The sequence below is a fragment of the Ammospiza nelsoni genome, chromosome 27 (assembly GCF_027579445.1).
Source record: "Ammospiza nelsoni isolate bAmmNel1 chromosome 27, bAmmNel1.pri, whole genome shotgun sequence".
Lineage (NCBI taxonomy): Eukaryota > Metazoa > Chordata > Aves > Passeriformes > Passerellidae > Ammospiza > Ammospiza nelsoni.
Genome location: NC_080659.1, coordinates 2,350,262 through 2,460,532, shown reverse-complemented (window position 1 = coordinate 2,460,532; position 110,271 = coordinate 2,350,262). Strand labels below are relative to the sequence as shown.

At 47.9% G+C, this 110,271-nt stretch overlaps 1 protein-coding gene across 4 annotated transcripts; it reads right to left on the bottom strand.

Annotated features, from left to right (window-relative positions):
* Positions 1-1,749: 1,749 nt before the first annotated feature.
* Positions 1,750-94,894, bottom strand: DOT1L (DOT1 like histone lysine methyltransferase). Of its 4 annotated transcripts, XM_059489490.1 has the most exons (29): positions 94,722-94,894; positions 77,318-77,361; positions 74,878-74,952; positions 72,292-72,355; positions 67,532-67,760; positions 64,881-64,975; positions 62,190-62,252; positions 52,527-52,582; positions 49,243-49,322; positions 47,646-47,714; positions 42,658-42,764; positions 41,594-41,635; positions 39,593-39,676; positions 37,473-37,707; positions 36,587-36,700; positions 32,869-32,960; positions 29,598-29,699; positions 28,877-29,014; positions 27,908-28,033; positions 26,356-26,837; positions 24,907-25,030; positions 23,525-23,671; positions 22,224-22,350; positions 20,329-20,918; positions 16,616-16,821; positions 15,294-15,358; positions 13,482-14,435; positions 12,567-12,629; positions 1,750-8,670 (listed from the first exon to the last, which is right to left on the bottom strand). In XM_059489490.1, exons 1-29 carry the CDS (start codon positions 94,800-94,802, stop codon positions 8,663-8,665), a joined length of 4,662 nt encoding a protein of 1,553 aa, XP_059345473.1. In that variant the 5' UTR covers positions 94,803-94,894; the 3' UTR covers positions 1,750-8,662. The 4 variants fall into 4 exon arrangements, with proteins under 4 accessions (XP_059345473.1, XP_059345474.1, XP_059345475.1 ...); XM_059489491.1 differs by lacking the exon at positions 12,567-12,629; XM_059489492.1 differs by lacking the exon at positions 12,567-12,629 and having other exon boundaries at positions 13,770-14,435.
* Positions 94,895-110,271: the final 15,377 nt, after the last annotated feature.

Below are 110,271 nucleotides of genomic sequence, written 5' to 3'. Positions count from 1 at the left end.
GCAAAGCCCAACATTTGAGTGTTCATCACCAATGACATTTCTTACCTGAATGTACAACAAAAGCTGTGAAGAGTTCCAGGCCCAGGGACTCAATCCATTGTAGGGCAGGGCTGGGACACGGGGTGGGATTTAAGGATTTAGGGAGGGAGGTTGGTACTTTGTAGACACTTTGAAATCTGCATCAACTGCTTGTGATTTACAGACAATTGTTCATTTTTCACATTCTGATGACTTTGCTTGTTGTGTTTCTGCTGAGAGCCATTTCTGTGTTGTACAGTGAACATTCCCAATAAATCCTGTTTTAATCTTTGTGCTGGTCAGAGCTGTTGTACAACACCAAAGCCTCCCTGGGAGGGGTGGCTGGAGGCAGAGGGGCACCAGGGGTGGTTCCTGCTCAGGACCCAGCTGGGGATGGCTCCACCAGGGGCTTTGGGGAGGCTTTTTCAGACAATCAGAATATTCTGGGTTGGAAGGAACCTTTAAAAGTCTTCTAATCCAGCTGGTTTTGGTATTGGAGCCAAGGGCAGGTGCCAAAGCTGTGTAGGAAGAGGAGCTGGGTCAGGCAGGGCTGGGGGCTCAGGGTGAAGCTGGGGCTGTGTCTCCTTTTAAATTCTACAAGGAATTGGCTCAGGAAATGTTTGTGGCCTCCAGCTCTGAGGTTCAAACACATCCCTGGCTGCCTGTGGGGTTGGTGCACTGGTGCCACTGCTGCCTAAAAGGGAACAGAGCTTGGATAGGTTGGGAATCATGGAAGTTTAGGTTGGAAAAGATCTCTAAAAAACTGAGTCCAAGCACTGCCATGGCCACCACTGCCCTGTGTCCCCAAGTGTCACATCCACACTTTGTTCCAACGCTCCTGGGGCTGGTGACTCCACTCCTACCCTGGTTTTGCTTCCCAAACCTTTCAGTGAGTGAAGAAATTTTCCCAATTTCCAATCTAAACCCTCCCTGGCCCAGCCTGAGGCCGTTCCATCTCCTCCTGTCCCTGTTCCCTGTCAGGAGCTGTGCAGAGCCACGAGGTCCCCCCTGAGCCTCCTTTTCTCCAGGCTGAGCCCCTTCCCAGCTCCCTCAGCCTCTCCTGGGGCTCCAGACCCTTCCCCAGCCCCATTTCCTGCCCTGGACACCCCCAGCCCCTCAATGTCCCTTGATGGCCCCAGAGCTGTCCCAGGCCCTGCTGTCCCTCCCCAGTGCCAGCACAGGATCCCCAAACCCTCAATGGGATCCCCAAACCCCAAAGCTGAAGGTGCTGCCTGGTTCAGGGATCCCTCTGTGCCCCCTCAAAAACCCCAAATCCCTCTGTGCCCCCACAAAACCCCAAATCCCTCTGTGCCCCCAAAACCCCAAATCCCTCTGAGCCCCCCCAAAAACCCCAAATCCCTCTGTGCCCCATCAAAAAACCCAGATCCCTCTGAGCCCCCAAAAACCCCAAATCCCTCTGTGCCCCCAAAACCCCAAATCCCTCTGTGCCCCCTCAAAAACCCCAAATCCCTCTGTGCCCCCAAACCCCCAAATCCCTCTGTGCCCCCTCAAAAACCCCAAATCCCTCTGTGCCCCCAAAAACCCCAAATCCCTCTGTGCCCCCTCAAAAACCCCAAATCCCTCTGAGCCCCCACAAAACCCCAAATCCCTCTGTGCCCACAAAACCCCAAATCCCTCTGTGCCCCCACAAACCCCAAATCCCTCTGTGCCCCCAAACCCCAAATCCCATTTCCCTCCTGACTCTCTGAGGCAGTGAAAGTCCACACGAGCTCGGTGTATTAAAATACAGACACTTTAATATAAAGACAAAACTTCAAAGCATCATTTCAATTACAAATCAAGGGAGACACAAGAAATTAAGTGGAGGGAGGGGAGCAAAAACTAACTCTTACATTGTGGAGAATTAGAAAGGCTGGGTGGAAATATATATATTATACATACATATATACACACCAGAATTCACACTACTGCTAGGCAGGAATGAAAGGAATGACAGAACAACTTACCAGTATAAAAAAAAAAAATCAAAAACAAACCAACCAAAAAACAAAAACAAAAACAAAAAGATAAATTAGGGGAAGTTTGAATTTTAAATAATTCAGTTTAATAGGCTAAACTATATAAACTAATTCCTATTCACTAGGAAACATCCCATATCACTGTCCTAAGAAAATGGGTTTTTCTAAAAATCCATTGAAAAATGGATTTTTATTAGTAGTTAAAAGTTTACTAATCAATTCCTGAGCAACAGCAACCTCATCATCTACTGCTTTCCCCATCCAAGTCCCACTCAGCGAGGGCAGGCTCTCACTCCTAAGAAGTTTAAGTAGAACAGAGACCTAAATTTGGGTTTTAATTGGAAATCGATCACTTCAAAGATTAATAGGTTAAAAAGCCAAGCAGGATGGATCAACCCATTCCACCTTTTCCTCAATAACTCCAGAGACAAAACCTTTTAAAAAATATTATTTGACTGCACCAGAAAAGCAACCAGATGTACCTTGAGAAAGCCAAAGGATCACAAACCTGAGAACTTCAGGGTTAGCATCGTCAAACTTGGAATTTTCAGATGAGAGTTTGTTTTTACACCATAAAGAACTCAAGGAACCTCTTCAAGAAGAGGATCCCAAACAGTAAAAACACTGGAGAATTATTTCCCAATTTTTTTTTTTTTTTTGTCTTGGGTTTAAACCCTGAAGTTCCCAATAACAGCATCTTTCAATGCAATATTCAGTCTAAATATATATTTATATATTTATAATGTAGAAGGATAAATAAAATATGGCACAACAACATTTTGAAACAGCTTTTAGTGAAAACCTGACCCGCAAATGGAGCGGAAAATGGAAATGGAGCAAGAAAATAAACCTTTAAAACCAGTAAGACTTCAAATATTCATACACTGACTGCACATCTGTACTCCCAAAACTCCAATTCCTGTGATTTTTCCTCAGTGCTGCAAAGATAGTTCACAAAAACACTGTGAAGTTTCTGCTCCCCAAAAGCTTTTTGGGTCCACAGCCCTGTCCAAGGCCCTCCCCTGCTCCCAGCCCTGAATCCCCTCTGTGCTTTGGGCTCAGGCAAAACAAGAAAATCAGAATTTTCCACGGGAGTTGGGATCGTTCCAGGGTGGAGTTATCCAGGACAAAACCCACAGAGACCCCTCAAGTTTCCAGGGCCTGGGGCAGAGGGAGAATTCCAGCACCAAAATCAAAGGGGTCACACAGGATGTGACCAAGCAAAGCCGCCCCAGCACCAGTGACAGAACCCCAGACCTGGGGATGGCAGCTCCAGGGGACAGGGACCCTGGGCAGGCCCTGCAGGTGACCCCAGGGCTCAGGGGGGCAGGAAAGGCCCAGGGAGGGCTGAGCAGGGAGGGGATCCCCATCAACAACAGCCTGAGAGCAGCTCCCAGCACTGGGAGTCCCATCAGGAGGAGCTGGAGCAGGGCAGGGGAGCCAGAGCATCCCTGGGCACAGGGGGCACAGGGGGCACAGGGGACACAGATCCCCAATGCCAAAGTGGGCCCTGAAGGGACCCAGAGGAGCTGGAAGCACTGACTGTGCCCTCCTGTCCCCTTCCTGAGCCAGGGCTGGGTGTCCCCAGCAGCTCTGCACTGCTGGGACTGGGACTGTCCCTGTCACCACCCCCTGGCACCTGGACTCTCTTCCAAGTGGAAAAAAATCCATGGTGGCAGATGCCGAACACACAACCCCAGCAAGAACCAAAGCCCAGAGAGAACCAAACCAGGGCTGCCTGCCCGTGGCCACAGGAAAGGCCCTGGAAGGGGCAGCCCAGCAGAGCAGGAGGATCCAGGTCCTGGGCTGGGCTGAGATCAGTGAGCACAGGCAGTGAATTCATCGAGCTGGGGAGCACCTGAGCTGTGGCACCCAGAGATGGGTGAGGGTGCAGGAGCTGCAGTGAGGCGGGTGAGGCTCTCACCAATCTCCTCCCAGATGTGTCTGAACAGAATCAGAACAGTTCGGGAAGATTGGAAAGCACCAATAAAGTCATTTAAGAAGCCAAAGAAGGTTGAAGTGACCCCAGCAGATGTGTCAGAAGGAAATCTGTCCCCAGGGTGAGGGCAGGGACACAGCCCCAAGCAGCCCTGCAGCAATAATTTGGACAGGTTCCCTGGTGGGATGGAAGAGCTGAGCAGACTGGAAACCTCTCCCCTCCCAGGCTGCAATTGCTCAAATGAACTCCTCAAGGATTAAATTTGACTCAAGAAAGGAGAAAGTGACTCAGCTGAACTGAGTGTGACCCAGAGCTGGGCGAGTTTCACACTAAGGAGTGACCAGTCCTGGGGATTTGCAATCTCTGGATTCAAGAAGAGATGAGTAAATCCATTCATGAGCAAGGGATGTCACCTTCCTGCCTGGACCTCAGGGACTGATCCCAGACAGACCCTCCAAGCTCAGTTTGATCCTAGCAATGAGGGGAAATCCCATTTCTTGTGCCAGGCTGAGCCCAGAGCCCAGCCAGGAGCAGAGGGAGCACAGAGCCTGCACTGGAAGATAAAGTGCTGCCAACAGCAAGGAAGGTAAAGAGATGGAAGCACAAGAATTTCTGATCTGTGTGGTTGAGGAGACACAAATGCCTGATGATCAGAAGGAGCTGGAGATGCCAGGACAGTGAGGATGAGCTGCACTCCCCCAAAAGCTGCTTTCCCTCGTCTCTGCCATTGCAGCCACAGCTGCAGGGAGGTGGAGATGCTCCAGACTGATCCTGCAGGGAACAGCCCCGTTTGTGCCAAGCCTGGAGGGGATGGAGGGACAGCTCCACTCCCTCTGTCCCCTGCACCAGCTCAGATCCAGCTCCCCATCCTCAGCAATGCTTCCCCTCAGCAATTCCAGCTGCTGGGTGTCCCCAGAAGAATTGCTGCTGAATTTCTCATCTGCAGCACATCCCAAATTTAGGTGCAGCGACCTTGGAGCCCTCCCAGCACTGGGGCTCCCAGGGGACTGGGCCTGGAGAGCCAGAGGTGGCAAAAGCCCAGGAAAGGAAGAGCCCACAGAATTCTTGTTCCTCAAGGCTGACATTCAGCAGCAGGGACAGGTTTTCCTCAGCACAGCACTCAGGAAGTTCCAGTTTTTTGGGGCAGATTTGCTCCAAGATGTGATTTTGCTTCCTGGCGAGTCCTTTGCTGGCAGCAGGGGCCTGGAGGAGGGGGAATTGTGACAGCCCCACAAGGACTGGACCCAGCCCCAGCAGGAGAAATTCTCTTTGTTGGAACTGTTTGGCTTTGATTGCTCCAAAAATCTTCAATTATTGCAAACAGGTTTCAGCTCCTGGCTCAGGGTTGCAGCAGTGGGGTCACAGCTGTGGCCACATGGATCCAGGCAGGTGAGAGCTCTTCCCAAAGTGCAGACAGAGCAGTGAGAGACTGGCCAGGAGCTGGACTTGATGAGCCTCCAGGTCTCTTCCAACTCAGGATGTTCTGTGAGTCCAAGATTTTAAGCAGAGCTTGCCCCAGATCATGGCAAAGCAATGAAAGGTCAGGGAGGGGGAAGACAAAACCAGGAATCTCTTGGCAAGAACATCTCCCAGCTCAGCCAGAGCTCAGGCACCAACCCCAAAGTGCCCCCTGGGCTCCCCTCAGTGCTGAGCAGGGCCCAGCTGGAAGCACAACCTGGGAATCACAGCCAGGAACAGCCACAGGGCAGGGCCTGGGGACACCAGCAAGGCTGGGCAGCTCCAGAACCCCCAGAGTGGGCACAGAGGGCACTGAGGTGGCAGCAGGCACTGGGGGAGGATGCCAGCACAGGCAGGGGGAAGATGAGGCTCAGGCAGACTGGATCCTTTGCAGGAACCCCAAAGATTCACTCCTGGCTCTGCTCCCCTTCCTGGGTGACATCTGGAGAGTCACAGAGCCAAAGCTCCTGGGGGTGGCAGAGGCTCAGTGCCAGCTGTGCTGAGCTCCAGGGGCTGTGCTGCCATTCCTGAGGCTGCCCTGCCCTGGGTGACAGAGGGGACACTGAGGCACAGCCAGGCTTTGCTTTCCCACAGCACCCAGCAAAGAGCAGGGGACAAACTCCTCACCCAGGGCTCCAAAGGCTCCTGGAATCACAGAATGGTTCAGGTTGGAAAAGATCTGTCAGATCAGTGAGTCCAGCTGGGAGGTGACAGTGGCCAGGCCACCCTGAGCTCTGACAGCTCTGATGATGCAGAGCACATCACTCCCAAAGGATCTGTCCCTCCTCAGCAAGCAGGGAGGGTGACACGGGTGACACGGGTGACACAGGTGACACAGTGACACAGGCCTGTTTTCCATGGCATCTCTGGGCTGGTTCCTCCTCCAACACAATCCTGGCAGTGCCCTGGGCACCGCCCAAGCCAGGACAGGGATGGCAGCTGAGTTTTCTTCCAGGATCTCTGTGGTTGGAGGTGAAGGGAAGCACAAGAGCTCCAAATGACACCAAATCCTGGTCCCTCTGCAGGAAAGGATGAAAAGCTTCTACTTGAATTTCCTCCTCTCTCTCTTTCACCAGAGATATAAACCATGGGGGAGAGGTAATTAGGAAATTAATTAAGGCTGCTGCCCCTCCAGCAATCACTCATTTGCAGTCTCCAGAGGCCCCAGCACTCTGCTGGGTGCTGGGGCAGAAGCTGGAGCTGCCCAACTCCCAGCTGCACAACACCTGGGTTACTGTGCTCCTGGATTCCAGGACATTCACTGTGTTTGGCTCCTACGAGAAGCTACTGATGTTCCTCTCACCCTCTGAGCATTCCTGCCCTTCCCCAGGCTCTCCTCGAGCTGCCAGACCCTCAGCAGGACACAAAGCAGAAACTCCAAAATGCCCCCAACTCCCAGGGCAGAGGATAAGGAGGCAAAGCCAGAGCCAGAGGCTGCACAGAGGCTGCCATGGAAGACACAGCCAGGAACCCACAGGACAACTGAACCTGGTCCTAAACCTTCCCTAAGACTGCACCTGGTCCTAAACCTTCCCCAAGAGTGCCCAGGGTGAGGCTCAGAGCTGAACCTGCAGAGGGAGGAGCTGCTGCAGCCCCTGAGCCCCTCCAGCACCCCCAACCCTGCTGGGCACCACGAGAGCCCAGGAGGGCACAGGGACCCCACTGACCCCAAATCCAGAGCACAGGAGGGCACAGGGACCTCACTGACCCCAAATCCAGAGCCCAGGAGGGCACAGGGACCTCACTGACCCCAAATCCAGAGCCCAGGAGGGCACAGGGACCCCACTGACCCCAAATCCAGAGCAGCTCTGTGACCCTGGGGGGCTCCAAGGGGCTCCTGCAGTGCCTGATGCTGCAGTAAGAGACCCACCAGGGATCATTAGAGGGGATTTAAAGCCAGTGCTGCCCCTCTGAGCACCAGGGAAGTGTTTTCCAAAGCCTGAATGTGATTTTTTTCCAGCCATTTTGCTGTTGCAATCCCCTTTCTACTGTGATATTGTTAATTGGTGCTTGGCCCGGCCTGAACTCAGACCAGGCTGATTTCTACTTCAATGGATCCTCCTTCTCCTCCTCACTTTGTGCACTTGAATAAATAAGTTTTTTACAGGTTCATTGTGCATTGTACAAACTAAAACCAAAGGAAATAAAGCATAAAAACTCAGAAGTTTTCAGCACAGCTCTATAAAATCAGCCCTTCCTGCACACACGGCACCGAGTCACGACGCAGGGGGACAGGGACAGCACAGGCTCAGCTCAGGGTGTTTTTGTGAACTACCATTCAAAAACCTACTGAAAAGCAAAGGAACACAAAAGCAAAATGCACCTTGTCAAGTATCAAATCCCTACCAAGGAAACCTGTTGTGCTTGGAAGGAAAGAACAACGAGCTGAGCAAAGTCTGCAGCCTGCAGCAGGACACAAACACAATGTTCAACCTTCCCAGAGCTGGCAAAGCACCAGAACCTGCTCAAACACCAAGGCCAGCCCCAAAAAGCGTTACCAGACCAGCTACCAAAATTCACAGTGACCCCAGCACCACCAGATGGCCCAGGGAAGGAGTTGGGATGGGGCAGGACTTGGATTCCTCCTGTTCCAGCTGTGCCTGCCCAGGCTGCTCCACAGAGCCCTCGTTAGTCACAAACTCAATTAAAACCCACCCAGGTAAAAAGGGCCTGGCTCAAATTCCTTCCTCTGTCAGCCCTGGCTGCCAACCAAGAGGAGTTTGGGATATGAACACAGGCAGGGGAATAAATAATCTGCAGACCTTTAAAAACTGGGTTTGGCATTGGTCAACCCCCTGAAATCAGCACCAAGGATTCAAACCAGAGGCACAGTTCTGACGGACAAAATAGCACCGAGGAGGCTCTTTTACATCTCTGCTGGTGTGCCAGTCCTTTAGTATTCAGAGAATTTAATAATAATAACTTGTATTTATGAATCTAGGTGGAATAAAATAAGTCAAAATTGTTTTCACTTTAAAAAAAAGATAAATACTTTATCTAAACTATCAACAATACAAACTGGAGCTTTAAGCATTTCTTTTGCCTTATTTTTTTTTTTGCCTTTTTTTCCTTTTTTTTCCTTTTTTTTTAGTCAGATTCACAGTAAATGTTTGCTCTGTTGTTTAGGTCTTTTTTTTATAGTTTTTATTTTGTCCAGTAGTAAGAGTAGAAACCCCTGCACAGGCCAGGTGAGCACCTTTCAGTGGAAGCCGAGTGAAGTTGGTCCACGTTGTCCTTGCATAGGTCACATTGGGTTGAGGTAGAAATCCTAGTTACCTGCACAACAGGAGGAGAGGAAGAGACTCATCTAAATAAAAGGCAAAAATCTGCTGTGTTGTTAGATGTGTCAGTCATTCCTACATTGCTCCAAGACCTCCTCAGATGAAGCAAATCTTGGCCCAATCCCCATTAGAGGAAGGGATGGATGTTCCAAGGGATGTGAGGCCCCTCCAAATGCTGAAGTTTTTCAAGCTGTGTTGAACTCTGTCCTATGGGACTGAAATCAAGTGAGGGGAAAAAGAGTAAAAAAGGTATTTTCCCCCTCAGTATTTCACCTTTTTATAGTAAGTTAATCTGCTTTTTTTTTGTTATTATTGTGGGGGAGGGACATGGGTTGGGAGGGACCTCAGAGCCCATCCAGTGCCAGCCCTGCCATGGCAGGGACACCTCCCACTGTCCCAGGCTGCTCCCAGCCCTGCCCAGCCTGGCCTTGGGCACTGCCAGGGATCCAGGGGCAGCCACAGCTGCTCTGGGAAATCCATTCCAGGGATGGATTCCACAATTCCTGATTCCCAATCTCCCACCCAGCCCTGCCCTCTGGCAGTGGGAGCCATTCCCTGTGTGCTGTCCCTGCAGGCCTTGTCCCCAGTCCCTCTGCAGCTCTCCTGGAGCCCCTTCAGGCCCCAAAAGGGGCTCTGAGGTGTCCCTGGAGCCTTCTCCTGTCCAGGTGAGCAGGCCCAGCTCTCCCAGCACAGAAGCAAAGCAGATTTCAGTCCCCAATTCCTGGTTCCACTTCTGAACCCATTTCTGTTCCCACTGAAATCAAGGGCAATGCTCAAATCCCTTGGCTTCAAGTCACAGGGCTTGGGATCACAACCACCTCAGGCACCATCAGTTCTGCTCCTGTGCTCCATAACCCACCTTTGACACCCAGATATTTTTCTACCAGTCCCTTTTGTGCTTTGCCTCTTATTTTCAGTATTTTCCAGTGACAGAGACTGTCACACCTGATGGATCCTAGTCCAGCATGGTCTCAGTTCCAGGTAATTCCAATAGAGACCCTCCTCATCATCCCCATCTTCCTCCATCCCCATCCTCTCTCTGTTTGGGGTTTTTTTCCATGCCCACCTCTCTGCTGGCACACAAATCCTTTCCTCAGCCTCCCTTTCCTGCAGGGAAGGACCTGGCAATACTTACGTGCCTCCCAAAAGCCTAACCAGGGGTTTTGTGGTGTCTGAGGAGGAATTTGATGAGGAAAACACTACACACAATGCACAGAGGCTCTCTCAGGTGGGTTGTAATCGAGTTTTATAAAGCAGCAAAGTGTATTCAACCACGTTTGTAGCTTTGGTACCAGTGGACAGCAACAACATCACAGACCTACAAGGAAAGCAGGGAGCCAGCTCTGGGGCTGGGCACACTTGGATGCACTTGGCAAGCACGAGTTTGGTACAGCAGGATTGCCACAGAGTGTTTGCATTGACCACAGGACCCAGCTCTGTGGTGGTACAGTTTATTCTGGAGACAGTTCAATCAATACCTGCTGCAGGAGAAATGCACACAGCCTCCAGAAGCTCCTCCAGCCTTTGTGGAGAGTGGAGCCCACTGCCCCCTGCACATTCCCTGTGCTCCCAGGGCTTGTGAGCAAAAATAAAACATCTGCTGGGGCTGTTCCTGCTGGCCCTGGCAGCAAGTCCAGCACAGGGAAGTGACAGGGGAGTCACAGCCCCTCTCTGCTACCTGTGCTTGTGTTTCCAGTGATGCAGGGACACTGACTGCACTGCAGGCCCAGGGAATTTGCTCTCCAAGCAAAGCTGAAGCTTAAAACCCAGAGAATGTTGACTTTATGACCATTTAGAGCAGCTGTTGTTGACTGGCAGTTTTTACTGACCACCACATTGTCACACAGAGTCACAAAGAGGCACCTCTGAGCACCTCAGTGCTACAGACAAGGACTGGTTTGGGATAAACAGGCTGTGCAAGAGGGGAGGGGGATCAGATGGGCAACACCCACTTCCAAAAACTGTATAAAATCACATGAAAAATAGACATTTCCTCCTGTGGCTACCTCCAGAAAGAACATTTTCTCTTCCTATGAAGAGACCTCAGCCTGAACATAACCCTGAGCCAGAGCAGAGTTACCCCTGTGAGCACTTTTTGTCGAGAAATCCTGACTCCCAGAACAGAGAGCACCAACACTTCCCATCCTCTGCCACCATCCTCTGATTTGCTGCCCACATTTTAGAGATTCCAATCCCCACATTTTAGAGATTTCAATCCCCACATTTTAGAGATTCCAATCCCCATTTTAGAGATTTCAATCCTCACATTTTAGAGATTTCAATCCTCACATTTTAGAGATTGCAATCCTCACATTTTAGAGATTTCAATCCGGACATTTCACAGAGATTTCAATCCCCACATTTTGGTTTTCAAGCACCATATTTTAGAGATTTCAATCACCACATTTTAGGGATTTCAATCCCCACATTTTAGAGATTCCAATCCCCATTTTAGAGATTTCAATCCCCACATTTTAGAGATTCCAATCCTCACATTTTAGAGATTTCAAATCCCCATTTCAGAGGTTTCAATCCCCATTTTAGAGATTTCAATCCTCACATTTTAGAGATTTCAATCCCCACATTTTAGAGATTTTAATCCCCACACTTTAGAGATTTCAATCCCGCATTTTAGAGATTCCAATCCCCATTTTAGAGATTTCAATCCCCACATTTTAGAGATTTTAATCCCCACACTTTAGAGATTCCTCTCCCCATTTCAGAGGTTTCTCTCCCCCATTTCAGAGGTTTCTCTCCCCCATTTTAGGGCTCATTTTCCCCATCCTCTGCCACCAGCTGATTCGCTCCCCACATTTTAGAGATTTCAATCCGCACACTTTGGAGATTTCAATCTGGACATGTTAGAGATTTCAATCCCCACATGTTAGAGATTCCTCTCCCCATTTCAGAGGTTTCTCTCCCCCATTTGAGGGCACATTTTCCCCGTTTCAGATGTTCCTGTTTCACGCAGCCCAGCCCCGACCTCTCTCTCTCTCTCTCTGCAAAGGAAGAAGCGTCAAGTGAGCATCTCGCCCGCAAACTCCTCTGGTTTTGTGTCTGGCCTTACCTTACAAAACAAGAACTGTTAGCTAAGCAAGCTCTTTATCGTGGCTTAACCCCCGAAAGGTGCGAAGCATAAGGAGGCTGCATGCCAAGGGTCACCCACATAGCGGCCGTGCCAGCGGCGTTGGGCTGCGGGAGCACGCGGGGCAGGGGCGGGTGGTGCACGGTAAAGGAGGGGCGGGAGGGTTTGTGCTGGAGAGAAGCCAGTTTGAGAGACAAAGAAGAGTTAGACTGGACAGAGGAAGAGGAGGAGGAGGAGGAGGGCAGGAACGTCTCGCCAGGAGGGATGGAGGGCAGGTTCTGCAGGAGAGCAGGCTCGGAGTTAGAAGCGAGTAAAGGAGGAGGGGGAGGCAAGGACACGTTAGGAGGAGGTGGAGGGGGGTGGAAGACAGATTGCACTGGAGCTCTGTTGAGGTGCTGAGCAGGTCTAGTCTCACTAGATGTTACTAAATTAGAGGAAGAGGGTGGGAAGGATGAGGATGAGGTGCTGGCAACAGCCTGCAGAGGGTTTAAGCTTAGCACGGTGCTGCTAGAGACAGCACTGCTGCTGAAACTGGCTCCAAACTGATGAGGAGAGGAGGCAGAAGGCACCGCATGGTTAAAAATACCTGCAAACAGGAGAGAAAAACTCAGCTTCAACAGATGGCCTTTGTACAGTCTCAAGTGACAAGAGAAACAAAACAAAACAAAAAAAAAGGAAAATAAACAAACAAACAAAAGCAAAATTATAATAAGTCACAGCCCCATACAAAAATGTGCAGCGTGAGAAGGCAGCAAGCAATGAGGAGATAATGGTGCAGGCCAGGAGGTACAAAAGGTTCCACTTACCTTTCCTACTGCCAACCTCTAAAGGCCACGAGGAAAAATGGTCAGACCCAAGAACTGTCACTTCTATACCACACAGGCAGAGTTTTGATGAGATTAGAAGTGATCTTTAGAGTTGCTTATCTGAAGACTCAAAGTGCTGCTCTTCCCTCCCCACCCTCCTGCTCCCCCACTTACAGGGCAGCAGAGGGGAGGTGTAATTCCAGCAAATCTACGTGCTGAGAGATGTGAGAGTTAGGATTTCCCGACATGGTGCCTGAATGATTATGGACAGGTCAGAAAAACTGCCCTAGACACTTAGAGATGGCAGGTCCAGCCTATCTTCTGGTCCTGCCAGCTTGTCCCCGGTGTGGGCCACAGAAGCCAAGCCTGTGCAGAATCCCAGAAGTGCAAGGTGCATATGGCATTGCCCTTCCTGGCCAAGAAATGCTCTTCATGTCCATTCAAGGGCCAGAATGCTACAGAACTCCCAACACCAGCTCCTCTGATGTTCTGCTCCTCCTGGATCATGCTAAATCCATTCAAGGCCTAAACTCAACCTTTACTCAAGTTGACAACTTAGAGGTCCTTAACATGGTACCAGGACAAGTCAAATCTGTTACCTGCAGGCAGACCTAAGTTGGTTCCAACACAGCAACATCTGAACAAGCAAACATAATCAATCACAAAGTGTGGGTGTATTGTTTCATTAAGGTGGTACAACAAGCTCATCTAGCAGACAAAGCTCATGAGATTTCACTGTAGGGAACTGAAATCATCCTAGCAATTCCAAGAGAGAGAAAGAGAGAGAGAGGAGACTGGTTATGTGGGACAGATCTGCTTGGCATCCTGTAGAAATGAAAGGCTTTCACCCCTGGAGAGGCAGTGTCAGATTTTCCTTTAGGCCCTGTCTTATACCAGAGAAAGAGTTCTGCCTACCTCCAACTGTTCCACCTGTAACCCCAGGAGAGAAGTTCCCCATAGTGTGAGAATTAGTCAGTCTGGTTGCAGCTGATGACACGTGGACCAGACTGGCAGCAGCTGGCATTGAATTAAATAAGGACTGCAATACTGAGGAATTTGTCACCGAGTTGAGGTTTGCTTGCAAGGCCATGGGGCCGAGGGGGAACTGTGATCCAGTGGTCAGAGTGTTGAGGAAGGGATGGTGCGTCGGGACAGACGGCGCTGGGTTCCCTGCTGAGGAAACAGCAGTAGAAAGGCTTTTACCATTCAGAAGGCCACCAGACGAAACAGCAGCAGAAATGAAAAGGTTGTGGCCGTTTTTAAACTCCACGTCTCGGTCCCTTCCCTTGCCGACCTTCCCGTTGTGCTGCACTGAGTTTTTCTCCACAGCCCCCCCGGCTCGGGCGCTCAGCTCGCCCAGCTCCTTGCCCTTCGCCCCCGGCCGGCTCAGCTCTTCTCCCTTGGTGCCCAGAGCTTCCAGCTGCCTCTTGTTCAGGAACAGGTTGGTGTCTGACACCCCCAGGTCCTTGCCTCGCTGCGAGGGGAAGCCCAGGGAGCAGTTGGAGCCATCGCCAGCTTTGTGAGGGAGAGCGGCGCCGTCCATGAAGCCGTGCAGGCCCAGCTCGGAGGACAGGCCCCCGTTGTAGCTGAAGCCATTGGGGGGGTTTGTGCCAGGGCTCAGCCCGTCCGAGGGCACTGCCAGGCTCTTCCTGGGGTGTCCTGGCACCTTGGTGTCCATGGGCAGCCCGTCCTCGGAGGGAGGCCTGAAGGCAAACAGGGAGTTCTGGCTCAGAGCTGACACGGCCTGCAAGGGGCTGTCGGTGGTTTTGGTCAGGTTGATGTCAGATATCGGTGAAAAAGTCGATTTCCATTTGCTGCTGTTCATGTTCTCGTTGCTTTGTGCTTGTTTCCTCCCCGATATGCTGCCACCTAAATGGGGGGGGAAGGTTTAGAAATGTCAATAAACAGCATTCACTCAATCTGCCCCTTGAGAATGGGGTTTATAGAATCACAGAGTCCTTTAAGATCATCAAGTCCAATCATCAACCAGCCCCACCACCATGTCCATCACTAAACCATGTCCCCAAGTGCCCCATCCATTGGTATTCTGAACACTTCCAGGGATGGTGACTCTACCAGTCCCCTGGGTGGCCCCTTCCAATGCCTGACCACCCTTTTAGTGAAGAAATTCTCACAATATCCAATCTAAACTTCTCCTGGCACAGCTTGAGGCCATTTTCCCCTGTCCTGTCCCTTGTTTCATTGGAGCAGAGCCTCATTCCCTTTGCTGCACCCTCCTGTCAGGGAGTTGTAGAGAGTGAGGACTCCCTGTGCCTCCTTTTCTCCAGGCTGAGCTCCCCCAGCTGCTCCTGGTGATCCAGACCTTTCTCTGGGCAGCATCCACTTTTTTATCCTTCAAAACCCACCTTTTATCAGTCTTTAATTCAATTTCTGAACCAAAGGCAGAAATATTTCTGAAGTCACCTAAAAGTCCTTAAAATTCAGTTTAACATTCTGGAAAAGTTTGAGAATACTGCTCGCGTTTTCCCCCTATATTTGTGCTACAGATCCCTTCTCAAACCCTGAGTCAGTGCAAAAACTTGTCAGATCTTTGCTGACCTTTGACTACAGAAAGAAGTGACCCAAAATCTCTAATTAGCAGCCACCTGGCTAAATGATGATTAAGAATGGCACTTGGTCCAGCAGCAGAAACATCCCAGTGACTGTCAGCTTCACCCATCCCAGGCCCAGCCCTTGCCACAAACCATTCCCATTCCTCACACGTACCATTTTCAACAGTCTTCTGTGGAGATTTGCTTTCCAATGATATTGTTGCAATTTTCCTCTCAATTCTAGTGGAAAAATAGAAAGGTTATTGCACCTATAGGAAACCTTCTGTTGCACATTTCCCCTCACAATCTATACTCCTCACGATCAGGTCTTATCAGATGAGAGAGTGTAAAATACAACTCAGTCCCACAGTTTTGTGTCACTAAAGGAATTTATAAGCATCCAAAAACCCAACACAAACTTGAGGCAGGAGCTATTACAGAATTACTGCTCTTTGACAGGATTAGTGCATGTTCAGAGAACTTGTTGTTTTGTTTCAAAACAAGAAGTAGAACCACTTTACTGTAGTGGTTATTTTCCACAGAACCATAGGATGGTTTGGGCTGGGAGGGACCTTAAAAGTTCATCCAGTGCCACTCCTGCCATGGCAGGGACACCTTGCACTGTCCCAGGCTGCTCCCAGCCCTGTCCAGCCTGGCCTTGGGCACTGCCAGGGATCCACAGCTGCTCTGGGCACCCTGTGCCAGGGCCCTCCTGGGCTCCTGTCATGCCAAGGCTGAGCCCCCTCCTGATTCCTGATGAATTGAGGGGAGGAGAGGGGCAAACCAGGCAGGTTTGGGGGCTGCCAGCAGCACCTTCCTGGATAAGCAGAGCAAACAGAAATCCCAGAGCTGCCAGAATGGGAAAATGAGCTGGGAAATCCTGGCCCCACTGGTTGAGGGAATAAATCCCAGAATATCTTGAGTTGGAAGGGACCCTCAGGGATCATTGATCCCAGCCCCTGTCCCTGCACAGCCACCCCAACACCCCCACCCTGAGCAGCCCTGGGAGCTCCTGCAGCTCTGGCAGCCTTGGCACCATTCCCTGGGCAGCCTGGGCAGTGCCCAGCAGCCTCGGGGGGCAGAACCTTGCCCTGAGCTCCATGCCAAGGCCTGGCACAGCTGCAGCCCTTGCTGGGCTCCTGTCCCTGTGCCAGAGCAGAGCTCAGCCCCTGCCCCTGTGCCTGCCCTGGGGAGGAGCTGCAGCCCCCGAGGAGCCTCCCCTCAGCCTCCTCCATCTCTCAGTCATTTCTCCAGCAGTTATCTCCAAGGCCAGACCCTGCCAGCTTTGCAAACACAGCGGCAGCAACAGCAGCTTCCCACATTCTACTGCCTGAATACCTCCCCTGTTCACAGCTTCAGCCACATAAGAGGTTTGGCATAATGGGATGGGCCTTTAAGCAAGGAGAACAAAGAGGCTTTAAACACACCCCTGCTGCTGAGAGCAGCGTTATCAGCCCTAAGAGAAACCTTATCCTGAAACTGTGCCTGTGCATTCACCTGCTGCTATTGTGCTCATCCTCAGAGCCCTGCTCGTCATCCGATGTCAGGGGGGAGTAATGGACACCGTTGCTCTGAACGAGGGGCTTCTCTTTTTTCAGCACTGGGGGCTGGTCATTGTCCTGGTAAGGAACAGGAGAGTTCTTCAGGGAGTTTTCAGGAGAGGAAATGGCTGTTATTTCTAAGGGCTGGTTAATGTTATTGACCTGGGTGAAAAGGAAAGAAAGCAGTTACACATGAGAGTATACTTGGAAAGGCATCTTATAAAGATTTTAATGCAGGTTTAACTTGCTCTGGGACATCCAACAGATGCTGGTTTAGCACTGCTGCTGCTGACTTCCACCTCCTCCTTTTTTTAAGGTGAAAGCTTAAATGTAACTTGGAAAAAACAGCTAATTTTCATTCTTTGATTTCATGTTTGACATCAGAAATGACGACCTGGGATAAACCTTTCCTTCTCAAACTCCACTGCAGGATCACATGCACACAACTCTCTAGCTGGCTTCATTAGCAAGAATGCCATATGCTTCTGGCACTCCTCTGCTGTTTAGTCAATCTTAGCTTAAACTATTTTCAAAATATTGAATCTACAGCCTCAAAAATCAACTTCACTGCAAAAACAAGCTCTTTGTCATGAGGGAAGAGATTATTTTTAATTTTAATGCTCTGACAGCAAAGAGCTCTTTGAAGACGTTCTGCTTACACACAAACTGTTCACCAACTTAGTGAAAACAAGAGGCAGGAATTGCTGCAAGGAGCCTTCATGGCAATTCCAGCTCCAGCCTGGGAGCCTGGAGCTTATCTCTTGTGGAATCCTCTGATTCCTTCCCCCTCAGGGAAAGCCCCAGAGCCTTGCCTTGGAGAGATTTACCATAGTCTTACCATAGAGTTTACCCCACCTGGGTGGACAGAAAGCACTTCCCTATGGAATCTTGCCCAACACTGATCCATGCCAGCTCCTTCCCCCACAAGTCTCAACTTCCTTTAGTTTCTTCTTTCTCTGTTTCCTCCTTGGTTGTGGTACCCCTGGTGGCCAGCCCCATCTTCCCTGAAAGCCAAAGTCCTTTGTGCCACCCCTGTGCCTTCCCTACTAAACCTTGTGCACAGAACATTGTCTTTGTTTTTTGTCTCTGGTTCCCCTTCAACACTCTGAAATAAACCTTGCTGGAACTGACCATATGTTATAGATACATATTATAATATTGGCTTTTCACTAATATTAAAATGAATTTTATATGTGTGGTGTTAAAGTAAAATGAATTTTATATGTGTGATGTTATCTTTGTTATAAAGATATAGTTTTTGTTTCTGGTATTAATTAAGCTTAGACACCATAGTTAAATAGCTGATATCAGTGTGCTTGTGTTTAAATGCCTGCTTGGATGGGGTTACATCCAATGAACACAGCATGAGGACACCTGTACAGATCTGCCAGCCATCAGCATCTGCTGTCTGAAAAAGTGTGGACCAAGGCCCAAAAATTGAAAGTGATATAAGAAAAGGAACCAAACTCACAGCCAAGAAACATGCATGCTCTAAAAAGGCAGAGCCAAGGAGGGGCCATGTAAAATAGTTCCTGGAATATGTAAACTAGTTATTGATATGCATATGACTCTATGGATATGCAACAGGCTGGTGTAAGAAAAAGGGTATTTAAGGCTGAGTGCCAAGATGCACCTGGCTGTAAAAACCTTTGCTCCATGGTCCTTGTCTCCCATTGTCCTTTATTAAACCTAAACTTTCACAGCAGAGTGAAGGTGTTTTTCACAGCTGAAAACCCTGCCTTTATTAAACTTCTTAAATTTTCACAGGAGAATGAAGGTGTTTTTCACAGCACACAAAAGGCCCTTCTGCCTCTCTTTGCTGAGCTTGGTGTGTGTGGACTTGCCTGCCTTGCCTAAATGTTCACCCACACAGCTTTTCCACAGGAGATGTTCACTGGGGAACTATAGGAATGTGCCCTCTGTTGACAGAGAGACCAAACTCTCATTTGTCCCCTTAAAAAGGAAAAAAGCCCAGAAATTTCTCTCCTCTATTAGGTAAAAACACATCTCATAGGACTTGGGAGATTTCACCTCAAACTTAAGGATAGCTAAATGGACAGAAGCCAAAAAAGGCCCACCTGAGCAATTTACCAGAAAAAAGAAGAGAACAAAGAAATAATGGCATTTGTGGAGTACTTTACCAAGGGCAAAGTGCCTCTTGCACCTGGCTGGGTTTTAATCTGTAAAGAGTTTTGTTATTTTGCCTTTTATTAAAACCTGTTTGTTTCCAACACTACCATAGAAGCCATCCTGCTGATTTTATGCCTTCTAAAGTACCTGAGCTCTCTTGGGTGTGAAATAAATCTCCAAGAGCTTATGAGACTCGAGGAGACCCACATTTCAGGGAACAGGCAACAGCCACCACCCTCTAAACACTTGTTTTTTCCAACACTATGATGGAAGACATCCCACTGATTTGATGCCTTCTAAGGTAGCTGAGCTATCTTGAATGGTAAACAGATCTCCTAGAGCTTATGAAACTTGAGGAGATATTTCAGGGATATCCCATATTAGAGGGAACAGATAACAGCAACCACCCTCTAAACCAACAATTGTTGTTTCCAGCACTACCACAGAAGCCATCCTACTGATTTTATGCCTTCTAAGGTACCTGAGCTATCTAGGGTGTAAAATAGATCTCCAAGAGCTTATGAGACCTGGCTCAAGGACACCCCTATTTCAAGGAACAGGTAACAGCCACCACCCTCTAAACCAACACTTTTCGTTTCCAACTCTACCACAAATCCTGTTGATTTTATGCCTTCTAAGGTAGCTGAACTATGTTGAATGTTAAACAGATCTCCAAGAGCTTATGAGACCTGGCTCAAGGAGATATTTCAGGGATATCCCATATTTCAGAGAACAGGTAACAGCCACCACCCTCTAAACACTTTTGTTTCCAACACTACCACAAATCTTGTTGAACTTATGCCTTCTAAGGTAGCTGAGCTATATTGAGTGTGAAATAGATCTCCAAAACCTAATGAGACTCGAGGAGACCCATATTTTGGGAACAGGTAACAGCAACCACCCTCTAAACCAACACTACCACAGAAGCCATCCTGTTCATTTTATACCTTCTAAGGTAGCTGAGCTATCTTGGGTCTGAAATAAATCTCCAAGAGCTCATGAGACCTGGCTTGAGAAGACCCCTATTTCAAGGAACAGGTAACAGCAACCACCCTCTAAATCAACACTTTTTCTTTCCAACACTACCACAAATCCTGTTGATTTTATTCCTTCTAAGGTAGCTGAGCTACCTTGATCTCCAAGAGCTGATGAGACTCGAGGAGACCCATTATTTAAGGGAACAGGTAACAACCACCACCCTCTAAACACTTTTTGTTTCCAACCCTACCACAAAAGCCATCCTTGCTGATTTTATGACTTCTAAGGTAGCTGAGATATCTTGATCTCCAAGAGTTCATGAGACTCAAGGAGACCCCTATTTCAGGGAACAGACATCACCCTCTAAACCAACACTTTTTGTTTCCAACACTACCATAAAAGCCTGTTGATTTTATGCCTTCTAAGGAGGCTGAGCTACCTTGATTTTCAAGAGTTTATGAGACTCAAGGACACCCCTATTTCAGGGAACAGGTAACAGCCACCCCCCACACTGCACTCCCCACTCCCAGAGCTGTCCCAGAGCCCATCTGGTGCCCTTACCATGGAGTTGATGTTGAGGGGTGACCCCGAGGGCTGTGTGAAGAGCCCGGCCAGCGAGGGCAGCGCTTTGCGTTTCGGGGAGACAGCGCCGTTGCCGCTGGCACTGCCCGGGTTCGATCTCTTCCGCCGGCCCCGCTTCTTCCCGTCCTGCCCGTGGGCCTGGCAGCTGCCTGCCACGGGGCTGTGCTTGCTGCAAGGGGATTGTTTTACATGTCCTGTATTAGGAGAGATTGTAAAGATGATTCTCCTCTTGGCCTCGTTCTCGGCATCTGAAAAGGCTGCATCACACTGCGGGTCCCCCTTTGTTGCTTCGGCAAAGATCTTCTGAGCCTCTGCACTCTGCAGTCCCCCTGCCAGGCTCTGGGCCGGGCCACCTAAGCGGGGGCTCGAGTGCTGCTGAGCAGGGGAGTTCTGCCCAGAGTTCCTCATCATTAGCAAAGGATGTTGTGGAGTGGAACTCCGAGACCCTACAGAGTTAAAGAGACTCCCAGAGTCGTCCAGAGCTGCCTGATCAACACTATGGTTAAGATGGGCTGGGCTGTTTGTAAGATTTCCATTGACTGCCACGGAGCCAGAAGAGTAAGAAAAACCTGTTGAGAGGGAAAGTATAGATCATTGCTGGGGCTGAGCAAGAGAAGTCACTGAGAACAGGGCTGGGAGGGCCAGGAGGGATTCCAGCTCTGCCTGGAGGACAGCCAGTGGCCCTGGATTCCATGGAAAACACAGGGCTGCTTTTCCACATGGCTCTCTGGGTGCTGAGGTGCCAGCTGGGGGTTAGGGACTTCCACTGCTCTCTTGCCAGTTCAGGAAAATTCACCTGCTATATGGAGGTACCCACAGAACACGTGCTCCTCCAAGTTTTATATGGAATTCAAGTTACAGCTTTATTTGAACTATTACACCTCTTTAATCAGGGCTCCTCTACTCTCAACTCCTTCCTTTCATCAAGGAAATGGATGGCCAGACTGAGTCCTTCCCTTCCCCAAAAAGAGAAGGACTTTGCCATCCACACAGCCCACCTCCTCCAAATTCAGCAAAAGCCTGGGACTTAGGGAGTGACAGGGGACCTTCAAGGACATAGTGGCAGAAAAATCCCACAAGGGAGGAATCTTGTGACAGGAATTCAGAATTTGTCACAGGGTATCATAAATGGGTTTAGGGTTCTAGGATGGCCTGGGCTCTCTAAATGAAAAGGGCAGAAGGGAACAACATGGTTTACAACAAGGTTTTTTAAATACTTCATTTGCTTTATAGATAAAAGCAGCCAAGCCCTTTGCAAAACAAATACTGAAACAACCCAAGCCCCTCAGGATGGTAAACACTGAGAACAAAAGCACTCTTTGGTGAGGGATCAACTGTAGAACCTACTTTTCCTGGCCCACAACATTCCCAGGGTAGCTAAAGACCATGATTTCCATGGATGAGGGAGTCAGAAGCAATGTCTGCACCTAAAGGGATCCCCATCCTCTCCCATTTGAGCTTCTCCCACCCAGGTTGTTGTGCCTTTACAGCTGCTCACGAGGCACCTCCATAACCTCATTCTGCTATTTAAAGACCGTGTAAAATAAAACTTTTAGAGCCAGATCAGCTCAGGACACAGCTGTGTCACCAGCTGCAGACACTCTGCAGGTTTGCCATACTATAAATCAGTGGGAATCTTTGGATCCCCACAGAACTCACAGAAGCAATTATTTATTTACAGGTAAAGGCACATCAATCCAACCCTTTATGCCAGATGCACATCAGAGCATCATCCATGACTTTCTGGTCCCACCCAGAGCTATCCAGCACTCCAGGGCCTGCAGCACCTGGCAAGAAGTGCTTGGGAAACTCATCTAGGTGTGTTTGGGTGCTGCCCCAAGGCAGGAGCAGCTGAGCACAGGTGAGGCTGTTACCTGAGGTAGCCAAAGCCAGAGGCTTGTTTCCAGCAGCATTGCTTATGCCATTATGAGAACTAGCACCAATCTGCTTTTCAAGTGTTGATGAGTCTCTGCTCTGGTGAACTGGGCTGGGTGTGCTTCTCTGGGGAGAGAAAAGGGCATTTCAGGAAACAGCAGCAGAAATCTCCAAATTCACATGCATTAGTACATCTGCCTGGGAAGGGGCCCTGCTTCCTGTGTGCCCCAGATTCAGCTTGTTTTGAGAAAAGAATGGATCAGCAGGTTATAGCCCCAAATGAGTGATTAATTAAGCTGCAGTAGTATCTCACACAGAGCAGGCACCATGCAGAGAGGGAGGCTCCTCATCACAGGATATTCACACTCAGGAGAGCTCTGCAGGAGCAGGAATGGCTCAGCAGCAGCACAGAGGGCACTGTGGTTGTATCATATCCTCAGTCCTGTGCTCACAAAGCTTCCAAAACAACCCCAAAGGGAACATGAAGTGCATCAGGCCATGTTCTCTGGGACATTCTCTGAGGAAACACCTGTGAAATGGCAGCCTGGGAGGTGACAAACAGGGAGGTGCCACCCAGGGCTGGCGCTGCCCTAGGGACACCCAGAGCTGAGCAGGCTCTGGTTCTGCTAAAGCCAGAAGTCTTCAGCTGGAAAAATGCAATGGGTTCAATACTGTGAACCAGCTCCAGCTTTCCCAAAATGGGAGAGAAAGACAAGTCATGGATGGATTCTAACTCAGAGCTCTCAGCAAAAGCAGCAAATGCTTCTCAGCTCTCTGCTGCAGCACTTCTGTGACAAATGGTGTGAGAAACTGGACCAGGCCTTTTTGAACTCCTCCTCCACTCAGAGAGGCAGGGACTTGTCACATCTCCAAAAGAGATGACCCCAGAGGCTTTCTGCTACAGAGCAGTGAGGGATGCCAGCCCCAAGGGGCTGTTCAAGCTCACCCTGCACATGTGAGGAGAATAGGCAGCTTTGAGGTGACTGAGACAGAATTCTCCCTCATATTACTGCAGAAAGCAGGGCTAAGAACTAATTGACACATGCAATTCTCTGCCACAAACTCTCAGGCTTTTCACCCAGACACACACTCCAGACCAGGCTCTCCTGAGGTATTTAATTTACTCTCCTTTCTGGCTGAACCTCCCTCCACCCCACAGAGAAAAGAGAGGAAAAATCCACAGGATCCAAGAGGATCATCCCCCAGCAGCCACCCTGAGGAGGATCCTGGGGCACAGCACCCCATTCCTACCCCTGGGATTTTATTTAGGGATGGAAAGTGTTGACAATCCCTTACTCACCACCTTCTCAACACGGCTAGGTAGGACTACGCTGGCCAGAGGGATACTAACAGGGAGTTTATTGGGCTGCACTGTGCTCAGAGGAATACTGATAGGGAGGCTGGTGATAGTTTCTCCATTACTCACAGAGCTTCTCTCTCTCAAAACCTGTAAAAATCAAAAGAGAAAGCAAAGTTCTTACACAGGATATTGAAAAGGTTTTTTAAGGTAATGATAACCTGCTTGTTTCTTTGTGTGTGTCATTCCCCCATTCCTTTTTTTTTAAGGAATTTTTTAAGGAATGACTACATGAGACAGGGAGCATCACCAGGCTCCTGGGACAGCACCATCCCACAGCACAGAAATTTACCCATTTTAATGGGTAAATTAAGGCCACTGCTGGCCCCCAGCATCAGGAAAAGGCAGCCCTAGGCAAGCTCATTTTCCTTGTGTTTTGTTGGAGCTCTGTGAAAAGCACTCAGATGTCAGATTTTGTATCTTGAGGCCCTCTGTAGCAGCCAGATGCATTTCCATGGCAACCTGCTACTGCAGGGCACCTGCTGCTCTGTGAGCCCCAATGTGCTCCATGGCTGCACCAATTACATGGACCATATTTTTTACTCTTTATTTTTATAACTGTGCAAGAGCCTCCTTTCCCAGTTCGAGACACGTGCCAGATCAAACAGCATTCCCACTGCACTACTGGTGCTCAGAAAACAGCACATCTTTCTCTCTCTCTCTCTGACCAGCTCTGATTTATTGCATCACACCCACTGGATTTTGTATCATTTCCCATTCCAAGCTGGCCACAGAAAGCAGAATTCCTGCATTTTCCAGCTTGGCCAACCCTGCATTTTCCAGGCCATTCCTGCATTTTCCAGCCTGGCCATTCCTGCATTTTCCAGTCTGGCCATTCCTGCATTTTCCAGCCTGGCCAACCCTGAATTTTCCAGCTTGGCCAACCCTGCATTTTCCATGCCATTCCTGCATTTCCCAGCCTGGCCATTCCTGCAATTTCCAAGCCATTCCTGCATCTTCCAGCCTGGTCAGCCCTGCATTTCCCAGCCTGGTCAACCCTGCATTTTCCAGCCTGGCTACCCTGCATTTTCCAGACCATTCCTGCATTTTCCAGTCTGGCAACTCTGCATTTCCAGGCCATTCCTGCATTTTCCAGTGTGGCCAACCCTGCATTTTCCAGGCCATTCTTGCATCTTCCAGCCAGGCCATTCCTGCATTTTCCAGCCTGGCCATTCCAGCATTTTCCAGGCCATTCCTGCATTTTCTAGCTTGGCCAACCCTGCATTTTCCAGGCCATTCCTGCATCTTCCAGTGTGGCCAACCCTGCATTTTCCAGGCCATTCCTGCATTTCCCAGCCTGCCCTGAGCAGCTGCACACCCTTTACCTTCTCTCCTGCACTGGGTAAGGCCGCGGGGGAGGAGGGCCGAGTTTCCTGAGGACTCAGCTTGATGCCATTTGCAATTCCAGGGCTTGGGTATGTAAGGCCATTCTCTTTGACATGCTCAGCTCTGCAAGAGAAATGTACAATTGTCAGGATGCAAAAACCGGTGACAAGAAATACCACACTCAATTCCTGTCCCACCCTATTTACCCCGTTAGCTCTCATCGCTTGTTTTCATGAAATAAAACTTTTTAAAACAGATTAACTTCTAATTTGAAAAACATCTTTTCCCAATGTTAGTATCAGTGCTACTAACACTACCTGTTGCAGTAAGGTAGGAAAATTATAAAGAAAGGCCTGCTTTCCTGGAATCAGTGGCAAAGTTGGCACTTTGCAAGTTCCCATGTGAAAGCAATCCTGGTGTGAGCAGTTTGTTAACAAAACAGTCTATTCCTGAGTGAGAAACAACCAGCACCAGTATAAATTGTTTTTAGATAGAAAAATGAAAACTATCTCTCACAAACAACTTTCCCTGCACGTACACACCACGGTTTGAATGAGCAATTAATGCAGGGTAACAACTTGTTACTAAAATTAATTGGCAAGAAAACTACTGACCAATTGGAGTCACACATGAGGTCTGTATAAAAATGTATAAAGCTGTATAAAAATGAATTATGTGAATAAATAGGTGTAAGAGCCTAAATGAGGGATGTGGGACTCCAGGCAGCTCCCCAAAATGCAGTTTATTCTATCTAAGATGTTTACAGCAGTCCAGGGTGGTGGGTGACAGAGCTGTGCCTACAGCTGTCAGCTCCAGCTGCAGGCAGGCCTGGAGACCCTTTGGTTTTGGTTACATTGCATGACATACTTTTCTTTTGGTTAAATTGCATTATAGACTTTTCTTTGCTGAGCATCTTCATACAGTAGAACCAATCTATACATTAACTATTACCTATGGCCTATCATAACTACTATAATTACCATATTCATGTTAGTGTTCTCCTATCACTAAAAGTTAGTGCATTACAGTTTAAGGTAGAAGTTGCTTTTCAGTTGTCTTGCAGTAGAAAATTTTGAGACCTTTTTTCTACTTACAACTTTGCTGACTTGTTTGCCTGTGCTGTCTTTCTGCTTGGTAAAAACATCTTCTTGTTTGGGGTGGGTTTATCCTTTGCTCTAGGCCATAAAACTTCCTTCTAACTAACATACCCTTTGCCTCCTTGGTTATCCAGTAAGACTGCCTCAGCAATTCTTTTCTTTTCTTGTATATCAAAACTTGCTTCCATCTCTATCCCTTCATCAGACTCTACGTTTAAAAATCTTTCTGCTAAGCACACATATCTGTGAGACTTTCTTGTCAAACTTTCATCCTTCCCAACAAATGAGGGGCTTTTTCCAGCATGAAGAAAATGGAATCCATGTGATTTATTCTGCTATGAGCCCTCTCACCTCTGGATCTCATTAGCTGTGGCTTTTCCATTGACTCCGTGGTCCTGATTCAAGTGTCTGCGCAGGGCGATTTTAGCAGGGGAGAACCTGGTGTAATCAGGGAGGGCCAGGCTGGTCACCTTGTCTGCCTTCTGCCTGCTGCTGTGGTTGGGGGTGCAGGGCACAATGTCTTGGTCCAGGTGGGAGTTGGGGTACTGGGGGGTGTTCTGCTTGGACGAGGGCCGGCTGAAGGCATGCTGCAGCTCGTAGGGGGTGGCGTGGCCGTTCATGGACAGCTCGGGGCTCATGCCATTCATGTGGGGCATGGGGAACTTGGAGCACTCCAGTTCCAGCTGGAACCTGCCCTGCTCAGCCTCAGGGTCACGGCTCAGGTGGCTTTTGCTGTGCAGCTGCACTGGCAGGGGCTCCTCTGAGGGGGTGTAGGACTTGAGCTGCAGCAGCTCCTGCTGCCGCTGACTCTTCTCGAGTTCCACAATGCTGATCTTTAAATGAAGAGGAAAACAAAAATTAAAGACTACACTTAATAATTCTATTGTTAAGTGTATAAATTCTGTTATTCTATTATTAAGTGTATAATCATATTATTAATAATAACTAATAATAATGATTCTATTATATACTTTTCTTTGCTTAGCATCTAAATACAGTAGAACCAATCTATACCAACCTATATTAAGTGTATGAATTTTATCATTCTATCAAAACTCCACATTATGGAGTTTTGCTTCTAAATTCTTTTAAGTAAAGTGTCTCTGCCTCTGGGAATAATGCAGAACAAGGGACCTCAATATTTGAGAGAAAATTTCTGCTCTGAGCTTAAGACCAAAAGGCCCAGGTGAGGGGAGTGGTTCAGAGACCCTGAGAAAGAATATTTGAGATCTTAAAACCAAAAGGAAAATATCTCAAACTTACAGAGGGAATGTGGAGTATCTCAGTACTGCACAGTCACTCATGCCAAGGCATCCAGCAAAAGGCTGGAAAAGCTCTGGAGCCAATCTCACAGGGAAAGAAAAACTCTTCACACAGAGGAGTTTAATTTCTTGTCACTATGAGAAATCTCACTCAGGGGGAAATGATTCCCACCCTACCCCAGGAAGTGTCCAAGGCCAGGTTGGATGGGGCTTGGAGTAACCTGGAATGGTGGAAGCTGTCCCTGCCCATGGCAGGGGTGGAATGAGATGAGCTTTAAGGTCTCTTCCAGGCCAAACCAGTCTGGGACCCTATGATTCCTGAATTGAGACATCAGAGCACACACAAAAATCATCAGCTTGTGATTTTTAATTCTATGTAATGATAAACCATGATTCCTCCTTCCACAGCATCACCAAGGAATCAGGTCATGGTATCTACTGCTTTTACAAGTTATCCACATGTTTATTTACTAAAATCCTCTAATAGAAAGCTCAGTCTCTGGGGGAATAAAAAAAAGAATAAATATAAAAAGCAGCACCTGACTCATCTTTTCCCATCACATTTAGTATAACACCCATAACTGGCCCATTGTCCAAGAGCTACCCCAAACTGGTGACTGTGTTTGTTTCTTGCTCTCTACCTGTAGCTCCAAACAGTGCTTTTGCTTCTCAGAAATCTGATTCTTCAAGGCCTGCTTCTCTTTCAGCAAGTTCTCCAGTGACAGCGTTGACCAATCCAGCTTCAGTTCCTCACAGCGAGCCTTCAGCTGCAGGGACACACAGGGACAGGGACAAAGAGGTCACAACAGGGACAAACAGCTCAGAACAGAGCTCTCACCCTGCACACCTGGCTCCCAGCTGAAAGCAGGAACTTTGCACTGAATGTACAAAAACCCCTTAAATCCACTGAGTCCTCCCAGTTTCATGCTAGGGAGTGTGGTGGCACTTTCTAAAACAGTGTTATCACCCACCCTCAGTGCTTCCACATCCAGATATTCCCTTCATCTACCTCCTGAAGAGGCTTAGCCTGGAGAAAAGGAGGCTCGGGGGGGACTCTGTGGCTCTGCACAACTCCTGACAGGAGGGGAAGCCCAGGAGTCGGGCTCTGCTCCAGGGAACAGGAGCAGAGGGAACAGCCTCAAGTTGTGCCAGAGGAAGTTTAGATGGGTAAAATTTCCTCACTGAAGGGTGGTCAGGCATTGGCACAGGTTGCCAGGGCAGTGGTGGAGTCCCCACCCCTGGCAGTGTTCAAGCAAGTGGCTGTGACATTTGAGGACTTGGTGTCTTGGTGTTCCTTGATGGTTGGACTCCAAGACCTTACAGGTCTTCTCCCACATTACCAGTTCCATGATTCTTTAAGTTTGAGTTACCACATGAGCACCACAGAGCAAGCCCTGCACAACTCCCTGCCCAGCCAGACCCAGACCCAGTGACATTCAGAGCTGTTTGGGGACACAGCTGAGCCAACTGCCAGTTCAGGATCTGCTATGGGGTCAATCAAAGGTAAAAAAAGACTCCTGCAGGTTTCCCCCCATCATCCCTGAGTAGCTGGGTGATGTTTCACTCCCAGCTTGTGCCCTCAGCCCAAGGGCAGCATCCCCTGGACCCACCAGCTGCAAGCTCTGGTTCCTGAGTTCACTGTTGTCCTTCTCCAGCTGTTTTGTCTGTTCTTTCAGCTGCTGGTTGTGAGCAGAGATTTCCTTCTGAGCCTGGATCAGGTCGTTGTACGTCAGAGCTTTAACTCCCAGCTAAAAGGTGAAGGGTGAGATCAGTCAAAGGGGTCCTGACACCATCATTCCTGGGGTTCTGACACCCTCATTCCTGGGGTCCTGACACCCTCATTCCTGGGGTGCTAACACCCTCATTCCTGGGGTCCTGACACCATCATTCCTGGGGTCCTGACGCCATCATTCCTGGGGTGCTAACACCCTCATTCCTGGTGATTGTCCCATTCCCAAGTGACACTGAGGAGATCTGCAGAAATCTGCAGCTCTCAGAACCTCCCCCAGCATTCCACAAGGCACTTGGTGGCTGCTGAGGGATAACAAGGAGGGACACAAGGACCTTGGAGCTGCTCTTCCACCCCTTCAACTGCAAAACTGGCATTTAGGCTTTGCCAGCCAACAGAACTGTCTGTGGACAGTTCCCACATTTCCCTCCTGTGCTCCTGAGCTAGGTTGGCAGCACAGAGTTTGTTTGAGCAGGAGAGGGTGAATCCTTCACCAAACACCATAGGGGCTGAAGAGCTGAGACTGCTCTGCTCTCACTTAGCTGGACCAGAAATGTTTGCAAGCAGCTGATTTGGAAACAGCCCCCCAAGCACAGAGGTACCTCATCGAGCTTCTGCTGGAACAGGCGTTTGATTTCCTCCTTCTGGGCCTGGCAGTGGGTGAACAACTGCTGGGCTGTCCCCAGCAGCTGAGCATTCTTCTCCTGGAAGAGGGAAAAAATACATTTTAGCACCAGCTGCAGCATGGGCCATCTCAAGGAGATTTGTGGAGCACTTTAGGACAGAACCTGGATGCAGGAGAGCTCATCCAGCCCTGCCCCAGGCTGCTGAAAACCTGGATTTGTTGGGTGTGATACTGGTGGGGTTAAATCAGCTGTAAAGAGCCTTTAAGTAGTAAATTTCTGACTAAATTTAAGTAGGTTTTAGGTAGTAAAGAGTTTTTAAGCAGCGAATTTCTGACTAAATTTAAGCAGGTTTTTCCATCTCTATGGTAAAATACAATCAAGACAGTCTTAGAAACTCATTTTTATCCTCCTAGCGCATCGTGAAGCAGCAGCAATAATCCCATCCCACAGAGCAGGAATAGAACTGGAAAAGATTATCTGCATGAAATCTGCTCCCAAACAGGGAACTGGCTCTAAATCCCCAGAGCCCCAGCTCAGAGCCTCCCTGTGCAATTCTCATGGAAGAGATGCAGTAAATGAAAATACACTGGGGGGGAGGCAGGAATAAAGTCCTAAATAACTAAACCAGTTTTCCTACTTCTGTCACCATTATTATATATTATATATTATATATTAATATATTATATATAATATATTATATATTATATATTATATATTATATATTATATATTATATATTATGTTATATATTATATACAATACACACTTATCTATTCTCTATTATCTAATCTATTATATATACATTTTTATATTATAAATGATATATTTTATTTTTATATATACATACACACATCTATATATAATATATAGCATATAATATATAATATTATATATAGTATATATAATATATATTATACATAATATATACTATTTTTATATAATATTATATATTATATATATATAATATTGTATATTATTATATACTTTTATGTTATATACTCATACCACCATTATTTCAGCAGGTCACCTGAGCCACTCAAAGCAATTCCCAGCCCTGAACATTCCTTAACCAGGTCCCTGCTCCAATCCATGGCCATGCACAGCAAAGGGCAGGACATGACTGGCTGAAAAGCCTCATTTACCCAGCCCCAAAAGCAGGATTAGTGCAGAAAGCCCAGGGAGCTTTGGGATTATCCTGTTCTCCACTTTGTGCTGCAGAGGCCAAGCAGGGATTGCACAGACTGAGCCACTGCTCCAGGAAAAGTGGGGAACAAGGGCAAAAAGCACCTTAATCCTTTCCAACCTTAATAATTCCATGGCCGATATTCCAAGCAGTGTTGGAAATTCCACACATGCAGGAACACACAGACCTGGCTGGGGAAAAGTCCCTGCAATGCTAAAGGGGCTGCTCTGGGGGATGCTGGAAAATCAGTTTTGTTTTCAACACCAGGCATTTCATTCAGCCTTCCCAGGCACTGCAGGGGCTGACAGCTCCATCTAAGGGCACTCTGGGAAGCAGCAGCTGATTTCAAAATCATCATTACAGAGATTTTTATTGTACTTGAAAACCTTCCTGTAAGAGGGAGTTACTGAACAGACCATACCCAGCCCCTCACCCAGCCAAGTTCTCCCTCTGGCAGGTTTAATTTGCCATGTAACACTCCATAAAAAATATTTTCATACTGAATTCCTCATTTTAACATTTAAAAGTGTGGAGCAGCTGTTGGATAGCAGCACCAAGTGATGACTTTTCTAGACCCCTGATTCATTCTCTGTGCAGGGCACAACCTTTACACACCATCATTTCATTTGTGCAGGAGATAAGTTCACTTTATGCTGGCTTTCCTGACAAGTGCAGAACAAGAAGAAAAATCTGCTGCTTAAGGAAAAAGATGAAAGTTCTGAGTGCTGATTGACTGTGAAAGCAAATGGAAATAACCACAGAAAAAGAGGTTTCCATGAACACCAGAGCAGCACCAACCACTTCTCAGTAAGAAATGGGGTGGCAAAAGTTAATTTCTTTCCTCTGGAGAGTTCCCAATGTGGAAAACCTGATAAAAAAGCCCTGTGGCTTTTTTCTGACACTCTCACAAAGACTACAGAGTAAGGAAAGCTTCCACAGGGAATGCCAAAAGCTGGACCTGGACAGAATTCCAGACTGGTTTGGGTGGGAAGGGACCTCAAAACCCATCCAGTGCCACCCCTGCCATGGCAGGGACACCTCCCACTGTCCCAGGCTGCTCCCAGCCCTGTCCAGCCTGGCCTTGGGCACTTCCAGGGATCCAGGGGCAGCCACAGCTGCTCTGGGAAATCCATTCCAGGGATGGATTCCACAATTCCTGATTCCCAATCTCCCACCCAGCCCTGCCCTGTGGCAGTGGGAGCCATTCCCTGTGTCCTGTCCCTGCAGGCCTTGTCCCCAGTCCCTCTGCAGCTCTCCTGGAGCCCCTTCAGGCCCTGCAAGGTTTTAAGTGGAAGTTCAAGTTTAATTCTGAGCATTGTGGGGAAAGCTCCTCCACAGAAGCAGCAGAACAGACCCATCAGGGCTAAATGATACAGTAATGCAATCATTCATCACTGAGACAAAGCAACACAAGGAGGTGTCAGGCAGATCTCCTCCCTCTGCTGGTGGCTACAGGGCAGACAAACAACCCTGTGCACAGCTCCAGGACCCTCCTGGCCTTTCCACCTTTTCCAGTCCCTGATTTGGGACATTTACCCTTTGCCCATCAGTGCAATCCAACCCATTATGATATCAGTACCAATGATGCTGTGCTAAATCCCCACAACCAGTGATGACACTTTGGGTTTCTTAATCTGAGTTCAATGGTTTCCTAATCCATAATTCTATGAACTGTGGTTCATAAAATCCTGGAATTGGTTTGTGTTGGGAGAGACCATCCCTGGCAGTGCCCAAGGCCAGGCTGGACAGGGTTGGAGCAGCCTGGACAGTGGAAGGTGTCCCTGCCGGGGTGGAACTGGGTGGGTTCTGAGGTCTCTTCCAACCCAAACCATTCCAGGATTCTCTAAGTCAGCATTGTCAGGGAAAAGGGGAGGTGCAGCTCTCTCATTTTTGTGTGATTTAAACACACAAAAAATGAGTTTAGCAACAAAACCCCCTGGGAGTTGATCAGCCTAAGCAGGACTGGTGTGAATGCACACAATTCCCATCCCCAGCACTCTTCCCCACATCCAAGAAACTTCAGAGTTTGGTAATTTTGTTTAGAAATGTGAAAATTCAGACTCACCTTTTCCTGCTCCAGTAACTGTTGCAGGCTTGCTTTGTACTGAGGAGTTTTCATGTATGCCATGAACTGCATGTACTGGATCTTAAATGAGTCTGCAAAATAAATCAGATGAGGAATTTCAGCATTAGATAAATGACATGGCCCTGTTCACCCCTATTTCCTCCCTGGCCACCTCTCCTCAGTTGTCCCTCCCTTGCTTTTGCTCTGGACTCAAAGTCAGACTAACCCATTAAAAATGGAAATAGAATAATAAATAAAAACATATAGATAAAATAAAAATAAATCAGATGAGGAATTTCAGCAAGGTAAATACCATGTCCCTGTTTGCCCCCATTTCCCCTCTGGCCACCTCTCCTCATGTGTCTCTCCTTTGCTTTTGAAATAGACCCAAAGTCAGACTAAGCCATTAAAAATTGAAATAAATAAAAAATAAATAAAAATAGATTAAAAAAAAAAAATCAGATGAGGAATTTCAGCAGGGGTAAATGTCATGTCCCTGTTTGTCCCTATTCCCCCCCTGGCCACCTCTCCTCACTTTTCTGTCCCTTGCTTTCAATTTGGACTCAAAGACTAATCCATTAGAAAATGGAAATAAATCAATAAATAAATGAAAATAGATAAAATAAAAATAAATCAGATAAGAAATTTAAGCAGAGTTAATGCCATGCCCCTGTCTGCCCCTATTTCCTCCCCTATCTCCTCACTTGTCTTTCCTTTGCTTCAGATTTGGACTCAAGAAGAGACCAAACCATTAAAAATGGAAATAAAGTATAAATAAAAATAAATAGACAAAATTTAAATAAAACAGATGAAGAATTTCAGCAGGGTAAATGCCATGCCCCTGTTTGCCCCCATTGTCTCCCTGGCCACCTCTCCTCACTTGTCTCTCCCTTGCTTTTGATTTGTACTCTAAGTCAGACTAAGCCATTGAGGATGGATTTAGGAACAGGCTGGAAGTGCCTCTCCTGGCACAAAAGGAACTCTTGGATCCATCAGGTCCCATGGAAACCATGACCCCATCCACCCTGCCCCAAAACATTCCATAAAATCACTCATTTGCCACAAAATATCCCTTCAAATCACTCTTGGGCCACAAAATATCCCTCAAATATCATTATTATTTGCCACAAAACATCCCTCAAAATCATTCTTTGGCCACAAAATATCCCTTAAAAATCACTCCTTTGCCAAAACATGCCTCAAAAGTCACACTTTTGCCACAAAATATCCCTCAAAATCATTCTTTGGCCACAAAATATCCCTCAAAATCACTCTTTGGCCAAAATAGCCCTATAAGTCACTCTTTTGCCACAAAATATCCCTCAAATATCATTACTATTTGCCACAAAACATCCCTCAAAATCACTTTTGACACAAAATATCTCTCAAAAAATCTCTTTTGCCACAAAATAACCCTTAAAAAAAAAAACAAAAAATCCCAAACACTCCTTTGCCACAAAGTACCCCCCAAAACAGACTCATTTGCCACAAATTATCCCACAAAACATCCCTCCAAAAATTACTCTTTGCCACAAAATAACCCTTCAAAAATCACTCTTTGGCCACAAAACATCCCTCAAAAAAAAAATCATTTTTTTGCCACAAAATATCCCCAAAAAATCCTTCAAAAAAAGAAATCACTCTTTTTGCCACAAAATATCCCTCAAAATCACTCTTTTGCCACAAAAAAAATCACACTTTTACCACAAAAATCTCCCATAAAAATGACTTTTGCCACAAAATATCTCTTTAAAAAAATCACTTTTCCCACAAAACATCCCTCAAAATCACTCTTTTGCCACAAAACATCCCTTTAAATCATTCTTTTTCTCTCTCTTCCACCAGGAATCAGCCATGACTGGCACAAACTCAGGAGAGCCCAAGGTAAGGACACTTCTGGTACCCTGTGCCACATCCCAGAGCATCCTGGCCTGGCTCATGGTAATGCCAAAATCCAGAAACAGCTTGGAGGGGTCAGGCAACAGAAGATAAAACAAAAAAAAACCTCCAGGATTTTCTTTAATCACCTCCTGCATTTTCCAACCACACCTTTGTGAGCTCAGCCTCTCAGGCAGGGCCTCATTTATGGGCCCTGAGCTTGGCAGAGGAATGGGAGTGGTGTCACCAGGATATTTTATGAAAAATCCTTTTGCAAGGACTTTTCTCCTGAGAAGCTTCAGCTTCTCCATGTTTTATTCCTCTAGAATATAACCTGGTAATTGTTTATCCAAACATGTGAATTGTTTTAATTAATGGCTAATGACAGCTAGCTGTGTCACTCTCTGTGTCTGTCACAGGTTTTTATTATTCTTCTTGTCTAGCTTTCTGATATTTCCTTTATCTTTCTTAAGTATAGTTTTAATATATAATTTTCATAATATAATATGTCATATAATATAATATTACGTAATATGATATTATACATTATGATATATTGTGATATATTATGATATTATACCATATATCTAATTAAAATATGGTATTGTATGACATAATATAATGTAATATAACATAACATAATACAATACAAATTGATATATTGATATATAATACAAGAATATATTATATATTATATATTATATATTATATATTATATATATTATGTTATGTTATGGGATATTATGGGATATAATACGATATTATGGAAAAGGATATTTTATTTTTTTTATATATATATATAAAGGCATGATATAATGTTATTCATAAATATATCTATATTTACATATATAACATCATTATTATAATATAATATCAAGAAATAATAAATAAACTTTCTGAAAACTTGAAATAATTTCACATTTTTCACCTCGTCTTGAAAGCCCTCACAACACCACAACAGAGTGGTGTTCCCCAGGATTAAGAGAATGGTTTCATTTCAAATAAAGCTGTTTCTGACTAAATCCAGGCTCACTGCCTGTTGTGCCAAAGGAGAGCTGAAGCAACATCAGAGAATAAATATAGAGTGAAACACCAACTTCAGCAGGAGGGGGTGCTGCCCAAGGATGTGTCTCAGGTTCTGAGTTGTTGCTGGATTGGCTCTTGAGGTATCAAAAGTCTTTTTTCTTAGCTTCAGACTCGAAGAAGTAGTTGTGATTCCTCAGCTCTGGTTCTCAAGGTTGTTTATTTGCTCTTAGCTACTCCATTCTTTCTCTGACCTACTGAGATCTGTCCAGCAGGTTGGATTGTGGCACACTGACCACCCTTGGGGTGGTGTTGGCTTTTTATACCAAAAACTACCTGTACTTTATTTACAATAATTTTCCAATACCTATCACCTATGTTAGACAGTCTGTCTCTACTCTAAACCAACCCAGAAGTGCCACCATCACAGATGGAGCAGAGGATGGAGGACAAGAAAAAGGAGAAGAAGGACATGCCCAGATTCTTCTATCTTGCTTCTTGAACCTTCATTCTAAAAACTCTACAATTCTACATTTTCACTTGGTAATAAATTCACTATCATTCTATTTAAACCCTTGTGGCTTGTAACTCTTCACACAAAGTTGGGAATTGTTTCCATGGGCTAAAATGGAAGGCACAGGTGTCTTTGACTCTGTGCCAAGGTCTCTGAGCCCTTTGCCAGAGTCTGGAGTGCTCCAGGGCAGCCAGAGGAATGTCCTGGGTTCTGACAGATGTGGGGCAGGCAGGGGAAGGTGGGGAGGAGAGAATCCCCCTCCTACCCCATGAAAAACCCCAAAGGGGGGTAGGCAGGCCTTACCTAGCAGCTTCTGTAGTGCAGGGGGGGTGGGTGTCACCAGGAGCTGGTTGGACGAATGACGTTGCACTTTAGGAGGTAGTTGGAAAAATGGGCTATGAGGTGACTTGTAGGCATCTGGAGAGACACAAACACAACCTCAGGTCAGCACTCAGTGTTTGGGACAAGGACAGGAGCTTTGCCAATGAAAACATGGCACAGAATCCTGAAAACATGGCACAGAATCCTGAAAACATGGCACAGAATCCTGGAATTGGTTTGGGCTGGGAAGGACCATCCCTGGCAGTGTCCAAGGCTGGACAGGGCTGGAGCAGCCTGGGATGGTGGAAGGTGTCCCTGCCATGGCAGGGGTGGCACTGGATGGGTTTTGAGGTCTCTTTAAAGCCAAACCAACCCAGGATTCTGTGATTCCAAGTCAGCATTGCCAGGTGTGGCACAAAGGGGGATTTGTAATGAGATCCAGGAGCTTAGTTCACCAACACAGAGCTCCAAACACATCCACACACTGCTCTAAAGCGCTGGGAAGGGTCTCTGTGGTCCATCCTAAGAGCAGCAGCTCAGAGAAGGCAGCAGCCCCAGCTCCTGGCTGAGTACCCACAGACACATCCCATCCCCAATGCATTAATCACCATCCATCACCATCAATCCCACCCCCAAACCATCAGTACAGGAATGCCATCACCATTAACACATTAATCACCACCAATTCATTAATCCCACCCACATCCATCATCATCAATCCCACGCCCACCTCCTAAAGGACAGCTCTGCTCTGGTGACAACATGGAATTCATGCCACAAAATCCAACTCAACCAGGCCACAAAGGAAAAACCAGAACATCCAGAGCTTCAGAGACTCATCCAGGCTCTTGCACACCCCTGCACTCACCCTGAGGAGAGGATGAAGATGTCTGGGAGACAGTCTGAGCATGCAGAATTTCTAGTGCAGTTTGGTTCTTCTTGGTCTTGCGCTCAGTGCTCGCCGTGTTCATTTTCTTGGGGCGCCCTCGTTTCCTCCCTGCCATTTTCCTGCCCTTCTTGCTCAGCTTCTTCTTCCTGGCCTTGGAGGGAGATGGCTTTTTAACAGAATTTGCTGCAGCTTTTTCTTCTTCAGCACCAGAATCCTGAGGGGTTTTGAAAACCTTTGGTCATTTCTACCTCATAATGCAACATTCCTTTTCAGCAAACATTCATAATGGTGTTTTATTTTTATCAATGAAACACATTTCTGAAATAATATAGATATGATATATCATATCAGGAAAATGGTGTTTCATTATTATTAATGAAATCTATTTCTGATATGATATATAAATACATAAATTATATATCATATCAGAAATAATGGTGTTCCATTATTATTGAAATATATTTCTGATATATTATTATATAAACATTTTATATATATATATATAAAAATGTTTATATATAATGGTGTTTCTTGATTATATATATATAATGAAGAAACACCATTATTTCTGTGTTTTATATATATATAAGAGAAATAATGGTGTTTCTTCATTATTATTGAGATCTATTTCTGATATGATATATAAATGATATATCAGAAATAATGATGTTTCCTTATTATTATTGAAATACATTTCTGATATTATATATATATGATATATCAGAAATAATGTTTCTGAAAGGAAACTGATGCACTGTAGTGCAATAATTTGCCAGGGAAGTGGACTTGCTTAGACTTGCTTAGGATAAGAGTTGTTCCCAAGGGATTGTGCTCATTCTCTTCTGGACTCATTCATTGAGGGAAATGGATTTGTAGAAATTTTTTAAATTTTCAGTTTCTTACAGTTTGTGACAGTTAAATTTTTTAAGTTTGACAGAAGGCTCACACAATGTGCATCTGTATGTAAACTTTGAAATAAGAAATACTGACTTAGAAATGCCATGGAACAGGACAGACATTGTTGAGAGAGAAATGGAACTAGAAACAAGTTTTAAAAGGTAACTTTACAAAAAAGACTAAACACTTTAGAGAAATTAAACTATGAAAGTTGCATTGTAGTGGGACCAATGAGGGGTAATTTTAGATGATTGGCTTTAAGGCATTTACAGCCTAAGCAGCTAAAACTGATAGGCCAAGAGATGCTTAAAATGTATTGTAATTAGGTAATAGTTGGCTTCTGATTGTGATGGTGTGAGTTATAACATCTGTATTGTCTCACCCTTCTCATGAGACTAAAAATAGAATAAAAGTTTTTAAAGCACCTCTCAGTTACCCTATCTCTAAGTCAGAAAAAAGTCTAACCCAACAATTCATTAAAGAAAAGGAAATGCTGAGGGAGGAGAACTTCAGGCAGGGCTGGGTGGGAGATTGGGAATCAGGAATTGTTCCCTGGCAGGGTGGGCAGGCCCTGGCACAGGGTGCCCAGAGCAGCTGTGGCTGCCCCTGGATCCCTGGCAGTGCCCAAGGCCAGGCTGGGCAGGGCTGGGAGCACCTGGGACAGTGGGAGGTGTCCCTGCCATGGCAGGGGTGGCACTGGATGGGCTTTGAGGTCCCTTACAGCCAAACTGTTCTGTGATTCTGTTCAATCTGTACCTGCTGTCTAACAAAAGCTGATTATTCATCCTTCCCTGACTACATTCCTCAACTGAATTTCACTCAAAACTCAGAGCACAATCAATACTTTATATTTTTGGCCATGAACAGGCAGTGCATTTCTCACAGCATTACCCAAGAAAGGAAATGAGTCTTTGCAGAAGACTCAGCACACTCTGAGCTCCATTCAGTGGGCTGTGACTCAGGGACAGCTCTGCAAACTCCTGCTGGATGCAAGCGAGGGTGGACAACCAACTATTCATCTTGCAGCACCTTTTTTTTCATCCTTCCAGAATTAGTGGCACAACTCCCAAGAGCAGCTTTTATTAACTCACTCCATCATATTTTTGGGCACAGCAACAGCTCCAGAGTAAAACCTTCCCCCAGAGGCTCCTCCTGACTCAGCCACAGGAATCACTCAGCACCCACAAATGCAGGATGCTCACCTTGTTTTCTTGGACCTTCGTTGGAGTCGTTGTGTTGCTTTTGTTTTCTCTTTGTTGACGACGTCTAGCTGCCTCTTGTTCCTCCTGGGGACAAGGGAGGGGACATTTCACCATTTGTTTATGTGTTTATCACTTTTTAATGCAAATAATCTTCTTTCCCAGCTTCATTTTCCACAAGAAAAGGGAACAAACTTCCCCTTTCCCTCAGGCCACACTCAGGTGTGAACAAATCCTTTTCCACCTCCAGAGGAGATTAAATCTCAACTCTTCCAATATTCTCCCCTCCCAGCCCCATACTGCTGTATCAGGTTTCATATTTATTATTATTATTATTATTATCGTTGTTGTTAACAAATAACATATTAACATTATATTATTGCTATATTGTTATTCTAATAAAAGTGGTAATATTATTATTATGAGTGCTGTTGTTGTTATTATTGTTGTTATTATTTCATATATATAATATGTAAATAATATGGTAAAATATATATTAAAATATAGTATATACACATGATTTTCATTAAACAACAATATCAATGATAATAGCAATAATAGTAATAGCACATATAATAATAACAATAAAAATAGGATTAAAATACTATTATATCAATAATATATTAATATTATATTAATAGTGTTAGTATTATTAATGTTAGTGTTGATATTGTTATTAATACTATTATTTAATATATATATCATCAGTAAATAATATGGTAAAATATACATAGAAATATAGTATATATACATTATTATGATTAAATAACAATAACAGCAATAATAATAGTAACAATACTAATACTAATAACACTAACAATAACAAAAACAATAATAAGAAGAAATAAATATATATAATTAATAATGATAATTATAATGATAATACTAATAATAACAATAAATAATATTGTGAACTTTAATAGCTTCCCACATCCCCAACATTTCATGGTGACACATTAAAAATCTTGCACAACTGGAAATGGCAAAGCCATTAATCATCATCTCATTCAACTTCAGCCAAGTTTATTGAGTTGACTAATAAAGAAAAACCAGCAACTTTTCAGGCTGATTTTCTCCCAGGCTGACAGGAAATTTCCCTGTTCAGAGAAAAATCTCTTTTTCTCTCAGAAAAAAAAAAAAAAAAAACCAAAAAAAACCCAAACTTCTTTATGGCAGGAAATTTCCAAGGGATCAGTCAAAGCCTTTCCTGCACCTTCCAGAGGTTTAATCTGCTTAAGATTTCTGGTATTTCCAACACTCCTTTGATTTAAGCACATTATCAACCAAACCAGTGGCAGGTTTCAGTGTGAAAAGCAGGGAAGGTCAGAAGTACCCTGACTTTTATTTTATTTTCTCTAAGAAGATTTTTTTGCCCCAAATTTGAGTGGAGCAATCTGAAACAATTCCCTTTCAGAGCCCCCATGAGTCTGTTCTTAACAGAGCCAGTCAGCCTGAGGATGAACATTCACCTGAAATTTTAAATTAAGTGGCCTCACTTAATTATCTTCCTGGAAATCCATTGATTATTTCAGGTTAACCCAGCCCTGCACAGCCCCAAAAACTCTCTGGCATTTTAATTCCACATGTAACAGCCCAGACTGCAGCAAATGACAACTCACTCTGTGCTTCCAATGGCACATCCCAAAAGGAACATTTCAGAGCATTGCTCAGCTTCATTTCAGGAGCTGAGCTCTGGGACCGATTCAAACCATCATTCCCTTCTTTAATTCCAGTTCTTTAATGAAGAAATAGCTCATTACAGACCTCCAGTGCAAGGTAAAAGCACCTTGGGGCTGCCCCATTAATTCTCTATTAGAAATCCCTTGGACATGATTGAATTAGTGCTTGATGGCATCTGAGACTTCCCTTCAATTAGCTCCATGTTCTTTGCCTAGCAAGAAAATCTGATTTCCAATCAATTCTGTCCACCTGTGATTAAATTCCTCACAGTGGCTGCTCCCTTAACTCTGAGTTTTCTACAGAAAATGATTGAAACTTACTTACCCTGAGTTTTGGATTTTTGAGACTAGAAAAATAGTTTTCAAGCTGAAAATAGAAAGAGAAGAGAGTCATCCTCAAAACCATGACAGATGAACACAGAAGAATAAAATATTAGCTTAAAACAAGTGCAGAACTGCAGAAATTGTGACTGCTTTTCTTTGATAAGCTCCATCAAGAAGCCATTTACATTCATTCTTTTCAGGCACCCAGCCTGTTGTGTAACAGGGCATAATCCAACCTCTGCAAGGTTTTATCATCCCCCACCACTCCTGGCCTTGTTTTGGAGCTTTGTGTCACATATCTCCCCTCAGCACAGGCTGATTTTCAATGAAATTATTTGCACTGAAGCTGCTGCACCCTCATACTCCACCATTTATCTGCACTCTGGCACATTCCTGAACAAAAGCTTTATTAGACTACAGCAGAGGGAGGAAAACAGCATTATTATCCCACTGCAAAAACCTTGGGGTTGGATAAATGATATGGATAAAAATTTCCTCCACGAAATTTTCGATTTTCAAAGGGTTTGTTGGGTTTCATGAGGGGCTTGGGGGCTCTTTGGTGGGGGGGTTGGTGGATTTTTGGTGGGGGCTGTTGCATGGGTTATTTAGTGTTGTTATTTATTTATTCTGTTGTTGTTATTTGGTTTGTTGGGAGTTTTTTTGTTTAATTAAAAGAAACAGTGAATGCATCATTGTTATGGAGCTTGGGCTGCTACTACAGCAGCTGAGAATTTTACTAAAATTGAGATTTACTGGTTGAATATGACTGGATTAAATGATTTGTGTACCACAGAGGAATCAAAGCTCCACTGAGTCCTCTGTGAGGAAAGGACAGCAGCAAAGCCCAATTCTGAGCAGCTGCAGAAGGAATTTTATCAGGGAATCTCTGCAGCTTCAGTAAACCAGCACTGCCCTCAACCCCAGGGTGTGTGTGCAACCCTGGAGCAGGCAGTTTGCACACTCAGGTGTGTAAACCCACAAAGGGACAGGAACACAAGCCCAGGCAGAAGGATGAGGAGCTGCAAGTGCTGCCAGGAGCAGGGCATAGGCAGCCCTGGTACTCACTATGGTTCTGTCAATGGTGTGCAGGTAGTAGGAGACTGGCTTCCCTGTCCAGGACACAGAGCCCTTCAGTGGTGACAGCTCCACAACCCTCATGATAGTGCCAATATCTGTGGGAGGAGACAGCAGCTGGTTAGGGGACACAGTGACAATTTTGGGCACTCCAGCATCTCGCCCTGCCATCCCTCCCTTTCCACAGCTCCCAGAGCAGCTCAGCACCCCAATTTTTCCCTCAAAATTTCACTCAAAACTCAGAGCACAATCTTTATGGTTTTGGCCATGAACAGGCAGTGCATTTCTCACAGCATTACCCAAGATGATGTGGGTGCTGCACAGTATCCCCACAGGGGGATGAACCTCCTTTGCCACAGCTCCCAGAGCAGCTCAGCACCCCAATTTTTCCCTGCACAGATGATGTGGGTGCTGCCCAGTATCCCCACAGTGGGAACAAACCTCCTTTGCCACAGCTCCCAGGGCAGCTCAGCACCCCAATTTTTCCCTGCACAGATGATGTGGGTGCTGCACAGTATCCCCACAGTGGGAACAAACCTCCTTTGCCACAGCTCCCAGAGCAGCTCAGCACCCCAATTTTTCCCTCAAAATTTCACTCAAAACTCAGAGCACAATCAATACTTTATGGTTTTGGCCATGAACAGGCAGTGCATTTCTCACAGCATTACCCAAGATGATGTGGGTGCTTCCCAGTATCCCCACAGGGGGATGAACCTCCTTTGCCACAGCTCCCAGAGCAGTTCAGCACCCAAATTTCTCCCTGCACAGATGCTGTGGGTGCTGCCCAGCATCCCCCCAGTGGGATGAACCAGCCCCAAGCATCTCCATGGCTCCAGCTCCAGGTGCTGGCTCCGTGCCCAAGGCAGAGCCAAACCCAACCTTGGCCCCGCCACAGCCTCAGCCTCTGAGCAAAGGGGATGCTGCTGCAGGCTCCCAAAACAGTCCCAGAGGAAAAACACGTGCAGGAGCACACGTGTGAGGAAGAGGAGGATTTGGGGGGGTGGATGGCACCCCGTTTGCCCTGGCCCCGGGCACTGGGGCGTCCGTCAGCGCACGAAGCCTGGGAATGGCAGTGCCTGAGTTGATTTTGGCATTTCCCAGCGCCAGCCCCCAGGCCTGGAGGGGATCCAAGAGCCCCATTCCCCCCTGTCAGTGCCCCTGGCACCCCTGGGCATCAGGGGGTGACACCAGCCAGGCACCCACTGCACTATTCACATGCCCTCTGAACAGAGAGTCAGAATTCTCTCTCTCAGGTTTTTCCCTGGAGAAGCATAGAGGGAAAACAATTCTCATCTCATTTACTGCTCCTGTTGTTTTGTGAACATGTAGAATGTTTTAGAAGATTATTTACCTACAAAAATTTAATTATTAGATTCTAGTGATAGTGTTTTAAATTATAAACCAATTAGATCCATCTTATGTGTGTCAGGACTGACAGGTGACAGTCACAAGCTTTCAATAGTAGCTAAAAGAAAGAAGTAAGCATTATATAAGAAATATAATATAATATAATATAATAATAAAATATAACATATATTATATAATAAATATATTATAATTAATATATTATACTATGATATGATAAAATATAGTATAATAAAATGTAATATAATATAATATAATGTATAATGCTATAATATGATATAATATGACATAATATAACATAATATAATAATATAATGTAATGTAATATGATAAATATAATATAATAGAATAGAATAAATAGAATATTCTATAATAGAATATTATAGCATATTATATTACATATTATATTATATTATATTATATTATATTATATTATATTTATTATAAAATATACTATGATATTATATTCTATTATATTATATGGTATAGTATTCTATAGTATGATATGATATGATATAAATCTTTTCATCATTGTAAAATATAGTTTTAATAAAGTGAGTATTCAGCATTCCAGAGCCATGGACTCAGATGCCAATCATTTTCCTTGGTCAGGAGTGCCCTGATTTTACAATACCCAACACAGAGAAATCTGGTTTGCAGATCCTCCAGGAAAACACTGCTGGGAGTTTCAAGGGAATTCCTTCCTCTCTTGCTACGTGCAGCCCACAGGAAAGCACCATGTGGGACATGTACCTTTGAGCCAGCCAGCCCAGAGTGAGTGAGTTCTGGCCAGCAGAACTGTGTCCCAGACTCTTTTCCAAGGAACACCACATGTGTGTGACAGGGATGAATTAAAGAGCCCCAGAACGTCACCAGCCCTGTCCCTGTCAGCTGCAGCTGCCCTATATTTGGACTGGGCACAAACATGTTTTGGGTTTGCTTTCTTGTCTATGTTTGTTTTGTTCTCCAGAATTAATAGTTTGGGGATGTGCCTTAAACATTCCCACAAGCACTGAGCCAGTGGCAGGGCTGCAGGAGAAATTATGGCACGTTTCTAATTAAACAAAAATGACCCAGAAGAGGCCAAAAGCAAGGTTTGGGATTCAGCAACCTCAACCACTATTTTAACCACATTTTAATGCTTGTTTTCATTGGTCCCAACTCTTTCCACATTTCCACTTCTTCCCACAGATGGAACTACTAAGGACAAAAGTGGAATTGAGAGAACTGGTTCCCCCTTCTTAAACCTTGATCTTTCCCAGGGTTTTGTATAAATTATTTAAATGTTCATACTCCAGATCAGAGTATTTGACAGACAGGTGAGACGTGACTCAAGGCATGCTCAGGCACCAAAAAAAGCCTTAATGAATAAAAGTGTGATGGAAATCCTTGTGGGACATTCCCTGCTCCATGAGCAGGACCCTGGCCACACTGGAGTGGCATTTCCCTGGGAGTGTCACTTGGAACAGGCCCCAGCCACAGCACATCCCACACAAGCTCATTTGATGTTAGGATTTATCAACATAACATGGTCTTAGAAAGGGATTAAGCCCTAAAATTTACTCACACAATTCCCCCTCAAGATATTTTTTTCCAGGGCCTTTTATCTGAATCCCTGGAAGTTTCCTACTGGTGGAAGCTGTTGGCTCTCCTTTTGCTAGAGCCTCTCACCCATCCAAACTCCAATTAATTATCTCACTATAATTTTAACATCAGCATTTCCATTCAGCCTGAAATAACAGCTGAGATCTGAGAGTTCAGCATTCTAGAAAACACTCCCAATGAATGCAGGCTGGGCTGGGAGCTGGGATGGGATAAAGGCCTGGCTCAACTGGCAGAGGCAGCCAGGGCTGTTCTGGGGTGAAACAGCAGCACATGCTGGCCTCAGGCTCCCAAATGCAGCAGAGAGAGAAGGGAATGGGAAAAATCCAGTACAGAAAAGGCTTGAGAGGCCAAAGCCCTGTATTTTTGTGGGCAGGTCTAATTGAAACATCTCCAAGGGCATTTTTGGGTTTCCTCAAGCTCTGGTGGGCTCTGCAAGAGTAGAGTGCCCAAGCTTCACTGAGGCTTTCTTTGCCTCATCAGCAAACTGACAGCCTGGTCCCAGCTCTCCCAGTTGCTCCAGGAGCATCATTCCTCCCTTTTTCCCTTTTATTTTCAACTCCATGCCTCCAAAGAATTGGTAGTGCAGCACCCAAAGTTCAACAAGGTTCCAAAGCACCAGAGGCCCCAGAACAGAAATCCAAATAGGAAAGAAAAGTGCAGGTTTGGGTGCCTGATGTGTGGTACATCCACAAGAATTCAAGCTTAAAAATAACTCCCAAGGGCTCAATTTACTTCATGACAGTCCAAAAATTACTGTTCTTCAAAAGCAGCTTAGGCCAAAATTAGACAGCACAGTTTGAGATTTGGAACTCAGTGAGATTGCTCCCCACGTTTGCACAGGGAGGGGATGAGGGGGGTTTGATTTAAGGAAAATTTAGCACTGAAAACAGTAAATATATGTAAGCCCTTCTTGGACTGCTCTTCTGCTTGAGAAATTTCATTTTAAAACCTCAACTGAAAGGGACCAACAAAGAACATCAGCTTCTGCACAGACACCCCAGTTTCAACAGTCAAAGTCTGAAAAGGTCAAACCCAACCACATGGAATGTCCCAAAACCTCCTTAAACTGCAGCTCATGTCCTTGCAGAGGACAAGGCTGCCAAACATTGAATCTGGACTGTTCACAGGAGAAGGAAACCACGACCCTGTGCTGGCAATGAGCCAGACCCAGGGCCTGGGTGTGTCTGGGAGAGGTTTGTTTGCTCAAAGCACAGCACAGGAGAAGTTCAAAGCTGAACACTTCACACAGTCCTGGAATGGTTTGAGTTGGGAGGGGCCTCAAAGCCCATTCAGTGCCATGGCAGGGACACCTTCAACCATCCCAGGCTGCTCCAGCCCTGTCCAGCCTGGCCTTGGGCACTGCCAGGGATCCAGGGGCAGCCACAGCTGCTCTGGGAAATCCATTCCAGGGATGGATTCCACAATTCCTGATTCCCAATCTCCCACCCAGCCCTGCCCTGTGGCAGTGGGAGCCATTCCCTGTGTCCTGTCCCTGCAGGCCTTGTCCCCAGTCCCTCTGCAGCTCTCCTGGAGCCCCTTCAGGCCCCAAAAGGGGCTCTGAGGTGTCCCTGGAGCCTTCTCCTGTCCAGGTGAGCACCCCCAGCTTTCCACCCTGGCTCCATGACCTCTAAGCCTTAGGAATCCTGCCTGGTAGGATTTCCCTGCCTGGATTTAGGGTGTAGGGAACTCCCCTGTGAGTCAGGGCTGCTCTTTGTGGCTCAAGGAATGATTCACACCCTTGAAATCCTGATTTCTCTGCAGCTCAGGGACACATCAATGGAACCAACACCAAAACACAGCAGCACAAACCCCATCAAAAGTGTCTGCTCCTCTCTTTAAATTGATTTTAAATTGTCCTCTCCTCTTTTTAAATTGATTTTAAGTACCTGTCACTAAAAATCGAACAGCATTTTCTACTTAAACAACTCTAAAATGCAGTAACACCCCCCAGACATTTTCAGATAATGAACATCCACAACTGTAATGAACAATAAAAAGGGCAATCATACCACTCAAGTTTCGACTGTTAATTCTAAAATTTAGAGGTGCAAAAGGTTTTGAGGACACAATTCTCCCACCTGGAAAAAGAAGAAAAAACAAAAAAACAAAGAGCACAGTCAGCTCCATTATTTGTTCTAGAAGTAACTACTTATTAAATATAACCCAGTACAGAGTCCTAAAGAGCAATCCTATAAAACTGCCCCTGGTATAGCATTAAAAAATAAATAAATCCCTTAATTCTCATTCTGAGAGCCCCAAGAAAGCAATCCATGAATCCTGCCAGGTGACACCTCAAGGATCATTTAAAATGACATATTGGAAATACTTGATAAAAAAAGAGCAGGTTAATTCTCAGTGGCAATCTAAAGAAATTTCAATTATCTCCATCCTACTTGGGATCTTTCATACACAAACCCCAAAAGACTTTTAATTTAGAGGCCACTAATCTTCATTTCATGGGTATTTGGGGTCATTCAGCAGAGCCTGAAGCACACTCTGGGAAGACAAATCAGGTGTCATCATTGTAAAGGGTTCTTGAAACATCTCCACCTTCCACTGCTCTCAAGCCACCATTAAACAAGTTTAAAAACAAAAAAACAATCCAGTTAAATTAAAGAAAACAGCTTAAGTTTGGGGGTTTTATGGTTTGCAGCAGAGCCCAAAAGTCCCATTATTTATTTCAGCACAAAGCTGTGCCATGGGAAGCCACAGCTGCTTTGTTCACACCACATATTTTTCTTTTCAGAAATTGTTATTTCTGTCATTTCTGCCACAACCAAGTAAAATTGTTGCTTTTCCCAGTGGTTAGGAGCAAAGAAAAGACACCCAGGGCAATGGAGAGGCCAGGATGGGGTTAGGGGGTGTCCCCAGGCTCCAGTGAAGCTTCTCAGGAGCACCCAGTGGCACTGTGCAGGTTTTTATGGAATTGTGGAACCATTAAGGTTGGAAAAGACCTTAAAAATCATCAAGTCCAACCATCAAAGTCCATCCCACTAAACCCTGTCACCAGGTGCCACCTCCTCACAGGTTTGGAGCATTTCCAGGGTTGGGGACTCCAGCATTTCAAATCAGGAGTTAACAGCCAGCTCTAAATGAGCCAACTCTGAACGGGAGAAATGAATTCTGTATGGAATTACAGACTGGTCTTCCAAAGCTGTGCCTCTGCAGCCAAGAATCATGGAAAGGCTTGGGTTGGAAAGAGTTTAAAGCTCACCCAGTGCCACCCCTGCCATGGCAGGGACACCTTGCACTGTCCCAGGCTGCTCCAAGCCCTGCCCAGCCTGGCCTTGGACATTTCCAGGGATCCAGGAAGTTTGGCCTTGGCTGTTGGGTGTTTTGTGGGCTCCCAAAAGAGGGAAGGATGGACCAGCAGCTCCTCCCACCCCAACCCTGCTGCAGAGTTTTCCCAGCAGAGGGGATGCTCCAAGGAGCCAGGCAGGTGTGGGCAGACACCAAGGGGGGAAGAACAAATCCCACTGTGCTGTGGCCCCAAGGCACAGAACAAACCCCAAGGCCTGGCTTTGCCAGGTGTAACTGAGCCCCTCTCCCACCTCAGCTCCCACAGGAATCAGAAAACAAGGAGGAAACATCTCCAGTTGGATTTACCTTCCTTCATGTTGGCAAAGCGCTCCTTCAGCTGGTGATCCACCTCGGGCCCGAAGGCAAAGTTATTCACAAAAATAACACTGCAAAACAAGGATCCAGTAAAAGATCAGAGCCAGAAACACCCTACAAGGACCCCCAGCCACACCACAGCCACTTGGAGCCTTCCCAGCCACTCCTGCCATGGACAGACCTGCTTGTCCCCAACTCTACAGCTCCTGTAACCCAAAACATGGAGAGCAACACTCAGCACTTCATCCTGCTGCTTCTTGGTGGGAATTTAAAATATCAAAATGTATTTTAGAATCATAAAATTGTTTGGGTTGGAAGGAACCTTAAAGCTCATTCAGTGCCAGCCCTGCCATGGCAGGGACATCTTCCACTGTGCACCAAGCCCTGCCCAGCCTGGCCTTGGATATTTCCAGGAACCCAGGGGCAGCCACAGCTGCTCTGGACAATCTGTTTCTCTTCCAGCTCCAAATTCCCCATAATGCCAGAAGACAGTGACCTCTGAGCACATTTTCTCTGTCCTAAACCCAGCACTTCAGCCCTACCCACAACAGAGGAGTTACATCTTTGCTTCTGGGTTAAGAAATTCAATGAGGGGAGGGGTTGTTCCTGGAAAAAAGCAATCACATGGAAACAAAGAAATCTGCACAGAGGCAGAGTCCCACAAATGATAAAAGGGCTTGGGAAAGAACCAGAACATGCCACAGATTAAAAAATAGACACTCCTTTGGTTTAAAGGTCTAATCAGCCTGGCTTAATTGTCCCTGGTGCCCATTTGGTGCCCAGGCTGCAACAAGAGTCCTCAACACCTCTTGGAAGTGGTTGAGCTCCCTGCTGAATGAACATGCCAGGCCTTGGCATGGAGCTCAGGGCAAGGTTCTTCCCCCTGAGGCTGCTGGGCACTGCCCAGGCTGCCCAGGGAATGGTGCCAAGGCTGCCAGAGCTGCAGGAGCGTTTGGACACAGAATTCACAGAATTCACACAATCACAGAATTCCAGAATCACTGGGTTGGAAGAGACCTTCAAGTTCATCGAGTCCAACCCAGCACCAACACCTCAACTAAACCCTGGCACCCAGTGCCACATCCAGGCTTTGTTAAACACACCCAGGGATGGGGACTGCACCACCTCCCCGGGCAGCCATTGCAGAACTTTATCATCCTTTCCACGAAAAACTGAAAGAATGATCAATTTTTCCTAATACCCCACCTAATATCCTAATTAGTTTTTTCCTGATATCCTACCTATAGGATAGGATCTCACCAACTTCCTAATATCCAACTATATTTTTTCCTGATATCCAACCTGAATTTCCCTTGGCACAGCTTGAGGCTGTGTGCTCTGGTTCTGTCAGTTCCTGCAGACAGAGCCCAGCCCCAGCTGAGCACAGGCACCTTTCAGGAGCTGCAGAGAGCGATGGGGGCACCCCTGAGTCTCCTTTTCTCCAGGCTGAGCGCCCCCAGCTCCCTCAGCTGTTCCTCACAGGGTTTGTGCTCCCAGCCCCTCTCCAGAGCCCTCAGGGCTGCTCAGGGTGGGGGTGTTGGGGTGGCTGTGCAGGGACAGGGCTGGATTTGATCCCTGAGAGTCCCTTCCAGCTCAGGATATTCCAGGATTCTATGAAGTGTAAAATCCATCCTGGCCTATTGTTCCCACATGAAGAACTGATTTCTTTGCAGGAAAATTCCCTTCCCAGTGCCTCCACACATGAAATGTGTTCAACAAGGACACAGGGAGTTTAAGAGCAGCACTCAAAGCTATTAAAAACCACGAATGAAAAAAATGTTTATGCACCAAGGGGAAAAAAAAAAAGTTCTTCTTGCTATGCCTTGCTGTTGGAAATTTGGGAAACCCTGCCTGGCAAGTAAAGCTAGCAGGGGTTTCTTCCTCCTCCTTCCCATGTGCCAAAAGAAAAAAAAAGGCCTTGCAAAGGAGCCAAACATATTAATGGGACTAGAAAACATCCAGGAGAGGAAGGGGAAAAGCCAGAGGCTGCAGATGTGTTTTTATAGTGCTCACTCTGGCACAGGATGCTGTGAGTGCGTGCAGGGCACAGGAACCCCCAATTCCCCTGGGCTCAGCCCTCATTCCAGGAGGCTTTGCCAAGCCCCAGCACAGGGATGCCCTGGAACACACAGGGAACCATGGCCTGGTAGCAGCCCCACCCCTGGAAGTGTCCAAGGCCAGACTGAGCAGGGCCTGAGGGGCAGGAAGCTGTCAGAGGTGGCACTGGATGGAATTTAAGTTCCCTTCCAACCCACACCATTCCAGAATTCGCAGATGCTGCCCCAGAGCGAGGTGGAGCAGCACTGAGACACACAGTGAGTGCCATGCCACACAAACCAAACATCTCCCAGCACTTCTGGATGCAGCCAAAGCTCCTGCAGCCAAAAATTTCTCTAAAAAAATTTCAATCAATTCCGAGGAAAGTTGCCCGGGAAGCAGAGGATTGTGCACTTGGAATAACAAGCAGCAAGGCCAAACCCAAGTGTGCTGCAAGGCTGGGGCAAGTCTGTCCACAAATTAAAAGGCACCTCCAGAAGAAAGTGAGGGGCAGAATCCTGCAGGAGTCACCAGCCTGGCAGACGCCTCCTCAGGCTCTCACAACCAGAGCTTTGGGAGAAATCCAGAAATTGCCACAACTCTCAAAGCTTTCAGAGCCCTCTTTGACAACTGCCTTCCATTCCCCCACATAACAGGGTGGCCCAGAAGGTCATATAAAAAATAAAGAGGGTTTTTTTTCTAGCCATAAGGCTGAAAGAATGCAAAGCTTTAAAAATACAGACGACTTTTATTGCTTTTAACAAATTCACTCCCTTTCTGCTCCCAACCCTCTGCATTTAGTTCTCCACATAAATAAATCTTCAAGACAATTAGTTAAAATGAACTTACAATTTAAGTTGAAATAAACTCACTTGGGTTTTTTGCTTTTTAAAAGAGGGAAAGTGAGCCTGTATGTCCCAATAGCAAAGAGAAAGAGTTTTGCCAGAATCCCTGACATGAACTATAGGGATATGCAAAACAAATGGAGGTTTGTGCTCCTCTTATAAGCAGAATTTATCTTGAATACACCCTTGTATAGAATATCATGGGACATGCACTCCAAGCCATTCTTCTAGTCAGAAAACAGGATCTAAAGAGGCCACTGTAAGAGTTGGCAGATAGACTTTGGGTATTTACTATGGAAATTCTATATAAAAAGCTGGCCAGCCTCCCAATTTCCATTATACAAACTCCCAAATATCCAGCTCAGAAAACAGCATTCAAGTGCTGTACTGTACCTTGTGTTTGCAATCCTCTCCCTCCATTCTTCTGAGAGGAAGTCACCTCTTTCCAGCTGAAACCAGACAAAGAACAGAAACACAGAGGGGTTAACAGGGCTCCCTCCAGAGAGGGACAAACAGGCTGCACCAGCTGACCCCACAACAACCAGGGACAAGTGGAACCTTTTGGAAAGGCAGAGGTGGAGCAGGAAAAGCTGACCCTGAGGTTTCTCCCTCCCTGCTCCCACCCTCAGCCCCTCTCCTGCATGGGAAGAAGAGGTTCTGCTCTGTGGAGAAGCCAAAAGTTCTGGCACTCATTGCAAAACTGCCCAGAAAATGCCTCCTGAAGGGCCCCAGGGCTGGGGACCCCCCCTCAGCACAGGGAGCTGAGCATGGACTGGGAACAGCTCCTGCTGGGAGCTCTGGCTCCCAATTCAGGCTCTTGCTGCATTGCATAAACAACAATCTGATTTTTGTGCTGCTAAATATAAACCCTGAGCACTTCCAACACTTTCAAGTTGGAAGTGAAGTAACATAAAGGGCTTGTTTGAAAATAAGTGTACAGTTCTGATTTCAGTGGTTGTGGAGCACCTTTCTGGTGACACCACATCAACCCCAGGTGAGCACAGAGCTCTGGCACAGGCTGAAATTTCCTCATTTGTGTTCTGGAAATGAGAGAGGAGCTCATGGGCAAAACCTCTGCTGTGTGAGGAGGGCTGGGGGAGGAAGATAAGAGGAGGAGAGAAAAAATAAGGTGCAAGTCTCTAATTAATGCTGCTGACACCCTTTGAAGATGAGGTTTGTGCCAGAACCTCAGGAACATCAAAGCAGCTGCTGAGGATCCTTTTCCTGCACTGATTCCTCTGTCTGGAATTCTCGTTTAATTCTCATCAGTGACAACTCCAGAGTTGCAGACTCTGGAACAACTTCCATCCCTCAGGGTTGGGAGCATCCAAAGGGAGCTCCTGGTGCCACACAGGGACACAGGGGGGTGACAAACCTGCCTGAGCCACTGTGAGGGACAAAGCCACAGGTGCCAACAGGAATGGGGCTGCTTCCAGGAGAAATGAAGGGGAAAAGCACCAAAATGTCCTGCAGGAGGGCTGAGAAAAGTGGACATCTCAGGCAAGAGATCAAGAACTTTATCAAGAGCCTGAAGTGCCAGAAACTGAAGAGAGCAGGTAAGAGTAGCTGAAGTTATTCAGAAATACCTGTTCCACCAGCTGGGCTGGAATCAGAGTTAAAGCAGAATTAATTCCTGTGTTCTCCCACCTGTGGGAGGGGAAACACCTTTGACATTTCTGCTGTAATAAAACCAAAGGATGAGCTGGAAGCTGAACCCAAAGATCCAACCCAAAGACATCTTGTTGAGTACTGTCAGAATCCAAACCAGAGATTTAACACAAAAAAAGTTCTAAGAAGAGTTTTTTCTCATATAAGGAAAGATATTTCTGGATGCCTATATGTGGACACCACCTCTAGATTGATTTTAAGAGATAATTTTGTCTCAGCCTGATCTATTCTTATGCTGAACAGCTCCATGGTTGAGTAACCAAGACAAAGTCAAAGAAAACCCACATAACAGGCAATTGTATTTATTTTCTAACAATTTTTGCAAGTCAGCTCCTCTATGGCATCCTCCACACCACTAGTTTCTAAAGTCTCCACAGGGTTTTCCTACACTAACAGGGAAAGGAAAACATTGGGAAAAGCAGGAACCACAAACATCACAGTCTGCAAGAGAACAGAGAAGCAGGGTAACGTGAAACTATTTTGAAATGCTAAACTTCATCATAAAGGTCTTGAAATCCAACCTATGTGGCTGTAAGGTCTCACTTGGGTCCAGTTTCACTGTGTGTTTGCCCTGTCTGTGTGGTTAGAAAAGCACTAATAACCAAAATCTCCAGGTTTTAACCTGATATCACCCATGGAGGATGAACACTTTGCAAGCCAGAGCCATTTAACAATTCAAATGAAGCACAGCCCCGTTTAAACACATCTATTTTTGTGTGGCACTGCTTCCCCAGCTCATGCTTAGCCAAGAGCCAAGGGAAGAACTTCTCCAGGAAAAACACTGGAGTACAGAAATAATCAAATGAGCAACTGTGGCTGGGAGAAAATGGGTTATTTTATCCCTCTGGAAGCAAGGCAGTGATTCCTGGGGCAGAGACTGAGCTGCCTGACCCTGGAACCAGGGGGTTATTTTATATTTAGCTCCTTACCCACTGTGCTGGGGCACTGATCAATAAATGAGCACTAAAAAAAGGAAAGGAGCTCTTTACCCATCAACTGACACAGAGAATCCCAAAAAGTCCCACTCAGCTTGGTGGTTTGCAATAATATTGAGAGTGAAACAAGAACTGGGAAGGAAAATCAGCTGATGAAGGAAAATCCAGTTTGCTGGAGCAGCAGAACTGGTCCATGCTGGGAGAAGGGGACACATCCACAGGGCCACACTCAATCTCTTCCTCCATTGTCAATAAATGATCACTAAAAGAAGGAAAGGAGTTTTTACCCATCAGCTGACACAGAGAATCCCAAAAAATCCCACTCAGCTTGGTGGTTTGCAATAATTTTGAGAGTGAAACAAGGACTGGGAAGGAAAATCAGCTGATGAAGGAAAATCCAGTTTGCTGGAGCAGCAGAACTGGTCCATGCTGGGAGAAGGGGACACATCCACAGGGCCACACTCAATCTCTTCCTCCACTGTCAATAGATGATCACTAAAAGAAGGAAAGGAGTTTTTACCCATCAGCTGACACAGAGAATCCAAAAAAATCCCACTCAGATTGGTGGTTTGCAATGATTTTGAGAGTGAAACAAGGACTGGGAAGGAAAATCAGATGATTAAAGAAAATCCAGTGTGCTGGAGCAGCAGAACTGGTCCATGCTGGGAGAAGGGGACACATCAACAGGGCCACACTCAATCTCTTCCTCCACTGTCCCCTCCCTCACCCTGTTCCTCCTCTCTCTGAAACTTAATCTCCTTAGTGAATAATGAATGGAAGGGACCATCTGTAACACAGATATTTTCATCTGATTAGACAATGCAGGAGTTGCTTTATCTAACAGGATAATGAGCTCACAGAAATCGCCTCCAGAGCTGCTGCCTGCATTGCTGCTAAATTTAGAAGCCAGACCAGGTTTTTATTCAGGTTTTTCAAGCAGCCACTGCAGGAATACACTCAGCAGCATCTGATTCCTGTAACTCTTCCTGCAACTGGAGGGAAAGCAGCAGGGCCCAGCCTGGGGGAGGCAGCCAGAAGTACACAGAGGGTTTGAGTTCAAGTGACTACAGAATAAATCAGGCTGCAATTTTGTGTAGAAATATGGCTTAAAAGGGTTTTTTTAAATACATAATTGTGGACAAAATAGAGTGGAAACATAGCTGGACAATTGGGGTTTATTTTAAATGAACTGGGCCTTGCTCTCCAAAATTCATGTCCAAGCTCAGAACTTCCTGCACTAACAAGAACAATCCAGTGGGGAAGGTCAGAAGCTGAATTTCAAGGCTGCAGAACAATTTGGTGAGAAGACAGTGACTGCCCTTCTCTCCAAGGCATCTCAAACACAACTTTATTTTTTGCAGAGTTTGGGGGGTCCTGGGGTTTTGGTTATTTACATTCCTAGCAGCTTTCTTTCAATGGCAAGATGAAAAAATCATCTTGGGAGGATTTGGGGCAAGTTGCAAAAACATCATGAGGTTCTGAGTGCCTTGGACTGCTGCAACAGGCAAAAGGGACAGAAAATATTCCTCAGCAAGATTCTACCAGCTGGGAAGGCTGGAGATGCTGAAAAGCTACAGAGATCATGATTTCCCAAGCAAGAAAGAACTGTTGGTATGCACAGTCCCAAACAAGCATGGAACACCCTGCAAAACTCAACATTTCAGCAGATCACTTTCCAGGGAGAACCCTAAATCCATTTGAATTGGAAATCTCTAACTGTGCTGGGATTGTGGCTAAAAAACCTAAAAAACCCAGCATGACCCTGCAGGGCATCTCCAGATTTATTGCTGCCTGAGGCACCAGTTTTTCATTTACAGCAAGAGAGAATCACCATCCACAAAGTTCAGCCAGAGCTGCAGGTGGGATCTGAAATTCTTCCCACTGAACTTCCACCAAGCCCTCCCCTCCTCCATAAAACCATCATGAGGTTTTGAGTCCCTTGGACTGCTGAAATGGGCAAAAAGGACGGAAAATATTTTTCAAGCAAGATTCTACCAGCTGGGAAGGCTGGAGATGCTGAAAAGCTACAGAAATAATAATTGCCCAAGTAAGAAGGAGCAGAGCAGGAGTTTGGGAAGGTCAGGCCCCTGTGCTGGGGAGGAGGGCTGGGTTCTCAGCCCAGTGCTGGCCAGGGAGGCTCTGTGCTGCTGGAACCATAAATTCACAAATTCAGGATGTCTCAGTGCAAACACTTGGCTCCCAAACCCCCAGAATTTCTGCCTGGAAAAGTACACATGGTTATTTTTAGGTCCTTGTTCTTTTCAAAAATAACCAGAGGCACGAATCCAAACCTCCAAAATGTGGCATCATTTCAAAGCCACAGGGGACGTTTGGAGGGATTTTCAAATGCCAAACCAGCAAATTTCCTGCTGAAATGGAGAGGTCAAAAATACCAGGAGCAGACAGCTGGCTCATCCTGCCCTGAGAGCAGCTCCTAGAGCAGGAGGTTTTCACGTGCAGGTGATGTCAGTCACCATCACAAAGCAGCTCCTGGGCACTGGAACTCCCACACAGCCCCCTGCTTGTGCTCAGAACAGGAGAAATATTAAATAAAGCAGGCAGAAAAGCAGCCCAAACTTAGCACTGATGCTCAAAACTCACCCCTGATCCTCAGGGCTGAATCACCTGCAGGAAAAAGAAACTCCTGGGGTTTGCTGGGAGCAGACAGAGGCTCCCTCCAGCCCAAATCCCACCTCTAGGAATGCTGAGTTTGATTGTCACGGCCACCTCCTAAAGAAGCTTTTCTGGAGCAGGGCAGGAATTCTGTTATAACAACCCTGAGTAAATAAACACAAAACTAAGCCTGGTTCTCAGCAGAGTCCAACATAGGACTGCAGCAACTCCCAACTGCTCTGAGCTCAGCCTGGCATCCTTCAATTTGTTCTTGTTTTGTCTCCAACATTTGGAATTTTGGGACCTCACAAAGCATTTTCCAGAAAGACAAAGATGCTGGGACTTCTATTTCACATCTTCCTGTGTCCTCCAGGTATAGCATGGACAAGTCTGCTCTGTGTTTTCTTCTCTCAGGAAAAGGGAAGCACAGACACTGAGAACTCAACCAAAACCTTTGGAATTTTGGGACTTCACACAGCATTTTCCAGGGACAAAGTTTCCAGAAAGGCAAAGATGCTGGGCTTTCCACCCCACATCTTCCTGTGTCCTTCAGGTACAGCATGGACAAGTCTGCTCTGTGTTTTCTTCTCTCAGGAAAAGGGAACAACAGGTCACAGGCACAGAGAATTCAACAAAAACCTTTGGAATTTTGGAATCTCACAAAGCATTTTGCAGGGACAAAGTTTACAGAGAGACAAAGATGCTGGGACTTCTATTTCACATCTTCCTGTGTCCTCCAGGTACATTATGGAGGTCTTACATTATGGACAAGTTTGCTCTGTGTTTTCTTCTCTCAGGAAAAGGGAAGCACAGGCACTGAGAACTCAACAAAAACCTTTGGAATTTTGGGATCTCACACAGCATTTTGCAGGGATAAAGTTTCCAGAAAGACAAAGATGCCAAGCTTTCTATTCCACATCTTCCTGTGTCCTCCAGCAGTCTGCTCTGTGTTTTCTTCTCTCAGGAAAAGGGAACAACAGGTCACTGAGAACTCAACAAAAACCAGAAAATATCCAAAACTTTCTCCAAGGGGAGGCCAGGAAGAGAAGAACTTTGTGCTACTCAGCAATCTCAGCCTCCTGCCCCAAATACCTGGGATGGCTCTGATTCTGAGGCCACAGGAGGATATTTACAGTTAGAAACCATGAAAACCCATCTGCTTCTTAATTGCCATGCAGGGTTTTAATTGGATGGCTGCACACATGCAGGAATTCCCCAAGAAAGACTCACTAATTAACCAGGCCTAATGACCTTCCCAAAGTCTCCTGCTTCCTTCAGAGAAGTTTACTTGGAAAGAGTGGGGTAAAGTTAATCTTGTAAACTTCTGAGCTCCATGGGAAGAGAAAGGAGAAGATAAAAGGAGCTGGAACAAAGGGACTTGTGGTGGAAGTGGGACATTCTAGTCCAAAAATGTGAAGTAGATGATGATGATGATGATGATGATGATGATGATGATGATGATGATGAAAAGCGCTAGAGGAGGAGGATCCTCCCCTTGGAATGCAGGAGAGAAGAGCAGAAGAATCTGATTTTCCCTAAATGAGCAAGAATTGCACATTCCCAAAGAGCAGGGCATGGAAATATTCATTTAAGAGGATTATGAGACTCAGTGACCAACAACAGCTGGAGATCAGGAGCCTCCCAAGGCAATGCATGAGGAGCAAATCCCTCCCTCTCCTCTCATGCCCCACATGGATCTTCCTCCCTCCAGCTGTGGCTCTGCAGCCTTGGGCATCCAAAACCCCCAGGGCACTTTGCCACCTGCAGCTGGAGAAGTTTAATGAGCTTTTATCACCAAGTGGCTACAGAACAAATCAGGCTGCAATTTTGTATGGAAACATTCAAGAAGTTTGTTGGGGTTTTTTTTACAATTGTAGACAAAATATATCTTTTTATATATAATTTGTGGACAAACACACCTGGATAATTGGGGTTTATTTTAAATAAAGGCACTGGGCCTTGCTCTCCAGCATTCATGTTCAGCACTAACAAGGGAAGGTCAGAAGCTGAATTTCAAGGCTGCAGAACAATTTGGTGAGAAGACAGTGACTGCCCTTCTCTCCAAGGCATCTCAAACACAACTTTATTTTTTGCAGAGTTTTGGAGGTCCTGGGGTTTTGGTTGTTTGCATTCTTAGCAACTTTCTTTCAATGGCAAGATGAAAAATTCCTCCTGGGAGGATTTGGGGCAGGGTACAAAAACATCATGAGGTTCTGATTGCCTTGGACTGCTGCAACAGGCAAAAAGGACAGAAAATATTTCTCAGCGAGATTCCACCAGCTGGGAAGGCTGGAGATGCTGAAAAGCTACAGAGATCATGATTTCCCAAGTAAGAAAGAACTGCTGAGATGCACAAACCCAAACAAGCATGGAACACTCTGCAAAAGTCAACTTTTCAGCAGATCACTTTCCAGGGAGAACCCTAAATCCATTTGAATTTGAAATCTCTAACTGAACTGGGATTGTGGTGGTCAAAATATCCTAAAAACCCAGCACAACCCTGCAGGGCATCTCCAGGATTTATTGCTGCCTTAGGCACCACAGTTTTTACTTTTACAGCAAGGGAGAAACAGCATCCACAAAGTTCAGCCAGAGCTGCAGGTGGGATCCAAAATTCTTCCTACAGAACTCCCACCAAGCCCTCCCCTCCTCCAGCACCTGATTCTTCCCCAAACACTGATTTTTCATATGACTGCCTCTAACACTGGAGTGGAACTCACGAGTTGAGCTCAGCTGATGACAGATTATTTCAATTTGTGCTTATTTTGTCTCCAACATTTCGAATCTTGGGACCTCACAAAGCATTTTGCAGGAACAAAGCTGTTTTCCAGAAAGACAAAGATGCCAGGTTTTCAATTCCACACCTTCCTGTGTCCTCCAGCTGCATCATGAGCGAGTTTGCTCTGTGTTTAACAGTCACCTATAGCAGATGCTGCTAAGGAGTTCCTAAAGGAAATAAACTGCCTGGCAAAAGTCTGTTTGATGAATAAAAACCAAATAAAACCTGCCCTGTGTGCCTCCTGTAAAAGACCAAAATCTGTGTTCAAGATTCACTTCAAGGTGACAGGAAACCAACCCTCCTTCAGATGAGAAGTGCTGAAAGTGTTTAACTCTTCCCAAAAAAAACCTCAGATTGCATATTCAGGGAAATTTTACTCTAAACACTGCAGAAAACAGAGTTATAAAAGCCAAAGAACCTAGCAAAAATAAATAGCTTTGTTTCAATATAGCAGCAGACTCTGTCACTTGGAATGCTCAATATGGAAATGCTGCCTAAGGCAAGCAATATGCTTCCAATATTGTAGTCCAAGTTCCTCTCCTATTCCTTAAATTACCCAGCCCAGAAGCAGAGCATCCTCAGGAACAATTCCTTTCAAGTCATGCCAGCTGGGTGACACAATGGAAAAATGCCATATGGCCACTTCAGGAAAAGGAAAGCACTCCCAGGGCTCCCGCAGCAGGAAGGAATTATCAATCCTGCTGCAGAGCAGGCCCAGCATCCCTGCAAGGGAATCCCTCTGTCCAGAGCAGGAACTGCAGCAGGGAGGTGCCAGGGGCAGGTGGGAGCATCTCCCTCCCTGCCTGCTTCATAAAGGAGAGTTGGAGCAGCTTTTCTGCAAGATGAGGGCACCAAGGGTCTCAGGAGACAGAAAATTGGGAAATAAAAACAGGACAGCTCCAATTGATCCCACAGTGATGGGATCCACATGGATCACACCAGCCCAGGGATAGGGCAGGGAGGGGAGAAGGGAAGGAGAAGGGAAGGAGAAGGGAAGGAGAAGGAGGAAGGAGGAAGGAAAAGGAAGGAAATAAAAGGGAGGAAGGAAAAGGGAGAAGGGAAGAAGGAGGAAGGACAAGGGAGGAAGGACAAGGCAGTTCCCCAATCCTTGCTCACACCTGGATGCAGCACACATGGCCAGCTGCAGCCTCTGAGCAGTGACCTGGCTTCCCTGGGATATTTGGGAATATCCCTGATCCACTCAGGCTCTCCCCTGACCACAGAAAAGTGGCAGAAGCAGAAACAGATGAGTTTTCATAACCCCCAATGGGTTCCTATTGCACATCCATCTCCTGACTGGGAGATGATTAAGCAGAAAGCAATTTTCTTAATGACAATTTCAAAGGGAAAAAAAGGGAAAAGGAGAGGAATGGACAGGACAGTGCATGGATTTGCACAGGGCAAAACATCCTCAGACATAAAGAATCATCAAATTCCAACACAACCCTTACCCCAGGCAGGAAGATCCCCCATAATGATCCAATTACTCTTCCTGCTCCAGCTCCACCTTCACAGCATCCAATTCCAAACCCAAACCACCCTCCCCTGAGAACCATCCAGCCTGAAATCTGTTCCTGGAGCTCTTCCTGCTCCAATCTCCACCCTCTCATCCCCTCCAGAACTGGGCCCTGGTGGCCACACCTTCCCCTGCCTGCAGAACCAAAGCTTCAGCTTTAATTTCCAGCAGGAGAGTTCAAAATCCCAAGAAGGAGCTGCCACACGTGGCAAAAACCCCAATCCATGGAGAGAGGGAGGGGAAAGGGGATTTAACACTAACAGAAGGCTCATGGCAGCCCCAGTCAGAACAACATTTTAGAAGAAGAGATCTTCCAAAAAAGTTTCTAGAAAGACCTGGAAGTGCTCCCAGTAACACCACACCCCACATCAGGCAACACAAATAGAGGGTCTGAGTGGATAAATTGGAAACACCATCCCCAGGATCAATACAAGAACCAGGGAGCAGCTGTGCCTCAGCTGCTGCTGCCTGAGGGGAGGATGGAGGGGACTTTACAAACTCTGCACAGGGGTGTGGATCCCAGTCTGCAGCTGAGTGTCACTCACTGTGTATTCTGCATGTTTCTTCCCATACCACTTCATCCATTTTCTGAACTCTCTGTCCATCGTCTGCAAGAGGGAACAAAAGCAAAACCAGCCATGAGGACATCTCACATTTCCAGTTCCATCACAGCAATGGAGACACAGCTCTGAGGCACTCATTGATCCCCAGGAACTCTGTCTGCTTGGAGGTTTTTTGCCATGAACACTCCAAGGACAGGCAGACACAGAGCTCCTGCTGTTCAGTTTCCTTAAAAAACCAAACCCTCACTTTTTTAGGGCCAAAACAAAGCTGGCATTTTCACCCCCTCCCTTTTCCATGAAATTCCATGTTCTAAAAATAGCCCAGCACTAAAAATAGCCCAGCATTAAATTATGGTGCATAATCCCACCAGGAGGAGGGGGGTGAGCCCAGCCTAAGCCCAGGGAGCAAAGGCACAGCCAGGACAAGGCCAGGTCTGCTGGGGTCACTCAGGTGGCAGAAAGCAGCAGGAAAAGCATCCCAGCAGCAAAGAGGGAGAATCCTTCAGCAAATCTGCTTCCCACAGACACTGAGAGTGCTTCAAACTGCACCTAAACATTTCAGGGCTGCTGAGCAGGGAGGGCTCTGCTGGTTTTTATTGTCCAAATAAGGGAGAAGGGAACAAAATCCCATATCCAGGCAGCTCAGTGTCTCACACATCCCCACAGCACCCTGCCAGCAGCCTGGCCCAGCTGATCTTTAGGATTTAGCCAATATTTGGAGGTGAGTTTCCCTCCCTGGAGATATCCCAAAGCCACCTGGACACATTCCTGTGTCTCCTGCTCCAGGTGACCCTGTCAGAGGTCCCTTCCAACACAAACTACTCTGTGATTCTGTGTGAGAAGCCCAGCAGAAATTCTGATCCCTCTGAGAACTCAAGCTGATGGTTGATGAGCTCAACAAAACTCTGTGTGTGCACAGGCATGTTTCATTTATTTCCTAAGCAAGAAAGCTCAAAAATCCTCAGTATTTCCATGTAGGAACTTCCATTTTAATTTATTAAGGCAACTTCACTGAAAAAAATCTGTAACATTCTTCCTCTTTAGGTGAAGCTTTACAAATTTTATTTTCCATCTATTATCATGGTACCCACAGATGTGGTGCCACAGCCAATTTAACTGGAAACTAAACCCAATTTCTTCCACAAATATTTGCAGGAAAAATGGGCTCCAATGGAGGCACAAGGCAGCTCCACACACTCTGACACTGCACCAGCTCCTTGGTTGTTAAATCTGACGGGATTGAAATAATGCAGAATATTTTGTTCACCCAGTAATCTCATGGAAGACTGAAGTTACCCCAGCAGTAATTACCCGTAATTTTTAATTTGTGGGTCATTCTTTTGTTTGCTGTTTGCACCAAAGCCCTGTGTTTGCACAGTGACAGGAAGGGGCATTAGTAAAAGTGAGAATTTCACTTTTCCTTATAAAGCTGATCTCTAAGTTTCATGGTAAACACAGAGGGGATTCCTGGTGTTGTAAATGCCCCAAAGCAAAACCAGGATGTTCACACAGAGGGACTGCAGAGTCCTCCAGGTAAAAACTTCCACTCAGTCCTGGCAGGGGAAATAAAAGTGGATTTGTAGGTCCTTGACTGATCATCCTCACCACTGTGTTTATGCATTTTTGCCCATATCACTGAAGAGAGGGATCAAAGAGTTTTACTTATTCTCTCCCTCCATGAGGGATAATTTTCTAGCTCTTCAGGCTGAATCTGTGTTTTGACAATTCAGAGGGATCAGTTTCTGTTCAGGCTACTGAAGGAAGCAAACTTCTGGTGGTAAGCCATGACCGACCTTCCCCGTTTGCTTGTGGCCTCCAGGTTTGCCTTGAACTCATCATCTGTGTGTGTCCCATTGGCACAGGATTAGAGATGTAAAGAAACCTCACTAAAGAAGCCTTTAACATAAATATTAAAATATACTAAAGAGGCCTGACTAATCATTATCAAACAATCATGGAATGGTTTGGGTTGCAAGGGACCTTGAATACGATTTAATTCCACCTGCCATGGGACACCTCCCACTGTCCCAGGGTGATTCAAGCCCTGTCCAACCTGGCCTTGGACACTTCCAAGGATTAAGGGGCAGCCACAGCTGCTCTGGGCACCCTCTGCCACTCTCATGGCAAATAATTCCTTCCTAATCTCTAATCTAAATCTCCCATCCTGCAGCTTCACGCCATTTGATGGTTTTCCTCACTAAGGTGCCTCCTAAGCAGACACCAGCACAGGCTCAGAAGGAATTCTGGTGGTTTAATCACTGAAAAAGGGGCATCACCACCATAGCAGAGACATGGCTTTTAAAATACTTAACACTAATTGTTTGGTGAATTTATTCCTGGATTTGCTGCATGCGGTGGCCTCTGGGAGCTGCATTAGAGCCATTCCAGACATGGAACAACTGCAGGTATTTGGGAGAAGCTTACACTGCATTTCCCTTTGAACAGACCCTGGCATTATTGTAAAAGAGCTCTCAGGCCTGAAATCACTCCAGAAAGATGCTTCTGAACACTCCAGACTGGACACACTTCTTTCCTCAAGCCCATCCTTGCATGGCTGATATTTCACAGCTCCAGGACAGGCTGAGCAGAGCAGCAAAACCAGCAGGGCTGGAATTCTGCTTTTCCTGCAGCAGAGAGTCCCTGGCCCAGCAGCAGCACCCCCAGCTCACTCACCTCAGCATACTTGGCTGGAATATCAGCTTTCTCCACTCCATAGTGATGTTTGCAGTTTGTGGCTGCAGCCACCTGAAGCACCACCTGCCCCACACCTACAGGGAAGGAACAAAAACCCCAGAGCTGAGAAAAAAAACATTGCCAGGAGATAAGAGGCTTTGAGAGCACAAAAAAGCAGCAGGGGAACTGGGGACAGGGCATTTTTAAAGTCATTCCTACTGCCCTGGTGCTGCTCAGCCCCAAAACCAGAGTGAGGAACACCTGATTTATTTCTGGGGACAGCAGATTAAAGTCTCTGCCACAGGCCTGGGACTCAGCCTGCAGCACTCCCAGATATGATCTGCTTTAACCTTCCTGGACAAACAATTGTGAGAATCTGTGGAGGTTTTGTTTCCCTCCAGATGGAAAAGAGTTTCTTAGCTCTCTCTAAGAGTTTCTTAGCTCTGATGTCTTTCTAAAGGTCTCATCTGAGCATCAGTCCCTGACATGAAATTTCAGTCAGTCCCACGGAGAAGGGAAGTAGAGGTAAGAATATCACTGAGGAGCCTGTATGTGTATTTATTTGTTTATTTATTTATCTATATATTTATATCCATATATTTTATTTATCTACATATTTTAATATTTATATATGTATATTCTTAATTTGTTTATTTATATTTACTATATATTGTATGCTTATATTATACAATATTATACTACATTATACTATATTATATTATAAATCAATATATAATACATATTATGTTTATTTTAATATATAATATACTATATACTATATACCATATACTATATATAATGTATAATGTATTAAACTACATTTTATATATTGTATACTATATATGGTATATAATATTCTATACATAATACATATTATTTATTATTATATTTTATTTATTTATATAAAGATGTCTATTTTTCTATATTATCAATATATTATATATATCTTATATCTAATATTAAATAATACATTATATTATTACAATATATTGAATGTAATATATTACGCATATTTATTATATATTAGTATATTTTATATTTTATCATATGTATACTACATTCTTATACTTTTTATCAGTATACTATTTAATATTGAATTATTCTACAATCTATTGTTTTTCTATGTATTACATAAATAATATTTATACATAAAACTGTTTAATATTTAAATATACTTTCAAATTCAAAATATAATTTTTTTAATCTATTTTTCCCCAGAAGTCCTGTATCATACCTAACACATTTAAACACAAACATACTTGTTTATGTTTAAATGTGTTAAAACTTCAGAACACACCAAGCAAGAGGGGAAATTCTTATTACTCCTTTCCTGTTCTGAACCAGATTTACCAAGAAAAAGAATATTTTCTTACTCAGTGTCTCTGTTGCACATGGGCTTGAGTCATACCTGGTTTCCTCACCAACCAGACACATCAATTTCCTTTTAAAACTCGACTCTTGCAGATATGGGTTAGATTTTGTGGGTTTCACAACTGTTCAAGTAAACTATAAAAGCTTTTTTGACATACTGACAAGTCAGAGGTAAAAAAACCCTTCATTTTCAGATTCCACACCAAGTGTTTCACATAGGAAGGATCAAGAAATCCAATTTTCAGATATGAAAGGCACAAAGCAAATCCAGTGAAAACAGATGAATCCTCAGGAATGCAACTTGATGGGTCAAACATCATTTTTAACATTTCTTCTTCTTCACAAGTGTATCCAACAATAGCAACACAAACACAGGGGTTTGTAACAAGGGTTTATTGCATTGCAGGCTGATATTTCCCTGCCACCAGAAAAGAGGTCTGAGGGGTTTGTCTGGTCTATTTAATCCTGGCATAAAAAGCAGGAGCATCTTTGGGGATTATCTGGAAAAGATGCTTGTGAAAAATGTGTATTTTATGATTGGCTTTTCACAAATATTAAAATTAATATTATATGTGTTGTGTTAGAAAGTGATGCTTTATTGGTTTTCTTGAGTACTGTTGTTAAATATAGTTTTAGGTTATAACATAGGGCTGGAGTGCAGACTATGTTATGTGGGATACTTTTTTTCTAAAGAAAGGACTCACACCAGATAGCAGCCACAGGACACCTGAATCTTTCAGAGAAAGAGAATTTATTGCTCCATTATCAGGAGAAACGAACTTCTTCCCATCTCACTCAGCCATGAAGATGCCAGTTAGGGTTAAGAAGAAGTTGAAGATGACCAGACAGAGTTCTGTATTTGAATGGAATTTATGCATCATGTATGAGGTGTATGAATATGCAACAGGTTATTGTTTTTAAGGGTTAATCCTCTGTTAATGTGGGTCCTTTTTCAGGCTTATGTTGCCCAGAAAAAGGTACCTGGACTGTCCATAACTCTTTGTTTCTATTGTCTCCTATTGTCCTAATCCAAATTGTCCAAAATTATTATTACTCTAATTATATTGCTATTTTTATAACCATTTTATTACTATCAAACACTTAAAATTTTAAAAACAAGTGATTGGCTTTTTTCACAATGCTTATCCTGTAACTCAACCCTCAGCCCTGGGGGCTGTGTTAGAGGATAAGCCCATATTTGGCTCCCCAAATATGAGGTTTTTAAAGTATAAAGAAAAAGAGAAAAAGCAAAGCAGAAAAAGGAATCGTTGCTCACTTACCACTGCCCAAGTCAACGAACAAATCATCCTCTGTCATTTTAATCTCATCGATCATTTGGGCCACCAAGTCAAAGGAGGTTTCTCCGTAGACCTCGGGCGAGAAGGGCTCGTAGTTGTTGAGTTTCTCGGGGTCGGTGACCGAGTGGTTGTAGACCTGCTGCAGGATGTGCCTCAGGAGCCCGTTGGAGGGACGGGTGTTCAGCTTCATGGGCTGTGTGGTCCCCTTCCACTGCAGGGACACAGATGGATCAGGAGATGGTTGGACCTACGCTGCTTCATACAGTCTATCACAGCCAAATACTTCACCACAGGTTGGCAGAGATGGTAGGACCACTTGAGATGGTTGGACCTACACTGCCTCACACAGAGTCTATCACAGCCACAACCACTTCACCACAGGTTGTCAGGACCCAGAACATCCCTCTGGCTGTCCTGAGCTGTTGTGGTGTGCTGTAATGTCCCATTTTAGACTTCCAGGTCACCTCCCAGGTGTGCCTACACCTCTCTCCCTTCCCCCTCGCCCCCTTGCTGAGTGAGTCCTGTCCATCAGGCCTAACATTCCAGCAAGGCGTTGTGTGGTTGGTCAAGTTCAAAGGATGCCCCTCAGGCCTGGGGGTCATTGGCCTGTCTGGGTGTCCCTCGTCCCTTGAGACCCTGCCCCTCTCACCTGGTTGGTGCTCACCTGTCCCCTCCCCTTCCCCTGTCCCTGAGCTTAAAAGGTGAATCAGACCATGCGGTTGGGATTCTGTTGGAGCAGTTGCTCACGTTCAGACCTCTGTAACCATGGAATAAACCTCTGGATATAACCCTCCAGCAGAATCCATCTCTTTTTCCTCTTCACCATCGCCTGAAGCTTTCCTCCTGAGGTAAACAGAGTTCCTAACAAGCCTGGACTTGTTCAGTGCCCAGCTGCAATCTCCAGCAAGCCAAGGTATCTCTGGGGTGATACACCGCAGTTGCTGCCTTTGGCCCAGCAGCGAGGGTCAGACTGGCCCAGGCACTATCTAACTGGTAATATTGGGATTCATATTCCAATACTGAGCAGCCAAGACCCTTACACAGAGCCCAAAATGCCCCTGTAGGTTTGATTATGACCCATGGAGCAAGTTACCAACCTTAGATGAAGATCTGCAAGTGACGACAAATTTAGTAGAATGACAGCAAATTTATCACAGGGTGAAAAAGTAGATTTTATGGCTTTTGGTATGGGGGTTCAGGAGGAGAGATGGAGGGAACTGGGTGTGCCAAGCCTTTCTCTTTCTTCTTCTTGGCCTCCATCTTCTGCTGTGATGATGGCACAAGTTGGGAATGGCAAATATCAATAATGGCCAGAGCAACAAGCTCCAGTGGTGTTGGAATTCAGGACATCCCTGTGGCTGTCCTGGACTGCCAAGGCCTCTGCTACGGGACTCAGAGAGAGACCCTGGCACAGAGCCCAGAATGCCCCTGTGGGTTTGATTATGACCCATGGAACAAGTTACCAACCTTAGATGAAGATCTGCAAGCCACAACAGTTTCACTATCATTTTACTTGATTTATCACGGGTTGAAAAAGTAGATTTTGGGGTTTTTAGAATAAGGATTCAGGGGGGTAAGATGGAGGAATCTGGGCATGTCCAGCTTTTCTCCTTCTTCTTCTTCTTGGCCTCCATCTTCTGCTGTGGTTGGTTTAGAGTAGAAGCTCACTGTCTAACAGAGGTGACAGGTATTGGAAAGTTATTGTAAACGTTGTATATGTAGTTTTTAGTATAAAGACATAACACTGCCCTGGGGGCAGGCAGAGTGCCTGGAACTGTCCTGCTGGATGGACCTCAGCAGGGCAGGAGAATGAATTCTATAGATAAGATACAATAAACAACCTTGAGACCAAGAAATGAAGAGCTCTGACTCCTTCTTCAAGCACTGGGCTGGGAAAAGAGACTTTCTAACTTTTCTTGGGATCACTCTGACAAGCAAGAGACCCCAACAGCAGGTGACAGACAAATATCCCCTGCATCACTAAAGCCTTACTTAATATTCACACAATATTTTAATTGCAAGAGCAAATCATCTCTTTATCCATCTATAACAGTGATGTATGGTTATGTTATTGTAGTTTAGATGTCCTCTGTTCTCCCATAGTTCCCTTTCCCCCCTGTGTTGTGACCATCAGACAGGCTGGGTTGCCTAGGACAGGTATAAGAAGGCTGCACAGGTGTTCCTTGCATGAGGCAGCTGGGAATGGAAAAGCTTGGGGGTGCTTAGGGGGTGCAGCATGGCAACACCTGACCTCCAATCCAGTTACAAAGCAGTCTCCACTGATAAATGGCAAAGAAGAGCTGACTGACAGACTTTGGGAGGGTTGATGCAACCCCCAGGGGTATAAAAGACTGAGCATCAATCTTGAAGATGAACCAGCCATGTGGTATGCACCAGGGGCAGTTCCCAGTGCTGTGAATTTTCCCTTAGAGAGTCCTTTTGTTGTATTTTTGTTAAGGTTGAATAAACCTTTTTTAAATTTTCCAAGTCAACAGTTGTTTCTCATAAGGGGGATGAGGGTGAACCCACAGTGGGGACAAGGAAGTGGCACCAAACCCACTGAGGAATGAGGGACAGGTCCCTCCTAGCCCCTCACCCTCAGCTTGGGCTGCAGCTGCTGCTTAAAGATAAAAACAGGGAATGGAACTGGAGCCAGGCTGGCAGAGCTGGGGGTGCTCACCTGGACAAGAAAAGGCCCTGGGGAGAGCTCAGAGCCCCTTGCAGATCCCAAGCCCTGTGACTTAAAGCCAGGGGATTTGAGCAGTGCCCGTGATTTCAGTGAGAACAGAAATGGGTTCTGATGTGTTCAGTCCTTGGGGAAGCAGGGCTGGAACCAGGAATTGGGGACTGAAATAATCTGCTTTGCTTCTGTGCTGGGCCTGCTCACCTGGACAGGAGAAGGCTCCAGGGACACCTCAGAGCCCCTTTTGGGGCCTGAAGGGGCTCCAGGAGAGCTGCAGAGGGACTGGGGACAAGGCCTGCAGGGACAGGACACAGGGAATGGCTCCCACTGCCACAGGGCAGGGCTGGGTGGGAGATTGGGAATCAGGAATTGTGGAATCCATCCCTGGAATGGATTTCCCAGAGCAGCTGTGGCTGCCCCTGGATCCCTGGCAGTGCCCAAGGCCAGGCTGGGCGGGGCTGGGAGCAGCCTGGGACAGTGGGAGGTGTCCCTGCCATGGCAGGGGTGGCTCTGGATGGGCTTTGAGGTCCCTCCCAACCCAAACCTTTCAGTGATTCTACAGAAATTGCACAGCAGCAGTTGCTCTGCACTTTGTCACACTTCAATTAACAGGTAATTTCACAGGTGATAAAGGGGAATTTAAAGAAATGGAAAAAACAATTGTCAGTGTAAAGTACAACACTTTGGGGTGGGTGTAAAGGTTTGTTCACTCCTTTTTCCTATCCCCACTGAACTGATGTTGACTGTCAACACAAGAACAGGTTAATTCTGCTCCAGGAGCTGTCACATGGGAGGGATCAGATGCACTCAGACAGGGAGTGGCAGGAAAGAGATGGAAATCAAGCTTCCTTTCTTCTTCAGAAAAAAACTCACGCTAAACAGAAAAGTTGTTAAGTTTTAAAAATGTCTGCATCTCCCCTTGATAAAAACGAACCAAAAAAGGGCAATTCCGGTACCCCTCCTAAACTTTCCTGTGAAATTCAAATGGGAAGGAAAAAATTAAACCCATCAAGTTTGCCAGTTCAGATAGCAACTGCAAATGTTGAATCGCTGGTAATATTCAGCTATTAACCAACACAGACATGAAGGTGCCTGAATCCGAATTAGGACAAGTTTTTAAGGCTCAAAATATTTAAGAAAATCCCAGAAAAAAAGGCTGCTGCAATAATATTGCATATTTCAAATAATTCCCACAAGCACAGCAGAGAAAAAAAATCCACCTATGCTTTCAAGTTAAGCAGAATAGTACCATTATTCATTGTTCGGGTTTTGCTTCCTCCAGTTCAACCTTTTTGGGGGGTAAGAGAACCAAAAAGCTCATTAAATTGGCCTGAAAAGAGATTACATTCTACTTCAGCCAGTGATCCCACAGGCCAGAGCAGCTGAACTGTGGCAAGGAAATTCCTAAGCCATGGATCACTTCCACAACACACAGGAGAGTTCATATGGATTATTTAAGTACCCATAAGTCACAGATTTCCCTGTGCAAAAGTCAATCTATATGAGAAATCCCTGTGTTAAATGTAGATGAACCTTTCCTTCCTCCTAAAGATATGTCAGCTGTTTCCGAATATGTCAGCCAAAATAACAGTGCCAGAAGTGCACAAGGAAGAGGAGAATTTGGGAACAAAAAGTGGAGTTTAATTCCCTTTCTTTCTGTAGGAATATCCTTCCAATACTAACTCATTGACTGCCCAGGTGTGATCAAGAAAATAAGTTTAATATCAAGCTCAAGGGCCCCAAAAACTGGAAGTTCCAGGCTGTTCCAGGAGCATCACATTTCTCACACCTCAATTAACAGGTAATTTCACAGGTGATAAATGGGAATTTAAAGAGATGCAAAAACCAATTGGCAATGTAAAGCTCAACACTGAATAGAGTTGGGGTGGGTGGAAAGGTTCCTTCAATCCTTTTTTCTTTGCTATCCCCACCGAACTGATGTTGGACTGAGTAATGATGCAGAACTGAGGCAGTCACAGCTTTCTGCTGCTGTTCACTACCTGAATTCAAAGGTGGCACACAAAAACCATGGCAGGTTTTAGCCAAATTCAATACTCACCAACTGGTGGATGCTGTCAATGGCTCGGTTGTACTTGTCACACAGTCTCTGCATGCTCTCAAAGCTGGGGGGAGAACACAGGGGCAGCTCAAAACAGGCAGGTTTGAAGGTGAAATTTTGTGCTTTTCCATCCTCTTGGCTAGTAGCTATTTAGGGTTTGCTTTCCTCAGGATGTGTAATTACATACATAGATTTAAGTATTTGTTTCCTTTAAATAAAATCCCCATTAGACCCGGAGTACATGACAAATAATACTAGTTCCTTTATTTTAAGTTATACTTTGAGTACAGCCCTTTTCCTGGTAAACTTCTGTATTCTCAGAACCTCTTCTCCATATTTTCAGCTGCACAGAAATTTAAGAGCTGTGTACATTTTCCTCCTTTTTGCTGTCATCTCTCCACAATAATCAGTCCTGAGACAAGCAGATGCTTTTCCAGAAATTCACTCTGGGACTGAAAATGCATTCAGAGCCAGCACAGAGCCTAAAGCATCACCCATCAGGGATTGCTCCATGGGCTGCCTGGGATTATGGTCAGCCCAGCAGATGCCCTAATGACACAAATTGAGAGGATTAAATCAATTCATCTCAGGCCAGGAAAGAAAATATATTCCTGGGGACATCAACGGCTGTGTAACCAGACCCACAGAGCAGAGCAAAAACAACACAAGGAGTTACAGCAAGGAGTGACATCATTAACCATGGGCATTCCCAAAGCTGGCAAGGGGAGATCAAAAGGGACACTTGAGATCTTGTCTTGATCCTCAGGGTCACTACACAGGCCAGGACACCTCTCCCAGGAGCTCTCCCAGCTGCCTGTGCTTGTTTCCATGCTGGAAGAAGGAAGAGGCTGCAATGGGGTTTGTCTGCATTTCCATAGCCTGCTGCTGCTTCTCCTTCACATCCCTGCCTCAGCCCATCTGCTGCCAGGGATTTTTCCAACAAATTTTCTTCAAAGGAAGAAAAAAGACTGAAATCTTTACCAGAATTCCAGTCCATTCACTTTCTTGAAAAGCTGCAGGAAGATGGTGGGGGGGTGACTTTGGGAACAGAGGGGTTTCTCTTTTATTCAGCATTGCTGCCAACCACACTGATGGTCCCCAGTGAAACACACCCAGTGAGGATGCCAGAACCACAAAAATACAGTGATGCAGCTGCTGTGAGTAATCCACAAATCCAAATTAATGGATTTTAATGGGATGCTTGACCTTGATTACTCCTTTTGCATTTTCCAGGAGGAAGGCAGAGACTAATAAGTCTTTCAATGAAACAATGAAAATTGAGAGAAAAGGGAGAAACACCTTAAGTAGATCGTGACAGAAGTATCTGGTGATGGGGAGGTTTAGGTTGGGAAAGGTTCTTTCCCCGAGGCTGCTGGGCACTGCCCAGGCTGCCCAGGGAATGGTGCCAAGGCTGCCAGAGCTGCAGGAGCTCCCAGGGGTGCTCAGGGTGGGATTTCTGGGGTGTCTGTGCAGGGACAGGGCTGCACTGATCATCCCTGTGGGATCCAGCTCAGGCTATTTTGGGATTCTGCTCACACTAATGCAGTTTCATCAGTAAACTTTCTTCTAACAGTTTAATCATTCTGTGCACTTGGATAAATTCAGTCTTTGAAGGCAACCAGGGAGGTTTTTGTGAACTGCAGCTTGAGCATCCTCCCTTTTCCCAGTGTCAGTGGAGACAAATCCATGCACAGAACCTCAGAAGTCTCCACAGACACAGCACAGCTCAGGATCTGCCTCTCCCAGAAGGGGAATATCCCATAATTAATTCTGAACTCCATGGAGCTGAGGCACCTCAGAACCCCTCCAGCTGCCCACAACACTCCTGGAAATTTCACCTTTGAATTCAGCCCCCAACCAGCAGGAAAGAGAGGGAGGGGAAGGTGCAGCTCCCTCTGCCACCCAGAGAACAGGAGATTCTCCTGCTGAGAACAGGAATTCCTGGTTACTACAGGAGCAGGAATCATTGAAATTCCCATCCTGGCCATACTCCCTGTGAATTTCAGTTTTTAATTCAGTCCCCAACCAGCAGGAAGGGAAGGAGAGGAAGGTGCAGCTCCCACTGACACCCAGCTCTGCCTTGGCCTGCTGAGAATGGGAATTCCTGGTTTCTACGGGAGCAGGAACCATTGAAATTCCCACTCTGGCCTTGCTCCCTGGGAATTTCACTTTTTAATTCAGCCCTCAACCAGAAGGAAAGGGAGGGAGGGGAAGGTGCAGCTCCCACTGCCACCCAGCTCTGCCTTGGCCTGCTGAGAACAGGAATTCCTGGTTACTACAGGAGCAGGAACCACTGAGATTCCCAACCTGGCCCTGCTCCAAGGGTGCAGATACCAATCATTGTTTCACAGTGAGTAATTCAATGTACAGCAGAGCTGCACTGGAGCTCGTGGAGTTTCCAATTATGTCCTTAATCCAACTGCCTTTGCCAATGTTGCTGTTACATATTTCCTACCAAAATAACTCCAGCAGAGCCTGAAGCCAGTTCTGAGAGAAAACTTCAGTTGGTAGTGTCTAAGAATAACCAGTTACACACTGGTTCACTACACCCTCAACTCCTGCTGGGAACAAAAACATTCCTCTCACCTTTTTGTATCATAGTCAATTAAAACATAGTTTTCCATGGCAAGCTTGAGATCTGGGATTTCTTCACAGACCCACCTAAAAGGAGAGAAGAAATAATGAATAGAGGTATTGCCAATTAGGTGTAATAAGGTTATTTGTCTCAATTTGGAGTGCTTTGCATGAAGAGGACACTGCAGCAGCCCTGGGAGCTCACAGGAATTTAGGAATAAGGCAGACACCATGAGAAACTGCAACAGTTCACATTTGTACTGAATAAACAGCAAGATGCCTGTAGACACTGGCAGGAGCATAAAGCTTCAAAATGAGGTGATAAATGTATTCCACGTGTCTAAAAATACTCAAAGTCATGGCTGATGTTAATCTAACAGAAAATGCAGAAGTGCAGCATTTCCAAAGAATTCTGATGCTGCAGGAAGCTTTGACAAGGCAGAATGTGGAGAAGACATTTCCCACAGCAGCCCAAAAACCTTTCACCAACCACTCAGTGCCAGGATGTTCCCTGGGGAGTGCCTAAACTGCTCTCACACCTTACACACCCAACCAAACCAGATTTTTAGAAGTTATTTTGCTAAAAGACCCCTTTGATATTCTGAATTAACAGAGCCCTGTGTGTTGTGGCCAGCAGAAAGGGGCAGCACATTCCCACTTGCAGTGCATCCAACAATGGCAGCTCACAGGAGAGAGCTTCACTTGTGCAATGGAGGAAGATTAATTCCCTTCAAAAGCAATTTAAAAGCCACAGAAGCTTTGCACACAAATTTCCTCCACAAATATCAAATTGGAAAGCACTGTCAGCATCAGAAAAACCCACATCACAGGATGAATTCCAATAGGAATCACAGAATTTCTTCCTCATGAACTTTGCTCCATTCTTCACTATTAAAAAGGTGAATAAAAACTGAAGATCCAACAGTTCTGTTCCTTCTGGCTGATTCACACATGGTTAATAACTAATAACTACACAAGCCAGTGAAAACCTGAACTTGGACATGCATGGCTGGCCATTTTCTGGTATTTCACATCTCCCCAAAAAGCACCAGGGCTCAGAGGGGTGGCTGGAGTGGTTGGTGCTTCTTAAATCCCAGGAACAGGCAGTCAGCAGCTGGATCCTTGTGTCCAGGAATATTCCATTATTCCACTGCCTGATGAGATAAAGAGATATTGGGATATTCCCTGCACTCTCTCACCAACACTTTCACAACACTGTGGGCACTTTGCACAAGGCAAAGACAGCACTTGTGACACAAAATTCACTCCAGAAAACAGTTGTGAAACATCACCTGACCCAACTGCTTCCTAAGACAGCTTCCCTTTGCCTCCATCCAGCACAGAAAGCACCAACCACTGCAGCCACCCCCTCTGAGCCCCTTGGAAAGGGGCCCAAAAATGATGCCACAAAACCCCAAAACAGAGGATCTTATCCCCACCAGTCCAAGCAAACTGGCAGCACCATGGCAGCGCTTTGTAGATAGAAAAAGAAACTCCTTTAGGAGAAAATGTTCAGCTCCAGCCTCATTCCACATCCTCTGCCCCCAGACCATGGGAAATGCTGATTTCAGGCATGTGAGTGATGGTATCAAGCACTTGGCTCTCTCACACTCACACTGGCAGCACACAACGCTCACTGCTACCTTTGCATTTGCCATCTGTGACCAGATTTTGAGCTCAGGTAGTTCTGCAGGTAAAACAGCTCCTCCCTCAGCTGTACCTGCACCACCCAAGCACTAAACCCTGCTGCAGACACAGCCCTGAGCTGAGCCAAGGGCAGCCTGTGAGGATCCACAACAGTTAACAAGAGCAGCTTTGTAATGGGGATAACTCATCCTCATCCCTCAGGTGGTTGGGGAATTCGTGTAGCATTTATTAAAAGTTGTTCTTTGGCAAGTCCCCTCCTAATCCTGCTGAAATAACAGCAAGTCACGTCCTGAGAGCCTGTGTTGGGAAATCCTCTGACTTCCTGCTGCTCTCAGTTGTCTTTCACCTTTATCCTCCCATTTTCCCCACGCTGTTCCAACTCTATCAGCAGGATTAGGAGCAATGCTACAGGGAGATCATTGCCAAACAACCCAAATGCTGCAGGATCACAGCAACAGGAGAAACAGAGAGGGTGGGCAGAGGCAAGATCAGCACATAACACATCAAGCCAAGGATGTTCCCTTAACCTTGTCTGTCCACAGCTCAAATACCAACTGCCACAAGTACTAAACTGAGCACCACCACTCATTTTGAACTCTGTTCACAACAGAACGGAATATGGCAAGATAAAACAAAAATCTTTTTGGTAGGGAGCTCTGTATTGCAGCAAATTTAGCTTAGAAAAATAACTCAGAGGTGCTAAATGGTAACTGCTGCCCTCCTGTGTGTCCTGAGCCCAGCCATCCCCTCCCAGAGCTGCAGTGAGCACAGGAAGGGTCCCAGGCAGGCTGCAGCCAGCACTTACCGAATTGTCTCAATGATTTCATGAGCAGCATCGTGGTGTTTGTCCTGAAATTAAACAGAAAAAAAAGACACATCAGGTGCTATTTGTCAGGAGTTTACAGAAATTAAAAACACATTGTTTTTTAGGATACCGGTGTCAAGCATACAGGGAAAGGAGTGTTTGAATTCCACCCATTAAAGGCACCAAAATGAGCCCTCTAAGGAAAAATAAGGTTTAAGGAAATAAATTTCTCAAGTGTCTCTGAACTGTCATTCTACCCATTTCTCTGTCATTCCCTGCAGTCAGGACTGTGTGGCTGGGGATTGTGGGACTGAAGCCTTTGGGATTGTTGGGATGCAGCAGGTACTTCCCTGCAAGCTCCCAATGAGCAGCTGATTCCCCTGGCCCAGCATCTGGCACAGGCTCCCAGCTCCAGATGGGCAGTGAGATTCTTGCACAGGGAATGGCTTTCCAAAATAAAGCAGCCAATAAACAGTGGGAGCAGATGTCAGTGCAGGAAAAACAGCCTCAGAGCACACAGAAAAAGGCCTGGATGTGCAGCCCTGTTCATGAGCTGAAAGCCAAAACACACCAAACCCTGAGCAGCACACATCCACAGCAGGGTGAGACACTGAGGTTTGCTGATTTCATTTGGGAGTTTATTCAGGAGCAACAGAAGCACAAATTATTACAAATTCATGCTAAGAAAGAGCTCTTGGAGCTGCATTTATATGCAGCATTGTACAAAAAAAGTTCTATTTTAGGGAAGCCACAGGAGTTCCTCATACACATTGATGGATCCAGCCTTGGTTACCAGAGTCCATCTGCACCAAGCTGGGGTTATATTTAGACATTTGTTTCTGCAAGTGGCTTTGACCTTTTAATTAAGAGTCTTGTATCTACAGCCCTTCCAGAAATACAAGTGCAAAGGCTCCTTCAAATCATTTCCCTTGCTTTGTGCTGCAGAAATGTCATTTCTGTAGTTACCAGGGGAAATTCTGTAGCAAAGGGCAGAGACAGGTAACAAAGCAGAGGACTGGGGGCAGGGGAAGGAAAGAAGAAAACCACTGATGGTTGATAACAGCAAATGGTTGGATTATCTCATTTTCAAGACATGGAAGGACATGATCTGAGTCAAATTGAAGCATTTTCCATCATTAGCTCAGCTTTCCTATTTTCAGGAGGAAACACATTTTCCCTTGTATAACCTCTCCATGCACTTGGGATCAGCCAGGCCTGCAGAAGTTCTCACTCCAATAAATTTGTACACAACCCTTTTTAATGCCTAGTTTAAAATCTCAGGACAATTAGGCAAGAATTTCTGAGCTCTGCCATCCTTCCAGTGCCTTAAAGGGGCTCAGAAACAGAAGGGAGAGGAAATTTTAAAAGGGGAGTTAGGGACAGGACACAGGGAATGGCTCCCACTGCCAGAGGGAGGGATGGATGGGATATTGGGCAGGAATTGTTCCCTGGCAGGGTGCCCAGAGCAACCTGGATCAGGGGTGTCACCCTGTGACTGCCCCTGGATCCCAGGCAGTGCCCAAGGCCAGGTTGAATGTGTCTTGAAACATCCTGGGATGGTGGAAAATGGAATTAAATTATATTTAAGGTGCCTTCCAACCCAAACCAGTTTGGGATTCTCTGCTAAAGCTATGAGAGAATATTATTCCACCAGGAAAAAACCTCTTCTTTTCAGATGACAACAAGTCAACCCCAAATCTAGAAGTCACAAGGAAGGCTAAGCCAAGAAAACCAAATTATTCCAGTTACAACACTGAGAAGGAAAATCAGCCAACAACAGTAGCCAGGACATTTGGGATGGATCACACAGAGCCTGAGCATTGCCCTGGGCACATTTAACAACCTGCTGCTGCCACAGCAGCACCAAACAGCACAGAACAGATTTGGGGCTGGGACAGTCCAAACCCTACAGAAAACAGCAGCATCCATAACCCAGTCTCCCAGGAATGTCAGGTAATTCTTCTGATAAATGTTGGCCTAGAAACCAGGGAAGCAATCAAACTAAAACCTGCTCCTGCCTCTCAGTGCAGTGCACAAATAAAAGAGAATGTTTTTCTCTGTGCACTGAAAGGAGGGGACAAGGAGGGAGGAGAACTTCTCTTTCTTCTCATTTCTTATCTGCCAAGTGTAAGAATAACCCAGGACAGCAGCTCATCCATAAACATCTCCCAGAAATGTTCATGTTTCACTCTGTGCAGAACTATCCCAGCAGAGCCCCCCTGGCTGATCCAGCTCTCCCAGTGAACTCCCAGTGTTCCTGCACAGTCACAATTTGCTTTATCAACACAAGCACATTGACCAGAAAAATGAATTCAGGCCTATTCTGGCAGAAGCATTTCCTGGGAGGAAGTTCTGGGGTTGGACACTTGCAGTGAGAGCAGAGCACATGAGAGACCCTTGCTCCTACAGATCTTCATGAAAATATCCCTCTAAGTGACTAAAATTGTCTAAATAACAGACTCTTTTGTCTTGGGTTAAAAACTTAAAAAATCAATCTAAGAAATAATAAATTACAATTCACATCTATACCTACAGATCAGCCAATCTAAGTGACTTTGCACAACCCCACATGGAAACTCCAGGCAGAAGGGGCCTTTGAGTTTAGTTTGTGACATTATCTGGGAATAAAGAAAGCCAAACCAGTTCCATCTACTGCTGCTGAACTCCCCATGCTGAAACACTTCCCAAGTTTACTTCACTCTCTAACAGACTTTGGCTGAGCAGAGAAGCTCCCAAGGTCTCAAGCAAGTCTTGCAAAAGAATTAAATTATTTTTTTTATAAATCCAGTAGGATCTCCTACATTTCTTCAAAGCAGAGCTGGCTGTGGAAAATTGATGGAAGGGGGAAACATATCTGAAGGGAATACAGAGTAGCTTCTCTTTTCTTAGAGAAACTTCCAGCCCCATTTCATTATTATGGTTGTTTGATTTAATCAGAAAGGACATTGAACAGCAACAGGCATCACATCTGTGTGCAGGCAAGCGGATATGGCACTGGCAGGGAATCTGAGACAACCAAAAGGCAAATGGAATAGAAACTTGGATTATGCTCTTTTCTGACCCACAGATGAGACAGCTGAGGTGTTTAAAGAACTTTTATTCTGTTTCTAGTCTCATGTGAAAGGTGAGACAATACAGATGTTATAATTCACACCTTCACAATTGGAAACAAACTATTTCCTAATTATAATACATGATAAACATTTCTTGACTTATCAGTTTTTGTCACACCGTGATGTAAATTGGCCTCAAAACCAATCTAAAATTATCCCTTGTGGGTCCTACTACAGTGCATCTTTCACAGTTCTATTTCTCTAAAGTATCTAATCTTATTTGTAAGGCCATCCTTTGAAACTTATTTCTAGTTCCATTTCTCTCTCAGCAATGTCTCTCCTATTCCATGGCATTTCTAAGTTTAAATACAAATACATCTCAAAGTTTAAATATAAATACATCCTATATAAACCTTCTATCAAACTTTAAAAGTTCTCTACAAATCCATTTCCCACAGAAACCTCCCCCAGATCCTGCCCCTGCTCCATCAGCAGCCCAAGCAGGTAGAAGGGAAAAAGGAAGAGAAAAAGGAAGGGAAAAGGGAAGGGAAAAGGGAAGGGAAAAGGGAAGGGAAAAGGGAAGGGAAAAGGGAAGGGAAAAGGGAAGGGAAAAGGGAAGGGAAAAGGGAAGGGAAAAGGGAAGGGAAAAGGAAGGGGAAAAGGAAGGGGAAAAAGAAGGGGAAAAAGAAGGGGAAAAGGAAGGGGAAAAGGAAGGGGAAAAGGAAGGATGGTGACTCCTGCTCTGCTGATCAACCTCACCCTACTCAGCCAACAGCCCCCCCTGCACCCCAAAGGTGCCCTGAAGCTTCTCCCCTTCAGCCAGGGCTCTGATTTTGTGGTTTTGGGCTCAGTTCAGAGGGTTTCTATTATTTTCCCCAGCTGCAGTGCCCATGAGTCAGGTTGCAGGCAGGTTGTGCTCGTGTGTCACGCTGGACTCTGACACCCAAAGGGCTTTGGCAGTGGAAGCTGCTGGGGAAGAGCCTCCCACGCACTCCATCAGGGCTGGAATCCCGTGTGCAGGAGCCTTTTGGCCCAGGCTCAAGCAGCCTCTGTGCTCTGTTCCCAGTCACAAGATGAGATGATGCCAGCACGGTGCTCCCTGTCACAAAGAGCAGCTCCATTCACCCCCCTCCTGCTCCAGGCTCCCCTCCCTCCTCCCTGCACACTACGTGCTGCTCCTGCCCTCTGTGTACTTTCCAATGTTCCTGTACTTATGTTGTCTGAGAGGCCCTTGGAATCTTCTGAGCCACATAAATGGAAGCTTTTCACAACCAACCTTATCTCTTTAATGTGGAAAGTATTTAAAGAGTTGCAGTCTGAAGTAATTATTGAGACTGCCCAAAGCTCTTCACAACAAGATTTAAACAAACCAAACTTAAACACACACTGAGTTATTGCAGCCAACCCTCTCCAGCTGAACTTTTCACTGAGTTCTGGTCTTCAACCTTAACACTGAATTTTAAATTGAAACGTGAGTTCCCAGAGAAAGTTCAATAATTTTTGCCAAGATATTTAATTGGAAAAAATAACAGAAAGAAAGCAGACACTTTGTCAAAAGTCATGTCAAAGAGCATCCAACATTTTCTATGGAAAAGTGGAGCAGTTTCAGCCAGCAGGACTGAACAGCTTCACCCTTCTGATTCTTACAACAGGTTTCTCCAACCACACATTCCTACAACTCTGAGTACAGAATTCGGAGCCAGGAACAGCCCCAGAGCTGGAACTGAGCACAGCAGAGTCCCAGCACACAGAGCTCCTGTCCCACACACACAGAGCTGGGCTCTCCTGTCCCACACACACACAGCTGAGAGCTCCTGTCCCACACACACAGAGCTGGGCTCTCCTGTCCCTCACACACAGAGCTGGGCTCTCCTGTCCCTCACACACACAGCTGGGTTCTCCTGTCCCTCACACACACAGAGCTGGGTTCTCCTGTCCCACACACACACAGAGCTGGGCTCTCCTGTCCCTCACACACACAGCTGGGTTCTCCTGTCCCTCACACACAGAGCTGAGATCTCCTGTCCCTCACACACACAGAGCTGGGTTCTCCTGTCCCACACACACACCCAGCTGGGCTCTCCTGTCCCACACACACACAGCTGGGCTCTCCTGTCCCACACACACACAGAGCTGGGCTCTCCTGTCCCACACACACACAGCTGGGCTCTCCTGTCCCACACACACACCCAGCTGGGCTCTCCTGTCCCACACACACACAGAGCTGGGCTCTCCTGTCCCACACACAGAGCTGGGCTCTCCTGTCCCACACACACACAGAGCTGAGATCTCCTGTCCCACACACAGAGCTGGGCTCTCCTGTCCCTCACACACACAGAGCTGGGCTCTCCTGTCCCACACACACACAGCTGGGCTCTCCTGTCCCACACACACACAGCTGGGCTCTCCTGTCCCTCACACACAGAGCTGAGATCTCCTGTCCCACACACACACAGCTGGGTTCTCCTGTCCCTCACACACACAGCTGGGCTCTCCTGTCCCACACACACACAGCTGGGCTCTCCTGTCCCACACACACACAGCTGAGATCTCCTGTCCCACACACACACAGAGCTGGGCTCTCCTGTCCCACACACACAGAGCTGAGATCTCCTGTCCCACACACAGAGCTGGGTTCTCCTGTCCCCCACACACACAGCTGAGTTCTCCTACAGACACCAACTCCTGTCACCCTTCAGGCCATGGAGTTTGGATCACAGAGAAATTTTTAAGAGTTCAATCTTTCCCTTCACCTTCTCATAAAAAACATCTTTTGTATCCTGCAGATAGGAGAAGCCCCTAATGTGTCATTTGAAAGCCAAATAAGACAGTGCCCAAAATCTCTTTCCAAATATGTAGATTGAAGCAATCATTATCCTTTTCTATAATCACATTCTTTGCTTGTGAAATAAAATTTTAAAATCACCAATATGACCAGAACTTAGCGTGCTGGGCACTGCCCAGGCTCCCAGGGAATGGTGCCAAGGCTGCCAGAGCTCCAGGAGTGTTTGGGATGCTCAGGGTGGGGTTGTTGGGGTGGCTGTGCAGGGACAGGGGCTGGATCCATGATCCCTGAGGGTCCCTTCCAGCTCAGGATACTCAGCAGTACTCACAGCTCCTCCTTGGCCACCAGGGTGAGAAAACCAAAGCAGCCCAAATAATACCCCAATAATAACCCCAAGAGATCACAGTGTGCATGCCATGATCAGCACCAGCCACAGCTCACTAATCTGTGCACAACTTTCTTCCACAAAGCACCAAATTCCTACTAAAAACAGCCAAATCAGACATTTCTACAGAACACTCTTCAAGGGCAAGGTAAGGTACAAATTAGTTGGCAACATTTTTGCCATAAGTTGGCTGTTGGAACAGTTTGTAACTGCCCCCCTGTAATTCCCCTACACTCCTCCTCCAGGTGTGGCTGCTTTGGTTACATCACATCTTCAAACTAACATCCCTCAAGATACTTAAATGGCAAGATTTTGAGTTAATTCTGTGTTCCAGTACCATATCCCAGACTCCTGGGTGTGTTTGTACAGAACAGTTAACCCCCAGTGCAACAATCCATAGTGTAAAGTGAATCTATAACCTAAAGCAACAGTTTTAAATGTTCTGGTTTCCATCCTCAAACACCAAGAATTTGTTCAGTTAAATTGGGCAGCCTGCACTGCCTGGAGGCACAAACCACCACCCCAGTGCCCTTCCAGATTTACATCTTTTTTTATTTGAGTTTTTCTTATGAAACTGTGCTTAGCCTTGGGGTAAGCCTAAATTGGGACTTGAGGGTGAACATCATATTTGTCTGAATTTTATTTCCCCACATGCCAAACTGCACCTCACCCAGGTTGGACAGGGCTTGGAGCAGCCTGGGATAGTGGAAGGTGTCACTGCCCATGGCATGGGTGGCACTGGATGAGTTTAAGGTCCCTTCCAACCCAAACCTGGGATTCCATGATTCTCTGAAAGAGGGATCTTTGTGAGATCTGATCATCTACACAGCACAGGTAGTGAAAAGGTAGCCCAAAAAGCCTGCAGACCTGAGCAGCAAACAAATGGTTTGAAAACATGGATCAGTTCTTGTAAAAAACAAAATACAGCTCAGACCCTTTCAATCTTGCACTCTCCCAGCACCACACACAGACTTTTATGACCCCTTATCTCCTATTCATAGGCAGGAACATTTCTGGGCACAGCTTTGGCTGCCCAGACTAAACTGTCCCACAGCAAAGCAAACCTTGCCCTTTCAGAGCCAGATCTGGCTCACCAGACCGTGCTTCCTCCCCTAAAAACAGGCCAGGTGACCAAAGCAGCTCTTCAGAAATGTGAAAAGCAGCTGTGGTCAAGCAGGGGCAGAGCAAGAGGGACAGATCTCCCACAGCTTTCCCCTGCCCACCAGATGTGTGAAAACCAAAGCTGAAACAAGGCAGTTACAAATAATTCAATGTGTACCTTTAATGACCTGCCTGGATACACTTCCAGCCCTCCAATGTAACAGCAGCTCCTCCCAAATCCTGGCCATTGACCCCACTCATGGATTAACAGAAGTCACAGGGATTTGCCAAATTCTGATCTCCACATGACCCATTTAACTTGCAAAACAAAAGAGGTCAGTGCCACCAGCCCCTGGGTTTAAAGAACAGCTTGGTTGCCTGCAGTGGCAGCTCTCTCTCCCCAGGCAGCAGTCCATAAATCCAAAGCAGAGGATGTTACAGCTGCAGACAAGATGGTGAGCAGAGATCAAAAAGATGGATTAGGAAAAGCCAATCAATCTTGCAGAAGGCTGGTGGGACAAGTGCCTCTTTCAAGCCCCTTGCTTGCTTCCATCTGGTGAGGATGATAAGGGTTTCTCTGGACACCAGCAAAGGCAACAAGAGCCACTGCAGCTTTTCTGGGAGCCAGGAAAGATCCAGCACTCTGCACAGCACACGGATGCCCCCCTAGAGAGACCCCCCAGCACATCCCCCTGCCCAGGGCAGCTCCATGGCCCACACACCTGAACACAAGAGGGTCACAAGAGTCTGAAAAGCCGAAGCAGTTCCAGCCCTGCAGCAGCCAGGAGCTGCTCAAGGAGGGAGGATCTCAGGCTCCATGTCCTGCCAGCTCTGCCTTCCAGCACTTTGCATTTTCAGGTGTTTGCCTTGTACTCAAATGCCAGTTAAGACTGGGTAAGGGGAAAGGGGAAAGGAAGGCCTGCTCCGTGCAGTATTCCATATTGGATAGCAGGACTTGGTTGAATGTTACCAGATTTTACCCCAAATCAAGATTGTGCCATTTTAGCTCCCATAGCAACAACCATAGCAGTTTTTCTTACCAAGAGAGACAAGGATCAGTCTCCTCTGAACCACCCAATTACTGTCATTCCCTTAATCAAGAAAGCACAGGGACATTCACAAGAATACATTTTTATTAGAATGTATAAAAAGAGATCTCCTGCAGAGAACACCTTGTAACCATCTTTTCCTCCCAGTTCCAGGGAAGGAAGAGCTCCCAGGACTGCATTTGGAAGCCCATCTCCCACACAGCAGGAGGCAGACAAGCCTGAGGTAGTTTCTAGGTTACTGTCACACAAAACCAACTGGAAAACATCGTGGTCACCATGGCCTCCTTAATGGCTACATAAGGACATTTAAATAAAAAAGAAAAGGTTGGTCCAAGGTCCAAAATAAACTAACAAAGGAAACAGGCATTGAGAAAGAAGATCCAAACTGCTCTGGATAATCATTTAGCATGGTTGCACCAGGGATTGCACTTTCACTGCTGCTGCTCCAAGCACAGAAACAGTTCTGCCTCTGCACACAGCAATCCCAACTGTTGCTACGGACACTGCACAGATGCAGGAGGGAATGGTTCCCCTGGTACTGCAGGAGGGGCTGGCTCAATCCATTAACATGCAATCAGCCTGCAGGAGTGGTGGAGGCACACAGGACAGCCACAGCAGGATGAGCCAGACAAAAGAAGCAATTCCACTATGCAGAAAGGCAGTTTAAAATAATGTTTATGTTAGAATACATAACATAAACAGAATACATGGGGGAATGCAGTGATTCTGGTAAATCAGCATTCACTGCTGAGTCCCACTGCCCTCCCAGGTGGGATTCAGGCAGTGGCACACCCTGCCCACACCAGAGGCTGTGGTGAGCCCGTGTGAACCCAGCACTGTTTGTCTGGGACTGCTGGGCTTTCACTCCCTGGGGCAGAGGAGGCAGCCCTGCCACCCTTTCACAGCCATTTAACCCCACCCAGCCACCTGCCCTGCCACCACTTCCCCAAAAGTCACCTCTTGCTCTGTCCCTGTGCTCTCACACAGCAAAGGCAGGGGAGGCCTGAACTAAAACCAAACCTTGGTGGGGTTTTGGCTCAGTTCCCTTTCCACCACTGCTCCGAGGGTGAGAGCAGCTCAGCACAAGGGAACAGAGATGACAAGAGTCACTTTTACCTGCAGGTGTCCCAGCCACAAAGCTGCACCAGCAGGGAAATACCCCACCCCTGCAGCACAGAGAGCTCAAGGCACCTCTGATCATCCCCACTGCCACAAACAACCCTGCACACTGAACCCAGGGGAAGGAATCAACACACAGCCCCAAAATTGCTGGTGCTGAAAGCAGCCACCATCTCCTTCTCAAGCCCAGGGTCTTCCCACAGCCTCGGTGGGAGCTGGGAGGAAGCTCCTGGCACAGCCTGAGCCCCATCTCCTGCAGGGAAAACTGGTGAGACAACAGCTTAAATAACCACTTTATATTCTGTAAAGATAACTCAGGCTTGGACAGCTCAGAAATTCTGTTCCTACTTAACACACACAAATATTCCACAGAACAGAAATTAGCAGGAAAATTTTGTGCTCTTTTTGAAGCTCACTGGGCATGGAGTCTTGATACCAAAAAAACCCCCAAATATATATATACACACACACATACATATATGGGTTTTCCTTTATTAGCTTCAACTTATGGAGTAGAGCAGTGATACAATGGAGGTTCTGAACAGCAAACATCAACTTCCAGCCACCAACCATTTCCACAAGTTTTTGCTTTAGACTCATAAATGACCCTACAAATTACAATGCATTCTTCACAGATTGCAGAATTTCACATGAGTGTTTGCTGCAATGAGCAGGGGTGGAAGCCAAGATCCACAAAGACTCCAAACCCAGCTCCAGGGGCCAGAGGCCACCCTGAGCCAGCACCTGATCTCCCAGGTCTTGTGGGATGTGGGAACCAGCCCAGTGAGAATCCCACTGAAAAATGAATGAGAAGCCTCAAAAGCTCACAGTTGTTAGAATTTTACAGTTGTCAAATATTAATATTGCTGAGCTCCAAAAAGTAAATGACACATTAATGACAAAACCTCAGGAAACTGGCCTTCACAGGACACAGAAAATAACAAGCACTATTAAAACTCATTCATTTTTACTAAGAAATTTATATCAGAACTTTCTGTAGGATTGGTTCAGAAAAGTTTTCCAATGTTTCATTTATCTGTCTGCAGTAGTTCCTTAGACTTTTCATCCAACACTACCAAGTCCATTCCGTGTAAATGTTTAGAAAACTCTCATTCACTCGTGAAATGAACCAAAACAAAATACTCTGAACAGGAACTTTTTCGTTATTCAGTGATCTGCTCCTATCTATGAAACCATCATTTCCTGCTGTAAAATACACTCACCCTTTTCCTATGCTCTAAAAATAGTCCCTGCTTGATTCAACAGCTCTAGCAGCATGTGGCCAACTTTCCTATTCAGTTTTATTTCTTGTTCCTCTTCAGAGTTAGTTTTGTCTTTAATAATTACCATGAAAGTAAATATGTTCACAATTCCCAACATGAACTTTTCCTCCCTCTGTGGATCCTTCTGTTAGAAAGGAGAAAGTAATTGAAGCAAAAATACGTTGAGACAATTTATGATTATCAATATGTGATAAAAGACACAAAAAAATCACCCCACCTCTGGTCCTTGTGTTGATCTTTACAGTGCAAAACTTTAATCAGGCAGTTAAAGGTTAACTCAAAGCAGGAAGGAAAAAAAGCAAATCAATGAGAAAGGGGGAAAAGAAAGAAGGAAGAGTACAAAAGTAGACATATGGATGTCTGGGGAGAAGGGTGATTAAATCCCCCATAAATCTCACATACCAAGAGGTAAGATGTTTTGCCTAAATTCCCAGAGGCAACACAACTCAGCCCCGTATCTGAGCCTTGAAAGGATAATCATCTCCATATATAATAAGGCTGCCACGAAGGACAAGAGCTGGAGCTGCATGTGGGGGCATGGATTTCCCTTGGCACACTGAAAGCTTTTACTGCTGTGTCCAACTGGAGCTGATGGGTGAATTTTTAGGTAGATAAATCTGAATTGCCTGGGCTGGAACTTTGGCCTGGACAGGAACATTAATCCTCACTCATCTGCTGATGAATGAAAGGGGGAAAACAAGCAATCCTGGACAGCTACTCTGTCTTTCAACAGTTGCCTTTCAGATACACCAGTTATATAAAAAAATAAATACTAGTGTGGTCTTTAAGATGCAAGACAAGAGACCAACTTTCACTTTTCAAACTGGGCAAAAAAAATGTCTGTTAACTGAACTCGTGATTTATCTTGTATCCAACGGGTCAGGGCTTGGAACAAAGGAGTTGGAGAACTGAACAAGCACCGATTGTCACTCAGGGCAAGTTCTGCTTCAAAGGGTGAAGCCCAGAAGGAAAGTGCTCTTCTGTGCTGCCCACGTGCTGCACAATTAATGCTGCAGGGCTCTTGTGAACCCCAGGAGCACATCCCTGAGTCCCTCTGGCACTGGGGAAAAGGGCAGGGAAATGATGTAACAGTGCCAGCTGTGTGATGTGCTGGGCAGCACAGAAACCTGAGTGCTTCTGAAATGACTGAGTCAATATTTCAATATTTCCCAGCTTCACGCTGCGTGCTCTCCCCACTCCAGGTGTTTTTACAACAGGGGAGGGCAGACAGAGAGAGAGAGAGGTGCTGAGAAATCGGAACTGCGCTCAATGTTCAAACCTTTCCTTCCCCAGACAAGCTTGTTCTGAGTGATTACTCATCCCCACAAGCATTTCCCAACAAGCTGAAGCAACAGGGAAACCCCCCCGGACTGTGCCGAATTTCTGGGCCATTACTCAGGGGGTGAGGAGGTTTTTGCCTGGCAAAGGCAGAGCAACAGTTTCCTCCTGTGCCTCCTCTGCAGGGCCGGCTGCCCCGGGCAGAACCTGACTCACATTTCACAGAGCAGGGCGGGGGGCCGCCTCTGAATGAATACACTGCTACATTTTTTCCAGCGATCCTGTTCCCAGAGCTGTCCCGCAGGCACCAACACTCCCAACCCACAGGGAGGATCAGTGGGGCTTCACCTTCCCCCTCCAGCTCAGGCTGCTCCCAGAGGAAAGCAAGGAGCAGGTGTAAAATGTGTTTTCCATCAGCTCATCCCACTGCAGGGCGGTGGGGTGTGGAATAAGGAGCCCACGGGATGGGTCTGTGGCAGAGGGAAGGATGCACAGGGCAGCTCCAACCCCAAGGGAACAATTTAGCTCCTTCCCAAAATCACCTACAGCACCATCCTATGGCACTGCCACACCTGCCTCCATGCCTGGGAAGCCAAAGGCAGGCAGCACAGAAACTCTTCCCAGGAAAGCTGAGTGACACGCACAAAAAAAAGAGGATTAAATTCTCAGACAAGGTTTGTTATTCATCTCCACCGTTGATCTTTAATTTCAAAGGTGACAATCCCCTCTGGGCTGTGATTTTCATTAACACTCCCTGCCCTTGAGGTCTCCCTGCACAGCACAGCACATTCCTTTGGTGACAGAATGGTATCAGCTGGATAAGGAAAAAATATAAATAACCAAAACCCACACCCTGCACCCTCCCACCTGTGCAAAATGTAGTAGTAAGAAGCTTGTATCCCATTACTCCCAGCAGCAGCCACACAAACACCTCCAGGTGCAGGGTGACGCTCTGACAACACTCAATTAGAAAATGAGAATTTTCTTGCCATCACAGCTGAGTGGAAAGTCAGCAGTTACAATGAGGAACACAAACAAATAAATTAATTATTCAAGCCAGACTTCTCATCACAGGCACTGATTTGGAGGTTTAAGCTCCAGCAGCTCAGGGCAGAGGCACCTCACCCTGGTAATATTGGTAATATGTGCACAGTGGCACAACCAGGACTGTCCATTCCTGGGGGACAGAGTCAAAGGCTGGAAGAAGGGAATAAAATTGGTAGATAAAAAAAATTGGTATTACCATATGGTAACTAGGGCAGAAGATAAATTCTTGGCTGTGAGGGTGGTGAGGCCCTGGCAGAGGGTGCCCAGAGCAGCTGTGGCTTCCCCATCCCTGGAAGTGTCCAAGGCCAGCTTGGAACAACCTGGGACAGTGCAAGGGGTGGAACAAGATGGGCTTTAAGGTCCCACCCCAGCCAAAGCATTCCATGATCCTGTGATCCCATACCCAGAGCACAACCCTACTGGGATTCCCAGGGGCCGCAGGAGTTCCCGGGTGCTGCCACAGCTCAGCCCCCACAAATACCATAGGGAGAGGGGAACACAACCCACAACAACCTGATGCACATGGACACTTGTAGGGCCTTCCAAGGGAATGGCACCCAGCAGGGATCACAGCACAACAGGCACATGGCTCATTCTGGACCTGGAAGGGACTGGCAGCCTATTGAACACAGCAGGGACAGGACAGGGTGCCACAAGAGCCCTGCACAGCCCTCAGCACCCGCCTGTGCCTCCTGTGCCCAGTGGCACTGAGCACTGCCAACCCGCAGCGCAGGCCCTAAGGAGAGCAAAATGAATGAAGCACAGTGTCCTTCCTCTCTCTGACACACTGCAAACAGGCTTTTCCACATTCACCAACTCTCTGCTGCAATAGGGTGCAGCCCAGCAAACGCCGATTTTGGTGACAATTATCAGCTTCAGCAGCTCTGAACCTCCTGTTGCTCAGCTCCCTGTGCAAGCAATCCCTCCCTGGTGCCACAGATTTATCAGCAGAACCCTGCCAGACCAGGCTGTAGAGCTGATCCACCCCACAACACCCCCACCCCTTTCTCCTCCTGCACACACAACAGCCTGCCATTCTACACAGGAACTTGTCAGGAGTTCAAAGTACAACCTGAGACACCTCACAGATCAGGCAGGCCTTACTGTGGTATAAAATGAAAAAATCTCCAATTTAAACCTGATTCATATTCAAATTAAACTATAGTAGAAGTCAGAGACAAGAATGAACCATTTCAGGAAAAATTCTCAGGGGAAACAACTAAATATCTGCAAGTCTTAAAACTACACAAGGGGACTTCACCCCTTAAACCCTTCAGATGTAAATGTGAGTACCAAGTTATGCTTAGCAACACTTGAAGTGTGACTGAAAATGCCACCCTCCACCAGCAGTAGCCTATTTAAGACCAGTTAGATCCATTAAATCTGGTCTATCACCCAAATACTTCCTTTATCTAGGCCCGTATCTTTCGTAGTGCCAAAATTAAAATTTTAACACCATATCCCTGGGTCTCTTGTCAACCTGGCACCAGCAAAAAGTGGGGCAGATACGTGGGAGCCGAGGAGTTAACCAGCCCACAAAAGAGTACACTCACTTCAGCTCTGATTAAGCGGGGCAGTCACAAAAACAGAGGTCAACATCAGAAAATATTTTGTGAGTCATGAGGAGAGATTACTCACCATGCACTATTCAACTTACTCATCACAGTGTGGCACGGCCAGCACGGCTCACCACGGCTTCATTAGGGCACCGTGGCCTTTCCTTTGAGGCGGCGGAAGGCGGGGGAAGGAGCCGCACTTTCAGTTTTGTGTGGGAGCCAGTGGGAGGCTGGAGCTGCACCGCCGCCGCCGCTCTCTCTCCTCCCACGGCCCTAATTAGACTCGCAGGGAAATGCATGTTTCACATCAGCCTCCCCGGCTCTTTTAGCATCCCAACAAGCGCCGGGTTGTCAGCCGGGCTATTATCCGGGCTCAGCAGTCTGGAGAGACCCCACTTTTCCTATTATACAGCAGCCCAGCAATAAAGAGACGCGGTATTAACGCAGGCGTCCATTAATGGGAGAGACCAGCCTTCAACGCAGCAACACTGACGCCGCTAATTTGAGATGTAGTAAGGGCATAAAAATAGCCAAGTTACTCAAGGCAGGGTTACATCACACCGCGGAGCCCGGGCACGCAGCAGGTTCACACTACGGAGCCTCGGATGTTGGGAAAGATGACTCCGCGCCACTGCTGCTGCTCTCACCAAAAATAACCCGAGTTTCCCGTTCCCTTTCCCTCGGAAAACACATCGCACAGAGTACAACAGGAAGCAACCAGAACGCTGCTAAATAAAACTCCTTGAATCAGCATGGTGTGGTTTTTTATTTTTTTTTTATTTTCCCTCCTCTCGGCTATCCCACCTTGCTTCCTCGGCAGCACGGGCGGTGAAACTAAGAAATGTTCTGCTTACGTCAAAGCGAGCCGGGCTCTGCCGGCAGCTCGGGGCCGCGCCAGCGCGGGGAAAGCGCGGCTGCCGTTCAGCAGAGCACGATGTCAGCAGGCCAAGCGCTGCCACGGGCACGGGGATTTGTTTGCAGAGCCCCAGGGCTCAGGCGGAGCAGGGGAGTGCGTGTGTGCGAGCGCGCCTTGGCCGCAGCGCTCCGCTCGCTGCCCGGCTCCCGGAGGAACATCCACTCGGGAATGGCTCTGGAAAGGCTGGCAGTGCCGAGCGGACGGGTTAAGGGCAGGATGTTTGGGGTTTGTGGTATTTCGCAGTACATAGGGGGTGACAGCCCCCTCCCCCCCGCCCACCACCACCACCACCACCACCCGCATTTCTGATTAACTGCGAAAAAATTCTATTTATTCTGCCATCCTCAAAACCAGCTGCTCAAGTTTCCCCAATTCAACTAAATCCTTATTTCCCATGCTGCAAAACACACGTTTCACCCCTAAAATAAAGGGCAGGGGGGTCGGTATTTCGGTTTTTAAGCCCGTAGTAATCTCTGTGAACAGACATAAAACCACCCCTCCCTCCCAGAACAATCCCTATCCCGCGTAATCTTTAACCTCCGCTTCACACAACCCGCTCGGAGAGGGGAGGGGGGGACACGAGTTAATATTTGGCGAGGAAAACCGAAGCCGGTCATCGCTTGTACTTTCAGTTTCTGACAATTTGAGCGGAGCGCGCGCCCGCCAACACTGACAGAGCTGCCCAAACAGGAAAGGCTGCGCTTAACCAGTGTGTGTGCTGGGAGACACGCCGGGAACAGCACTGCATGGAGGATGTTTTGGAAAAGCAGCACGGCCACAGCGGCAGCCCCTGAAAGGCAGGCGGCAGATAGGAGCAGGCAGCCGTCTCCCCCTGCCACGAGCGATATATTCCTAATCGCTCACACACAAGCAGCGATTGCCAAAAGCGAGCAACAACATCAGCAGTATCAGCTGCCCCAGCCTGTGCGTCCCAGCGTGTTCTCGCCGGGAAAGGGCTCACGTACAACAGCACAGCCTGGAACGCAGGGATAATCAACAGTGCCTGCGCCAAGTAAACATATAGAGAGACGTTCCGCCTTTGCAAACTGTGCTCCGAGGGGCTACGCGCAGTTAGGGAGAGAAATTGCTCAAGGGTTGATAGGAAGCCTACACACATCCAAAAATACCCTCCCCAGAGCCTTTCGCCTCTCGTGGGATTGTCACTAATTTGAACATGGACATTGTTATCAAGGTCACACATCGCTCGTCCGGGCTCGGGAGAAAGTCAGGCAAGTTAGGGAAAAACGCCGCGCGGCAGCTAAGCAAGGACAAGTGACATTTTATTTGGAAGCACGAGGACTGCGGCTGGCTCGAATTCTACTCGGGATAAATAAAAGGGGAGCTCCAAGGGCACGGCTGGAGGGGAACTGGCGGCAGCCCCAGACCCACAAGCGCCGCTGGCCGCTGTTTATTCCCCCTCTGCGGCTGGTCCTGGGGTCCCCACGACCACCCGAGGCCATCCATAATTTAAGCGCTATTCCCCCATCCAGAATCCCTGGATTCCACCCCGCTCGCAGCAGCACCGGTTATTAACCAGCTACACGAGCCCAGCGCGAGGAAAACACGAAAACTTTTCATTAACCAGTCCTCCTCCTCCCCGCCCTTCGGTTTAGTCAACCAATTATAAAATGAAATTGGGGATTTGACTTCCAGGCGAGCAGCGGCGGCACCCGGGGCCGGGGCTGCGGGAGGGTTCCCTCACGGGGGGCGATCATCCCGACGGATCCCGGGAAGGGCCGGCGCTGAGGGATCGCCCGGCGGCTGCCAGGGCCGGGACAGGGCCGGGGGCGCTGACAGGGCGCGGGGCAGGTGTGGGGCCGGGCCATACTCACGTAGACGGGCAGCGGCCAGGGGTACACGGCGGGCTCGGCTCCCACGGGCGACTTCAGCCGCAGCTCCAGCCTCTCGCCCATGTCGGCAGCCGGAGGACGAGGCGGCGGCGGCCCCGCACCATGCTAGAGGGGCCGGCCGGGGCGGGGTGCGGCGGCCGGGCCGGGCCGGGGGCGTGGGCGCGGTGCGGCGGGCGGGGGGCGGCGGGAGCGGCGGGGAGGGGCGGCCGGTGCCGGGGGGGCGGCGGGTCCCGTCCCTCCCTCTATTGTCGTTGGCGGCTCGCGGGGCTCTCGGGCGCCGCCGCCATCTTGGGCCGGCGTGAGGCGAAGCACAATGAGGCGCCGGGGCCGGGCCGGGCCGGGCCCGAGCGACGCGACAGACGCGGGGAGGGGGCGGGCGGGGAGAGGGGCGGGCGCGGCCCCGCGGTCCCTCCCCCCTTCCCTTCCCTCCCCTCCCTCCCCCCTGTCCTCAGCTGCCCCCGCGCCGCGCGCGCTCCCGCGGCCTCTCGTGCGCGCGCACCCGCAGCCATTCCCCCCCCCTCCTGCGGGCCGGGGTCGCGCACAGAGTGGGGGGGCTGCGGGGACGGGACCCCGGACAGGCCGGGGGGACACCGGGGTGGCCCTGGGATGGCACAGGGGTGGCACAGGGGTGGCACCTGGCAAGGAGAGCAGCACCGGCTGCGGCGCCAGACACATGTGACAGGCCAGGGTGGCACATGGGACACGAGAGAAGGATGGGCTGCAGCGTGACACGCGTGTGACAGGAGCAGGGTGGCACATGGCACATGGGAGCAGGACAGGCCATAGTGTCACACACATGTGGCAGGGCCAGGGCAGCACATGGCACACAAGAACGGGATGGACTGCAGTGTGACATGCATGTGACAGGGCCAGGGTGGCACTTGGGACACAGGAGCAGGATGGGCTGCAGTGTCACATGTGTGTGACACGGCCAGGACAGCACCTGGAACACGGGAGCAGGATAGGCTGTAGTGTGACATGCATGTGACAAGGATGAGGGCAGCACATGGCACAAAAGAGCAGGATGGGCTGCAGTGTGACACCCGTGTGACAGGGCCCAGGTGGCACATGGCACACAGGAGCAGGATGGGCTGCAGTGTCACATGTGTGTGATGGCGCAAAATGGCACATGGGCACGGAAAGGGACAGGCCACGTTGTCACACATGTGTGACAAGGTGAGGGTGGCACATGGGAGCAGGAGGGTCTGTAGTGTGACACATGTGACACGGCAAGAGTGGCACATGCGAGTAGAACGGGTTGTGGCATGACATGTGACAAGGCCAAGGTTGGCACATGGGCACAGGAGTGGGACAGGCCATGTTGTCACGTGTGTGATGGGGAGAGGGCGGCACATGGGAGCAGTACGGGCTGTGGTGTGACACAGGTGACAGGGTGAGGGTGACACATGGCACATGGGAGCAGAATGGGTTGCACTGACACACATGACAAGGCCAAGGGTGGCACATGGCACACATGTGCAGGATGGGCCACATTGTCACACGTCACACAGGGCAAGGGTGGCCGTGGCACTCAGGGTCTGTGTGAGGGGGGAGCGCCCATGTGACAGCACAAGGCTGGGACCCTCCGTGTGACAGCACCAGGCTGGCATGGGACATTGAGGTGGCCTTGCAGGGCTGGGTCACTCATGGGGTGGTGCAAGGCTGGCACACACATACTATGGCACAGGGCTGTCACGTGCATGTGAGGGCACGGGGCTATCACACTCATGATGGCACACAGCTGGCACACTCATGATGGCACAGGGCTGGCACACACATGATGGCGCAGGGCTGTCACATTCATGATGGCACAGGGCTGTCACACACATGATGGCACACAGCTGGCACACTCATGATGGCACAAGGCTGTCACACTCATATGATGGCACAGGGCTGTCACACACATGATGGCACAGGGCTGTCACATTCATGACGGCACAGGGCTGTCACACACATGATGGCACACTCATGATGGCACAGGGCTGGCACACACATGATGGCACACAGCTGGCACACTCATGACGGCACAGGGCTGGCACACACATGATGGCACAGGGCTGTCACACACATGATGGCACACACATGACGGCACAGGGCTGGCACACACATAAGAGGGCACAGGGCTGTCACACACATGATGGCACACAGCTGGCACACTCATGATGGCACAGGCCACTCGTGTGAGGCCAGGCTGTGCTCATGGCTCACTGCACCAAGCCCCCAAAGCTCCTGGTGCAAAGTCTGTTCACGAGTGACCTGTGAGCTTTGCCGGTGCCAACACGGTGACAGTCATGATCATGGGGACATGTCACACGTGGGGGCACAGAGGGGGTATCCCCATGGCACGCGGGTGTGTGTCCCAGGCTGTGTAGGGGGATCCACACAGCTCTGAGGAGGAGCTTTATGGGCACGGGGGAGCAGAGGGAGCCCTGCGCACAGCAGTGTCCAGTGGGGACAAGGGGACAACGGGACAGGGGGACAACGGGGATGGAGGGACATGGGGACGGGGTCCATCAGCCACAGCTACCAAGCACTGGGTGCCCAGAGCAACATCGGGAGCTCTGTGGCGGCCGCTACAGCTTTGCAACACGGTGTAACCTGGGAGTAGGGCTGAGGGCACCCCAGCCGGGCAGGGACAGGACCGGGAGGTGTCCTGGGCGGGGACAGGGAGCGGGGACACCTGGGTGGGGGTGGCAGCTGCATCTCTATGGCGGCCGGTGATGAGCTCAGTGACAGCCATTTCCATGTCTATAGGTGCCCGCAGGGCAGGGCGACACCGTTTGCATGTCTATAGGTGCCAAACCGGGCGATAAATCAGGCCGGAGCTCCCTCCTTCACAGCCTTTCGGGTGATAATTTCCCTCTTCCCGGGACAAGCGCATGCCCTGGGGTGCAGGGACATTTGGGGACCGTGCCACCCTGTCCTGCACTGCGAGGGAAGGGCACCGAGCAGCACCGCAGTACCCACACCCTCTGCTCACCTCCCAGGGGACAATGACACCGTGCCATCCATCTGAGGGTGGGAAGAGCAGCGGGGAGCCGGTGTCTGCTGGGGATGAGCATCCCTGCGGGACAGGAGCATCCTGAGGAGGTGCCCTGAGCCCAGCTGGGCATGGCTGAGCCCAGGCTCTGACCTGCAGCCGGCTCCAGCAGAGCCAGTTGGCACCCGGAGGGAAAACCAGTCCTTCCCAATAAACTGGTGGTGGAAGTTCTGCTGGGATCTGCTGTCCTGCCATGCCAGTGTGGGCTGGGACCTTTCCCCTTTGTGGTTCCTCACTTTCTCAGCCAAAGACAAGTAAACACAGCTCAGGGCAGGATGATTGTGCCATCTGGCTCTCCTGGCTGTTGTGCCCAGTTTATTAATCCCATCACTGTTTTATGGTGCTGCAGAGGAAGTGGCTCAGCCATGCTGGGGAGCTCGGGGGCCACGGAGCTCAGCTTTGGTGCCATCACATCCACTCTGCTCCTGCTCTGGGATGTGCCTCCAGGGCCAGGCAAAGCCTCCTGCATCCACTGAACCTCTGCAAATCCTTTGGGATGGAGACATGGAGACATCCAGTGTCTGCTGTCCTGCTTGGGGTCACTGTGCTCCTCAGGAAGGCAGGGAATGCACCGTGCCTGAAATGCATCCTGAGCAGGATATTCCCTGCACAGGGATTTTGTGCATTATTTAATACCTTTATTTCCTGACAGGTCTCTGCCTTCAGCACAGACAGGAGCTGTTTATTGAGGGCAGCTGCACAGCTCTGTGATGGGGGCTGGGATGTGCCCCTGCTCCTCCCCATGGCTGCTCCCTAATCCAGAAACTGCTCCAAACTCATCCACTCCCCTCTTTGTATCCTTTTCCTCCCCCTTAAACGTCTGTACGTGCAGAAAGCTCCATAGCTAGCAATGCTTTTCTAAAGAAAACACTAAAATCATCAAGTCAGCAGTGCTTAAACTGCTCTGACTGCCTCTTAAATAATCAATTCATTTTTAATTAGCTTACCACAAAAATTCCATTAAATTTAAATAAATAGACATGGCAGGAGTTCTCCAAGGCACAGCAGGCTCCATTTAAAGAATTCTCTTTGAGTTCGTTAGGATGGTCTTTAATCAGTTTGTCGTCCAAGTCCTTGTGTGGCCCAAGCAGGCTCCTGGGCTGCTAATAAAGAGTAATGGAAGCTTCCAGCATTTCCCAGATGAATCCCAACCATCTGGCCACCATGCAGGGGTGCAGTGCTGGAGCTGATGTCTCCTGGCAGGTAGTGGGCAGTGGGTCATTTTTGAAGCACCTGCCTGAATCAGGACATCTTTTCACTGATTTCTCTGAGTTTTACATCTGGAAGAAGAGAGGGAAGCAAGGAAGGGCAATGCCAACCTTCCAATGTTTTCTGCTAGTTCAGTGAGCTGAAGTGACCCCTGAGATACGTGAGAGAGCTGGGAGCCACTCTGTCCCTTGGACAGCTCTGGATTTTTGCTTTTTTGGGTGTCTTAGGGGTCTATAAGAAATCTCAGGAGGGACTTCTGACCACAGCATGTAGTGAGAGGTCAGGGGAAAGGCTTCCAAGTGCCAGAGGGCAGGGTTAGATGGGATTTTGGGAAATAATTTCTCCCTGTGAGGGTTGGCAGACCCTGGCACAGGGTGCCCAGAGCAGCTGGGGCTGCCCCTGGATCCCTGGCAGTGCCCAAGGCCAGGCTGGGCAGGGCTGGGAGCACCCTGGGACAGTGGGAGGTGTCCCTGCCATGGCAGGGGTGGCACTGGATGGGCTTTGAGGTTCCTCCCAACTCAAACAATTCCCTGATTCTCTCTGCCCACTCACCCTGTGCTCTCCTGCAGCTCCTCTCTGCTCTGCACCAGGACACACTGGGTGCTGCCAGGGTTCCAGAGATGATTTTCCAGGGACAGCAGGCAGTGACCTGCAGCACTGGCCCTTCCAGAGAATCAATAATCCAATTCCACATCAGTAGCAGTTGGATTTTTCTGGTGTGGAGGTTTGTTGAGGAAGAGGTTCCCATCTCCTCCCCAGGTGTGCTGGTCCTGCTGCATCCCCCAGCTTCAGCTCCTGGCTCCAGGCTGACACAATTCAGAGCTGAATTTTTTTTTTTTTTTTTTTTTTTTTTTTGCCACCACCAGATGAACCAGTTTGGATAGGGAAGAATGGGGAAGCTCTGCACAGCTCTGTGCACACAACTCTGCTCCTGTAGCACTGGAAAAGAGATTTTTCCCCTGTCAGGAGTGCACAGTGGGCAGCTGGTGCCCACAGGCAGCTGGCACAGCCCCTCCTGCCCCCACATCCCACCTCTGCTCCCACACAGCCCCAGCCAGGGATCCCCCAAACGGGGGTCCCATGTGCAGTGTGGGGGGACACAGGGAGGGCATTAATGCACCAAGGACACTTTACACAGGCACTGCTCTGACAGTCTGTGCACAAACGGCGTGCAAAGGCTCCTCTGGAGCCCATCCCACACTGGGGTTACTCCCCTTGGACTCTGGGGTCAGCTTCTATCATGTTCACGTGTCCATTGACCCTCAGGCAGGGCCAGGGCTTGGCACAGGGGCTTGAGCAGCACACAGCTCCTCTGGTGTTAACCTGCCTTCCAGCAACAGCTCATCCTCACTACTGACCCAATTTAGCTGCCAACAACAAGCTGGATCACGAGGCAGGTTCCTGCAGGCAAGTTTGTTCCCATCAGATGAAATATCCCAAGGGGAGCCCTGGTAGTGGCAGGGCAGGATGCTGGTGGTCCATAACCCCAGGGGTGGAGCCAGCTCTGTGCACAGCTTCCCTTTCCCTCAAGCAAAATGCCCTAAGTGCCATTTTCCAAGCCCCACTTTAATTTCTTGGGGTCAATCCTGCGTGGCTCCAGGGAGGTCCCTTCCACACGATGGAGCAACATCTGTCCTTTCCATCTGTCCTGCCAGCTCTCTGGGCAAAAGCTCTCCAGGGATGCTCTGGCTGCAGTTGCCACAACAACAGTGATGCAACATTTTCCTCTGCACCGGGAGCCTGTTGATACTGAGGGCCTGGGCTGGGTGAGGCATCAAAGCCCTGCTGGTGCCAGTGGAGGTCCAGGCAGGATAAAGCCACTTGTGGTTGTCAGTGTCCCCCTTTTGGTCCTGGAGCTGGTCTCAAGCTGGGTTTGAGCCCAGTTTGGGTTTTTTTTCTCCCTAGGGAGATGTGGCTGCCACTCCCTCACACAGTGGTGGGAGCACTGTGCATGAGGAGCCAGAGCTCCAGATTCAGCAAGGAATGAGAGGGACAAAACCAGGGGCACAGCTGATGGCAGAAGTGTCACCTGCTCAGCCCCTGGAGCAGCCCTGAGCCCAGGGGAGGTACCAGGAATGTTTTCACTGTGGCTCCCTCCCACCCAGCCCTTGGGGGTTCCCATCAGCTCTGCTTTGCCAGGGGAAAACAAACCCAGTTTGGCTCTTTTAGGCTCTGCTGGAGCTTGAATTGATGCTGCGGTGCTGGCTGTGCCTAACCCCACACTGCCAGAGAGCTTCTGGTGCCATCCAGGGAGCCTCTGCCCTGCCCTGGCCCCTGGCAGAGGGGACAGAGGGGACAAACCAGGTCCCGTGGGTGGGCTGGGGTGTCCCTGCTGCTGCCTCCCACCTCTGTCGCCCCTTTTAACCCCTTGTTTGGGGGCAGCCGGGGCTGGGGACACCCTGGCTCCATTTTTCAGGCAGAGGGAGCAGTGCCCAGCTTTCCCCTGGCTCCGGGCTCTCCCTGCCTCCACCTTGCCTGCCCAGCCTGCTCCAATGTGCTATCCATCATTCGGGATTGTGAAAAATGCATGTGTTTTATGATTGGCTTTTCGCAAATATTCAAATGAATATTATATGTGTTGTGTTAGAAAGTGATCCTGTATTAATTCTATTAAGTACTGTGTTAAATATAGTTTTAGGTTATAACAAAATGTTAAAATAGAAATGATGGCATGTAGCATACTTTTTTTAAAGAAAGGACTCACAGTGAGATAGCAGCCACAGGACACCTAAATCTTTCAAAGGAAAATAATTTATTGTCCCATTATCAGAAGAAACGAACTTCTTCCTGCCTCCAAGGTGCTATCAGAATTTGGAGGAAGAAGTTGACGCTGACCAGACAGAATCCTGTGTTTGAATGGAATTTATGCATCATGTATGAAGTATATGAATATGCAACAGGCTGTTGTTTTTAAGGGTTAATCCTCTGTTAACTGTGTCCTTTTTCAGGCTTGCTGCCCAGGAAAAGGTACCCAGACATCCTTAACTCTTTGTATTTGTTGTCTCATATTGTCCTAATTCAAATTGTACAAATTATTATTACTCTAATTGCATTATTATTTTTATAACCATTTCATTACTATTAAACTTTTCAAATTGTAAAAACAAGCGATTGGCGTTTTTCACAGGATGGATTCCAAGCATTCTATCAGCTGTGGAATTTGTGAGCACGGGGCGGGTGTTTAACCCTCGGGCTCCATCCATCCCCTGTTCCAGCAGGGAATGTGGGGGCACAAAGGCTCTGGCTGGTGGGGGCGAGGGCACCGTGCCAGCTGCCCGTGCAGCGGTGCCAGACCCGAGTCACCCGCAGTGCCCAAGGCAGCCGCGGCTCACGGAGCCTCTGAATGGGTCCCTTGTCCCCTCAGCCCCGGCTGGCCACGTGTCCCTGCCCGTGCCTGGCCCGCGGGGACACCGCTGCCCCCGCGCCCCACCCGCAGCCATCGTCACCCACACCCTAATGTGGGGGTGGGAACGTGTGTGGGTCACCCTCAATCGAAATCACCTCCGCCCGAATGTGGGGCACCCATCACCCCCAACCAGACACCGCAGAGGCGTCACCCCAGTGCCACACATGGGGCACCCGAACCCACACCGGGTGCCCGATGGGGCACCCGAACCCACCGCCCCATCCAGCCGCAGCTCACCCAGTGTGAAAAACGCCAACCACTTGTTTTTAAAATTTGAAAAGTTTAATAGTAATGAAATGGTTATAAAAATAGTAATACAATTAGAGTGATAATTTGGACAATTTGGATTAGGACAATATGAGACAATAGAAACAAAGAGTTATGGATGTCTGGGTACCTTTTTCTGGGCAGCACAAGCCTGAAAAAGGACACAGTTAACAAAGGATTAACTCTTAAAAACAACAGCCTGTTGCATATTCATACACTTCATACATGATGCATAAATTCCATTCAAATACAGGATTCAGTCTCGTCATCATCAACTTCTTCCTCCGAATCCTGATAGCACCTTCGAGTGGGAACAAGTTCGTTTCTTCTGATAATGGAGCAATAAATTCTCTTTCTCTGAAAGATTCAGGTGTCCTGTGGCTGCTATCTCGCTGCGAGTCCTTTCTTTAAAAAAAGTATCCTACATAGCATCGTTTCTCTTTTAACAATTTTTATAACCTAAAACTATATTTACCACAGTACTTAAGAGAATTAATACAGCATCACTTTCTAACACAACCCATATAATATTCATTTGAATATTTGCGAAAAGCCAATCATAAAATACACATTTTCCACACCCATCACCCAAACACGGGGCATCCATCGCCCCCCACATCCCCTAAAGGTGACAGCCCTGCCCCCGACAGGTCCCCACGCGTGTCCCAGCCCAGGTCCCGCCGTGTCCCCCCGGCTCTCCCGGGGCGCAGGCGCCACCTGGCGGGGACGAGCGGGGACCGGCGGAGCGGGGTCTGAGCTGGGCAACGCGGACACCCCGACACGACACCCCAGCACAGGGCACCCCGCATGGAGCACCCCAAAAAGGGCACCCCGGAATGGGGCATCTGGATATGGGCACCCCAAAATGGGCATCCCAAAACGGGCAGCCCGGCATGGGGCATATGGGTGTGGGCACCCCAAAACGGGCAGCCCGGCACTGAGCATCTGGATATGGCAGCCCAAAAAGGGCACCCAAAAAGGGCACCCCGGCATGGAGCACCTGGATATGGGCACCCCAAAACGGGCACCCCGGCATGGGGTACCTGGATACGGGACCCCAATAGGGGCCCCACAAAAAGGGGCACCTGGCATTGGGCACTTGGATATGGGACCCCCAATAGGGACATCACAAAAAGGGCACCCCGGCATGGAGCACCTAGATATGGGCACCCCAAAACGGGCATCCCGGCATAGGGCATCTGGATATGGGACCCCAATAGGGCACCCCAAAACGGGCACCCCGGCATGGGGTACCTGGATACGGGACCCCAATAGGGGCCCCGCAAAAAGGGGTACCTGGCACTGGGCACTTGGATATGGGACCCCCAATAGGGACATCACAAAAAGGGCACCCCGACATGGGGCACCTGGATATGGGCACCCCAAAAGTGACATCCCAAAACGGCACCCCGGCATGGGGCATATGGGTGTGGGCACCCCAAAACGGGCAGCCCGGCACTGAGCATCTGGATATGGCAGCCCAAAAGGGGCACCCAAAAAGGGCACCCCGGCATGGAGCACCTGGATATGGGCACCCCAAAACGGGCATCCCGGCATAGGGCATCTGGATACGGGACCCCAATAGGGCACCCCAAAACGGGCACCCCGGCATGGGGTACCTGGATACGGGACCCCAATAGGGGCCCCACAAAAAGGGGCACCTGGCATTGGGCACTTGGATATGGGACCCCCAATAGGGACATCACAAAAAGGGCACCCCGACATCGGGCACCTGGATATGGGCACCCCAAAAGTGACATCCCAAAACGGGCACCCCGGCATGGAGCATGTGGATATGGGACCCCAATAGGGGCACCCCAAAAAGGGCACCCCGGTAAAGACATTCCAACACAGACACCCCAATATAGACAGTGGGGCATGGGGCACCCCAGCGTGATGCACCCCAAAACTGGCAGCCCAAAATGGGCATCGTGTCGTGGACAGCTTGGCATAGGGACCTGCAACATGAGGCAGCCCAATAGGGGCACCCCAAAAGGGGCAACCCGGCATGGGGCATCTGGATATGGGACTCCAATAGGGGCATCCCAAAACTGGCATCCCGGCATGGGGCATCTGGATATGGGACTCCAATAGGGGCATCCCAAAACTGGCATCTGGATATGGGCACCCCAGTAGGGGCACCCCAAAAAGGGCACCCTGGTATGGAGCATCTGGATATGGGACCCCAAAATGGGCACCCCGGCATGGGGCATCTGGATATGGGACCCCAATAGGGGCACCCCAAAAGGGGCAACCCGGCATGGGGCATCTGGATATGGGCACCCCAATAGGGGCACCCCATCATGGGCACCCCGGTAAAGACATTCCAATACAGACATCCCAGTATGAGCACCCCAATATGGACACTGGGGCATGGGGCACCCCAGCGTGATGCACCCCAAAGCTGGCACCCCAAAATGGGCATCCTATCGTGGACAACTTGGCATGGGGACTGCAATATGGGAGCATCCCAATATGGGCACTCCAGAATGGGCACCCCAAAATGGGCATCCTGTCACAGATACCTTGGCATAGGGACTGCAGTATGGGAGCACCCCCATATGGGCAGTCCAGAATGGGCACCCCAAAACGAGCAGACTGTCATGGACACCTTGGCATGGGGACTGCAACATGAGGCAGCCCAATATGGGCAGTCCAAAATGGGCATCCCAAAATGGGCATCCTGTCACGGACACCTCAGCATGGGGACTGCAACATGAGCCCAATTTGGGCACTCCACTATTGTCACCAGGGGCAGGACACCCTGGCACAGTCACCCCATGCTGAGCATCAAGGACAACCCTACATGGGACACCCCAAAAAGGGTATTCTGACATCCCAGCAAAGACACTTCAGCACAGGTACCCTAATATGGGCACCCAGGCATGGGGCACCCCAAAATGGGCATCCCAAAAGGGGTACCCCAGTATTGTCACCTGGGGACAGGGAACCCTGGTTCAATCACCCCATCCTGAGTGTCCCTTAAAGGACACCCCAATATGGGCACCCTGGCTCAGTCACCCCATCCTGAGTGCCCATAAAGGACACCCCAAAAAGGGCATCCTGGCACGGGATTCCTGGCAAGGACACTCCAACACAAGCACCCCAATAGGGGTACTCAGGCATGGGGCACCACAATGTAAGTACCCCCAAAAAGGGGCACCCCAAAATGGGTATCCTGTCACAGACACCTCAGTTTGGGGACTGCAACATGGGGCACCCCAAAACGGGTACCCCAGTATTGTCACCTGGGGACAGGGCACCCTGACTCAGTCACCCCATCCTGAGTGCCCATAAAGGACACCCCAAAATGGGCATCCTGTCACAGACACCTCAGCTTGGGAACAGCAACATGGGGCACCCCAATACGGGCACCCTGGCTCAGTCACCCCATCCTGAGTGCCCATAAAGGACACCCCAAAATGGGCATCCTGTCACAGACACCTCAGCTTGGGAACAGCAACATGGGGCACCCCAATACGGGCACCCTGGCTCAGTCACCCCATCCTGAGTGCCCATAAAGGACACCCCAAAAAGGGCATCCTGGCACGGGATTCCTGACAAGGACACTCCAACACAAGCACCCCAATATGGGTACTCAGGCATGGGGCACCCCAAAAGGAGCTCTCCAAAATAGACATCCTGTCATGGAACCCTGGCTGCACCCTTGGAGGCTGAACAGCCCCAATTTCATGTTTCTTTCCTTCAATTCCATGTGTCTTTCCTTGTGATTTACAAATCACAATTACCATAAATTGTGATTTAAGAATCACAACTAACTAACTAACTAACTAACTAACTAACTAACTAACTAACTAACTAACCAAGTCCATCGTCTTAAACATCATTGGGATGGGAAACCCACAGAGTGCTCTGAGTGCCAGGAATGGGGGAGAAAGCTTTGGAAGCACGGCCACGGGGGAAAACCAAAAAAAAACCAAAAAAGCAGCTCAGATTCGGTTCCATTGGGGATGTGATGGCCAGGATTGTGTTTTGTGGGACTCAGCAGAGCTCTCCAAAGGCACAGCATTCCTTAGGGACACTCTGTCAGCAGCTGGAGAGGGAAAATTCCTTCCCTGGGAATGCTGCCTGTGTAAGTGCAGCAGGGAAAACAGGAGGTGGCGTAATTTATTAAAAAAAAAATAATAAAAATATCTGAGCTGCAAAAGCAGGAAAGACAAAAGCTGGGAAAGACAAAAGCTGAGAATTATAAGATTTAGGTATCACCGATGGCAGCAATTAGGCTTAAAGCAAGGCTGTTAATTAAAGGTGATCATAAGGGGATTGCAAACCTTCAGCATTCACAGGAAGAAGAGTGAAAAAGTCAATTGTGTCCCAAATTTAATTCTTAAGGCTGAACTAAGGCTGCCTCAGGAGGAGAAATCATTGGAAATTCACTTGGGAGGGATCAAGCCTTGAGTCCAAATCCATCTGTAGATATTCCCCACACCTCAGCGTGCTGCATCTCCCTGCCTGGGGCTGTGAGGGTGTGACAAAGTGACAGTGTGACAAAGTGACAGTGTGACAATGTGACAGTGTGACAATGTGACAGTAGCTGAGCTCCACTGCAAAGGCCTGGGTTAACACAAGGGATTTTCACAAGGTTTTTGGGGATCTCCTCAGAGAGCAGCCCAGTCCAAGGCAGGGGACAGTGTGGGGACAGTGTGGGGACAGTGACAGCACAGTGGGCACAGCCAGCCCTTCCCAGCCACAGCCTCAGCCTGGATGTTCTCCATACCATGAGGACTCCAGCAAACACAACTCTTCCCTTTGACTTCTTCCCTTCAAAAGGGAAACCTCCTGCACAGGGGCTGATGTGTGCAGCTATTTCTGAATGAAACCAACACAACCCCCGAGCTGGGCTCCTCTCTCTGCCCCTGGGCCAACACAAACAGCCTGCAAAGCCCAGGCTGAGGGCAGAGAACAAAGGGAAGAACACTGGGAGCAAAAGAAATCCTTTTCCTTCCCCTGTTGTGCAGAATCCCAGGTGGATCTTGGCAAGGTCACGTCTCCTTTTTGTTTGCAAGCTCCTTTCTCTTTAGTTCCCTCCTTTCCCTGATGCTGGAATCCTGCTCTGGAGATGAAGGTGGGGTGGGAAAGCAGATTCTGTACATTTTGTTTACCCTCTCCTGGTCCCTGTCACACCCACCTGCAGTGGGGACAGGGCACCCATGAGCAGGGGCTCGTTCAGGGGTGTTGGGCATGTGGGTAGAGGACAAGCTGTGGTCACAGGGACACCAAACCACTGCCCATTCTGTGCCCACACGTGTGGGGACACTCACAAAGTTCCGCACATCACATCATGCCACCTGTCACAGCTCTGCCACACTGACACTCTCACCTGGGGCAGTGGGTGATGGTGTTTAGTGGGTGCTCGGGTGTGGCAGCCTGCGGAGCTGCATCCCCAATAAAAAATGACCCAAAATTTGGTTCTACCACTGCTGACACCCACGGGCAGAGGGGAAAGGTGGGAAAGGTGGAGCTCTGCCAGCCTCACTCTGTAGGACCCCCACCCCATGGAAGGACCTGCAGGTCCCCCATTCCTATGAAGGTACTCTTGATCCCATGGTGGGATTCTCAGCCCCAGAAAGGACCTGCAGCCCCATAGAGGGATTCCCACCCCTATGAGGGTACCCCAGACCCCACAGGGGGACTCTCAGCCCCAGGAAGGACCTTCACACCCATGGAGGGATTCCCACCCCTATGGAGGGTTCTGTGGCCCCATAGAGTAACTCCTGGCCCCATGCAGGAATTCTCAGCCCCAGAAAGGACCCTCAGGACCACAAAGGGACCCCCATTCCCATGGGGGGACCTGCAGCCCCATGGAGGGATCCCCATCCCTGTGAAGGTACCCCTGACCCCATGGGGGGACTCTCAGCCCCAGAAAGACCCGTGGAGGTGTCTCCATCCCTATGGAGGATTCTGCGGCCCCATGGAGTGACCCCTGGCCTCATGGAGGAACTCAGCCTCAGAAAGGACCTGCACGCCCACAAAGGGACCCTCATCCTCACGGAGGGACCCTCATCCCCGTGGAAGGAGCCCCATCCCCGATGACGGCCCTTCCTTCCCTACAGAGGGATCCTGTCCCCACGGGAGGACCCCCATCCCCATAAAGGACCCCTATCCTCACAAAGGGAGCCCCATCCCCATGGAGGGGCCCTCATCCCCATGGAGGGACCCTCATCCCCACGGAGGGACCCTCATTCCCATGGAGGGGCCCTCATCCCCACGGAGGGACCCCCATTCCCACGGAGGGACCCTCATTCCCACGTAAGGACCGCGGTCCCCACGCGCGTCCCCGCCGCGCGCGCCCGCGCTGCCACGTGGGACCCGCGGGAGCGCTCAGGGGGGCGTGGCCGGTACGGAGGCGTGACCAGAAGGGGCGGGGTCCGGGATGGGGGCGTGGCCAGCGCTGGCACAGTGGCAGCAGTGGCTGCAGTGGCAGCAGTGGCAGCAGTGGCTGCAGTGGCAGCAGTGGCTGCAGTGGCTGCAGTGGCAGCAGTGGCAGCAGTGGCTGCAGTGGCAGCAGTGGCTGCAGTGGCAGCAGTAGCAGCAGTGGCAGCAGTGGCAGCAGTGACGCGGCTGTCGCAGCGCGTGAGGGGGGATGAACACCAGAATAGTTCAAGTTTGTGTGACCACACTGGGCCATCAGCTCCCACCTTCTTGCTCTGGCAGGGCCATCCCAGAGCACAGGGCGCAGGATTGTGTCCAGATGGTTCTGGAATGTCCCCAGTGAGGGACACTTTCCCTGGGCAGTCTGTTCAGTGCTTGGTCACCTGCACGGCAAAGAAGTTCTGCCTCATGTCCAGGTGGATGTTCCTGGGCATCATTTCCTGCCCGTTCCTCTGGTGCCGCTGCTGGGCCCCACGGGGCAGAGGCCGGGCCCTGCTCTGAGCCTCCCTCAGGCACACCGGGCTGAGGGCTCCTCTCAGCTGGGTCTGCTCTGGAGGCTGAACAGCCCGAGCCCCTCGTGCGAGAGATGCTCCAGTCCCTCCATCATGTCCTTCATCAACCCCCACGGGCCCATCCCAGGAGCTCCACGTCTCGCTGATCCCGAGGAGCCCAGAGCTGGACACAGCATCCAGCTGAGCCCCAGCAGGGCTGAGGAAAGGCCAGGAGCAGCTGCCATGTTCTACCACCGATGCTCCTCCTAACATAGCTCGGGATCCCACCGGCCTCTTGGCCCCTAATTCAGATCCAGCAGCTCATTAAATACTCAGTGTTTGCTCCAAGCGCTTCCAGGGTTGGGGTTTTCTTTCGTGAATTTGTTGTTTCCAATGTTGTTTCCATCCCATGGGATGAGAGGGGCAGGATCCCCCTCCCGGGCCTGCAGCCTCCTGAGGGGCGAGTGGGCGGGGCAAACAGGACCTAGTGGGCGTGGCTTTGCTGAAGAGGCGTGAGGGGGCGGGCTCGGGGCGTGATCAGACTTGAGGGGCGTGGTCTGAGCTGGATGGGCGGGGCTGGAGAGCAGCCGTGAGATCGTGAAAAAGGCGCGGCCAGAGAGGGGCAGGGGCGGGGTCAGGGGGCGTGTCCAGACACTTGGAGGCGTGTCCAAGGTGATTGGGGCGCGGCTGGAGAGCGGCGAGGGCCCTTCCGGGGGCGTGGCCAGA

Coding starts and splice junctions, on each gene's coding strand:
- DOT1L (XM_059489489.1), bottom strand. CDS start 94,802: ATGGGCGAGAGGCTGGAGCTGCGGCTGAAGTCGCCCGTGGGAGCCGAG. Junction 47,715..49,242: donor CTTTGCCAACATGAAGGAAG/GTAAATCCAACT, acceptor TTCTTTTTCCAG/GTGGGAGAATTGTGTCCTCA. Junction 29,700..32,868: donor AGTTACTGGAGCAGGAAAAG/GTGAGTCTGAAT, acceptor TCCCTCTTCCAG/GAGAAGAATGCTCAGCTGCT.